General features: G+C 33.9%; 3 protein-coding genes across 4 annotated transcripts; 2 read left to right on the forward strand and 1 right to left on the reverse strand.

The window, feature by feature from the left end:
• Positions 1-264: 264 nt before the first annotated feature.
• On the forward strand, positions 265-58,139 carry LOC143223466 (pancreatic triacylglycerol lipase-like). Its single transcript, XM_076451492.1, has 10 exons — positions 265-554; positions 44,323-44,585; positions 45,097-45,243; positions 46,211-46,319; positions 47,253-47,375; positions 49,026-49,127; positions 50,501-50,749; positions 51,491-51,638; positions 54,062-54,277; positions 57,178-58,139. Exons 1-10 carry the CDS (start codon positions 458-460, stop codon positions 57,263-57,265), a joined length of 1,542 nt encoding a protein of 513 aa, XP_076307607.1. The 5' UTR covers positions 265-457; the 3' UTR covers positions 57,266-58,139.
• Positions 58,140-71,231: 13,092 nt separating this feature from the next.
• LOC143223467 (WD repeat-containing protein 70) lies at positions 71,232-101,844 on the reverse strand. 2 transcript variants are annotated; one of them, XM_076451493.1, is made up of 18 exons: positions 101,750-101,844; positions 100,959-101,111; positions 100,762-100,845; positions 100,134-100,351; positions 97,595-97,654; positions 96,121-96,254; positions 95,573-95,726; positions 95,231-95,304; positions 94,681-94,849; positions 90,234-90,333; positions 86,033-86,117; positions 85,642-85,780; positions 84,958-85,058; positions 81,245-81,324; positions 76,084-76,200; positions 75,622-75,790; positions 74,875-74,970; positions 71,232-74,044 (listed from the first exon to the last, which is right to left on the reverse strand). In XM_076451493.1, exons 1-17 carry the CDS (start codon positions 101,784-101,786, stop codon positions 74,892-74,894), a joined length of 1,953 nt encoding a protein of 650 aa, XP_076307608.1. In that variant the 5' UTR covers positions 101,787-101,844; the 3' UTR covers positions 71,232-74,044; positions 74,875-74,891. The 2 variants fall into 2 exon arrangements, with proteins under 2 accessions (XP_076307608.1, XP_076307610.1); XM_076451495.1 differs by having other exon boundaries at positions 101,698-101,797.
• Positions 101,845-102,025: 181 nt separating this feature from the next.
• LOC143223468 (putative ATP-dependent RNA helicase DDX49) lies at positions 102,026-121,713 on the forward strand. Its single transcript, XM_076451496.1, has 7 exons — positions 102,026-102,153; positions 102,744-102,982; positions 103,476-103,670; positions 108,643-108,914; positions 109,994-110,148; positions 110,284-110,484; positions 120,497-121,713. Exons 1-7 carry the CDS (start codon positions 102,069-102,071, stop codon positions 120,760-120,762), a joined length of 1,413 nt encoding a protein of 470 aa, XP_076307611.1. The 5' UTR covers positions 102,026-102,068; the 3' UTR covers positions 120,763-121,713.
• Positions 121,714-144,179: the final 22,466 nt, after the last annotated feature.

Consider the following 144,179-nt stretch of genomic DNA (forward strand, 5'->3'; position numbering starts at 1 on the left):
AAACAAAAAAACACTGACTCCTTCATCACTGATAACGTGGCTAGCTATGTATGTGCTCTGCCGTCGCAAGGATTGGCGTCTCGTTCGAAGTATATATCAATTACATGTTCAGCATAGCACTCTTTTACTGCATAGAACAATACTTGTATAACTAGTTAGTACGAAAAACGAACGAAAAACTGTTTTACGCATGCCCAAAAAGAATGATACATCTGCGAAATAGCAAAACTGCTTTCCTTAAACCAGGCGAACGTAAAATAAAGTGACTAACAAGGTTTCTATGCACCAGACAACACAGAGAGACCTCTAGTGATAAGGTGTTTTGTCCACTTGACGTCGTACAAGAAAACGAGGGCGGCACTGTATAAAACACGATTTACGCGACATTTCGTATCACATCTTTGGAGACGCTTTTCGTTTCGGGAAAACTCTATAGAACGCAAATACACATGAGACAATGTTGTTTAAAACATTCCATGTGTCACTGGTTTTTATTTTGTTGACCCTTCTGCAAGTCGAAGCACAAGACGGTGAGAAACAAGAAGAAAATGAAGGTAAATAAATAAACGTATATCTTTTCAAAACTTTGCAAACAAAATGTAAACCTTTAACTACTAAAACAATTATGTGTTTTTTTCATAATCTATATAATATACTTCTTACATTTGCTTCTTAGTTCACTTTCATAGGTCAATATTTGTTTAGGGAGGAATTTTTAACGTTTTTAAGTTTAGATTCGCTTTTAGTTGGTGGAAAACTATTGTGCATCGTTGTTTAGATTTAAACTACATACTAAGGTTTCTTAGTTTGATGGCATAGATGGATAGAGGGAGAGAGAACATAGTTTACAACAGTGACAAAGGTGTTATCACACTGATAGAATTTGATAATTGTAAAACCAATAAAATCTACTTAGATTAGAAGAAGGATGTTTCTGTCATTAAATATTAAACAAAATTTTAAAATACTATCACGGTTCTTCTTTTACGTTTAAACTGAGTTTGTTTATTTACCATTTTTAAATACAACACTTGCAAGCAACGTAGTGATCAAAATTCTAAATACTGACTTTACGGATTATACCAGTATATTTCGTATTTATACAAGAAACATAAGGAACTGGACTAGCTAGTTGCCCAGTGAAAACGTTTGTTCTTTTTTATTACTACCAAGGTCATTAGAACTTCGTACTAAATTTAGATATTTTAGAAGTTAATGTTAAGAAGGATAACGTGCCTCACCTTAAAAACATGTAAGTACAAACAGAGTGTGAAATACACTTAATTAATAAGGTGCTTTTCTTTAATAGCCAGTGTTTTTTTTAATTGATCAAATATGTAGGTACGTATATTTATTTATTTCTTAGAAGTCAGTCATCCAATGTAAAATAAACTCCACCCTCACAACAAAAAATTGTTCTGTCCTTCGAAGTTTCCGTTCCAGTGATCAGTGTTTTTCGTTTCTGTGACTAATGCTTCAGTATTATTATCATTATTTTTGGTGCTACACGTCATGTATCTCACGCACAAATCGGTTGTCAAGAACAAGGAGTCTATAGCGCACTTCAAACTGATGTTTTTGGTTTTTTGGTTTATCTGTAGTTAAACACAAAGCTACACAAAGGGTTATCTGTGCTCTGCCCACCACGGGTATCGAGACCCGGTTTCTAGTGTTGTAAGCCCGCATTCATACTGCTGTACCATTGGTGGTGGGGGGGTTAAAGTTTATAAAAATATATTTCTGCACTGATGCATCTGTGAAATATACACCCACCGTCAGTGAATGATACTTAATAACCATAGTTCTGTGTTGATACACCCAAGAATAATATATTATTTGACACTGGGTTAAACTTCACAACCATAATTTTGTTTTGATACATATAAGAATAAGATACCTCCTTATATTGGGATAAATTTTACAATCATAACTATTTTGGTGCAACCAGTATTATTCCTCTTTACCCTGACTTAAATGTTACAACCATAACATTTCTTCATTTCATTTAAAATAAATATTAATCTATCATACTGGGTTATTTGTAGCAACTATAATCTCGTTTCGATGTAACTAAAAAACATACTTTCGCACACCTCATTAAATTGTATAACTATAATCCTGTTTTGATTCAACCAAAAGTATGCCCTCTGTTAATGAGTTAAGTTTTGGAAACGTAATTCACTTTTGATACATCCAAGTTCATACCTCTTCTTACTGGGTAGAATTTTGCGATTAAAATCCTGTAAATCAACTAAACTGGGTTAAACTTTGCAACTGTAATTCTCTTTTGTTTTAATCAAATATATATATATTATCACATTGATTTGTATTTTACAGCCATAATTCTGTTTTCATACAACAAAATATACTTTTTCTCATACTGAGCTAAGTTTACAACCATAATCCTTCTCATTTTTCTAGTCAACCCCAAAGAATATAATAATACTGACAACACCACACGTTTAGAGCCATTTAGGATTTATTTAAAACACGAGTTATTTTGGTATTATGTTAATTTTTATATTATCCCAGTACAGCATTTTCTGATATAAAAATCAAATAATGTATTTATATTATTTGACGCTGATAACGTAAATAAGCGGGAATTAATTGTAATAAGACTCTGGTTTTGAAAGTATCTGTATAGCCTATGTTCTTGTTGCAAAGCAACCCCACTCCTTGTTATGAGGCTTGAATATACTGATCTAGTTACAATACCATGTGAAAATCGGAGGCCAGTCTTGTTATTATCAGATCAGGTCAAACTCTAAACAGTCAATTCTATTCATAAAGAGATGCCTTAAGCTCTAAAAAAAACTAAAATGCTACACAGCATTAACAACCACGAAGTATATTCAGCACACAAATAGACCTAATAACAATGTTTGTGAATAGTTGAAATAAAGTTAGTGTCTCCAGCCAAGACATTTCTTCTGTGCGCCGTATCTCCACTCGCAAGGACAGAATTATGCTGCCGACCAATGCCCTAATTTTAACGTTTACGTCGTCACGTTGACCTACCCCTGTCAAAGCAGGTTATCTGAACTGTTATGGCCATTCATAAGGCCGAATTAAGGCTTTTATTGGCCCTAGGCTTTTCATCTTATAAAGGCCCCTTCGAGATAGAACCTCTACGTACAATACATTTATAGTCCTAGCTTGAGGCCCCCCTAATCAGTGTGAGGCCTTGGACTTCAGTCCGGAAAGCCCATGCCTTAATCCAGGGTAGGCCATACATTTCTAGCCCTTTCCGATGTCTCCAACGCCAATGGTTTGGACATTCAAAGGCATTATTACATGGTTTTCTGACGTGTACTCGTCGTGGTGGCAAAGATCACGACGCCTACTGTTGAACCACATGCGTTAACTGTACTGGTTCCAACCCCTCTCACTTCGTTTTTCCCTAAGTTCGTGGAGGAGAATGAGGTATAGCGGTTATAAGCCGTAAACAATATTTCTCACTTCAAGGCTCGGAAGCTGTTGGCCCTTACTCCATCTTGGACATATGCTGCACTATGTCCCACTGCAACAGTAGAAGTGCAGAAAGATCTTTCCATGCCACCATCAGAGTCAATATCATTCCATATAAAACGTTCTTCTCTTCATGGATAAGCGAGTTAAGAAGTCAATGTCTGCTTCTATCTCTGTTCCCACCATTCCTTTCAGTGACTGCCTGGATCCACATCTTCGGCCCCGGCTTCTGGCTTCCACTCGAGTCCACCTTTTTTGGCCCCGAGATGTAGAACAATTACTCATTCATACCCTCAATCGCTGGAATTTCCATCTACTGACAGAGACCTGCCCACATACTCCAGGGCAGAATCCATGGAAGTTGAAAAACCTCTTTCTAATAAACCAAAGGGTTCTTCACCCAGTTTTCCTCCATCTAAATAAAAACGGTCACTTTGATACAGTAGAACTGTCGATGCTTCCGTTCTAATCTGGATGACAATAAGGTCTTGATTGATTCCTATCATCCTATGTGTCTTTCCTTACAGGAAACATTTCTGAAACCTGCTGACACTGTCACCTTTCGGCAGTCTTTCTTTATACCAGAATGGCGCTGCTGGTCGAACAGCACGTATCCACCCTGTCTTTACAGCACAATACACCCTTGGAGGCTGTCACAGTCTGTGTTTCCTTGGGTCATACCATCACTGTTTGTTCTATCTACCTGTCTCTTGGAGAGTCTTATGACCAGACCTTGATGTTCTCATTGAACATTTTGTGTCTCTATTTTTAATCCTGTGAGACTTTAATAGACACAGTCCCCTCTGTGGTGGTGATGAGAGGGGTCGTTCCCTACAGTATGTGCTCTCGGATCACAACCTTTCTCTCTTCAATATTGGTTCTTCTACTTATTTTCATGAACTTAGTGAGTCCTTTACTGCCATTGATCTCTCTATCTGCTCCCTTTCACTTTTCTTAAAGGATTGTCAGAAACCTTCGGGGGAGTGATAATTTTCCTATCGTTTTCAGGGAGATTTGCCATAGTTGATGCCACCCAACCCACATGCCTTGTTGGAAGTTCGACCAAGTCAGCTGGCCCTCTTTCACTTCTCTCTCAGAACTTGCTCAATAGGCGTCCTTGTGGTAGCAATGACTGACATTATTATCCATGCAGCTGCTCATTCTATTCCTAAGGTATCGACACGTTTTCCATGGTATCCTCATTCATATTGGAGTCCTGTCTGTCAGAAGGCATAAAGGCTCAGAAACAGGTCTGGATTACCTTTAACAAGTATCTTACTCTTTTGAACAACATTGCTTTTCAGTGGGACAGTGCCAGTGAATGGCAGGTTAGACATCAATACCAAAAAGAATCTTAGATTATCTTAACAACCAGCATCACTTCTACCAGAAGTTCCAAATTCCTATGGGACAAGATTTAAAAGGTCAGTGCGAAGTATACTTCTTATCCCCTTTCTATGTCGTTCTCTAATAGCCAGGAAATTGCTAATGTCCAGATCATCGCCGATACTCTTGGCGAGAACTTTTCTCGTACATCTAGCACTTCTGTTTCTTCTGCTGCTTTCTTGGTCATCAAGTCACTGTTGGAACTCAAACTTGCAGTACATGTCTGGCAGTACATCAGTCGGATCTGATGATGTTCACTTTCAGATGTTGCACCATCTGTCTCCTGCCTTTCTTGCTACTCTTCTGGTTGTTTTTAACTGGATCTGGCAGGAGAATGCTTATACTGATACTTTGCACGAGGCTATTGTCCTGCATTTCTCTAAGCCTAGGAAGGATCTCAAGATTCCTTTTAACTATTGTCCAGTGGTTTTGACTATCTGTTTCTGTAAGGTCTTCAAGTGGATAGTTAATGCTCATCTTGTTTGGTCTCTCGAATCAAAGAACTACCTCTTCCTCTCACCCACCAAGTGTAGATTATGTCGACAGCGCTCAACCGTGAACAACCTGATTCGATTTGAAACGTCAATCAGGAAAGCCTTCCTCAAGAGGGAATGTCTTGTTTCCGTGTTCTTTGACCTTGACAAGACATACGACCATACGTGGAGGTACGGTATTTTACGGGAGCTCCACTCCTATGAGTTACGTGGCCATTTACCCATCTTCATCCAGAATGTTTTATTGAATAGGTCATTCCGAGGTGTGGGTTAGACAATTTTTCGTTCTTTTCCACAGGAACTTAGAGTCCCCCAGGGCTGTGTATTAAGCGTCACACTTTGCAGTATCAAGATTAATGCTGTTACTACACATCTTCCCCCTACTGTTGTAAACGGACTCTATGTCGATGACTTCCACATCTCGTGTTGATTGTCAAACACAAGATTTCTTGAGCAGCAACTTTACACTGCTCTCAGTCGCTTGTGAAAGAGGACAACAGCAAACAGTTTTACCTTTTCTTTCTCCAAAACTACTTGCATGCACTTTTGCCACCAATGGAGTATACACCCTAATACAGAGATCCGTCTCGATGATTTTGTTCTTTCTGTGGTCTCTGAAGCAAAGTTCTTAGTGCTTATCTTTGACAGTAAGCAGAATTTCATTCCTCACATCAAGCAGGTACGTGCCAAGTGTATGAGAGCACTGAACACCCTCTGTTCCACCTCTTGGGGATTGTATCAATCTTCTACACTCTGGATCTCTTGTGCCCTTATTTGCTCCAAACTGGACTATAGGTCTCTGATTTGTGGTTCTGCTGGATCCCATTCACCATCTGGGGCTTCGGCTCCTCACAAGGGCTTTCTGTACTTCTTCAATCCAGAGATTACACACTCTGTTCCTTGAACCCTCTCTTCACCTCTGCTATTTATAACTTTTTGGCAGTGTGTCATTAAACTTCGATTCTTATCACAGCTTCCCACCTGAGATTGTCTTCCTTCCATAGTGGGCTATGCTCTTTCAGAATAGATGGTCTGCCATTCTTTCCTTTGGCCTTCATATCCAAGCGCAATTGGCTGAGTTGGGTGTGTCATTGGATGACGTTGCTGCCTCCATTGATCAGCCCATCCCGCCATGGATTATTACCATCCCCGCTTATGACCTTCCTTTAAGTCATCTGAGGAAATCAGATACTCTCGATTGGAAGTACAATCTTCTCTTTGCCAAACATCTATCAAACCTTTCTTCCATTACCATTTGTACAGATGGTTCAAAATCCAATGACTCTGTGAGATCTTCCATGGTTTGTTGCGACTCGAAGGTTGCTAACAGGACACCCTCTACAGTTTCTGTGTTTACTGCTGCATTGTATGCCAGTTCTCTTACCATGGTCACGTAAAAGCTATGCAGTACAGAGATTGTACAATGTACAAAAACTTTCTCAGCTCTCTAGTGGCCCTGAGATCGCTTAGCGTTAGTTCTTACCCTGTTCATGTCGATATTCAACAAGGGCCGGCTCATATTTTTCTATCTTCTTTTCAGTTCTATTCGTATATAGTATTATTTTATTTATTACAATAATTATTATCAATGCTTTGAAATAGATTAATTTGTATTAGAACTTAGTATAATGATTTATATCTAGCTCATAGTTGCTAAGTAGATCTAATCTCATGAGGTGTTAGGTTCATCGTCAAATATACTAATTGATAACACAAATAACGTAATCAACTAATGTGTTAAGTAAGTACAATGTTTGTCAAAGTATAATTTTATGAACTTTTACACTTAACTAAACAGTTAAGTTCTTCTTCACTAAACAGTCCCCCAGTGGCTCAGCGGTATGTCTGCGGACTTACAGCGCTAAAAACCGACGTTTCGATACCCGTGGTGGGCAGAGTACAGATAGCCCATTATGTAGCTTTGTGCTTAATTCAAAACAACAACAACTCCATTAAACAACTTTAAATTTTACTTTGGTTAGACAATATTTTTACAAGCTACTATAAAATGAAGTTGATATCATAACTTCCTCTTAATTTATTTTAATACAAAGTTACACAATTGATTATCAATGCTATTTCAACCCAAGATTTTTGTCTTGTAACTACGTTAAACTTATTGTTAACTCATCGGAAGAAATAGCCATATAGATTTAGGCCTAAATATAAGCTATTTGTAGGCTTAAAGTGCGTAGATTACTTTTTATATCTACTACTAAATATAAGCTATTTGTAGGCTTAAAGTGCGTGGATTACTTTTTATATCTACTACTGACGTTATACTATCTAACATTAAACTAACAATGTCTCAAAGAATTAAACTTGTTCTTTTAACTATACTTACTTTTATCGTGTTACCTGTTTCTGTTCAACTGCAGTTTATCTTATGTGAATCTGTGTATACGTAGATTAATAAGTTAATAATTAATAATTCAGAAGTACTTACCAATTACTCTACTTCAAATTTGATCTGCTTCAGTGATAATATTGTGTTAGATTGGCTACTTCATAAACAGAAATATGGATTAATATCAAAATAGGTTCACTGTCATGACTGATAAAGTTAATTATTAATTACATTTTTCAACTTTATTAGTCACGAATTAAACTATTTCTCAAAAGGTTTTAAAGTTCATCGTTAATTAAGCATACTGATGATATTACTTACACCACATTAAAAATATAATTTACAACACTGCCCCTTCATGGAGTTTGAAGTGTCTTAAACAATCCTAATAAAAAAAAAAAACACCACACTAAATTGGTTATTCAACAAGCCTTTTTTTGGTGGTTTTCTTTTTCGATGGTTGCAGTGTTATGGCTTAGAAAACTGTTTAGTTTAGATATAATTAATTTTATTTATTATGTGAAAGAATATCTTATTATCTATCGTTAATTGTTTAGTTTTTTAATATTATAACAGAGCTAAAAGTAGACGAGTGTTGGAAGTTGTGTTTGTAACTGCTTGGTATTGAGAATATAGTGACCAGAGACACACACATATATGTTCAACATATACAGTATACCCTCACCTGTTCGCGGTTCCCCATTCGCGGTCCCGCATATTCGCGGGTTAGGCTCTTAACCCTATCGCATCGTATGCCGGTATACCAGGCTAGCGTCATAACGTCATAAAAACGAATGCTCGGTAAACCGGGTTTTTGTAGGTCATAGAGACTAAAAGCGCTTTTCGAGGGTATGTCTGTATTTACTCTCTCAAGCAGTTTTATCGATTGACGTCTTTATCAAACAATTATTACTGAATTGTACTGTACTGTATTATTATTACCTGAACTGTGCGTACTGTATTTATCTGTCTAAGTTTGCCTTTAAATTTGTTCCACTTTCTGTCAATTCTAATACATGTGTTGTACGCATAGAAAATGACTTTACGGTACAGTAATACAGTATGGGTAACTATACTATTGACGTTTTTTTTTTTATTAAAATATTGTTGCAGTACAAAATTAAAATGTGTTTACATTATCATTACTACATTAGTGAAATACATGACTGCATGCAATATTACTACATTATTACTGTATTAATGAGTAAGAGTGTCTTTAGAAAGTGTCTGGGAAGCATTTAGTACCGTATATAATCTCATACATAGAAGTTTTAAAACTGCATCCAATATTCGCGATTTTTCGTAACCCCGCGAATGGCGAGGGAATACTGTAAGTCTAATGGTTAATATGAGCTTAACGATTAAAGTATTAGGGGAAAACTAACAAAAATAAAAAAGATAAGAATTGTTTATTTCGTCAAATAGAGTCTAAAGTAATTAGGCCAGTCTCAATGGATTTTGGCAAATAGACGATTTTAAAAATATATAAAAGAAGAAAAGGAAGTAAAAGAGTTTAAAAATGCAGAGGACAGTCGACGATAGTGAACTACATTTGGATAGTTTGACAATAATAACAGAGGATATTTCGGTTTGTCAATTGAAATTCCAAAGTAATTGAATAGGTCTAAGTGGACAATTTACAAGAGGAAGAGAACTGTTTATATAGTATTCACGATAGGTCCATATTCTCTACAGTACATACGTCATTTCACTTGTTCATTCATTGTTGAATTTATTGTTAACAAGTCACAGACACATATTGTGGAAGAATCCTAGGCACAACAACAACACAGTATAAATAAAAGCCTTTTAATTCTGACAACTGAAGAAAATGACTTTAGATTTTAAATTCCGACAATTGGCGAGCCAGTAGGTATTATACAGCGTTAGAAGAAAACGTGAAGTACAGTGGAACTAAATAGGCCTATATATATGCACAACTGTAGTAGTAGTAACGAAAATAGTATAGAAATTACAAGCACGCTATTAACTATGTCAAATTTTGATAACTTAATAGAAGTTCGTGAACATTTTGGGTTAAAAGGCAGTGAACTACGAAAGTTTATTAAACAAAAAGAATAACTAGAGAAAGAAAACGTAGCCAGAAAAGAGAGGAAGAAAGACTAAAAGAAATAAATGAGAGAAAGGAGAGGCTAGAAACAGAGAGATTAAAACATAAATTTAGAAAGAAGAAAAAAAAAGAGCAGAAAGACGAGAATAGAGCACAAATAGATATTGCAAAAGTCACCAAACCAAAGCAAGAAAGACCCAAGAATGACAATGAAGTCAGGGCCAGCCGATCTAAGCTGCCCAAATTTGATGAACTAAAGATGACATGGATGCTTTCCTGGAAAAATATGACATATTTGCCCAAAGTCAAAACTGGGACAAAAACCACTTTTCACAAGAAAAGATCTACAACTATAGGTAGGCATGGCGTTAGAAGATGTCATGGATTGCAACAAATTCAAAGTGGCTTTCATGAAATGATATGAATTTACTGAAAAAGGTTTTCGTCAAAGTTCAAAGGAGTTAAACCCGATACTGTAGAAACTATATTTCAGCTTGTGGCACGTCTGTGGTGATATTTCACCAGGTGTACTGACACGGCCATGTGTGAAAATAATTTTCAGACGCTATTAGTGCGAGAGCAGTTCATGATTCCGTGTCCAACTGATATGTCACTGTTCTTAAAGAAGAGAACACCAAAATATTTAGAGGAAACAATCAAGCTGGCAAAACAATATATTAAACTGGTAAGTCCAATAATGTCCTATTAAATTTGAAACCATTAATGGCTGACCAGAAGCAAGATTTTACCGAAGATGATAGGAGGTTAATAGACAGAAGATAGAAGAAAAATGCTGCGTCTATTATAAAATGGGATATAATGCAAGCAAACAGCAAAACTTCGATATAAAGCAGCTGGAGGTATTTACAAGACTGTTGGTAAGAAACAAGAAGAGAGTGACTAGCACTATGGAATCTGCTGCCAGAAGAAAGAAAATAAAGACTGCTTGTCAAATTCAATATAAGAAAACATGATCGATCAATGCACGACTAATGGTTGGCTCAAGTTAGCAAATGGATCAATGGTGTCAACTGTGATGAGAGCATGCGACAAATATCAAGAGGTGACAACAGATCATAATATGGCAACATGTAAAGGCTATGTTGAGGACAAGTGAATGTTCTAAGAGACACTGGATGTATTAATACAGCAGTGAGAAAAAGTCTGATATGTGATGATCAGATGGTAAGCAAGATACGCCTGTGTGTATTAATTTATGAGACAATGAAAATATTTCCCATAGCAAAAATAAAGGTGGATACTTTATATTATGTAGGAGAACATGAAGCCATATGTATCAAGGAATAAATACACGACTTGATAATAGGAAACATGCCAGATAGTAGAAAGTTAGAGAACCTAAACGGGAAGAAGATTGATGAAGAGTTCGCTGTCACCACCAGAGCTCAACAAAAGAAGAGCAACGAACACATCAAACACTTGCAAATGACAAAAGCGACATCTAGAATTTAGGGAGAAGAAGTCAAAAATCTTAAACCTCAGAAACCTACTTGAGGAGATTGTTTAACTTGCTCGGTAGAGTTTGTATGCAGCTCAAAGTGGTCAAAAGCATTTCTATAATAAAAAGGTCAAAGCCCGATACTACAAAGTTGAACAAAAGATCTTAGTTCTGCTGCACACATACTACAAAAACTCACTCTGCAATAGAAAGGACCTTTTGAAGTACTGAAAATACTCAACAGAATAGAGTACAAAGTGATTGGGAACAGGAAGAAGTATTTCTGGAAGGAAGACGAAGACCAAATTGGTGCAGCTATTATAACAGAAATGGATATTGCAGGTGTCGCCATCATAGATGCAGAACCAGGAGACAACGACTTAGAAGATGATAACCTACTAGACCTTAGATCACTAGTTGGAAATGAGATATACAAACATATCAACATCAGTAAAACACTGATTGGCAAGAGACAAAAAAGCATTACAAGACCTTCTGTGCCAGTATGCAGATATCTTTACGGATAAACTAGGAAAGACAATTCCTGTAAAACACAAGATCAAGACAACAAACAACCAAGAAAGCAGACAAATTGAAACCCTATCAAATGCCTTATGCAATGAGAGACCTGATAAAGCAGGACACTGAGACAATGTTGGAAGTTGGGATCATCGAGTTTTCAAGTTCAGCCTACTGTTCACCAGTTGTAATCGTGAAGAAAAGGAACAGATCAAATAATTTCTACATAGACTTGCAGAAACTGAACTTCATGAACAAGTTCTGCTCCGAACCTATGGGCAGTGCGAAGGCCATCATGGTAAAACTAGATGTGGCCAGATTATTTTCAGAGATAGACCAATGGTAATGAAGTCTAAAGAAAATACAGCATTTATGACACCAGATAGATGTTATAAATTTAAGCAGATACCATTTGGATTAGTCAATTCAGCAGCAATATTGAACCGAACGATGAGGAGAATGTTGTAGAACACCACCAACATCAAACATTATGTTGATGGCATTCTGACACACACTAAAAGATGGGAAGACCACCTGAAGAAACTTAGACAGCTGTTCCAATGAGTGAGGGCAGCCAGCCTCACCATCAGACCATTCAAGTGCTTCACTTAATTTTCTGCATTGAAATTTGTTGGACATAAAGTGGAGGACTGGCATATAGCTATGGAAGAGGAAAACATAATCCACATACAAGATACACCAGCTCTGATGACCAAGTAGCAAGTCAGACCCTTCCTTGTACAAAATTCGTACAAAATTATGCTGAAATTACTGCACCATTGACTGACTTAATCAAGAAAGGTTACCCAACAGGGTGAAGTGAGAATAACTACATCAAGTGACATTCCATAAATTAAAATACAAGTTTGGAACTCACCAATTCTCAGGATGCCAGACTTGAACAAACCATTTATTGTTCAGGTATACCTTCTGTGGTATCTTTCCATCATAGTCCGTTGGTTTCTCAATCGAATGATGTTGATGAATTAGCCAGTTATATTCTGAAACTGTATTTGGTAGTAACATGGCTGGAGTAGTTCAGGGAGGTCTAACATAAACAGATGGCACAGTAATGGTGCTAACAGATAGACCAAATAAACTCTCCTTTTCATTATTTTTTAGTAGATGATATTTTAGGTTGGAATTCTTGAACAGATACTGAATGAAATATGCATGGTTTAGTTACGCATTTTTCTCGATGATTTTGGATAATTCCATTCATTTTTATCATTGTTATAAAAGTATATTAGTATTTAACATTATAAATAATGCTAAATTAGCACCATCTGCTAGTTACTACCATACTTTGCACCGCAATCGTGAGCAATATACTTCTGCCCGGCATGACCAGGTGGTTAAGGCACTTGACTCGTAATCCGAGGATCGCGGATAGCGTAGATAGTCCTCGCGTATCTTTGCGCGAAATTCAAAAATAAACAAACAATGTACTTCTAAGGTGTTTAACGCACGCTGATAAACAGAACAGTCTTCGCCGCACCTATTACCACAGACAACACTGATAATCAGTACTTGCACACTCACTATTCTCAAGAATGGCTATATTCTATGCTACTGTGTTGTTGTTGTTTTTTTTCAAAACTGCAATAATTATATATTTGTGCTAGTAAGGGATGAGATTCAAATATTTTTAATTGACTTACACTATTCTTTAAAATTCTCCCAAGGTCGGTTTACCTCCGGTAAGCGCGATAACATGGAAAACACACCACTGGTATTTGTATTTATCTTTTTTTTTCAAAATATTTTATTCTGTCAGAGATATCTTTTTGTTCTTCTTCAGTTTTATCATAACAACTTTTCTGTACTTCTTCACAGTTCTTGTAATCTATTTGTACGTCCCCAGTAGCTTCATGAAAATTGTTCTCAGTCATAGTCATGTTTGTTCTTAATTATTCCTTAAACGTAAACGAACGTGGCAGAGGTTTAGTTTAGAGAGAGAGAAATCTGAAGAATTCTCTCTCCAACTGGGGTGTTCAGGAACGTTGTGGTTCCTCTTCGTTCCCTCTCGTGAAAGATTATTGAAATTTGCATGGGGTTATTGCCTTTTTTTTATTTTGAATCTTTTTAGGTGAAGGAGTGAGGTTGGTCATAATACTGATCAGCGAGACAAAGGTAGCACCAGAGAGACCAGCCAGACCAGATCCCTAAAAGCATATGTCAAAGCAAATATGAACGTGCACGCGAGACGTCCCAATTCAGGGCATGGCAATGTGACGCCTTGGCTGGGATCTAAGAATCCAATGCCTAAGATTTGGATGTGGGGGGAAACGGGAGTGCCCCGAGAAAACCTACTTTCACAGGACAAGCGCCGAAAAATTTACCTGTCCTGTGTCCGAAACCTTAAGTTTGACGTATCTTTTTTTAACTTCTCTCCTATTTCCGTTTCATCTTCTATAAATTTCTTCTTGTTTTTATTTTAATTTTCTAGTCCACTAGTCCTTTTTTATTTCTTTTTATCTAGTTTTTCTACTTTCCACTGTCTTATTGTATAAAACAGGTTCCTGTCTCGTTTTGTAATAGTTTAGTCACCTTTAAAGTTGAAGTTTAGTCAACGTTCTACTTTATTTTCACTAAATGTATCCCACTTTTGACGTCTGTATTATTGGCAGTTTCTCTTAGATTATTTGGTAAAAAAAAATGATGCGAAGTCCAGTTTGCGTGAAATTAACGAATTAATTAATTTCATCAAAAACGTTTGTTAGAACTTCATTCACTTGTAGACTTATGTCATACATAAAGATTTCAGCATTAACTCCACAACTAAATATAGGCCTCACTTCAAATACAACGTTTCATTCTAAATTGCAAGATGTACCTTTAAAGTACTTAGCTTTGATAAATAAATATATAACTCACAGTGTAACTGAATAGCAGAATAGACGCAATAATTAACGCTTAATACCTTTTCTTAAATTAAACTAACTTCTCATTAATATCAACTTGCCTGGATATTTTATAGAATTCTCATTCAATCTTCTCATATTCATTACTCGTATTCCCTTCTTTCTCGAAATTTCTAGATTATTACATCTTCACGATTCGCATTCTGTTTTAGTAAACATCAAATTAAAATACTGAAAATATAGATTTTAAAATAATACAATGTTTCCAGTATCCCATAACTACTAAAACTACAAAGTTCTTCAGGTTTCGTACTGATGCCCAGTCTTTCATCAAAGGGTGGAATGTGTAAAAGAAACAAAATACAACTAATTGGAATTTGAATTGTTTGTTTGTTTTTTTAATTTCGCACAAAGCTACTCGAGGGCTATCTGTGCTAGCCGTCCCTAATTTAGCAGTGTAAGACTAGAGGGAAGGCAGCTAGTCATCACCACCCACCGCCAACTCTGGGGCTACTTTTTACCAACGAATAGTGGGGTTGACCGTCACATTATAACGTCCCCACGGCTGTAAGGGCGAGCATGTTTGGCGCGACGGGAAATTTGAATTGAAATGAGCGGTAATAATCACACAGCTATATTTCACACTATCCTTTCTACTTATCACTTTTAAGTTTGATATTGTTTTTATATCTGTTACTAACGTTAAGTTTAATAACACTGTAATATTCCAATCTATGTCAAATACTACATTGTTTTTTTTAAATACTACACTGTTTCTTGTACACATATTGTTAAAAGAAATGGTTGTTTGGAATTTCGCGCAAAGCTACACGAGAGCTATCTGCGCTAGCCGTCCCTAATTTAACAGTGTAAGACTAGAGGGAAAGTAACTAGTTATCAACACCAACTCTTTTACTACTAAACAGTGGGAGGGACCGACACATTATAACGCTTTCACGGCTGAAAGGGCGAGCATGTTTGGTGCGACATGGATTCGAACGCGCGACCATCGGATTACGAGTCAAGTGCCTTACCACCGGGCCTTGCCGGGCCGAAAAGAAATGTCAGTTCCTCTGAATTTGTCCGCTACAAATTTGAAACGAAGAGTTTTGTAAAAATAGCATTTCAGATCTGCCTTAAGTCTCACCTGTTTCGGTGACCATGCGGCAAAACTCTTTGTGTTAGTAACTGTACAGCTTAACACGTTTATCTTCACATGTTAAATTTGAACAAAGCATCCATTTTCACAGTCATGGGTTTAAAGTGTATCATTGTTATTAACACACAAGATACAATATGTTTGAAATAAGTATCAAGAGAATGGGACTACATTAAGCTTAATTAATCTACTTTACGGCCGTTTCAAAATACTTTTATCAGATATTGCAAATATTGGGGTAATATAAAAATACATTAATTGTCATTTAAGCATACTAGTGACACCACTTGCAAAATGATAAACTTTCGCAAGACAAAACAATTAAAAACTTTCAATTATAAAAAAAAAATTAACATTTTATTTTTAATGTTCTCAAATGCTGAAGGACATCTCTAATTAACCTTATCTTTATCTACTCAGTTTGTTGAGACATTTGTTCTAGAATGTATTATGAAGGGAAATCGGCTTTTAATGTAAAAATTAGGTGCAGATTGTGTTTTAAGCCTAAAATTAGGAAACGTAATTTTTGTTGAAATATTAACAAACATTGTTAGCCACTTTTAAAATTTGTATTATTATTTATATTATGAGTAATAGGTAAGAATACAGGAATAGATATATTTATATAGAGTTTTCTGTGTGTAAAACAATAATATCTTTTTGTAAACTTGCTAAAATCTACTTAATGTTTAAAATGTACTTATCAAAATATTAATTAAAAATTCTCATGGAAAGTTAGTTTTTCAACAACCTCTAAATACTTGTTCTCGTAACGTTTGTTAGAACAAAGACGTGTTCTAGATTATGATAATTGATTACCTTAACTTCCGTAACTAAATTGTGAGAGTAATCGCGCAGTACTTTGAAAATACGTGTATTTAATATATTATTCCACGTGTTGCGCTCGCCTTTCGTTACCGGTTAGGCGTTGTTTCGAAAACAGGTTTCGAGGAAAAAGTGCAGATAGTCGATTTTTAAAACATACTTTCTGTTCGCCCCACATTGAGATAGAAGCAGTTTGTTAATCTGTATTATTTACTGATAAATATATGCCATCACTTATATAAATATGTTGATGAATGTTTTAATCTTTCACATGTTTATCTTTGATTCTAACCCTATTTGCTAGGTGCTTGCTGGGATTGTATTTCTTGATACCAAATATCACATGCTGTTCAACTAAGTCATATTAGAATGTATAATACTTTTACATACACAAACGCTAAACATTTTTGAGATCTTCACTTTTGCTATTCAAGGTATAATGTTTAATTAAGCCTTTTGTAACTAACCTTCAGTTTGCTGATTCTTAAAACTGTTTAAATTAACTTACATACAAAAAACAACATAAAAACTCAAAAGCAGAAATTTAAACAAAATGAAAGATTTTGTGATAACCAGTTGTTCCCATTTTAACTTCTTGAACTTATAACAATTACTTTTTATAACTTCACGCAAAAGTCACGTTTTCGGTTGTACGCTACAATACGAATTTAATTTTGTTATAAAATCTATAAAGGACTGACAAAAATAAAAGTTATTGCGTATTTATTTATCTAATTTTAAAATGTAGTACATGCATAAAAGGTATGTTAATTAAAATTACGGACAATGACAAAACTTAACATGCTGTGAGAAATGCAAAAATGTAACAGGGATTATTACCCAGGATTACATAACAGTGCAGACAAAATAACAATTCCTGAGAAAAATGGGCCTGGCATGGACAGGTGGTTAAGGCACTCGACCCGTAAATCGAGGGTCGCGGGTTCGAATCACCGCTACACCAAACATGCTCGCCCTTTTAGCTGTGGGGGCGTTATAACGTGACTGTCAATCCAACTATTCATTGGTAGAAGATTAGCTCAACAGTTGGCGGTGGGTGGTGATGAATAGCTGCCTTCCCTCTAGTCTTACACTGTTAAATTAGGGGCGGGTAGCGCAGATAGCCCTCGTGTAGATTTGCGCGAAATTCAAACACAAACAATTTTTTTCATCGGGACTCGTTCCATGTTTTGAGCTGTGGAAGGCAGATTTAGCGTAGACATTTTCCTTTTTTTTCAATATAACGCCGCCGCGGCGAAATGGGACAACATGTTTGGTAGAACCGGGATTTTGAACCCGCTACCCTCAGATTGCGAATCGAGTGCTCTAACCACCTGGATATGCTGGGCCTATAGTGACGAAGAATTTGAGGTATGTTGCTATGTTAAAAGTTGGTCAGTTGTTATGGTGTGTACGCATTTCACAAGCCGGCGAAGGATGTTAAAGGTATCTTTGTCACAGGGCATTAGTATTAGGCCTATTCCATATGTTGTTATGCGTGAGCGAAATGGTTTTTGCAGGATTTGCAATTAAACGTTTACAACCACTCAAAGCTCGTCATATCGGCTGTTCCAGTTGGAAAATTAGTTAATCACAAATCATCGTCGATGATTCCAGACTGAATAACATATTTAAGAATAATTTTTCGAAGGTTGGAATTACTTTGTATTCTCAATTTTTAATTCTTTTGTCGTCTTTCTACAAATAGTTGTTGTTCACTTTTCCAACTCGCGATATATAATTAAAACTATGTAACTCTGATTGATAGTTATATACTTAGCTATTTTATTTTAGTTAAATTAGACAATAATATGATTTATATGAGTTACATATACTTTTAAACAACTTTACACTAGGTCTCAGTGTGCAGAGTTAAACTTGTCCTTAAGTAATACTGAAATGGTTTGAGCATGTGTAATGTTCAGATTTAGACATTGCTTAAATTCTTTGAGACTGAGCACGCCTAACGTAATAGGGTTTTACTTGTTTTGTTTGTTTTTTGGAATTTCGCACAAAGCTACTCGAGGGCTATCTGTGCTAGCCGTCCGTAATTTAGCAGTGTAAGACTAGAGGGAAGGCAGCTAGTCATCACCACCAACCGCCAACTCTTGGGCTACTCTTTTACCAACGAATAGTGGGATTGACCGTCACATTCTAACGCCCCCACGGCTGGGAGGGCGAGTACGTTTGGCGCGACCGGGATGCGAACCCACGACCCTCAGATTACGAGTCGCACGCCTTAACACGCTTGGCCATGCCGGGCTAGGGTTTTAATACGGGATATCTATATGGTGAATTATTATGCTTTGCATGTTCGCAGTTCATTTATTATCATCTGATGGGTTTATCATAATAATAAATCTCAGTGCCTATATTAGACTAAAATATATAGATATATCTGTTTTTACTTTATATAAAATCGCCTACAGTTTTGTTTATGTTTTTTTTTATTGGTTTAGCTATGCTCTTAAGGCCCGGCATGGCCAGGTGTGTTAAAGCGTGCGACTCGTAATCTGAGGGTCGCGGGTTCGCATCCCCTTCGCACCAAACATGCTCGCCTTTTCAGCCGTAGGGGCGATATAATGTGACGGTCAATCCCACTGTTCGTTGGTAAAAGAGTAGACCAAGAGTTGACGGTGGGTGATGATGACTAGTTGCCTTCCCTCTAGTCTTACACTGCTAAATTAGGGACGGCTAGCGCAGATAGCCCTCGAGTAGCTTTGCGCGAAATTCAAAACAAAAAACAAACAAAAGCTATGCTCTTCTCCTGTCTTGTCGTCCAAATTTTATTCCTGAATCTACGTAACCTTGAACATATCCTATTGTTTGGATGTCTGTATTACATGGTCTGCCGCATGTGTACGTTGTGTTACAGGGAGAGTTAACTCACATTCTACCGAAAATAAGTGTTACAGGAACTCAGTCAACAATAACATTTCTAATATCTTTCTTCTTTTTTTTTCGTATTTCCCACAATTAAAATTTCTTCTAAAATTAACGTTTACATAAAACAAACAGCTATACATAATTATTTCTTTCTGATGCTGACAAGTACAAACAACGAAGTTACGACGTTAACTTTACTCTTGTATTATTTCTAAGGGGCACTGAAAACTAACTGGCTACGCACGAAGGAACACCTGAATGTATGCCATGAATCTGTAAAACCTAGCTGGCATGGCAGTCTTTATTAAGTATACTTTCAGATAAACACCAAACTGTTTTTATTTAATATCTTTAATATCTAGCCTCGCTTTAAGAGAAAAGAAAAGATTAACACGAGAATCTAGATGCACTTGCGTACTGTGGTGGAGAGTAAGGATGTTTTTTAACATGTTATTACTTTTGATAAATAATGGAAACTATTGTATGTAAAAATTATTAGTAAACAAATCATATGGGTTACTGCTGTAAGCTATAAACACGACTGTACAGAGAGAAACGTAATATCGTACAGATGTATGTCGTACAAGGACGCATATAAATAATTTATGGAGGAGTATTTGTCATATACGCATACGTTGAATGACAAACGATTAAACATTTCTAAATATTTCATCAAAATGCCAAATACTTCGCCTTGACGGTTTCATTACAAGTTTACTTAGCATTACAATGTATTCTGTCAGACTAGAGAACTATTCACGTTTTAAAGTGAAAATATTTTAAAAGTTACACTTACACTAATTTCAGAAAATTGTTTGTTTGTCTCTCAAAGTCCAGCCCAGCAGACGAGTTTTATGCATTAGTGAAGATCTCTTGGGCAGTGACTAGTGAGAGACAGAAGATACATATGAAATTCATGTTTGTTTGTTTTTGTAATTTCGCACAAAGCTACTCGAGGGCTATCTGCGTTAGCCGTCCCTAATTTAGCAGTGTAAGACTAAAGGGAAAGCAGCTAGTCATCACCACCCACCGCCAACTTTTGGGCTACTCTTTTACCAACGAATAGTGGGATTGGCCGTCACATTATAACGTCCCCACGGCTGAAAAGGTCGAACCCGCGACGCTCAGGTTACGAATCGAACGCTTTAACACACTTGGTCATGCCGGCCCCGTATTAGAAGTACAGACTAATTCTGATTAATGTTATAACTGGTAAATCTCATCTTACTTTCCAAGTGCTATTACTTACTTTAAAGTTGCACAGTTGTATCACTTTCTTTCTTCTTCAGATGTTATTACTTACTTTAAAGTTGCACAGTTGTATCACTTTCTTTCTTCTTCAGATGTTATTACTTACTTTAAAGTTGCACAGTTGTATCTTTCTTTCTTTCTTCTTCAGATGTTATTACTTACTTTAAAGTTGCACAGTTGTATCACTTTCTTTCTTCTTCAGATGTTATTACTTACTTTAAAGTTGCACAGTTGTATCACTTTCTTTCTTCTTCAGATGTTATTACTTACTTTAAAGTTGCACAGTTGTATCACTTTCTTTCTTCTTCAGATGTTATTACTTACTTTAAAGTTGCACAGTTGTATCACTTTCTTTCTTCTTCAGATGTTATTACTTACTTTAAAGTTGCACAGTTGTATCACTTTCTTTCTTCTTCAGATGTTATTCAGATGTTATTACTTACTTTAAAGTTGCACAGTTGTATCACTTTCTTTCTTCTTCAGATGTTATTACTTACTTTAAAGTTGCACAGTTGTATCACTTTCTTTCTTCTTCAGATGTTATTACTTACTTTAAAGTTGCACAGTTGTATCACTTTCTTTCTTCTTCAGATGTTATTACTTACTTTAAAGTTGCACAGTTGTATCACTTTCTTTCTTCTTCAGATGTTATTACTTACTTTAAAGTTGCACAGTTGTATCACTTTCTTTCTTCTTCAGATGTTATTACTTACTTTAAAGTTGCACAGTTGTATCACTTTCTTTCTTCTTCAGATGTTATTACTTACTTTAAAGTTGCACAGTTGTATCACTTTCTTTCTTCTTCAGATGTTATTACTTACTTTAAAGTTGCACAGTTGTATCACTTTCTTTCTTCTTCTTCAGATGTTATTACTTACTTTAAAGTTGCACAGTTGTATCACTTTCTTTCTTCTTCAGATGTTATTACTTACTTTAAAGTTGCACAGTTGTATCACTTTCTTTCTTCTTCAGATGTTATTACTTACTTTAAAGTTGCACAGTTGTATCACTTTCTTTCTTCTTCAGATGTTATTACTTACTTTAAAGTTGCACAGTTGTATCACTTTCTTTCTTCTTCAGATGTTATTACTTACTTTAAAGTTGCACAGTTGTATCACTTTCTTTCTTCTTCAGATGTTATTACTTACTTTAAAGTTGCACAGTTGTATCACTTTCTTTCTTCTTCAGATGTTATTACTTACTTTAAAGTTGCACAGTTGTATCACTTTCTTTCTTCTTCAGATGTTATTACTTACTTTAAAGTTGCACAGTTGTATCACTTTCTTTCTTCTTCAGATGTTATTACTTACTTTAAAGTTGCACAGTTGTATCACTTTCTTTCTTCTTCAGATGTTATTACTTATCTTTGATGCTGCCCAGCTGTATCCTTCCACTACCCAAACATGAAGCAGAAATAGAAAAAAACCAACAACTCAAATGAAGGCAGTTTTAAAAATTAAAATGATTTTAAACTTTACTCTTTCTGCAAATATACTTATGATTTATAAGTGCTTTAAAAATGAATATTTGAAGAGATACCTTGCAATTCTGTGTCACTAATCAATAGAAACGTCACAATAGTGCTTAGTAAGAAGGTTAAAGTGCCCGAACGATATCTTTCAAATGTGGACCATGAACTAGAGTATTTATATGAATTTCATACTATCATAAACTCTTTTCATTATTTTATTAATGTTACATTAAAACACTCAGGTAACAAAGAGTATCTATCTTTCCTATTCTTTACCCTTAATCTGAAAGATGCGCAAGTTACACTCATTTTGGCTATTAAACATATAGCGCTAATCTAATATTCTTACGATTCATAACAAGTGAAACATAATCTTAAGGAAACTTCATCTAATTGGCTGTATCTGTACCTCTCTGGGGGATAGAAGAAACATCATTCTGTATTAGTTTGTAAAATACACAGAAATTAAATGGTGATTCAGAGTCGCACATTATTTCAATAATGAAATAGTTTTCTATTGAGCAAAAAAGATCTAAGTCCAAGACCCAAACCTAGGAAAATTGATTAGCTAAGTTGTTCCTTAGATGAACAACACTGTTGCTTCTGAACAGACTATTCCTGCAAATAATCCATAAACAGAAAAAAGATGCTTAAATTGATGCTTGTCAAGTGTGCCTTCGCTACTGTGACAAACAAAACGGTAATATACAGTATAGGAAAATAATTGTAAAATAGTGAATAGAATGGTTGTAAAATGTAAATATTATAGGATTATTACTCTCACCTAATGGTATGGAAATAAACTTTACCAGTGTATGATTACGTGCTGATAATTTATACCATAATTGGTAGTCATCCAACCAATGAGACAGTGCCACATCAGCATAGTATCTATAAAAGTACATATAGCTATAGTATTCTCAATAATTACGTTGTGAATGCACTCATGCGTCATATTAAGAAGAGGTTTCATGTTTCAGTAGGAAGTGTATGGAAACAATGAGAGTAAGTGAAACCGGTGCCATTAATAAAAGAAACAGTCAAAATAAAAATACAGAATCTTCAAAGATGGTGTTAAGAGGCTCAAGGTAAGATCTTTGCGTGATAAACGATAATTCAGAAGAGATCTTGCCAATGACCTACTGTAAGTACACGCGTGAATGCTATCTCCAGATGAGTAAACCATACATTAGCAAAAAATGACCTCAGTGGATGTTCACCTGCTACATAAAAAATGACAGAATAGTACTTAGGAAAGACTAAGTCTGAGATGGTCATTAAGTTTCAAACAAGAGAATGAGTAAAAATGGAGGGGTGATCTTTACAGATGAATACAAATTCACATTTTTTGGTAACAATCGACAATATTTTCTTCAATGGCAGAGAAAAGAATGGTATAGTGAAGAATTCTATCGAAATAATACAAGTGTTGAAGATTTACACTAAATTCATCCTGACTGCTGACAGTTACAAGTCTTTTCTTATTCATCATTTTATACCTTCAGAAATACAACCAGTTGGACATGGATGCATCTTCAAGCAAGTGATACCGAGTGTGCAACAGATGTGATGTACTGTTCGCTAGCCTAATATAATTTGTTTCAGTACTAAAAAAAAAAACTTTTGATGACAAAATCATGGGACAATATGGGACAGTTTTTAAGAAATATTTTGAGGTCGTTGATCGTTTCGTATTTCATCATTTATTTTATTATTTGTTTTACGATCCAGTCATCTTTGTAGTTGAATTCAGACAGCAAAGTTTATGTATTGTATTTGTATGTTATATAGAATATTAGTATACTTATCTGATTATATGATCTATAAAATTTTAACGTGTATATATATATATGTACAACAAGTAAATATACATAATGTATGACAAATAACATTAAAAATTATGCGTATTATGTAAAAACAATAGCAGTAAGTAATTGTACGTTTTATGTAAGAACGACAACTGATATACGTAAATATTGAAAGAATGATAATGTAATCTAAATATACTTCCTGTACATGAACAACAATTGATGAATGTGATATATTACGTGCTATAATTTATCTCTGACTAGTTCCCGATTTATTATGTTACATTTTACGATTTCAAATAACCTGAAACCAAGATAATTGTTACTTGGATTGAGAAACTAGTTAAATGTCAACATGTATCAAATTTATGATATTTGCCAACAAAAATGATACACACAATTTGCTTTCTTAACACAAATATGTTAAGTACAGAAACAACAATACAATTTATAATAACGCTTATTACACGTATTGGTTTATATACAAGACTTTTACAAACAATACTGAGTTTTCTATCTGGTCTGGAACTGATTCTTTTATCAACATATATGTTGATATCTCTTGACGGGAGAACTAAGTAGCTTTTTCTTGGCTGGCTTCACGCGGTTTACAAGCTCACTTTTCACTGTCCTCGTAGAAATACTAACGTCCGAAGTTAATTCTCTGAAGTTGAACAGTTTGTAACGCTAGAAATATATAAATATTCCTGGTTATATATCTGTAGTTTCCCGATTAATAAATGTTTATCACAATTATACCTTCAAACGTTTAATGTACACTGGCCATAGCAAGCCAACAGTATTAAACTGGTTACCTTTTATAAGCTTGAAAGGATATTTTCTACAAATTTTAGCTAAAGCAATAATGCTGATATTTTACATACAGACATCGCACATTGTTGATTCTTACTCTCGAGAACCTTCTACAAATTTAGAGAACAGGCGGAACTTTCGCAATAAATGTTTTACAGTATAAGTTACGTGCGTTTCTAAATATATATTTATCTAAAAGAAACATTGATACTAAAAAAGTAAATATACATCAGTAAATCGATTACAAATATGTAAACGTATGAACGGCGTAAGAACGACATCCGATGCAGTGGTTGTATGTATTCTGTGTGTATAGCAGCTGTCACCCATAAATATATGTATATAGATACACGGCAATGTGTCGTGCTGCCAAAGCGATCTGCAGAACACACTGTGTGTTACTGACAGGAATAAGAGTTTTGCAATAGTCCATTTTCTATAGCTTTGACTATGGTAATCCAAACTATTATATATTTTTCATGGATATGTTCTACTGGATCCTTACTTCACATGTCAAATTTCAAGATAATCCATTAAGAAATACATAGTATATAAAATTTTCAGTTTTGATTGAATTTCTTCCTTTTTTTCTTTGCACTTCAAAATTTTATTTGATAGAAAAGCATATTTAACTTTTATGGATTTTTTTCAAATTTGGTACACTGACAGACCTTCAGCTTACAGTTAGGTGTCAACTTTGATCTAAACATAAGCAGCGTGTACAAAGTTTTTCAATGCCAACCGCTCAATTTTGACCAAAATTGTTTCGCACACGTACGCAAAAAATCTTGTGAGCTATTGGTTTAAATACAGCTTCATATAAGGATAAGAGTGGGCAGTTTGTTGTTATTCGGATTAACGACAGCTGACTTGGAGCAGCAAAAGTTATGGGTGAAAGCAATTGCAGATACATAAGTATCGGTTAGCGTTGCGTGATATTAGTTTAAACACTTAGTGTAAATAATGATGCTTGATACGGTTATACCGAGTAAATGTGGAAAATGACAAGGAACTGTTAATATAGATTCTATGGCGTTACTATGAAGGAAGTTATTAACACTGTTTTACAGAGGAAAACTACTACTATATGTGATGAAACTTTGTATTCTATCAAAGAATACTACTATATATTTGAAAGAATATGGTTGTTTCTGTAAAGTATAGGTCTGTTCTGAATAATAAGGTTGTGATCTTAAACTGATGTTGGTTACTATCGAGTGTCACTTTCTTACCTGATGTGATTTGTTGATGTGTATTTACAAAAAAAAAATCATATCTAATCAAAAACACTTTATGTGTTAGAAGGTACGGCCAAAAAAAATTGAGTATACGACTTAAAGGAATGAAATCAAAATCGACAGCCAATCAGGTATTGGCTTTGGTAGAGCACGTATAGCATTGGTAAGAATTTTACACTAAATATTCATTCATTAGTTAGTTAGGCCGAATATTTTGTTTTACCCACCTTATGCCCCAAATTGAACAAACACTATTTTTGTCTGAGCAAAGAAATTAAATATAAAATGTAGCGTACAAATTCCACAAACACGTTGGAGAAAATGTTTTGCCCTAATGTTAAACAAAGACAAGTAGGAAACGTCATTTCATTTTGAACCTGTTATTTTCAGCATATTCTATAAAACATGCACAAGTTTGAGTCGGCAGCAACTGGTAAACGTTTCCTTATCATACCTCACTATTAACTTTATTTGATGACATTGTGGAAACCTAACTCGTTAGAGAACACCTTATCTGTCTGTTCTCCACATGTTGCATAGACACACTCGAATTTTATGTACATTCACCACAATGACAACTAACACGTTCTAGGATTTGGTACAAAACTGTATAATTGCTTTCATAGAAACTCAAATGTTATATCAGTATATTGTAAGTGCTACATATAGAAGTTTCTCCTCAATTTGTACGTATTTTGGTTGCTGTGTTCGATAATTTGAATTGTGTTATAGAAATGCCTCAGTAGTAAAATATATATAGAGTAATTTCGTGAACACCATATTGCAGGTACAGATAATGTTATCCAACATGTACATCAGGTTTAGATTATATATATTTCACCTTAAAATGCCATTTGACGTTTTTAAAAACTTTTTATATTTTCACTTATAATAATCCGTTACTCATTTTACGCAGAGCGTGACTCACAAGTCACGCTTTACTGGTTGACTTAATATTCTTAAATTATCATTAAGAAAATAACTTTTGGTAACAAAACAGAAAGATTGGTGTTGTCTTACAATACAATACCCTGAATAAATTAAACGTACCGTAGCTTACAGGTGACAGCTATCCAAGCCACGTCATCAGAAGACACTGCATATTAATCAGTCAACTAAAAGTAACGAAAAAAACAAAATATTTTTCTGTATTCAAAATTATTTATTACAACTTTATCACGCTTGGTTGTACAGGTAAAAAAATAAATAAAGTTCTGCCACCAGTAAAGATTATTTTAAACCCGCGGCCGCGAAGGAAGGTCGGATATTTTAATAAAATACTGAAAATTATAAAACACGTGTAATCGAGTGTGTATTTATGTTTTTCTTACAGCAAAGCCACATCGGACTATCTGCTGAGCCCACCGAGGGGAATCGAACCCCTGATTTTAGCGTTGTAAATCCGGAGACTTACCGCTGTACTAGCAAGGGCAAAACTGAAAGGACGAGCATGTTTGATATGACGGGGATTCGAACCCGCGACCCTCAGATTAGGAGTTGAGGTGCCTTAACCACCTCGCCCTGCTGTGCCGTGTAATCGAAAAGGCACGTAAAGAACAATATAAAATGTTTGTGAACAGTTTAAATACATTATTGAGCTGATTTCAACCAAACTTTCAGATTTCCAATCTGATACCAACAAAGCATGAAAACAGTAGTAATTGACAGAGTTTGTGATGAACACAAAATACAAAAGAAAAGGAACTGTCACATGTGCAATGTTTGTCGTCTTTGTGATCTATTGCCTTTGCGCACACTATCGACGATGCACATTAGTTACAACAGAAAGCGTAAAAGTCCTCAGTTTTCCAATCAGTAATAATAATAAAGGCGCGGCCGTATCAAAACCCTTTGGTAAAGATAAGCTGATGTGTGTGTGTGTGTGTGTGTGTGTGTGTGTGTGTGTGTCGATAAAACTGACTTAATGACATTCGCACTTTGGGTGATGACCCCCAGTAGCACTGTGGTATGTCTGCAGACTCACACCTTAAAAACCAGATTTCGATACTCGTGGTGGGCAGATCACAGATAGCCCATTGTGTAACGTTGTGCGAATTAAACAAGCAAAACTTTGGATGAAATTAACCTCATTCATATCTTCAGTCCTTTATTTCTGACGGTCTGAAGAACGAAAACATATTGAAATACCATCAAAATTATCTAAACATAGAACCTTGTGTAGCCAAAACTATAGCGTGCCCATATTGTTTACATTTTTGTCCTGATAATTCCCACTGCTTGACTACACGAAAGTAGCACAAATGTTGGCGGAGAGTAGTGTTGATTGGTTGTTTTACCTCTAGTCTCTCAGCTTTGTGTTGACAACCTTTATAAGATTCTCTGAAAAAAATCAGAAGGTTTATTTTAGTTTATTTTTGTAATAATTCTGTAATATACAAAATAAAAAACCTTGATATATCCAGTGTTTAAAATTGATGTAAGATTACAGGTTAATGGCACGATGTTTAAGGTGTAGGCTTTGATGAAACATAAGTAATACATTTACACGAAAGCTGTTATCGAGAAATGAGTGTTTTTCTTATAGCAAAGCCACATGGTGCTATCTGCTGAGTCCACCGAAAGGAATCGAACTCCTGATTTTAGCGTTGTAAATCCGTAGACTTGCCGCTGTGCAAGCGGTGGACTATTAAGAAATGAGGCTTTGTTTGTTTTTAAGCCCAAAACTGCACAATGTGTTATCTGTATTGTGCTCATCAAAGGAGTAAAATCACGTATTTTGGTGCTAAAATACCTCTGAATTTTCGATAAGCCAGTAATACAAAATGAAGAAGAAATTTAGTCTTTATAAAAGATTAAAAATCATCTCCAACCAGTTTAACTACAATCCTAAAAATGTGGAATTTTTTAATGAAATAGAGTTTTAGGTCATGTTTGTTTTGTTGAATTTCACACACAGCTATTCGAGGGCTATCTGTGCTAACCATCCCTAATTTATAATTTATAGACTAAAGGGGCCCCCTCAGTGGCACAGCGGTATGTTTGTGAACTTACAACGCTACAAACCGGGTTTTGATATCCGTGATGGGTAAATCACAGATAGTCCATTTTGTAGCTTTGTGCTTAATTACAAACAAACAATAGCCGAGAGAAAAGGCAACTAGTCAACACGTTTTAACGCTAATTTTTGGAGTACTCTTTCATCAATAAAAAGTAGGATTGGCCTAAATTGTAATGCCCCTACAGCTGAAGGGGTAAGTATGTTCCATTAATGGATTCGAACCCACGATTCGCAGCTTGCAAGACCAGTGCCTTATCCACCAGTCTAAGGCAGGCTCTTTAGAGTGAGAGAACACCATCTGAGTATTTCATAAAGAATCAGACTGATTTATTTCATTCTTCTGAATATAATATGCAGTAACCTAGCGGGATTTATAAAACTATACATAATGTTGTATAGTTTTATGGTCACCCGAGTCTAATCATTAATGATTTACTAACTTTTATTAATTACAAAATAATAATTAATAGCTAGTTTCTATCCTATAACTCGGTTGCTGCTGTCTTCAGAGAAGTCATGAAAAGGACTACTTCTGTCGTGGAGATGACCGGAACTCGAATCTGGGCCTTACTGAATGTTAGAAGCCTGTTGTGACGTTCCCCATGAAATATTTAATCATCTACTGTATTTGAATACTTACAAGAGGCCTTATTTTATTGTTATGGTGGTGTTATAATGAGGCTTACTTTTCGTGTCTTCCTTTTCTGCTAAATTTGTCTGAATTGCTTTCCTACTTCTGGAAGACTGTAAGTTGTGTCTTTTATACATTAAGACGTTCCTGTTGTTATTATTTTGTTATGTGTTAAGGCGAAGTTTAGTATTTACTTAGTACAGTTTTGTCAGGTTCTGTTAACAGTCGTTGTCTGTAATGTGAGAAAACTTCATATCTTGAGAATCGACGGGTGCGTTTGTGTATGTGTGTGAATCTTCTCAATATACAAGTGTGTTTGTGTGTGAATCTTCTCAGTGTACAAGTGTGTTTGTGTGTGAATCTTCTCAGTATACAAGTGTGTTTGTGTGTGAATCTTCTCAGTGTACAAGTGTGTTTGTTGTTATGAAGTAGGAATAGCTGTACACATCTTTGTAAAATGTCTGTTGTATCATATACGTTGTGATATAGATGACATATGTTATTCTGTGTCATGAGTTCATTTATATGAAGGTATTTGGTTCTATGTTAGACTTAGAACGTAGCTTTATTAATATCCAGAATATGTGCATAATAATGTTGGGTGTTCATAAATAAAAGTTTTAAAAATGATACATAGCCACAACGCTGGTAAAATTTCTAAGCGTTGTACATAAGGACAACGCTAACTACGAGTTGGTGGAATTTATGTGACATCAACATTCACAATAAACTGGAAATATTCTGCATTTATTTTAAATTGCCAGCCCACACAATGAACTTGTAATATTTCCAAGCACGCTACATAATACTAATGTTCCCAGTGAACTGATGGACTGGCCCAAACTTCAACAGTTATTATGAGTTGGTGGAAGCTGATAGTGTGATTTTTTCAGGTTTTTTTCATGTTTAATAATGTAAGTAAAACGTCCTACAAAGTTTATGGACGTGACTTGCGTCGAAAGATGGTTTGTCGAAATTATTAACGCAGTGTTAATTCTATATTATCTTGACACCCTAGTTAATATTTAGGTTACTATGTGCAAATTTTGTAAAAAAACGTTTATTATTGTTGTTACGTAAGTACGCTCGAAAGCTGACGGAAATAAATGCATTTTAAAAACATTTTCCTTGAATTTCCATTCAATGAATAAAGAAACTAAGCAAAGGGAAGAACTTGGTCATACTGGAATCTATTTCGAAAAGGACCAGTTTGAATGTAGCAGGAAATGACCATAGTGTTATCTCTAATCTCTCTCAAACCATGTAGCCTGTTCTTATATTGAGCTAAGCTGCTGTTTGTTAATCTACTGATCAAACCACTGTTTTGCTATTTTTAACCAAACAGTTTATCCCCGTACTGAGCAAAGTAACTGATCAAATCACAGCTGTCTTTTTCTTGACCAACTAGTTTATTTCAGTACCATATGTAGTTAATAAAGCAACTGATCAAAATACTATTGTCTTATTCGTAACTAAATAGTTTATTCCCGTACTAAATTAAGCAACTAACGAAATCGCTGTCGTCCTATTCTAAATCAAATAGTTTACTTCCGTACTAAGTCGAGTAACCAATCAAATCATTATCCTTCTGTTCTTATCAAAATACGGAGCACCTCATTCACGTGCGAAAAAAAGCAACTGATCCAATCGTTATTGTTCGTTTCTAAACCAGTCAGTTTGTCCTCGTGTTTATTTGTTAGTATTTCATTATAATCTACAAAACTTCCTTCTGCTTTTATTTCTTTTCCGCACTTGGAGGCTTACCATTCAATAAAACAAAAGTAACATAAGTGTTGGCGGTGAAACAGACATGTGCAAATAGTTCTTTCGTAACGAGAAATGTTGAAACAAACAATTGTAGTGTGCGAATATTTCACGTCTTATTATGAATAAATATGCTTGAAGTATACGATAGACTGTTTGTACTTTATTGTAACGTCAGTTTAGTATTTACCTTCTATGGATAAATTCTTGGTCTCAAGGTTTTGTTTGCTTGTAATTAAACACAAGTCTACACAGTGGGTTATCTGTGCTTTGTCTACTACGGGTATCAAAACCTAGTTTCTAGCGTTGTAAGTACGCAGACATATCTCTGGGTTACTTAGGGGCAGCCTCGAGGAGGTACACAGATTTAACCCAGAATGCGTATGTATTAAACAGTTTCCGATTAAGGTATAAGCTAAGTAATATACAGCTTAGAGCGTCACAAAATATGGGGCTTCTTAGCCCCTCTAAAAAAGAAAAAAAAACTGACTCCATTTCAATTTTTTTATCGTTTTCTGTCCTGTCTGTTTTTCATAGCAAAGCTGTATTATGTTATCCGCTATATCCAGTGAGGAGGAATCGAACTCGTGATTTTAGCGCTATTCTTACACTGGGGGATTTTTTTTATCATATGGAGCCTCTCAAGCTTGACATAGCTTAGACCTTAAGGTGTCAGAATATCATACTAGGGCACTGGCATCATATGGGGTGTGGTTAAAATTATGTCTTCTTAGGGGTGTGGACTAACTACACGGTGTAAACTATTAATTTCATTTAACAAAATCATCGTGTCTGTGCTACACAGTAGAAGAAACTACAACACATTTTTATATGTGTGTTCGTGTATAAATATACGTGACGGTATATCAGTGTGCGAGGGTTAATATAATAGACAGTTAAACTTTACTTCGAGCGTATGTAACTTTTTCTTTACCACCACCATGTATACATTTTTATTTTATTTTTTACTTAATGCTCCTACGTCAGTAAAAACTTTGTATTACGTAAAATTTGTCATCGTTTATGTATTCTATATGTTTTGGTAGTTTAAACTGTGTTTTGGTTTAACGTTAAGTCTTACGGCTAAAACGTTGAACGGTAAATTAGTTTATGACAAGAGTGCTCAAAGCAGATAAAGTTTTTCCGTCTTTTCATTCATAAAAGGATGGTTATCAACCGTTCTTTGGTAAGCACGCATGAATTACTTAAAACTTACTCAAATAAAAATAAGAACAGATCTTCAGAGAATTTTATTAAAAAAGGGTTGCACCCTTATATTTACAACTGTATTTACTTATTTAGATGTTATATTATGGTTCACTTTTTTTTTTCGGAGAGGATATGTTAAAATATTAATAGTGGTAATTTTGTCACCAGTTTTATATTATGTTTAAAATGTTTTCCAAGACAGTAAATTTAAACATTACCACCGACCGAGCATGGCCAGGTGGTTAAGGCACTCGACCCGTAATCCAAGGGTCGCGGGTTCGAATCCCCATTACACCAAACATGCTCTCCCTTTCAGCCGAGGGGGCGTTATAATATAACGGTCAATCTCACTATTCGTTGGTTAAAGAGCAGTCCAAGAATTGGCGGTGGGTAGTGATGACTAGCTACTTTCCCTCTAGTCTAGACTGTTAAATTAGGGACGGTTGGCGCAGACAGCCCTCGTGTAGTTTTGCGCGAAATTCCAAAACAAACATTACCACTGAATTTATTGTTAACCTCATTTATCTCTAAACACAACTTTATCAAAACTTCATGATCTGTTAGTAGCAGAAATTAAACAGAACATTTCTTATATAAAATAAATAATAAAAACTCAACAATAAATCTGCGTGCTTACAACGCTAAAATTCTAATTTTATGAAGGACGGCAAGGTCAACTTAAAATTCAGAATATTGAAGATTACGATCTCTTAACTGGATTCTAAAGTCGTGAATTATTATAAACATAGAGGTTTCAACCTGCTATTTAATGTTGTTATTATATTGGTGGGATTTCGTATTATATGCATAAATTGGACCACGTGTAAGTGTAGTAATTTAAACTTTGATAACTTTTTTACTACAGCTACATATTTTTATTTAAACGTTTTTTTTTTCTTATGTATTTAATATTTCTACCGCTAGGAAAAATCTTCAATTATATGAAGTCATCGTTATTTGTGTGTCTTGTTAGACAAAACCGAAACTACGGTTATATCTGAAATAGACCTATAACTTGAACGTTGTTTAGTAAATTTATTTATGATGAGAATGTGAAAAGCAGTTCGATTGTATTCGTTTTTATTTTTCTCACCAGGTGCACAAAAATAAATATTTTTATGCTACATAATGGCTGTTTGTAAACGTTTAGGAAATATTTAGGAAAATATAAAATATTATTAAATTGCTAATGAAGATATTATTAATATTATCAGATTTATATTAAGTCTTACAACTAAAACTAATTAGCTTGTATTTAAATACAACGCACTTAGTAACATAAGTAAGATTTAAGAAACTCAGAATTCATATATATATGCTGAGCTTAATCACTCAGTTTTATAAGAACAGTATTCCAAGTCCTTCGTTACTTTAAAAGTCTTTCCTCCAGCATCGGTCATACTCATTTTGATGGTCATGGCTAAACACAATTGAATTTTCATTTATAACAATATTCTATGAAGGACGGCAAGGTCAACTTAAAATTCAGAATATTGGTATATTACACGGTACATGAATTTTGGGCTTCCAGACTACTGCTATTGAACGGTATCGTGGACTTGACTGGAACGAGATTGCTATGATCCCAGTTTCTTTTGAAATCTTTCCCGCCTATTTAGGCACGAAGCTGGAAGGTTGTAGACCGCCCATGAGCCTCCATAATCTTAAAATCCTTGTATACTATTTTGTTAACTGTGCCAGGAGATACGCCAAGCTTCATGGGCTTGTGATTCGAAGGGTTCCCTTTCGCAATCATAGATTTCCTTTTCGGATTAGAGCGTCGCTCATGATTGGCGTAGGGTGTAGTTTCGTATGTAGGAGAAATGTCACGATTTGAAAAATTCATGTTGATGATTTGTTAAGTTCATAGAAATTAAATTATCGAATTTTTCCACTCACCTATGTGATGATTGACAACATATAGACTGAACAGTGCAGTTGACACTGTGTTATATATATATAAATAACTTGTCAAGTTAACACACCTTTTATAGAGGGCTCTTTAATAAAAAAGCATGGCACTATGAATGTTAATGAAGAAATGATTAGATTAGGTTATGTATTAGTAAATTCAATATATAATGTACGGAATTTAAGAGGAGTCATCTAACATCCTAACCGGACTGATCTCTTGCGAGGTCAGAATAGGCGCCATATTCCTTGGGTCAGAGGTAAAGCCGTGTTCTTCAGGTGGTGGTAAATCAGCCGACTAGCTTTGTTCATTAGTTACTTATATATATCTCCTTGTACAACAGTTATGTAAGTTGTGTTATTAATGTATGTCATGTATTTTTTTACATAATTTTACATATCATGCTATTACTGCAATAAATAACTTTAAAATGTTTTTGTTGTATTACTTTACATTGTATTTGGGTATTAAAAATTGTGAACTTTTTTTCCTGTAACTTTATTTCCAGTCCTGTGATTTCAAAGCTTTACGCTGTAGTAATTGCTGTGATGTACGAAAAGAGAGGGAGGGGTTTATTGTTTAATAATCTCTCTGTAATACCTTCCCTTGGAAACAGAAACAGCGAAAACTTCCCAACCATAAGTCTAACCATGGAAGTATTCCATGTTGAATGGTTTGTAATTTATCGTAAACTAAAATATATGTTTAATATCATACTATGATATTGGTACATTCAAATCGTTCATATAAACTGTGATTCATCCTCTGAAAACCTGAACAAATTGAGTTTTTAATATGTCCCACAAAGCATTTTCTGTTTGTTTTATATACGTACATAAAATTTTGTGATTTCGATAAGTATAACTGAAATCATATTGAGCACACTTGGTGGTTGGTATATTCCTGATTAAAGCTTTAAACATTATTAGCTTTAGAAGAACAATAATTTTGAACCGTCTCTTAACTTGGGTTGATTTTTTAAAATATTTTTGTACATACCATTATATAGTTGGCAGTGGATGATAAAGTCATTAGACAATGGTTCATACAATATTACTGTTAGGTGTATCAGCAGAATCGTTGGTTAAAAAGTACAACAAAAAATCACAGCATTTTATCTTTCATTCTTGGTCGACTTAGGATTCCTAACGTCTTTTGGTGCACAATTCGATTATTGTATTCCTCTACGTACAAAACATTTTACCCAAAGACGAGGCTCTTTAGAAGTTTTTAAACACCAAAATCTCTATTTCAAATATCCTTTTGAGTGGTTATGAGATATTCCAGTATTAACTGTCAGTAACTGACCAAATAAAAACATTTTGTATTTTTCATTGACGCAAAGCTACACAGTAGGTTATTCTGTGCTTTCCCTGCCACGGATATGGAAACCGGTTTTCAGCGTTATAAGCCTTCAAAGTTACAGTTAAGCCTCTTGTTGAGGGCAATGAAAATAATATCATTTTTATTAAAATCATGCTTAAAAATTAATGAATAGCACAATTAAAATAATTGCACAAATATAATTGATCACATACTCATATCAATTTGTTATACTTCCTTTTTCTTTATATAGGATTACTTAAAAACTTAATTATATAACATGTGTTGCTTTGTGTCTGAAGCCGTTTCGACAGGTTAAAACAGTCATTACACTTTCTAGAATTTTATGTAGAACCCGGTATTTACAACTGGAACACTTGTCAAAACTAGTTTGAAACAGCTTTCATTACTGTAGTCGAGTTTTGAAGAATGTGGTTTATATTCTATTCTGCTTCAATATTCTGGAAATACGAACTGTGAAAATGTGAAAAAATAATCGTGACAGTTGTGGCAATATTCTGTTACCGATTGTCATTTGTTTTTTGTTTAAAAGGTTTAAATCTTTGCTAAAATAGAAGATGACTAGTGTTAACGAGAGAAACCGTTACAATGCCTCTAATTTGGTACTAGGGAAAACTAGTAATTCGGGGAAATTTCAACAGTAGTGATATCAAATTTGTCCATCACCTCTAGGATTTGAGTTATTATAATATCCCAATATTTTATCAGCACTATGTGAAATACTATGCAATCAACTCAATACAGTAGATTTATGCTAACAAATTAAGTTTACATGAGGAAAGTGCATACACTTGTAATAATTTCAAACGTTTATTATATTGTATTGGTGTAAAATTCCAAGTATATTGTTCATATATGTTATTTGTTCTAAATATATTTTGTAGAGAATTGCAACACTTTTGCTTCGTTCCCACGCCCGGGAGGCCCGACATGGCCAAGCGTGTTAAGGCTTGTGACTCATAATCTGAGGGTCGTGAGTTTGCATCCCCGTCGCGCCAAACATGCTCGCCCTCCTAACCGTGGGGGCGTTATAATGTGATGGTCAATCCCACTATTCGTTGGTAAAAGAGTAGTCCAAGAGTTGGCGGTGGGTGATGATGACTAGCTGCCTTCCCTCTAGTCTTACACTGCTAAATTAGGGACGGCTAGCACAGATAGCCCTCGAGTAGCTTTGTGCGAAATTCAAAAACAAACAAACAAACCCACGCCTGGGAATCACGAAACCCTTACGTTCTCAGTTTGCTATAGCAATCGAAAAATCTCTCGACTGAAATTAAAATGGGTAGAGTCAGATGCCTTTCTCTCAGTTGCCTCTCGCTCACTCAGTTGGTCACTTCGCTTCGTTCCGCGATCAATCAAAACAAGGTCCAATCTTCTTCGTCGCATCATATCCGCGATATAAATTCTGCAAAACTTTTTTCTTTAAAATATTTTAAACTCTAGGTTTGTAAATATACATTATTTAATATTTTTAGTAAATAATCTGAAATGCTACCTGCCTCCAGTTCAAGTAAAGCCCGAAAGTGCAAAAATCACCCAAACAGTTTCCGCTACATTTATGAAAAATATCTTAGAGTTTCACAAAGGAAAAGGTTGTTCACCACCACTATTTGGGCATAAAATTGGTGATCAAGATAACATTGCGCTCCAAACGTGTGTTGTACAGTTTGCACATCTGACTTGACACAGTGACTGAATAATAAGAAGTATGCCATCTGTTGTTCCAATGATATGGAGTGATCCCACAGATCATCTAACTGACTATTATTTTTACATGACTAATGTTTCTGGATATTCTGGATATGCATTTCTGAACAATGCATTAGATACCCAGGTATTGCATCTGCAATGAAATTGGTACCTCATGAGGATGATCTTTCAATGCCACATGTACCAGTGAATTGGGAAACAAAAGCGTTATGCTGTGAAGACAATGAACCATCTTCATCTAGTAATTCTATTCCTGTTGCACCTCAATCAACATAAACTTCTTCATATGATCATACAACAAAAGTTAAATAATCTGACTTGTGATTTGTCCTTATCAAAGCAAATGGAGAACTTTTCACTTTTCATGGCACTTATCACAGTATGTAGATTATTATACTTGAATCTATTAACTATGATCATCATAGGTGGGTCATATGTGGTGATCTAAAAGTTATTACCTTCTTGCTAGACTTTCAGAAAATATGTACCAAATATTGTTGCTTTTTATGCCTGTGGGACAGGCGAGATGATAAAACTAATTTCAAAACAAGGAATGGCCAGCAAGAAAGAATTACACACCAAGAAAACAGAACGTTGAGAAGTAAGCTTTGGTGAATCCTCAAAATTTGTTTCTGCTTTCACTTCATATTAAATTGAGATACACGAAGAATTTTACAAAAGAAATGAACAGATATATTAATTGTTTCAGATATCTGTCTGACAAGTTTCCAAAAGATCAGTGAAGCAAAAATAAAATGAGGTATCTTTACTGGGCCACAGATTCGGGAAGTGCTGATGGATGATGATTTTGAAACAGTACTACATCACAAAGAACTTGCTACCTGAAAATCATTCAGGCTGTTTATTATAAGTTTTATTAGTAAATCATATAGATAAAAACCCATGCTGTAATGATTGATTATATGCTCGTGAGCTACAGGAAAATGGTATCTAAGATGTCACTAAAGACATATTTCTTGCACTTCTACCTCAACTTCTTTCTAAACGATTTAGATGCAGCGAGTGACGAACATGGTGAGTCCTTCCACCAAAATATTTATAGTATGGAACAGCAATATCAAGGACGTAGAATTCTGCGGTGATGGTAGATTACTGTTGGTTCTTACAGCGTGAAACTGAGAACATACACAAAATTTGCAACAAGTGAAGAAGATATTTTGTAACAGAAAAATTTAAAAAATAATACCATAATGAAAGTTTTAAACATAGCGTGAATGTAATTCAGTATATAATTTTATTATAACTTTTGCTTTTTTAAAATGATATTATGTGTTGTTTCTGAAACTTCTTAAACACAATTTTTATAAATAAATAAAGTTGTTAAAGAAAAGTTATGTTCACGACATATAAGAAAATCTTGAATAAATTTATCACTGCTGGGAAACTAGAGGTGATCAATAGTTTTTAACGTAAGTTTTAGAATCACCATCATAAAATTACTTAGAAACAGTTGCATTTTATGTAGTAGCAAAGAAGTATTTTTGTTGCCCTGTGATATCAGAAGATTGTATTTAGTACTGATTGAGCTTTGGACTTAAGATATTACATTGAGACTATGAAGCCAGATTCCTGTAATCAAGAAACTTCAGTACTGATTGAATATTGTACTTCAAGATACAGTAGGCTGAAGCCATAACAACTTCAAAATGCTTATCTAAAAATGTTCTAGTGTCAGAATTTAAACTGATCATTATCCAAATGTTTGTGTGTTTGGATATGCGAGCGCTGATATTGGTTTGTTTTAGTGTAATCGCAATATTCGTTATAGTAATTGTTGCGGTAACTAAGTCTCCTCACGTTTCTCCCCCAGTCTTAAGAACCACTGCACAACAAGACTATTGTTTTTAGATCCGTATTTCAACAGATATGTTGAAATATTATCATTAAAAGCTTCCAAATAACTACATATTCACCGTTCGTAGTTTCTAACGTACTTATTCATGAATGTGAATATACTTAGAACTAAGTCACTCAGTGTTGAAGAACCTGCCATGGTCTGGTGATTGGGTTACTCGAATCAGAAGCTACGGATTCGAATCCCGTAACCAAACATGCTTGCTCTTTCAGCTGTGGGAGTGCTAAAATGTAACAGTTAATCACACTTTTTGTTGGTAAAACGAGTGATACAAGAGTGATGTTGAACGGTTGTTGTCTCTCTAGTCTAAGTTCGGGAAGGTTAACGCAGATAGCCCTCACGTAGTTTTTGACGAAACCGAACAAACTCAAGATTGAAGATGAACTCTCGGAAACCCTGATTTTGTCTAATGCCAGGAAAGTCTTGTCGGTAGTGATAATTTATAAAACGTAGATAACTCGCAGAGCAAACGTTCTGTTAAATAAATGTTATAAACTTTATCATTTGAACTAGTTGAAGACAGTTTTCATAAACACGTCTATGAGCTTGTATGTTCTAGTGAGTTGGTTTGTTGATTATGTTCTACATTCTATGAACTCAATGATGCCTCCGGGTTATTACCTGAGTCATTTACACAAAAAAGTGCAGATTTTGTTTTGTCCTAGATTTACGTTTTCCTTCTAGTGCATGTGGCTTGATCTACTTTCATTCTTCGAATCTTAATATATATAAATCTTGAACCTCAGAAGCGGAGACGCCGCCTATAATTCCTACCTATAATTTATCACTAACTCATGTCTGCGTTTCATACCGGATATTTTACAAATTAGGTTAATGTTTGGCGACGAGTGTTTAAATGATACTTCTATGAATCACATCTTCTGTTTTATAATGTTGTACATTGATCATAAAGGCGCCATTTTGATTTGAAAAACATTGTTTATAAGCAAAGTTTGGAAAGTATCGATAAAACAAACTAAAAATTGGTTTTAAAAATAAAATAGAATTTTCAAAAATTACAAAGTCGACTGCGGCCTATTAGTTATAATGCTATTTTTATTTCTATGGTTCTGTGCTTTGTATTCCAATTTTCCTCTCCCCTTTTCATCTCAAAATCATCCTCCGCACTGTGGCGCTGTTGGTACTTTCACAAGTCATTCAAACCTCAATATTCGGTATGGGTGGCTTGACTAACTGCCTTTTCTCTAGTATGATTTTCGCGAAACTCAAATAAAGAAATAAAATTTAAAAGATATAAAAAGTAAAGTATAAAAAAAGAGTTTTGTTAACTTACATTCAATACTAACTTCATGAGATTTCGTGCATCAAGTTAAACATCGAAAGACCACTATTAATGGCTCACGTGCGTTGCAAACTTACAACCCTATCTCTATGTTAAATATCCTCAATCGTCAAAGTGATATATTGACTCATAAACCATAAAGTAGATAAACACGCGTAGTTTATCACCTTCTTTCAATACTAATAAAGATAAATGTTGAACAATATACATTTTGGACATTAGGTTTATTCATCGCTTTGTTTCACAAGCTTCTAGTTCTTAGATTTAGTTGCTCTGCAGAGGAAATAAAACGTAGGTAAAACTAATTAATGGTGAGTAAAACACTACAAAGCAAATATTGACTTGTTTATACTTAACATATTCATAAATGTAAATATATGTATAGTTGAAGAAGTCGATGTTGGAAATGAATTTTTATAAAACTTTTTTTCTAATGAGAAAATATCAACATTTCGTCTAAGGTGCCTTCATCGAGTCAAAAAAACAAAAAGTTGTGGTCAAAACTTTGTCCAAATGACCTTAAATGGGTCAAAACGAGGAAACGAAATGTAGGTTTCACTTGAACAATGGTTATTAAAAACTTTGGCTATTAATCTGTGACGTATTTCCCAAAATATAACCTATAAAAATACTCGTAATAAAATCATTAAGTCTGATAATATAGAGGTTAATGTTGTTAAATCATTTCATCCTAAACATAGTTTGAGACATAATTCTTATAGGTTGCAGTACACTCACTGAATTCGATCCTGGGTTAGTCCTAAAAAAAAAAAGGTTGTCATAAAAGAATGAACCCACATCTCGTGAAGATGTTACAGCAGATAACCCGATGTGGCTTCGATATAAGAAAACATATACACATATGAAGATGTTAGATATTCTGTAAGTGCGTATAACTTTTACTTGTTTTTTAGAAACATTACGCCAATAGCCTGTGTGGCACGTACCAAGTTTAAATGTAACACACCCAAGAAAATTAGTTTCATTTTTTCCTTAAAAAGAATTTCCTTGCGAGTTTCCGAAGCTACTTCATAGTATTTAGTCCATTATGCCTTTATATCTTTCCGTAATTACGCAATTTGATGGTTGTGTAACTAATTTATAAATATTTAGTGTGCCACACTTTACCAAAGTTGAGGTTTACAGAAAGATTAATTCATCAAATGAGGTCATATACTAGCTACAAGTTGCGACATCATAAGCCAGACTTGAAGTTCTTGCTGTAACCTCGGAGATTTATCTACAATGAAAGAGAAAACGAAAACTTTTAGGGGGTAGCGTATGACCTGATCGGTAGTTATGAATACTACTTTTAAGATAAGTCACAAACCTGGCCACTTCCCATTTAAGTGTTTTCTGTACAAGCCACTAAAGCCATAAGAAAGAACTACTCTAATTTTAATTTATTATAATTATCAAAAACATTTTTCGTATCTATTTTGGAAAAATTAAAACAACATTCGAGAAACCATGCATGTGAAAAAGAAATTAATATGTTTAAGAAATTACATCATCCTATAATTTTGTCGTTTCTCGTGGCTGTTATAAGCTGCACATTCCTCGTTGTTTTATTTGTACTGGTTTCGCCAACAAAACAGCTTTAATTTCGAGTAGCGGGTAAAGCAAAAAGATGGAATTCCAGCTTCGTGGTAAAGCTCAGAGGTTCGAATCAGTGCGAACCGCAAAATGTTCCTACACTTTAAACTGTAGAGACATCATAAGAGTGGCAGTTAATACCTTAACACAGAATATGGGTGTTAGAATACTGTTACTTAGTTGCATGGCCTGGGGTTAATAATTCAACATTATGAATGGTTGTAGTGGCTTTTGTCTCAAGTGCAGGTTATGGAACACAATAACATTGTATGTTTATTTAGGGTAACTGCAAGATTTCTAATTGCATGAAATCTACACGTGACATTTACATTGATTCTCCCAAAGTTAGATCAAGAATGAATGCCATTCAGAAATGTTTCAAAGCAGATTTAAGATAATTTACTTTAACTAAATGTGCTATATATAGGCAATGGGTAAGGTTTAAAGACATTATGTTCTCTGTGTATGTTAACCATTTAACACGGATAAACCAAATATAAGCACTTTATTCATCAAAAGACAAAAAAAATGTAAAAAACGTGTCTCTTTATGTCATCGAAAGTTATTATGTTTGAGAGCTAAAGATCATTGATAAATAATTAACATATGTGCATTTACCTGCATTGCAAATTGAGATCGAACATTAGACACTGTGTCATTGAAGTCACAACGGAGCTTCATAACATTGGAGTGAGAACTAACACCCAATTTTGTATCATTACATTAAGGACTTAAACTAAACATTGTATTAACACAGAAAGGATCAAAACTAGACTTTGTACTTTAAGTGAAAGCTTAAAGTGTAAAACATTGTAAAGAAATGGATAAGCCTAAACTAGACTGTATTTTAACACTAATATCACAGCTTAAACTTAATTAAACTTACACTGTTCCATTAACGATAGATATCAAAGATTTTCTATCGTTACGTGCAATGGGGTATTAGGTGGTTTTATTATTATCGTGAGGAATCATATTCTGTAATATTACATTAAAGGCTTATTACAGTCACACCTGATAATGGCTCCATATCGTTACTGTTGGAACGAAAGCCAGACTTACTTTCATTACGCCCAGTGGTTAAGGCACTCGACTCATAATCCGAGGGTCGCGGGTTCGAATCCCCGTTAGACCAAACATGCGCACCCTTTCAGCCGTGGGGCATTATATAATGTGACGATCAATCCCACTATTCGCTAGTAAAAGAGTAATTCAAGAGTTGGAGGTGGGTGGTGGTGACTAACTGCCTTCCTTCCAGTCTTACACAGCTAAATTAAGGATGGCTAGCGCAGATAGCTCTCGTGTAGCTTTGCGCGAAATTCAAAACAAACCAAACCTTTTGTTACATATACAGGGGGGAAGAGAGAGCGAGACTGACTACTGCTATGATGAAGACTAAAATTAGGGTTGAATTTTTACAGTAAGGACAGACATTAGATATAAATTTCTTACAGTTAAGACCGAAACTAGGCCTTACATAGAGATATACGATAAGTTCACTTTCTGAAAGTGTGTTTCCTTTCCTTGTGAATAGTTTAATTTGAGTTTTCTCATAAGTAATAAGAATTTTTGTAAAATACTGCAGAAGCAGTGGATTTATACCTCTGAAACCTAGTGGACAAAGCACAGATAGTTCTTTGTATAGCTTTATGTTTAATAACAAACAGCAATATTCCTGTAATAAAAATATTTCTCCTTCAAGCTTACTTTAAAAGCTACAACATAGTGAAATAATTTCTTTACTAATGTTATCTGTTGGTTAGGTTTGACTTGAATCATTATAACTGGATTTTTTACTTATATTATATATATATATATATATTTCAAATTAAACAACAATTATGTTTTCCTTCATAATTCAGCGATATTCATCAGTTTTATTCATTATCTGTACAGATGATGTCCTTAAACGTTGTTACGGTAAAATAGGATGCTTTTCAATCGGAGAACCCTTTCTTTCTTTGTATCGTCCAATCAACCTGTTTCCTTACCCTCCTGACTACCTCAAAGTTAACTTTCTCTTGACGACCAGGAAGAATCCTAACTACTTCCAAAAACTGACCACTGATGAAATCTCCAAGTCAGACTTTGATCCCACTAAACCAGTGAAGATACTTGTGCATGATTATCTGGAGGATGTCAATCATGAATGGATGCTGGTTTGTACTACTTTATGTATCTACCAATCATAATTAAATCCAAGCTTTCAACTAACTGCAATTCTTGGTTTATAGTTTTCCATCACTTGATACATCAATCGTAGTTAATTGACAGTTAACCATAAACCAGCTGTAGTTTTGGGTTTATAGTTTTTTTCTTACTTGATATACCAACCATAATTAACTCACGGCTTTCAATCAGCTGTAATTTTAGGTTTAAGGTTTTAATTATTTGATATACCAATCATAATTAAATCCCACCATTGAATCACTTGTACTTCTTGGTCAGTATTATAATGTTCCTACAACTCACTAATGAATCTGAAATATGATAAGAATCGAAACTGTACGAATATGTATCAACTTGGGGGTTTTCTGCTGTATTTTTTCTTATAGTTTTTTATGCATATGATATCAAAACCTTTCTGGATTTTATATATTTGTAAAAGTCTCACTGAGAGAGCTATATTCAATTGCAAATTTAAATATTTATTTAATTTTGAACTTACAGCAAATGATTCGAGAACTCCTGACCAATGACGACTACAACATCATTTCCGTGGACTGGTCAAGAGGTGCCACTTCCCCTTACACTCAGGCTGTGGCTAATGCTCGTATGGTTGGATCTATTATCGCGGAATTTTTAACATTTCTACAGGTAAGTAATGTACCCTAGTTGACACTTGGGTTAATTGGAGGTAATGTTATGAAAGACAATAAATCATTGTTACTTTATAAGAATGATATTTCAGGACCCGTGCTTCGCTTGGAACATCTAAACTCTTTTAGACATATGTGTGAAACTCTTGACAGAATGTAACATCACAGGAACAGAAGCATGACTGAACGTTTGACATTTATACTATTTATGGTGATTAAAAAAAAAAACAACGGAAAATAAATGATTATAGGTTATACGTTAAGAGATTCTAGAAACAAGTAGAATTTCACTGAGAAGAACAACCTAAATGTAACTGATCTATAGGTGTACATTGAATGGGAGACAAGAGGGATTGTCTTAATCACATTCTAAATAATAATTTGTTCTTGTTGATTGTGTGGGAACTGTCCTCTTCCTACACAATTTTTGAAGCTACTCTCTGACTTGACGCAATGAAATAATTAAAAACAAGCCAGTATGTTTGTCCTGGCTCAGTAAACAAAATATACAAGAAAATCAGAACATTGTACCAATATGTGAGTGTGTATTGAGCCTTATTGAAGAAGACGTAAACCGGTATCCACTGTACTGGACTGATCTACAAAATCAACTACAAGTACCATTATAATGGACCTGACCCAATAAAACGAGTACAAGTAAACCAGTATAATGAACTGACATACTAAACACGTTAGTATTAAAACATTATGAAGGATTCAACCTGCTGAAACAGTTTCGAATAAGCCAGTGTAATGGATCAGACTCACAAAAAGTTACGAGTAGGATAGTATAAAAAAAAACAACTTTACCCATTGTAACATTTACGAACAAACCAGCGTAATGGATCTGGTCCACCGAAACTTAGCAGTACTCCAGTTGAGTATTAAAACATATTTAGAATACAGATATTTCATTATGTTATCCATTAATTCTGTTTAAATTCTCATGTGATGATACTGTTTAGGAAAAACAGTCTGTGTCTCCATCGAACATGCACATCATAGGGCTAGGTGTAGGAGCCCATATTGCCGGATACACAGGAGAGAAAGTTCCAGGTCTTGGCAGGATAACAGGTAACACACAGTTTTAGGTCGTCTCCTCTTTGTCAAAGAATTCTGATAAGAACTAATATTTTGTGAATGTAAATATTTGTTGTTTATTTTAATAGTGACTTTGACAATGTTCAAAACTTTCATTAACAAAACAGATGTTTCCTCTACACTTCTTATAAATTCATGCAGAATTATTGCTACAATATCAAAAATAATATACACTTTTTGTACGGTCTGTTTACTGTGACACTATTTATAGTCAGGTGCGTATTATGTACGGTGCCTTCACTGTGACACTAATTCAAGTAAAATAAATGTCGCCATAATATCTCGAAATTCGGGCATAGCCATCTTTAAACTAGACATGCTTACCAGAAAACGGTTAATCTACATACAGCTACTTGTAACCAACTAGCGTTATCCACTGTTACTTTTGTAACATGCCCACAGCTAAAGTACAGAGTGCGTTCAAAGGAGTATAGCTAGATCGAATCTTAGACGTTCCGATTTGTGAGCTATCTACTAGGACATATACAGCTCTATGGCACATAAGTTCTCCCAAATTACCAGTAACTGTAAAATAAATCCATAAGAGCGTTACTAGAACGCTATGTGGCGAAATGAATTATGGGTAATATTATTGATAGAAACAAGGTTTAAGAGATTTTTTATTGTATCACTATTTAAATTTAAAAGCATCTGTCATATGATCTCTTAACATCACGTTGTATTATATAAATAATTTTATGTGATCTATTTTTACTGTGGCCATAGTTAGATAAAGCGCTATTTTATGCATCAGAATATTTAAAGCCAGACATTTTGAAAAAAACACCCACAGAAGTAGTAACTACTCTGAAATATCGCTTGTAAAAAAATTCATGATTAGCATGCATGTTTATTAACACAGGCCTTTCATTATACATTTAACCTTTAAAGGATTGTTTTTAATAGGACTTGATCCAACTGGTCCATATTTCCAAAAAACCGATCCCAAAGTCCATCTGGACCCCTCGGATGCTGAATTCGTTGATGTCATACACACTAATGACGAGCGGATCGTCGTGAACGGCAGAGGTGAGAAGTATTTAAAAAAAATGAAATTTTTCGTTTTGTGCACGTGTCTCAGTGTTCACCCCTCTTTTAAATATCAAAATACAAGAAACGTTTTGAGAATTAAAATATCTTAAATTAAAATGTTTCTATAATTTAGTTAGATGTGGACAGCCGTTTGTTTTGTTTGTTTGTTTGTTTCTGAATTTCGCACAAAGCTACTAGAGGGAAGGCAGCTAGTCATCACCACCAACCTTTGGGCTAATTTTTTACCAACAACTAGTGGTATTGACCGTCACATTATAGCGCCCCCACGGCTCAAAGGGCGAGCATATTTAGCGCGACGGGGATGTGAACCCGCGACCCTCAGATTACGAGTCGCACGCCTTAACACGCTTGGCCATGCCGGGCCGTGTGGACAACTGTTAGAAAACATTTAGGTAGTAAAAACATTATCACGTCTATTTTCGAGTGTTTTGAATTAAAAGATGGAAGGATTACCAGCTTTTTTCTCCCTGAGACAGTATATTGAAAAATTAAAAGGCACAATCTCTGTGGCCTAATTTCTTTAACAATTGCGAGATATTTGAACTCCAAATTAACGGATATCGAAAATTATAATCCTACCTTACTAGAGTTTATTCTTATATTAATAAACAGCTATCAGACGGTTTCTTTGATCCTTTCCTAGTTATAATAAAGGAATTGTGTCATATTAAATAATTGTTAATAATTTCCTTGTCAAACATTAATCTGCGTATCGAATAACAGTAATGGGCTTGTATCTTATCTCAAAATGCTATTATTCGTATTAGATACTCGAACTCTCAGGAATGATCATTTTCTGATCCAACCAGCACGTATCAAGATATTAATTACGTGACTTGCTCTCCACGTGTCATATAAGAAGTGAAACAGAACACGCTTTGGAGTATTTATTGAAAATAAATAAAACAATTATAACCGGATTACTTCCCAGTTGTGTTAAGATTCAGTCTCATAATGTTGGTTTATCACTTCGCCCGCTTAAAACCGAACAAAGCCTGGCATGGCCAGGTGGGTTAAGGCTTCGACTCATAATCCGAGGGTCGCGGGTTCGAATTCCCGTCGCACCAAACGTGCTCGCCCTTTCAGCCGTGGGAGCGTTATAATATTACGTTCAATCCCACTATTCGTTGGTAAAAGAGTAGCCCAAGAGTTGGAGGTGGATGGCGATGACTAGCTGTCTTCCCTCTAGTCTTACACTGCTAAATTAGGGACGGCTAGTGCAGATAGCCCTCAGTAGCTTTGTGTGAAATTCAAAAGAAATAAACAAAACCAGTAAAACCGAACAATTCTTTTGATAGACAAATGGAAATGTCTATCAAAAACAAAAAGAGTGACGGCAAGCAACAAATATACGAAAAAGAAAATAATATTCAAATGACACTTTGTTCTAGATATTCGTAATGAAGTTATTGCACATCAGTTTAATAGTCCTGTTAATAGTTCACTGTTCCTGTTCATTTCTTTGTGTTTTACTCTGATAGTTTACCCTTTCTGACTTTATTCTCTCTATTTCTATTTATTTATCTCCGGCACTAGATAGAAAATTAATTTGAGAAACCAAGTAGAATATTCTTCTGAGAGTCGACGTCGTTTATCTATTAACATGAAATGTTATCATTAATGCAGTGATCGACAAGTTAGAACCCATCGGTCATGTCGACTTTTATCCCAACGGTGGTAGAAAACCTCACGGATGCAGCAACACTATCGGCGAGTCACACAGCAGCGGTATGTACTACAGTTATTAGTTGTACGTATGTAAGGTATGACGTGTAGCTGTTCAGAGACGAACTGAGACATGTTCTGGAATCTCCTCACTAATCAAAGTTATCGTGTCTTCAATATCACAACTTTCAGCTTCATCACATTTTGACAGGTTGTGACGTGTAGCAACATAGCCCTGACAGAATCAACATATCTACAGATAAGGCTTGATCCCGGTTGTAGTGATTTACAACAACACTACAAATGGATCTTAGTCGTCGTTGGCCTCATCTGTAGCTGTGGCTTGTAACAACGTTGCAAGCTGGTCTTATCTGTAGCTGAAGTTTGTAACAACGCTACAAGCGGGTCTCTGATATGGCTGATGTTATATTTAGCTAAGATGTGTAATAACACTACAAGCTGATCACTGCTGTGGCTGATCTTAACTGTAGGTAAGATTTGTAATAACGCTACGAGTAGGTCTCTGCGGTCTTTATAGCCATGTTTCGTAAGAACACTATAAGAGGATTAAAACGTATGATTGTTATTATATATAACTAATGTAACTAGTGACAATACTGACTGGGTACGACTAGGACAAGTGGGTTTACCTAAGATAGGTTGGGTAAATCAGTAGATAGAATAGTAACTATGCTAGTAATTAATGGACCTGTTCAGTTTAGCTTTGATGTTCAACAACAGTTTTATAGGGTCACGTGCGTGATAGATATTATATATAGGTATATATCACTCTTAGTAACGTTGTTTGTGATTGAGATGACCAGTCTTACAAAGTTATAAACTAGAACCGTGTTGCTTAATTCAGTGTACAAGCAGTATTTAAAATCTCACCTTGTCATTGAACATAAGTTAATTATTTTCTCAAGATGGCTGGTATGGCTATTAAAACTTTAATTAAAATAAAATACAGAACAGCAGATAACCCTGAATAATGTTGTTTTGACATTATCTGATATTAAAGGATATTATATTGAAAAGTGTTACTTTTGAAAAGAGACCATATTTCATCATATAATTTTGAACATTTTTATCGTAAAGCACAGCACAACGTTCCGAACTTCTTAGGCCATCTTCAGGTTAGCAATGAGTTAACTGTTGTCTAATTATTACGTTTACAAGTTATGTTTTGGTGGCTATTCCTTACTGGAGTTGCTTAGCTTCAAGTGTTAACAGATAACCCTGAATAATACTGTTTTTGACAACAGCTGATACTTTAACAGCAATTGTAAATAGTGTTGTTTTTGACGATAGCCCATATTTCAGAAGATAACCCTAAACAATGTTGTTTTGACACTATCTGGTATTTGACAACAGACTATATTTCATCATATACTTTTGAACTTTTTTATAATTTTATGTTGTAACTTCTTTTGCAGGTCATTATGGAGACTGTGACGTTATCCCATCTTGGCAGCTGTTTACGGAATCTATTAACACTGACTGTCCGTTCTACGGCTATGTTTGTGACAGTTACCATAACTTTACAGCTGCCAAGTGCACCGAGGGTTGTGGAGACGGGTCTCTGTGTGCATCTTTAGGATTCAGAGCTGATAGCTGGCAGCAGTACAAGAAAGCAGAACCTGTCAAGATGTACTTGTCTGTTGGCAAGAGTGTACCAGCGTGTCGTAAGTAAAAACCAACAGATAGTACAGATATAACTTACACCAGGATATCGTAAGTAAAAACCAGCAGACAGTACGGATAGCATTTCACCAAAGTGTCATAAGTGAAAAACAACAAATAGTACGAATATAATTTATACCAACGTGTCGTAAGTAAAAACCAACAGATAATGTGAATGTAATTTACACCAGCGTGTCACACGTAAAAATCAAATAATACGAAAATAGAGCATACATACGTGTCGTAAATCAAAAACTAGTTCGACTAGAATTCACATTGGCATGTTCGTACGTATAAAGGAACAAATAATGAAAACAATACAAAGTTTGTACCAGCGTTCTATAAGTAAAAGAAACAGATACCACACTTTGTTTACTGGTGAATTTGGGTTCTGCACATTAACAATTAATAAATAATTAACCAATAGGCTATATTTTTCACGCACTCGGGTATAATCTTAGTCGATATCTTGATGTTTCAAGATTTAAACAGCTCAAGATATTTAACCAATATTCGAGCAGTTATGGCTATCATGAAAATACAATACAACGGATATGTTGTCGTTGTTTTTCACTTTTTTCCGTAATCAATATCTTAAGTACAACTCTAGTTTCTTTGGTGTTTTATTATTATGTATAGCTTGAACTCAGTGCGCATGTGTGACTCACCACCGCTATTACGTCCAGCAGTAACAATTAAGAATTAAAATACATTTCAAGTATGTATTCTGTCTCTCTCAATAGGCTACCATTATCACGTGAAAGCCGAAATAGCTGAAAAGAAGACAGACAAGGATGACGACAGCAACAAGTTAGGCCCACTCCGAGGGCTCATATTTGTGCTCTTAACAGGATCCAAAAAGCAGACACAACCTCTCCAGGCCACGAGAAAGTAAGAAATAAAGTTAGATATTTTAATGATTTTTAAGAGATTTGAGGACTGTTTTTTTTATTCTGGAATTTATAAAATAAAACTTGAAACGAAGAAGCTAGATATTACATTTGAAATTTTCAGATATCTTATCATCGAACTATAAAATTATAAATTAAATATAATTAATTCTTTGTTATGTCAGTTAAAGTGGTTAAATTAGGCTTATGAGAGACATGAAACTTCCATTCGTGATCCACTTCGACATTCTAATCAGAATGTTGTTTAACTCCTCAAGAGGTGTACAAGACCGTTCCACCCATATATTTAACTCCTGGTTCATAAAACTGTTACTTCTGAAGAAACCAAGACGGACACTGAAGAATCAAAACCGAAACTAATTAAGTAAACATGAGAAGGTTTGTTTTCAATATTTTCAAACGTTCGATTATATGGGATGTGCAATTCAAACTAAAGTGTCCACGTTTGATAAAAGGGACCGATTTTTAAATTATATTGTAAGAATGCTTCATTACATGAAATGCTCGCTTTTTCACTCTCGTTTAGAAAAAAACTAAATTGTTAATCCAAATTAAGTCAAATTATATATATAATAAAATGGTAAATAAGATATTGTTGTTCCTTTATTCTACAAACAGTACTGTGCAAAAGTGCTATGAGAGGAGAATATTTCTTATTCTTTCCACTTTATGAGGCTAATTCTTTCATGCTATTACAAAATCTAAATTTCAACACTATGGTAATGCTTCACTGAACACTGTTGACAATTGAATGAGCCAGGGTGAAAATACTTTAGAATTCCCACATGCTTGTACCAAGGGCATATCATAAGGGTCATGTTTGAATGAACATAGTGATCAAATTAAGAGTCTGAAATAACTGCCATGGTACCCCATGCAAAGTCTTAACTATACAGCAAAAAGCTAGCAAGGAGCTAGTATATGGTACTAGTATATGCTAGAAGAAATCAATATAATAATTCTCCACATATAAACCTTGATTAAAACCGTTTTTAACACTATATATTAAGCTTTGATATCATGTCACAGCCAAAAAAGCGTAGAAACTTGTCAGTAGAGCAGAGAATTCGCATAAAAGTTTTATGTGATGCTGGTTGGACAAGTTGCTGCAGACTTGAAATGCTCTCCAAGCACTGTCAAGTAAGCACAGATCGTGAGACCGAGACAGGTAAATTTAAAAATAGGAAATGAAGAACCTAAACTCAATGATATTGATGTTAAGTATCTACGTATATGCAGCTTCAAGACAGAAGGAAGACTACCGCTGATCTCAAGCATCAGATAAATTACCATGTATCAAATGGCAGAAAAGTGTTCAGGTTCTATAGTATCAAGAAAACTCATTGAGAATGGAATTGTTGGTTATGTAGCAGTTAAAAAAACACCTTTATTTCGATCTTCCTATACTATTAATGGACTGAAACGTGCTAAAAAGTACAAAACTGGACTGGTGATGATTGTAAAAGGGCGTTATGAATGGATGCATCCAAGTGTCAGATATATGGTTCAAAGCGTAGATTGTATGTCCGGCGAAAGAAAAGTGAAAAAAGTTACTAAAATGTTATAGTCATCTAGTGTCTATCTTATCTCAGTGTTACAGTCATCTAGTATCCATCTTACCTCAGTGTAGCATCTACCATGAACCATGACGGAGGCAGTATTATGGTTTTGGAGTCTTTTTATGTTGAGGCGACAGGAGCTATTTACAAAATAAATGGGATAATAGACCAGTGCGAGTACCATCAGATACTGATCACTTACAGTATACCCAGTGGTTTGAATATTATTGATAAAGGATTCTACTCTCAAGAATATTCAAACACTCATCTACTTAGCTAAGAAAGGAGGTGCAGAAGTTATTCAAATGATGCAATGACCCCCACAGAGCCCTGATTTCAACCCAGCTGAGTAGCTCTGAAATTTGATAGAACAAAAATTTGACATATCAAAAATTTCTTCCAAATAAACTTTATAAAAGTGTATTAGAACCATTTGGAGTAAAATTCCAAAGAATACTTTGATTAATTATGTTGCAACAATGTCTAGAAGACTATCTTCCTTTTAATAACGCAAAAAAGGAAACGCAAAATATTACCTGTTTGCTAAACTTTCACTGAGTTTCTGTTGTACTAAATATGAAGATTAGTAAAATGTTGTTGTTTCATCTGTGATTTACCTTCAAATGTTCTTTGAAAGTAGCCTGAAATATAAATTTTAACTTTGTTTTAACACTTTAGCACATTGTGTATTGTATAATAGAATAACAATGTAAATAAAAATAAATAAATGAACAAACGTGGTTGATACATTTCTGTATTGTGAGTTTTATCTTCTAAACATCGTAGTTTTATAGACTGACGAATTGCAGTAATTGAGTAATATTACGAATATTCCTTTTATCAGACCTGTAGATTTCACGCCTGAAAAACCTGTTGAGTTCTTGCTAAGTTCGAAAGATCTTGGCGACATTATCAGAATGGATGTGGAATGGCGACCTCTACAGGTATCTTCCTACGATTACACCTTCGACAATTTCAACAAACAAGATGGCTACGGTGGCAAACCACCAGCACTTCCAGTCGAACGATTTGAAGTAACTAATTTGGAAAAAGGAATAAGGTAGGCGTAAGAACTTAGTTTTGCAACTCTTGTCAGGACTTTTTAAAACAATAAAACAGTAAGAGTGAATTATCTTACCCATCAGAGTCTAGAGTAGGTTTGAACAAAACAAACTCTAAGAGAACCGTTATGATTTAGTTTTTACAAACCAACAATGCAGCAATCAAGGCCTACGGCTTCCAGAATCAGTAGATTGGTTAAAATCAACTATGTATCTGATCCCGTGAGCGTAAACTAAATCCTGCAGCGTATGAGATGCAGTAACTTCATTAAAACCAAGTATATTTCTGCCCCTGTAAGAAGAAGCTGAAATATAAGAACCTGGGAGGGGACCTGGTTTATACTTCTATCAAAAAATATAAATAAATAAAAAGTTTCATATTAAACGAACCCAACTTTTTAGATCTTATTTAATTCGGACTAGTGAGTCACTCAAGCAATCACAAGGAAAATATATGTTATACACACAAGTAATAAATAAACATTTGGTAAATATAAAATGATAGAGATGTCAAAAAAATAATGCAAACAAGAATATACGAGTGATAGAGCTATACATAGATCATCTATACATGACTTCTACCATTAAAATTTAATGTAACACTAAAATATTCGAGTACAAAACTTACTAAATATCTGTATTCTATGAATGTGTTCATATTATGTGTATTGGTTTGTTTTTACACCTTCATACAAAATAAAGACACCGACTGTACAGTGTATAAAGTAGTGAGTATTCTATATGTTACAGTCATCTAGTGTTCATCTATCATGAGCTGGTAATTCCTGTTTCACCCCTACTTAAACGTTTCAAAAGAACATCCGTATGTACGAAAGCTAACTTTTAGGGGTAATTATAACAATTTACACTAGAATTATTATTATTATTTTAACTATTACAACTAAGTGATAGTATAGTACACTGACCAGAAACACATAAAGTTGAATTAGTACTAGATGAATTCAGCAATAGATGAATCAACAGATGTTAGTGACACTGCAAAGTTGATATTTTAAGTTCGATATGTAACTTCACATCTTCAAGTGAGGGAAGAAATGCTTGGCCTTTGTGGATCACGAGATCTAACATGTGGAAAAAAAATATATTTGAAAAATTTCTTAAAATGTCAAAAAAATTCAATCTGGATTTATAGAAAACTGGCTTCTGTCACAAAAGACGGTACCCCCGCCATGGCTGGGGCGAAATTAGGATTTGTTTCTCTTTTGAAGCAGCATTTAATTGAAAATAATGTGAAGTCCACGCTGCCACCTTTCCATTGCATTTTGCATCAGAAAATTTATGTGCTCAGATGTCTAAAAGTGGTGAATTGAAACATTTGATGGGCATTGTTGTAAAAAATGTGAATTATATTAGAAGTGGAAGCTTTCTCATCCATCAACAGTTTGTTTAGTCTTTGAAGAAAAGCAGTGACTATACTACTGGTTTTGCAAACGTATGATGGTTAAGAAGAGGAAAAGTCTTGGGACGATTTACTTCCTTATTTCCTCAAGTAAAAGAGAATCTTGTTGAAAAATGTATGATTGAAAATTTCCTTGGAATTGAAACTTTGTCATGGCAGTGTGGTTTGCACTTTCTGTGCGACATGATGGCTCACTTGAATAATTTGAATACGAAGCTTCAGGGAAGAGGTAAAACAATAAGCGAGCAATCACAGTCTATTGGTGAATTACAATTAAAGCTAAACATCTTAGTGGAACAATTACAAAAGAATGATTTGACACATTTTGAAAGGTTGAATAGTTTTCTAGAAAATAATAAGGACTATTATTTTTCTAATGCTAAAGATGATCTCTATGCAAACTGGATCAAAAATCCATCTCAAAATTTTGAATCACGTTTCTCCGAATTTAAAAATTTGAAATTGATATTTGAATTTTTGTATGATCCATTTCAATTTGACTAAGGAAATTTCAGTAAGGAAATTACATCTTTTTTGTCTTTGGATAAGTGTGGATTTTAAGACGAGATGCTTACCCTGCAAAGTGTAGAATACATAAAGGGCAAACAAAAATGTTCTGTCAGAGAGATGTAGCTCACTGTTCTGATAAATGAGTCTTCCAAATTTAAAGACAACAATTTCAAAATTGTTTTTCATGTTTGGATCCACATGGGTGTGTGAGTCAACATTTTCTGCGCTAGATTTTCTCAAGTCTAGATACAGATCTCGGCTTACTGACATAAATTTAGAGACAGAACTAAGGTGATCATTGACCAAAGATATTAAACCAAATATCACGAAACTTGTTGATGAAAACCACCATCAATTTTCACATTGAAGGTTAGTTAAAATGTAATTATTTTGATTAAACTAACGTATTTCAATTTTTTTTAATAATATGGCTAACGTTGTTTTCATTAACCACAATTGTGACCACTATGAAAAATAAATTGCCTTCCCCTGGTACAGAGTCTACTGATCTACTAACTCTATAATAAGTTTATGGATTTTTACACCACAAAAAAAAATATTATTTTCTTTGAACTAGCTTATATGCACTGATTTTTTTTAATTAATTGTATTTATTGTCAAGGAATAGAAATCAAATATCACACACAATTGTGAACTCTATTCTCTTACATAGCTATATATACTATAAAAAAGCCACCTTCTGACAAAAAATTTTGAAAAAGTATTTAAATCTTCTAAATAATAAATGAAATAGAAGACGAAAACTAAAAAATTAAGTGAAATTTTGAAGCTTATAATCACCATCTTAACATCAGGAACTTTTGTCTTCAAACAAAATTGTTAAACGCTTTCTAATTTTTTCGGTGCCTACTAACCTCGCAAGGTTAGAATAAAGTATTTCTCATTATAAGTATACTAAACTTGGTCACAGAAGTCGAATAATTCTTAAATTTTGTAATTCTTTTCCAGGGAAATATTTTGTCCAGTTGGAGAACCAGTTATTCATCCAAATGAAGTGAAACCTCTTTTCAAGGGCGGAAAATGTGCTCAACCTTAAAAATGAAGAACAAAATATCTGAGAGAATTAAAATAAACGGTGTTTTGAATATTATTTCATTGATGGTTACAAAACTGAACATTGAATATTTCTTATGTTATCTTAAGGCTTACTTTATGTTAAAATTTTATTATCTTATAATTGCATGGTATTGATAAAAAGCGTATTATCACACTTTTTAACTTGCTTTAGTGTTTAGTTATTGTTAAGCAAGCAAATATTAGTACTTTTTATTTAATTTTTTTACTGTCTCACGTTAAATTGAACTAATCTTATTACCATCACCATCTGTAATGTACTGGAGTCTCTTTAGCTACTTAAAAATTACTAAAATGTTTAGTTGTACTAATACTTTTAATTACTTATAAATTACTAAACATATCATCACAGTGATACTATTAAAGTACTTAAAATTACAAAACGTATTGCTGTAATTATACTTATGATTACTCAACCATAATTAGAAGTAAATTGTTGTTCTCGCACCTTTTTATTTACTTAATAATTACGAAATTCATGTTGTCATAGTGATACTTTAATTACCAACTTTTGTTATTAAAACCTATTTAGTGATACTTTAATTGGCAACTTTCGTTATTAAAATTCTATTAGTTTGTGGACACATGCCATTATCGTTGGTTACTGAATGATTAAAAGCTGTCAACAGGATATTATAGAATTATGACATTTTTACTTGATATGAATTTTACTCAGCTGTAGTTTGACATTTGTTGGGGTACTGGTATTTTTACTTTTTCTAAATTACTATGTAACGTAACTTATTTTGCTGATATATTTTTATGTACTCAATCATGTGTTACTGCGTTAATACTGCTGTATTTATTTAATTATTATTACGTGTATATTGTCTTAATGATGTTTCTTTATGTACTTAATTACTATCCACAACGTTCGTTATTCTAATACTTTCTTACTTATCAAACACACACAGTGAGGCACTGTTCCCACACATTAGCTTGGTGTGCACTGGGAAAACAGATACGACAATGAGTTGATACATAGTTTCAAACTAACTAAACTACAACTTGCAAACTATTAATCAAAGTGAAATGTGGTATTTTACTGATAACAAATCGTATAGTACTTTGGCCTGGAGGTTAAGGCACTCAAGTCATAAATACAGGTCGTGGAATAGAAGCCCATCGCTGATCATGCTTGCCCTTTCAGCCGTGTAGTCGTTGTAACGTTACAGTCAACCCCACTATTCGTCAGTACAGATTAACCTGAGAACTGATAGTTGGTAGCTTGGTAATGTTTGAAATACTTTCCCCTTTGGGGTATCATTTTAAAATTAGAGACGGTCAGCGCCAGTAATTGGCGAGTAGCTTTCGGCGAAATTCAGCAAAATAAACAAAACACCTTACACTAAGGTGTGAAAATGGTGTTGCTCCGCAAGAGTCATCTTGCCACACTCCCTGCAGTGTTATCACGCCTTAGGTATATAAGACAATACCGTTCACGTATGTTTACACCAACTTTAATATCGCGTATGTCCATCTCAAGGGCTAACAATGTTTCCGCGCAGATAGCCCATTGAGTAACTTTGCGCGAAATTCAAAACAAACAAACAAACGTTTCCTCAATCCATTATCAACCAACTCGTTTTCTGGCCGATTAAGTGTGGCTTTTAGGTTAAACGAACGTAGGAGGTTAAAGTCCGGATAACTTACTGATTTTTATCATTGTAACGATTTTCCATATGGTACTAACGAAAAAACCTGAACTTGGTGTAGACAGACCTTAATTAAAATGTTTACTTTCATTAATAGTTTGTAATTCATAGTTTAGTTTCTGGAAAAAATATTTCACAATAATATTTTATTCCTGGGTTTATTTTATCAAATACATACACTTATCTCACGCTTGTTTTGTTTGTTTGTTTGTTTTGAATTTCGCACAAAGCTACTCGAGAGCTATCTGTGCTAACCGTCCCTAATTTAGCAGTGAAAGACTAGAGGGAAGGCAACTAGTCATCACCACCCACCGCCAGCTCTTGGGCTACTCGTTTACCAACGAATAGTGGGATTGACCGTCACATTATAATGTCCTCACGGCTGAAAGGGCGAGCATGTTTGGTGGGACCGTGATTCGAACCCGCGACCCTCGGATTACGAGTCGAACGCCTTAACACACTTGGCCATGCTGGGACCCCACGCTCTTTATTAATATACCAATAGTTTCTCAATAATGTAAATTTTCAAGTGTCATTTTCTGTCTTTTAATCTGTCCTCGTATGACTGAGTTATTCCGTCGCAGTCCTCTCGACGAAGATCTAAACTTCTTTTATATTTGTTTTTCTTTGTGCTGTATTAAATCTGTAATAATAATTATAAACAAGGATATTTCATTTACTTCTGTTGAAACGTTTGTTACATGTTAAACATAAAAATATTGAACCATTCTAATTGTCATTTGTAATAATTACGACACAAAACATTCAGATCGAATATATTTCCATGATAAAATAGTTACGTATAACAAGATTTTTGTTTTGTTTTATTAGTTAGGAAGGTGTTTTGGATTTTATTTTCTACAACAAGTAGATTTCGATATTGTTCACGTCATTAAGGTTTGCTTTTCCTTTGTCAGATTCAATCCTTTTTGTAAATGAGGTTACCTTTGGTAAAATTTTAAAGCAAATTTAACAAATAAAGGAATCCACTTGATCTTGGATTTCTTGATAGACACATACTGAAATTAATATAAATGATCGTTTAATATGAAATAAATAATAAACATTACTTCTACACTACGCTGGTTTCTGTTCTGATCAAGTTTATGTTTTAATTTCTTAATACATTCTATATTAGGAAGGAAACTTTTCATTTGTAAGTTGGTTGTTAAAAATCGCACTTTTAATTACTGTAGAATCAACATGTGAAGAATGTTGTTATACAAACTTATAGTGTTTGTAATATGTTTGATACGCTTTATTTATTTTGAAAGATGAATTACAATATTCGTCTCGAAAAGTATAGTGAGAATTGTTCTATGAGTTCCCCTACTAATAATTAACCCCTTAGAACTTATAGCCTAAGTTGCTGTGTTTCTTCTATGTATCAGTACTAAACTACAAATTAAATAAAACCCTGCATGACCAGATTGTTAAGGCATTCGACTCATTATCTGAGAATCAGGGGTTCGAATCCCCGTGGCACCAGACATACTCGCCCTTTCAGCCGTGAGGATGATATAATGTGATGGCAAATCCAACTATTCGTTAGTAAAGAGTAACCCAAGAGTTGACGATGTGTGGTGTTGACTAGATGCCTTCCCTCTAGTCTTATACTGCTAAATTACGGACAGTTAACGCAGATAGCCCTCGTGTAGCTTACGCGAAATTCAAAACAAACTACTTTAAATAATAATTATGATAATCGGTATAACATTTTATTCAGATTGCACATAAATATACTATAAAAAAAGATTATCTCCCAAGCGTGTGAATTCTTTAGAAGTTCTGTGTATGCAGTCCCTCAAATATAAGAGTTAAACATAGCTTAGCAATTAGCTTACAGATTTACTGAACGAAATACCAAGAATATGACAGGAGAGTTAGAAGATTATAGAATATCAACAATTGGTCAAACAGGGAATTAGAACATCAAAAAGGATGTATGAGAAAAGGTTGGCCGAAACTATGAAAATAATAGTAAAGATTTCTTCAAATACCTTAAGGGTAAACAAAATGTTAGAGTGAGCTGTAAGACATTTGATGGATGGCAACGGAAGGCTCGTGTCTGATAATTATGAAATGGCTGAATTATTAAATTTTGCTTTTTTCCAGTTTTTACTAACAAAAATTTTAAGCATTATTTCACAACTTGAACAGTTTATACATAGAAACACGATCGAACAAGATGGCTGCATTAATTCTGAGCTGGTAAAGAAAAATTAGAAAAATTAACTAACAACAAGACTCCTGAACGAGATAATGTTTCCCCAACGATTTTGAAGGAGGTTATGGATTGGATATATGAGCCATTTGCTATTATTTTTGTGAATCCTCGAATAGTGGACAGGTACCAGTGGATTGGAAGTTAGCTGATGCCATTCCTCTTTTCTATTATTTTTGTGAGTCCTCGAATAATGGACAGGTACCAGTTGATTGGAAATTAGCTGATGCCATTCCTCTTTTCTATTATTTTTGTGAGTCCTCGAATAGTGGACAGGTACCAATTGATTGGAAGTTAGCTGATGCCATTCCTCTTTTCAAGGGAGGTAATAAAAATTGTACCAGTGATTCGTTATAGGCCTATTAGTCTTACATGAGTAGTGGAAAAAGTTTTGAAAAGTCTGAAAAAAAGTCTTTGCAAAGCCATTTAACAAAGTTTAGAATTTTATTGAGTGGTCAACATGGTTTCACTGAAGGGAAATCTTGCCTTGTAAATCCTTTGACATTCTTTGAAAAAATTACTGTTTATGTAGACGAGGGTAATGGTGTAGATTTGGTGTATCCGAATTTTCAAAAAGTATTTGACAAGATGCTGCATAAAAAGCTTTTAAAATGTTATTTCTATAGATGTGGGGAATAAGTTAGCAAATTGGATGTAAGAAGGCAGAAGGTTGTTAGAAATAAATTTCAGTCAAACTGGATTAATGTTACAAGTTAGATACCTTTGCTCTTTTTTGATTTACGTCAATAACATAGATGAAGGAATGGTCAATAAAACACTTAATATCATCTGCAAATTTAAGTGTTTTATTGACCATTCCTTCATCTATGTTATTGACGTAAATCAAAAAAGAGCAAAGGTATCTAACTTGTAACATTAATCCAGTTTGACTGTTGATTTACAAAAGGATTTAGATCATTTAGTAAGTTGAGCAAATAAATGGCAGATGGGTTTTAATTATAATGAATGCAAGATAATTCATATCGGCTATCATAATTTGAATTATATGGGAGCAACCTTAATAGTGTTATGAAAGAAAGGAATGTGGATGTAGTAGTTGATCAGTCTCTTAATCCAACCAAGCAGTGTGACGTTGTTAGTGATAAAGCAAATAGGAATTTAGGTTGTATTTACAGAAATTTCGGATACAAGACGAAAGAAGTCATTGTATAAGTTACTGATTGGACTACATTTGAAATACTGTGTTTATTCCTGGACTCATGACCTGAAGAAAGACATTGAATTATTGGAAACCGTTTAGAGAAGAGTTACTAGAGTGGAGGGGTTGTAATACGAGCATAGGTATTATCTTTTAGTCAAACTAGGCAGTTACCTAGGACCTGTTACATTTTATAATTTATCTCAGACGGATCTTCAATTTGTTATGTTACGTGTTGCGATATCAAATAGCCAGAAATTTAATTTAAAAGTTAGTTGAATGTCAATATGTATCAAATTTATTATATTTGCTGACAAGATTGATACACATAAGTTTTTCTTAACAAAATGCATTTGAATGCACAAACAACAATACAGTTTATAACAATAATTATTACAAATAATAATATATATACACAAACTATACTGAGTCTTCTATCTGTTCTGGAACTGGATATTTCATCGACGGTCCAGATTCAGAACGAATCTTATTAATTAATTTTATGTTAACATACGGATGCACCTCACTTAACGAGACTGCTAGCTAAAGTCTAAATTCCTCCCTAACTACATCGTCCTTCTTATCAGTGGCCAAATCAACAACATTGGATGATCTGGGGAAACTATGTTCATATGTGGACACGAACGCACTAGGTGTTACCTCCTTTTATTTTTTTATTTTTCAAACATCAATAATCGGATGTAACATGACCGCGTTTTTGTTGTTTTTTTACAAAAATAACAAAAAGGCCTTGATTGTTTTGATGAACTTTTATCCTACTATCAGAAGATTTCGAACCAGAGAAGCCGGATTTTTTAGGTGAATCCTCAACTTTAGTGGATTGTATAGATGTAGGTTTTTGCCGAGATGGCATGAATTTTTTTTCAATGAAAACTGGTTTTATGAGTTAAAGTATAATTATCTGAAAGAGCAGCTGCTTCCTGTAGTGCTTCAACTTTCTTTTCATCCAAATAAGTTTGAGGTCGTCACTTGTACAACATTTAGATCCTCAATTAAACATAATTGTCTAACTTTGTTAAAACTGCTGAAAATTGCCATAGAATTACACCATAGATCAAATTAAGCCTATTTTTCCTAGGTGCATTTCGCAATAACCTCAAATCATTTGTAGATAAGCCTTTGGTACTAACTACTATGTTTTGAGAATAGCTGCTTTAACTTTATCATAGTCGGTACAATCTTTTATAGAGTTTGTTTGTTTTGTTATCGTGCATAAAGTTACACAAAGAGTTATCTATGCTTTGCTCATCGTGTGTATCGAAATCCAGTTTCTAACAGTGTGAGTCTATAGACATACCACTATACCGCTGGGAACAATTCTAGAGAGATGAAATAATAATCAGTGATGTCGAGAAACCCACTTGTTGAGAAATTTATATGCAAAAACGGCTCGTTTGGGTTGAGAAAATATTTTACATAGAAGAGCGAACAACTCTTGTTGTTGGAATGTATAGAGTTAATGTGATTGAAAAAAATCAACTTAATCATAAAGCCTTAATGGCCAGTTTCGATGTTATATCCCTTAATCATAAAGCCTTAATGGCCAGTTTCGATGTTATATTTTACAGAAGTTCCAACCACTGAAGCCTGCAAGATAGCCTTAGAACTCTATATCCGAGACCCTAACCCAACTATAGAAATTCCCAGTAACCAGTTAGCAACCCTCATAAAATTCACCACGATAAAGACAAACTTCATGTTCAACAACCAAAACTATATACAAACAAATGGCCTAAGCATGGGCAACCCAGTATCACCAGTTCTAGCCAATATTTTTATGACACAAGTTGAAACACAAGCAATTAACACAACATTACATCCACCACTATACTGGTACAAATTTGTAGATGACACGGTTGCGGGATTCAAATCTACAGAACACATACTTAATTTTTTCAATCACATTAACTCTATACATCCCAACATTAACTTCACATGTGAACAGGAAGAAAGCAATCAAATATCATTTCTTAACCTCAAAATTACAAGAACTGACACACAATTCAAAACAGAAATCTACCGAAAAATCACCCATACTGGACTATACATTCCTTGGGACTCAGCACATGAAACAAAACAAAAACTCAACATACTAAGAAACCAAATAAACACAGCCATAAAACTATGCTCAACAGATAAAATTAACGATGAATTAGACAAAATAAAACAATACTTCATCAACATCAATAAGTTTCCTCCACAAACCGTAGAAAACATTATACGCACACATCTAGACAGCTCACGAATCAAAAAACCACGAAACCATATACTGCTGTATACCATATATTCCTGACATCAGCAAACAAATAACCAACATTTGGCAAAAATTAGTAACAAAATATGACATTCCAGTTAATACCAAATTTATTCAAAAACCAGGCACAAAACTGAGGTCTATACTATTTAAAAACTACACTGACAAACACCACACCAACATTATTTATAAAATACAATGTGATAACTGCCACGACTTCTATATTGAGAAACAAGTAGAAAATGGAAACTAGATTCAAAGAACATAAAAAGTCACCTTCACACGTTTTCGAACACTGCAAGTCAAATAAACACAACATAACCATAGAAAACACTCAAATATTAAATATAGAAACAAACATAAACAAACGCAAAATTAAAGAAGCCTTACTTATACAACAACTTAAACCCAAAATAAACCAATATAAAGGAACGCCTTTATACATATATCAATATAATAAAATAAATAAAATTATATATTCAAACATCTAATACCGCCCTCTACATTTCGACACACAGTTACACAACCCCTTTCAAACATGTGGTCAGCTTCCGGTCAGTTACCTCTTTCTTTGTGAACCTGACGATGACCGAAGAAGGTTGAAACGTTGTTCGCTCTTCTATGTAAAATATTTTCTCAATCCAAACGAGCCGTTTATGCATATAAAATTGTAGAGAGAAAGCAGCATAAGGTCCTTGTGTTTTACCAGTTTAAACACTGTAAGAATAATGACCATTTTTTGGTGGGCCATTCGATGGTTTGGGCAATTTTTCAAAATGTTAAAAATGATTATCAATTTCAGTTCCATTAAACTGTTTTATTTTAATATGTCAATTGAGCTCAAAGTTTTCATTTTGCCTTGATCGACCAGAACTAAGTCTAATTTCCATTTCTTTCATGGCTTCGATAAGGGTTTACTCTTTCTCGGTTTTAATACGAGCTTGTTCAAGCTCGATTGATTTGAGTTTTCGGTAGATTTCTAACTTACATTTATCACTGAAACCTGATTGGCTAGTGAAAACACCAGAGTATTTCCATAATGCTTCCTCAGGCAACAAATCATCATCAACTAGTATTTCAATAACAAGCTCTTTTAGTTCACTTTTCTTATTGATTTATTAACTTCTAATTCTAAAACTTTCGAGAATTCAAGCGATTTACTTTTGTTATATATTTCTAGTTTTTTTAGTGATATTGCTTAAAGAAAACCTTGATAATTAGACATGATGCAATTTTGTTGTCATTGATAAATATAGATTGAATTAAAACGTGTATTTTAATTCAGAACAAATTTTGTCTTTGAGTGAGATCCTGAATACAAGACCCCAATTTATTATACTACGTATTATAATTTCTCTTGTGGTTTTTTTTTTGTTTGTTTTTAATTCCGCACAAAGCTACACGAGGGCTATCTGCACTAGCCGTCCCTAATTTTACAGTGCAAGACCAGAGGGAAGGCAGCTAGTCATCACCGCCCACCACCAACTCTTGGGCTACTCTTTTACCAACGAATAGTGGGATTAAGAATATACCGCCCACACAGCTGAAAGGGCGAGCATGTTTGGTGGGACAGGAATTCGAACCCGCAACCCTCGGATTACGAATCGAGTGCCTTAACCACGTGGCCATGCAAGGCCATTTATCTCGGACAAGCCTCCATTTTATTATGTTATGTATTATGATTTAAAATAGCCTGAAACAGAGCTAAATATTATTCTGAACTTAGAAGTTAATCAAATGTCTAGATGTATGAGATTTATATTTGCCAAAAAGATTCATACACACAATTTTCCTTCTTAACACAAATATATTTTAACATACAAACAACAATAAAATTTAAATAATTGTTATTACGAATAGTTATTTCAAAAATGATTTATATACAAAAGTTTTACAAACAATACTCTTTCATCTATAATTGAATATTTGATCGACGGTTCACGACAAACGAATAAATTCTATATTGATCTCGGTATAGTTCAATTAACGGGTAAGCTATTTCTCTCTGCTCGCATGTGAATTTTTCACAGACAAAGATACGTAATATCCTCGTAGAAATATTAACGTCTGAAGTTAATTCACAGAAGTTAAGCGGTTTGTAATGTTTGAAATCAATAAACGTTCCTGGTAAAATTCGTGTAGTTTTTCGATTAATAAGCGTTCATCACAATTATAGCTTCCGAGATTTTAATATACCAAATGTAGCAAATCAAAAATATTAAACTGTTTCCCCGCTTTGAACTGGTTACCTTTTATTAGCTTGAGTGTGTTTTTCTTATAGCAGAGTCACATCGGGCTATCTGCTGTGTACACCGAAGTGAATCGAGCCCCTGATTTTAGTGTTGTAAATCCCAGTGTGTGTGTGTTTTTTATAGCAAAGCAACATCGGGCTATCTCCTGAGTTCACCGAGGGGAATCGAACCTCTGATTTTAGTGCTGTAAATCCGTAGACTTATCACTGTTCCAGGGATGGACTATAAGTTTGACCGGAGATTTTATAGAAATTTTAGCTAAGGCAACAATATGGGTGTTTTGTATACACACATCGTACATTGTTGGTTCTTACGCTCAAGGATCTTCTACAAATTTAGAAAACGGGGAACTTTCGCAATACACATTGAACAATATAAGTTACATGCATTTCTAAATATATGTTAAACTGAAACACACATAAATATTAAAATACATGCATAACAGTAAATTAATTTTTTTTATTAATAGTTCTACTTTAGTTGAAAGGATGGGACAGCCAAGGTGAACCACTAGGTTTTATGTTGCCTCAAGATATTGTTATATTATGTCGCTGTATATGCTCCGTACTTTCGGCTGTAGACGTTTTATCAAAACAGTAGTTTGCTTTTCTGTTTAGGCCCGGCATGGCCAAGCGTGTTAAGGCGTGCGACTCGTCGCGGGTTCGCATCCCATTCGCGCCAAACATGCTCGCCTTTTCAGCCGTGGGAGCGTTATAATGTGACGGTCAATCCCACTATTCGTTGGTAAAAGAGTAGCCCAAGAGTTGGCGGTGGGTGATGATGACTAGCTGCCTTCCCTCTAGTCTTACACTGCTAAATTAGGGACGGCTAGCACAGATAGCCCTCAAGTAGCTTTGTGCAAAATTCCAAAACAAACAAACAAAGCTTCTCTCTTTATAATTAAGCACAAAGCTCACAATAGGCCAGTGGATAGCATAGTTATGGCCAGTTTGAGTTTAGGAATCAACTTTTTCCACCATTTATTTTTTATCGCAAATTTGATAATCAGCAACTGCACTGCCTCACGTCATCGCTAATGTCGCGCGCTTCATCACTGCTACAGACTCCGCCCATTTTGTAATATCAGTCTGGTTTAGAAGTTTGTCATCGAGTGTGCATTGTGTTGCATGCGCTTGCAAACATATTTTTATTGTGCAACTTGTCAATTGTTTAAATATATTTTGTCTTTAATCCTATAATACGGATAAGTGGATAATTCGAAAACGAAAGTTCGTTTGTTTGTTTTTTAATTTCGCGCAAAGCTACACGAGGGCTACCTGCGCTAGCCGACTCTAATTTTGCACTGTAAGACGAGATAGAGGGAAGGCAGCTAGTCATCACCACCCACCGCCAACTCGTGGGATGCTTTTTTACCAACGAATAGTGGGACTGGTCCCGTCACATTACGAAAATGAAAGAATCCATGTGGTGTTGAACACAGAAAATAAAGAAAATTTAATTGTTTCTGGCATTACTGCAGAAAATAGAATGGCGCGTGACTGGAAAAACGTGAAACGATAATTTAATAAAAGTTGGGAGTTGAAATTTACAGTGATTGAAGCAAATAATAAACCAGTATGTCTTTTGTGTAACAAAGTTTTTAGGAATAATAAAGTATACAACCTTAAACAACACTTTAACAATTTTCTCAACGAATTTGATGTAAAATTTCCAGTTGATAGCAAAATTCGTATGAATGAAATTAGTCGTCTGAAAGCACAATTTCATGAACAAAAGGGAGGCCTAAAAGATTTTTGTCAATGATAAAACTTGTTACGTTAGCTAATTATAAAGTAGCTTGGATTCTAGCTCAAAAAAAAGAAATCATTTTCTGATGCTGATCTAGTAAAAGAAATATTGATCGTGGTCATTGAAACTCTGTTGGAGAATTATAATTCAAAAATTAAAGATGATATTCTTCACAAGATAAATAATTGCAATTAAGTCGAAGAAGAATTGTCCACAGGATGCTAGAGTTAGCGAAAGACGTAGAAAATCAGTTGCTTGAACAACTAAAACACTGTTTATATTTTTCTTTAGCACTAGACGAGTCAACAGATGTTAGTGACACTGCACAGTTGATATATTGGGTTCGATATGTTATTTCAGATCTTCAAGTGATGGAAGAAATGTTTAGCCTTTGTTGATCACGAGATCTAACATGTGGAAAAAACATCTTTGAAAAATTTCTTGAAATGTCAAAAAATTCAACCTGAATTTAGAAAACTGGTTTCTGTCACAACGGAAGGTGCTCCCGCCATGACTGGGGCAAAATTAGGATTTGTTTCTCTTTTGAAACAGCATTTAATTGAAAATAATATAAAATCCACACTGCCATCTTTCCATTGCATTATGCATCAGGAAAATTTATGTGCTTAGATGTTTAAAAGAGATGAATTGAAAAAATTGATGGACACTTTTGCAAAGATCATGAATTATATTAGAAGTGGAAGCTTTCTCATCCATCGACAACTTGTTGTCTTTGAAGAAAAGAAGTGACTGTACTTTTGACAATCTTACTGATTTAGCAAATGTGAGATGGTTAAGTAGAGGAAAAGTCTTGAAATGACTTACTTCCTTATTTCCTCAAATAAAAGAGTATCTTGAAGAAAAAAGTAAAACTGAAAACTTCTTTGAAATTAAAACTTTGTCATGGCAATGTGATTTGCCAGAGAAGAAGTAAAATAACAAGTGAGAAATTACAATCTATTCATGAATTACACTTAAAGCTAAACCTCCTTGCGGAACAATTACAAAAGAATGATTTGACACATTTTGAAAGGTTGAATAGTTTTCTAGAAAATAATAAGGACTATGATTTTTCTGATGCTGAAGATGATCTCTATGTAAACTGGATCAAAAATCTATCTCAAAATTTTGAATCACGTATCTTTGAATTTAAAAATTTGAACTTGATATTTGAATTTTTGCATGATTCATTTCAATTTGACTTAGGAAATTTCAGTTAGAAAATTACATTTTTTTTGTCTTTGGATAAGTGTGGGTTTGAAGACGAGATGCTTACCCTGCAAAGTGTAGAATCTATAAAAGGCAAACAAAAACGTTCTATCAGAGAGATGTAGCTCACTATTCTGATAAATGAGTCTTCCAAATTTAAAGACAGCAATTTCAAAATTGTTTTTCATGTTTGGATCCATATGGGTGTGTGAGTCAACATTTTCTGCGCTAGTTTTTCTCAAGTCTAGATACAGATCTCGGCTTATTGATATAAACTTAGAGACAAAACTAAGATGATCATTGAGCAAAGATATTAAGCTAAATTTTATGAAACCTGTTGATAAAAACCACCATCAATTTTCACATTGAAGGTTAGTTAAAATGTAATTATTTTGATTAGACTAACGTATTTCAATTTTTTTCATAATGTGGCCAACGTTGTTTTCATTAGCCACAGTTGTGACCACTATGAAATTTAAGTTGCTCACTCCTGCAATAGGCTATATGTTTTATGCTCACTACGAGTACTGAAACCTGGTTTTAGTGTTGTAAGTCCACAGACATATTACTTAAACACTGAGCTGCGGGAAGTCTATTAATAGATTTAAGTTTAGTGCTAAGAGTTTTTAGATCTCAATTTTTTATGACAATTGGGCTTTTGGTATTTTATCAAAATCCTACTCGCTACTGATTTGAAAAGTGGTTGACTGTCAGTGTGACCTTTACTTTCGAGCTATATTCATCAACATTTAACCAATTTGTCCTTGAATGAATATTTTATATCAAAAAAGGAATTTACTTCAAATCATGCGGATTACCTCCAATTTAAATTCATCAAGAGTTAATGAACTGGTTTTTGTGGAACTTTGATCCAAATTTGTTTTAAATCAGAAACATATAGGATGTAGTAATGTGTCTTAACAAACGAACTATAGTTTACTATTCTAACCTCGATTGAAGTCTATTGACAGTAAACTTTCTTTTATGCACAGTTCTCGTGATGACTTTATATTATCCTATACTAATAAGTTTATTACAGTCGTTTAATATATATATATTCGGTAGTTAAACGTAACGTCGAACTTTTATTTGCGCTTAAAGATACGTCTTAATTTAATTTGATGGTACAACGTACTTAACTGATTTCTTATTAAAATTTATTTTGGTTTGGCTTGAATTTCGTGCAAAGCTACACGAGGGCCATCTATGCTAGCCGTCCATAACTTAGCCCAGCTCTTTGGCTACTCTTTTACCAACGAATAGTGGGATTGACTGACACATTATAACGTCTCCACAGCTGAAAGAGCGAGTATGTTTGGTGTGACGGGGATTCGAACTCGCAACCCTTAGATTACGAATTGAGTCCCCTCCCACCTGTAAGCTACACTAAGTATTCAAATTTAAATTACAACAGAAAGCCAAAACAAGTTTTTAATGTTTAGTGAAAATCCAACTAGTCGAACAATAGTTAAATCATACAAACATTAAAGTTATCAAAAGTTCTTTCAAGTTAAACACTCTACAAAAAGTTATTTTTACACAATACAAACCTGTATATTAAATATTAAACATAATACCAAACACTCCAGACTTGAAATACATCGGATTAGCAACACAATACACACGTGACTTCCGACCGCTACGAATTGAGAGCAATTGCGTGATAACTCCTTAGCGTTATCCAACCGCTGATAGCAGATACAGTTGTCTACTTCAAAATGTCACGAGCTATATTTCCTGTACGAAACCACGGCTACCTGTCAATTAGTGGATCTATTTCTTGCGTATACAGGAAAGTTGAGTTATTTACTTGGGTAACTCACCGAGTTCGAACTGAAGTAACAGAAATTCCCATTAATTTGAATACTAACTAAGGTGGGATGGAAGGTGACGCAAGGTACCACACCTTGAAAATAAAGTTCAGCACCACATTGTTCAGGTCAGCGGTTCACAAACCTTATCTAAGGATCCTTTTTTTTTTCCGTGGACCCTCACTACTTTTAAAAAAGCAGTTTTTAGTATTGAAAAAAAAAAAGAGATCCCACGTACATGTAAGACTGTACTCCAAAATCAAATGTTTTAGGTCTGACACGGCCAGATGGTTAAGACACTCGACTCATAATCCGAGGGCCGCGGGTTCGAATTCCCGTCACACCAAACATGCACGCCCTTTCAGCCGTAGGGGCGTTATAATGTGTCAGTCAATCTCACTATTCGTTGGTAAAAGTGTAGCCCTAGAGTTGGCCGTGGGTGGTGATAACTAGCTGTCTTCTTTCTAATCTTACCCTCGGGTAGCTTTGCACGAAATTCAAACCAAATGTTTCAATTTTTATAAATTGAATTTTATGAAAAGTATTTTTATTCTATAAATCATATTTTTAAAACGTTATGTTGTTTAGTGTTATACTTAGTTACAAAAGTAAACAAAGTTCCTGTTGTAATTATTTGTTTCATCCTATACCAACTTTTGCGAGTCATGTCTGAAATCTTTATAAAAATCTTACCCGAGAACAGCGTGTTTTCGGACTTACAACACTAGAAACTGTGTTCACTTCACCAACGTATTATTGAATAGCAGTTTCACTTGGATCATGTACTGGTTTATATATAAAACGTTTATTTAGATTTTAAATGTTCAAAGTTATAAGCTTGATTACCTTTTGAACCTTACATTCGCTGCTAAACGAACTAAGCCTTGGATGTGTATTTGTGTTTTTCTTATAGCAAAGCCACATCGGACTATATGCCGTGTCCACGGCGTGGAATCGAACTCCTGGTTTTAGCGTTGTAACTCTGTAGACTTACCGCTATCCCAACGAGGAACAAACCTGTGATTGGTTTGGTTTGTTTTTAATTATGCAAAGCTACACGAAGGCTATCTGCGCTAGCCGTCCCTAATTTAGCAGTGTAAAACTAGAGGGAAGGCAGCTAGTCATCACCACCCACCGCCAACTTTTGGGCTACTCTTTTACCAACGAATAGTGGGATTGACCGTAATTTTATTATAACGCCCCCACGGCTGAAAGGGCGAGCATGTTTGGTATGACGGTGGTTCGAAACCGCGACCCTAAGATTACGAGTCGAATGCCTAAATCACCTGGCCATGCCGAGTCCAGACCTCTGAAATTAACGACTATAAATAATATTAAATACAAATTCCATATCAGACCGTCCTGATAAAGTTCACTAAAATTACTATTCTTATAATCAATTTATATGTAATTATTTTACCCATTAATTGCATCTAAACGGGAAGACTTTATGAACTATTCGACTTTGTTATTTATAAATGTATCACACGTGTACGTAGCTTGACACGAATGAGCCCAGGCTATCGTACAGCTTTCCTTTTTCTATGTTTAATGCATATTTTTCTGGAGTTTGTCAGATGTTTGAACATACTGGTGTACCCTTTTTTTTTTTTTTCTGTTCCGATCATGTTTTTCTCAGTAATTTGTTTTCCTGTTATTGTTTATAACAAATATTTTACTAGAGCTAGGGCAGAAAAATACGCCCCATACTTCCATATGACCACCTAGTTTATGATATGGGCACTTGTCCAGATTTCAACTGATAAGAACAAAAATGTTTAAATATACTGACGTCTTAGGATCTGAATTTGAACACTAGTTAAATTTGTTTTTACTCCGTTAAGCTTTGTGAGACAAGTTTCTTGAATAACAGGTCTTACAAGTATTTTTAAATATTATTAATAAAATTTCCTGTTGTTGTTTTGTTGTTTAGCACTTCAGTTGTTACTTTAGAGACAAAAAATGCATACAGAATAAATAATACCAGCTCGAGGAAATCAGATCAAAGATGAAACACTGGAAGTTTCACATCAATAATTCAGAAGATGTAAGTTTACATAACATATATGGCACAACGAAGTGAAATAATAGGACACTGTAATTTATCATAACTCATTATGAGTGTTAAACACATCCAAACAGGTAAAATTCCATGACTTGTTAGTCTCATTTTTTTTATCACAACAGTTACTTCATTACTGTAATTTTATATGATGAATACAAAATAAAACCACTTTTTTCATGAAAAACAATAATAGTAATAATTGTAATTAGTTAAAGCAAAAAAAGTCCGTTCTGTACGAGTTTTACAACAGATTTTTTTGATTCACAACTGATATTTTTACATTTCTGAGTTTGCTATTCTTTTCCTAGTCTCCATAAAGCTACCAACAACTTGTTTTCCTGGCTATAAAAAAAGGTTCAGAAGAATGTTAAAAATTAACAATTCATTAAAATTACATTAATACAGTTGCATACAAAGGTAATAGATAAGTCACAATAAGTGGTTAAACATAACCTGTTGGACGATGTTAAATATTTATCAGTTTTCACAGTGACCCTCATTTCTAAAATAACTATCTGACTAAGAGAGAAAAAAACTACCATCAATGTATTTTATACATCAGTAATGAGGTTACTACCATTTAATTAGAATGACATGTATGTGATATTACATAGCTAAAGCTACTAAGAAAATATTTAATAGTTTAAAAGTATGCAATCTTGCCATGTAGGTTATGTTTACTCTATATAATAAAGTGAAACAAAATAAACCCTGAACTTCGTATGTTACATGGAAAGCTTAGTGTTTGTTTGTGATTAGTATAATGTAACATATCACGACCAACTGATTAAATGTTCAACAATACAAATAAGATTGATATCATTTGAAAACTATTCTCCTCTTCATTCTGCTTCCACCAAAGGAAAATCTATTCTGAAGACATATTTGGAATTGTAGTTAACTTCAGGACCACATGAATTTAGTTAGCTTTCACACTTACTTGTTTTTACTTAAACAATTATCATTTTACACTATAGCTTATTCACAAAAAATATGCAAGTCTGTTTGGTTGGAAAATAAAAAAATTAAAAATGTAAACATAATTATTTCTTGATCCTAAGTATAAAAAAGATTCTGACATTAAAGTTCCATTCTGTTTATGACAGTTGGTTAATAAATTAAAATAACCTCTTCCAAGACAACCAAAAACAAAACATCTCATGGAACATTACTTTTTGTCTTAAAATATTCATACAGAAAACTTTGTTTTTTTCAGGGTGGGTTCCTCTTCTTCTTCTATCTCTTGGAACACTGGTTTAGGCTGGGTTCTGAAGTAATAATAATAATAATAACACCTTTAGAGTATATCAACCACAAACCCAGAAAAGAAAACCAACTATTTCTTCTAGTTAGTGATTTTCACTTAGATTAATTTTAGTGTGAACACTTTATACTGCTAATCCTAGATTAAAGATTTTATTTAAAATGAAAATCGATGAAGTAAGTTATTGAAAATAAATAAGTTTTAAAAGTTACTTGTAATTTATATGAAAAATAGCTTCGTAATCAACCTCATAATCTGTCACATTTAAATTACTACTTTTGAATTTTTTACCATCAAATATAACTTTCCATGATTTTTAGGAAATAACTTGACAAGTATTACATATTTCAATAAACAGTTACAGAGATTGTGAAGCTGTAAACCACAACTAACTTTTTGTTACTTTTATTTTTCAGAGTTGTGTTAGTCTGACACACCTGTAACTGTATTCTAAAATAACACAGTTAGTTATTCTAAGGTAACAAATACCTTCTATTAATATACTACTTTATATACACAACTTTGCACAACAGGAAACTTAGCATACAACTAAGACATATAGTCTTAGTGTCCTGTTTATTATAAGTCCTTAACATTTATGACATCAACAATATTGATGTTTGAGCAGTTTTCAAACTTTAGATAATATACATACTTAGAGTAAGCTGGAGAAATCCAGTATGGATTCTCAGCTGCCTCTTTGGCATGGCGTAAAATTGCTTCCCGGGGATCAATATTATCATCTTCTTTTTTCTTTATTCCAAGGTTACGAACAATGTATGAGGACAGTGTGTTTCCAGCTGATGCAATGCGACCTCCTTGACCTATTTCAAATATTAAAATAATTGTTGTTTGGAAGTAAATATTAGATGACTTGTTGCATAATGTTAAACATTACAAGATCCACATCATCTCAGAAGTTCATACATCCCATCACTTCATGCAATATGTAACAAAACAAAGGAATATTCAATATATTTCTTGGCAGTGTGTAACAACAAAGAAAAATCTTCAATGTTTATACTATTTTATTGCAATACTAAAATTATTAGGAAAATTCTGTTTCATTATTTCTTTGCCAAAGAAAAGTTTGATGTACAAAAGGTTTGTGACAGACCTGGCCCTGTGATTGGAAGTTCTGGCTGTTTAGAGATCACAGGATCCTTCCTATCTTTCTCAAGTTGTTTTTTTGTACTACGAGGCCGGTCTTGTCGAAACATTGGTAAAGCATGAGCTGAAACGTTTCCAATAAAGCAATTAGAAATTATATATAATTATCTTAAACAAAGATAAATGTTAGCAACCCAAACTCAATAGCAGTTCAGAAATACTAATGCTACTGCTTAAGTAAAAAAGAGAAAGAGAACAATATAACATACAATAAAAGTAGATACCAAGTGTGCAAATTAATAACTAGAAATTTTTAACAAACTGCATAATTTTTCTTTCAAGGATATACAAGTGTATTACATTTATTTATGTCAGATATATAAGTGTATTTACATAACTGTTTACGAATCATTTGTTGGGTATTAATATCATGTTACTCAAACCAGGAGCGTAGATTCTTTACACCTGATGGGGGGATGATTTTTGCAACCACTTATGTGGACTGTTCAATCTGCAAATTACTAACCTCTGATTAGGTGAACCTGAAAGCTGTAAACATGCAGCCACAGAGTAATGTTGTTGCCATGATATTTCAAAGTTTCCATGTAGGTTTGTATATGTGAGGTGTTGTGAACAGTTTTCAAAATATTAATAGAATAAAGACAAATGTGTCACAAATTAACTGACACATGAATTTATTCCTGCACACTGCACAGTATAAAAGATGGCCATTATACTTGACAAGGTTACTAATAATTTTCATTCCATGAATTACGTTTTCAAATATTAATAAAATTAGTAATTACCCTTGATAAGTTTAAATCTACTGAAAAACTGTTCATGTTGTTTGATAAAAATAATTAAAATGTCTTTGTGAACCCTTGAAAATTACACATCAATACAATGTAGCACATAATTATTTATTCTTTTCTTTGAAGTAAGATTCATTTAGTCCTCTAGTCTACATGTTCCCAAACGTAGATCTCCTTTTTGATGATCCGTTTATGAATTCTTTCATAAGCTCTTCTATATTTATCTCGTCGACCTCATATTTGTGAGTGTGACAAACTGCCACATGGTTGAGGCAGCACTGAGACACAGTTGACCTTAACCATGTTTTCAACTGTTTTAATTAAAAAAAAACCGTGTTCACATTCGCAGCTGGATACTGGACATACAAGCAAAATTTTCTTGAGAAAAAACACTTCACTAAACATCTGCTGACTTGTTTCATGCATTTTACAGTAAGCATCCTTCGCATCATTCAGAGATACTACTTTTATTGTTCCTTTGAACATGGGCAACTGAAACTCGAGCTGTTGTGCAGAGATTTCTGGATAGAAGTTTATAACCGAGTTGCCAATCTTGCCATATGTGATCATGTTCTCAAGTGTCAGATATTGCCTCAAGTCATTGTTGTCTGCATTGAATCTAGTGGTCAGATGTTCTATGACTGTGTCCACAAGTTCAAAATATTAGTTTCTGAAATAATTTCTAGCTGTTGCAGAATGGTGTGCTGAGCCATCACCTGTAATCCTTCTGGGGGGTCTGCAAATGCGTGGTAGTTCAACAGGCACCAGATCGAGGGAAGTTACCTTTTTCTCAGCTTCATCTTTCTGTCTTTTCTTTGTCAAATCTAGTCCAATACTAGTCCAGCAGACCTCGTGCTTTCACTGCTACATCTGATTTTTCATTTGCTAATTCAGACAAAGAATCAACAATGTCACTGTAGTGATCATTAGCACATGAAATTGCAGATAGGCAGCACAACCAGCGTATTGGACACAGTGGGTGGATGTATTTAACTGGACCATTGTGATTGTCTGACGATACAATATTTTCAAAGATTGTCTTGTATTTGCCTGACCTCTGAAGCAAGACACCAAGTCCATGTACCCACTGAATAGAATCTCGAACACATTCACAAGCTTCAACTGCATGTTGCATTATTACATTAGCCTTGTGTGCTCTGCAGTGAAAAAACAAAGCTGACAGTTGCTTCTCTTTTATATTTGCCTGGCATCCACTGTATGCATCACTCATGTTAGTGGCTCCATCATAAGTTTGTGCTCTTAATCCTATCAGTGGTAAATTGAGTCTTGTCAGTACATCAAGTATGGTCGAGGATATTGTTTCACCAGTTGTATTGGAAACACTGTACAAATCAAGAAATGTCTCATGGATGTCAAAGTTCTCATCTACGTATCATACACATATTGCTTCGTGTTTGGCACCTGTAACATCTTAAGTGCCATCAACCATTAATGCAAAGATTTTACTTTGCTGCACTTCGTGTGCTACGTTCCTCAGTATTTGATGGCTGAACATCTCCATTATTTCATTCTGAGCCTGGGGTGATGTGAATGTGGTTTTCTTTGACAAGTAGGCCATCAACTCAGGATCTTCCTCTTCCAGGACCTTCATTAACTGCAGGAAGTTCCCCCTCTGTATAAGTATATCCACGTAATGCTAAACCTTGACGCAGTAAGAAAAGTAAACTTCTGAATATTTTGGCTAGACTTCTTTTGCATTCTTCCTGCTGCTTCTTTTTCCATCATGTAACTGGACAGTCACTGGAGTTACATCAAGTGAACCTTCTGGAGATATAGCAAATCTGTGCTGAGAGGAGGATTGGTGTTCGTTGAATTTCTGTTTTGCCCTTTTACAGTTGCAAAATCTGGTGGATATGAAGGTATACTCCACTGGCCTCTCCAATTTCCCTGCAAAAAGGCCTCTATTTTCTGCCTTGGCACAATGAAAGCATATGACTTTTTGAGTCTGATTGTCGAAGTCCAGCCGTAGGAACTCATCAAACCACTTGTTCTGGAAGTTGATGCTTTGAGATTTTGCTTTCTGTCGTGGTATTAGTTGTGCATCTGGATGATATGGCTTTCCACATTGTATCTTTGGAGTGTCAAATTTTTCATTACTGCACAAACTCGTTTCACAACTGTCTGGTTAGTCATGATGTGCAATAGTTGTACAAGCATTTTCAGAATCATCCTCTGATGAACATGGTATTTCCTCTGTATGGTAAGTTTCTATTCCTTTGCTTGAGGTTGTTGGATTATCTGCATCTGCATTGTCACTTGTAGTACTAGTAACTGGCTTGCAGAACTGTTTAATATCGGAAAGTTTCAAGACGCTTGCTTGTCATAATTGGAATCTGTTTTCCAGATGACTCAACAGGCTAAAATACAGTCTTTATTGAAAAACTCTAATGTACAATGAATGAAGATAGAACAGAATGGAAGTAGGACTGAACTGTACAATGTATTTAAGTCGAACGCGCGAACTTCACAGTGACTACCGAGCCGTCTGACCGCCTGGGCATCGCTGGGACAATAATGTGTGTTAGTTACAACACAAGTAATTGCAAGTTTCTCAAAAAATACTTAAACAATCACAAATATATTATATTCCTGTTAAAGCTCATCAAAAGGCAAACACGTTGTGATATAATATCTATAAGCAGTCTATTAAATAAAAACACGTAAACAAAAACTAGCAATACAATTCAAGTAGAGCCTTCAGGCCCTTGAAATCGCTCCTTTTATGTTTTAATTATACAAGAAAATACAATATTTTTAATATCTATGATAAGAGAATATATTGTTCTTTTACCATAAAGCACCAGCACTTTATTAGAGGGTGGTGATAATCTGAAATTCTGTGGATTAATGAGGGCCACAAACACAGGTCTAATGAGCCCTGTTGTAAAATCAAGGCTTAAACTAAAGGGACTGGAGGGGAGTGATGTAGGGCTAGTTTGGATCCGAGCGGCCCGAACCTGCTATTAACTGCACACTATGGTCAGTGGCTTTGGCAGCTATGGAGAGTAAGGCATTCAACAATAAAACTGGCTAAACATGCATAAGAACAAATGGCGTAGGAAAACTGCACAATATACACATATGATTGATGCAGCTGCAAGCTACAAATGGCCTGCCAGATCTAGATCACAGGAGTTTATGCTTGAGAGTAATATTTTCGAATTTCATGATCTATTCAATCTGTTGTTATGAAAATTTTACTTAATCTTACACTACGTACAAGACGTAGGTATATTCTGTGATAGTGCTTGCAAGTCTTGCATGTATACTTAGGCTACTGACTGATACTTACGAACTATCGCTTAGATCGAAAAGCTTAGAAGCACACCTATATTAAAGATGTACATTTCAACTACTGAAAAAGCCTACATCTAGGCCTAAGTATGTAATTTGATTGGTAAGAACACGAGAATAAGAAAAACAAACACACAATTTGTAGGCCTGTGATGCAATAAAACAATTCAACAGACCAAACTGTAGGGGGGATGATTGTATGCACCATAACCCCCACCTAAAATGAAGGGGGTGTATCCCCCATCCCCCAGGATCTACGTTCCTGACTCAAACCTTCTCGGATTTTCCTTGTTGTTTTAAGTGAGTATTGTTATATTATAACATCTCACAGTTTGTAAAAAGTCCTAGATCACAGTTGGATGATGTATATAATTATATCAAATAAGTGCAAGTAGGTAAGTTAGTGAAAGGAATATTGAAGTTAGACCAGGTGATTATGAGTATGGCCATAATGTGTGTATAGTGGCAACATTTTAAAGTGTAACATTGCAGACTGTATTGTAATAACACAGTATAGCGGAATAATCTTTCTTGTCAAACAATGTTCTAAATGAACTGAACCAGCCTGTGTACACTTCTGATGTAAAAGTTAATTATTTAAAGCTCTGAATATAAGTGTGATGGATAAAACATGGAGTAACATAAGTGAATTTATCACTGAGAGCATTGTGATAATACAGTAAATAATAATAAATCATTGTTACTTGGGTTATAAATTAATTAAAAGAGCCTGTGTGGACTCTTGATGAAAAGAAACAATTATTTAAAGGTATGGGTACATCTGTAGTGATTAAGTGTTTAAAGAACATTTGTATATACATTGGACTTATTTTCAATATATTATTTTAAAACAAGTGGATTGTCTGACACCCATTTATCACTGAATATATTGCCAACAAGTCATAAACACCTACTGTGAAAAATCATGGCCTTATAATAAACCTTACAATTTATCTTACATGTTTTGCTCTTTAAATCACTTTTTACGTATATTAATACTGAAAATTATTTGAGTTACTTGAATGTAAAACAATATCTTACGTGTTATGATATGCTGTTGAACAATAACTTCCACTTGTTTCTTCTTTCTCTGAGTTTTCACAACACAAAGCTTAGCACCCCTACATCAGAAAAAAAACAACCTATCAAACACTAACAAAAGAACCATAAACTCTTTGCAATATTAGAGAACAAAAACTGTTTTCCCTACTAATTACTTTGTAAGGAAGATGACACAAAATACAATTATGCCCTTAAGAAATATAAATTATACTCCCAAATCTTCAGTTTTATCCAGTGTTAGGCTGTTCTCTACTTATCAAAAGAAGTCTATTATTCAAACGTACCTAACTTTTCCATTTAGTTTTCTACTCAGTCAAAATAGGTAAGATACAATCCAACTTCTTTGACCTATTATAAATATTACCATAATGGATTCTGCAAGTAAATATCAGGTATTTTGTAGCATAGAATAAAGCATTAAATATTTCACATCATTCCAGAAAGTTCATACATCCCATAATTCTATGCAGTGTATAGCAAAACAGAAAAACAAATGGAAGTGAAACAGGCAAGAGGAGTAGATAACTTGCAATGAAGAGGCAAGTGGTAGTCTACATGCTAACCTGGAGAAAAACATAAAAAGTCAATGAATAAGAGCAGCAAGATAATGTGGAAGGTGATGACTCCAATGAAAAGCAACACTGAAAGGTTTATGTACATATACCTCCAAAGAGGTACAGATCAGATAGCTGATCAGGTGGAAAGAGATAAAACTCAGGTATAGGAGAGATATCTAGAAATGAAAGAAAATTATTTGAACCTTTAAATAATATTACAAACAACAAATGGCCCAGACAGAAGACAGGAATCTTTCTGGTACCTAAATTAGCACAGAAAAGAGATATGAGTAAGAAAGGGTATTAGGAGAAAGGCATGACCACTGAACAAATGATACAGAAAATTAAAAAAAAAGGACCAACTTGGATAAAAGAGAAGAGATGTGTAGTTAAAGATAATTTGAAAGAAAGCCATGGTATAAAGATTTAAATGATGGTGGACATATGCAAGGAGAAGGAGGAAAATTATACCCAGGGAGAATTACCCACATCAAAATAGTTGTTGGAGGTTCAACAGGATTCCTGGTGAGAACTTCGAGAACCATAGTGAGATTCCAAAGAGGCAAAGAGATGGAGATTTGGACTGTGGATGAGAAAGGGAAATATAAGAGTAGAAGGGCCAATGAATAAATTATTCTGCAACATCAGGATTGGTTGATGGTGATAGAAATGCTGCCCGATAGACTGCAATGAAAGATAGAAAGAAGCAGCTGTAAAATACACATAAATGAGTAAGGAATATGTTATAAAGCAGGGTGATCAGAGAAAAATGGTGAAGGAGGGATCAAAAATAAAAAGTACACAATTTACTGTAATACTCAGAAGAGGAAAAAGAGTGGCCAGAGTGGGACAACAGTCAGATACACAATAGGAGAGATGGAATGAGCGACAGCCTGGGTTTAACAATGAGAAACAGAAGAGAAGAGAAAAGAAAATTAGTATAAGAAGTGTGGCAAAGGCAATTATACTGAGTAGTAATAGGTTAAGAGTAGATCAGTAGAGGATGTGTAAATAAAGGGATAATTCCCTGTTTAGATCCAGGTCTCACAGAGAAGAAAACCTATAATAATATGCAATGAAAATGGTGTATACCTGGTTACAAAATTCATCCTAATGAAGTAGGCACAAAGAGAAAGCAACAGGATTTGAAATGTATGTCTCCTTGGCGGCTGACCTGAAATAAGACAGTGGGTCTCATGCACTGGATCAGAACCAATTGATCCAGAATAAGGGGAAAGAATTGTGGGATGCCTGATGGGTAGAAAGCATGATAAATAGAACACATCACTCCAGGAACCAAAAGCCTGTTGTCAGAACATCACTCAGAGATGTACAGGAATAGACAAAAAAAAGCCTGTCATTAACAGCAATGGACAGCAGACCCAGAATGTACATAAATGTCAAGTGAAGACCTGCATACTGTGAATAAGAATGCAAAGTGATAAAAGTCATAACAAAAACAGAAAAGCACAGAACTGGAAATGTGAATCAAGTGGAGTAATAGAAGACATTGTGAGGACAGGACAACTGGAATAAGAAGAAAGGCAATATAAACATAAACCTTGGTCATCTACAGGCCAGACTAAAATGACTAAAGGAGAGAGAAATACACATTTTAATAATGCATGACAAATAATAACAACAGATGGGAACAAGGTCAATAATCAGATGCCAGTCCCTGATCTTCATGGAAAGAATGCAAAAGCAGAAGAAAATTCCAGAGAAGAACTAAAAGCCTTCACAACAAGTTACTGCTCCTATAATACAAATATCCAATCCCCACGGCATTGAAGATATGAAGAGGAGAGTGAAAGGAGAATTAGTTTGGACCAAGGGGTAAAAGTAAAAAGATTCTACATGATCACTAGCTGTTAGATTAGCAAGTGACACATCAAATGGTAGAAGGACTAAAATGAAGTATAGAACTGGTGGGTCAAAAATCAAATACGTTAGGAAAAGGATGGTGGCTAACTGAAGACCATGACACCATAGAAACAAGGACAGAACCAAGTAATCTTGGATGAAGAGTAGAAGTATAAACAGTGGTCCTGGAAAAAGATGGCAGCTAGCTGAAGACCATGACACCATAGAATCAAGGACAGAACCAAGTAACCTTGGATGAAGAGTAGAGGTATAAACAGTGGTCCTGGAAAAAGATGGCAGCTAGCTGAAGACCATGACACCATAGAATCAAGGACAGAACCAAGTAACCTTGGATGAAGAGTAGAGGTATAAACAATGGTCCTGGAAAAAGATGAAAGAGAAATGATCTTGGAATAGAAAGGTGTTCTTCTCTGGTTCCTTTGTTATTGGAACATTTTAGAAGCAAAAAAAGAAGAGATTGTGATTCCTAAGATGGTCATGAGAAGGAACAAATAAGGACTACCAGCATAAGGTAAAGAGAGTTGTAATAGATATAAAAAAGCAAGCTTTAAAAATAGAAAAGATAGGTAAAAAAACAGGGAAGGGAAGTGAATGGAAAGAACATGAGTAGGGTATCTCCGTTGCATAAAGACCCCTATAAAATGGAAGATGGACAACATATGTTTTCCAAGAAAAGAACTTCCAGTAAAAATTGTATGAATTTGTTCTGTGTAAGAAAATTAACTCACATCAGCATCACAAACATTCACATGAAATTATAAATTAATATTGAGGTTAATAAATTCAACCAAGTCAAAATTAAAGTTTTAAAACATTACAAATCCCAATTAACTCAAAAACATGTTGGTACACTACAATATCAAAGAAAAGAATGAAGATTCATGATCAATAATTTAGAAAGAGCATATGGAAAAGGGTTGCACTCTTGCTGGCAGAAGATTCTGCTTCCTGAAGATGCCATGATGTTGTGGCAAGGATTCACATAAAGTTGGGTGAGAGGTTTCACAAGATTAGTGGTTTACAAATTCAAGAGAAAAGAAAGCAGAGTGTATAAAGGTATTTGTTTCAGAATTATATAAAAACAACAAACAGATGCTGCAAGTACAAAATATTTTAAAAGGCCATCCACCACCAACAGCCTACATTAATATATCTGTAGAACAGGTTAGTAAGAAAGAAAATCCCCAAAACTGGTTAAAAATGGTACAAAATTAAATAAATCCTCTAGTTTCTTTTGAAACATTAACTTACCTTTCACTTAAGTCAGGGTTGTAATAAACTTTAACTAACCCATTGGTGCAGCCAACAATGATTTGGTTAAGCTTTGGATGCCACAGGCTTCTAATAATTCCCTATGAAAAAACATAATATCACATACTAACTTAATTATTTATTTCAGTAATATGTTCAGCAATATAAAACCAAAAGATGCCAAACTTCTGTGTTAGGTGTTTATTTATATTAAAACTTTGTTCATTAAGTCTGGTGAAGTTTTTTAAATACATACAAATACAACAACTAACCTTAAAGATGCAAGCCCCTCATGTCTGTAATGTTAGAAATGCACAGAATAAATTGTAAAAAAATTGAGGGTATATCAGACAATCAATCATTCTTTACAATACTTACTGTAACATGTATAAAAAAAATCAATGCATATAATAGACACAAAATGAATAATGAAATATTTTAATTCAAATGTTCAACATTTAAAATTTGTTCCATACACATCACAAACATTTACTTGAAAAATAAGTCTTTTTTTGCTGAGACTTTTTCCTTACTTGTTCTTTACTAAAAATATTAGTCATTTACCAATTTGTCAGATTTATGTATGAAATGAAGAACATGAACTTGAAATAAACACAACCACATTTTGAAATATTTTAAAAACTTCCTGTATGAATAAAATGATTATATTATAATGAAACTTACAGCATCAGAAACTTCTATTTCATAAGTTTGCTGGAAAGTGTCACAATCCAGAAAAACTAGTTTTCCGGCAGTATCTCCTTTCCTTAGAGAGACTCCAGTAAACAACAGCTTATCATCAGGACTAAACATGCAATCAGTGCTGTAAAAGTCAAGTACTTTATACTATAAATCTTTACAGAAATCTAGTAGATAGTTTTACAAACTCTGTTACATATACTAAAAAGGAGAACTTGCAATGGAATTATTTACCAGTGAATATACACACATATAATAACTTTTGTTGATGGTAACTAAAATACAATAGTTTTCTGACACTCTTTGACAAGATTCAATATTAAAAAACAATGAAAATTTGATTTACTTTCTTAATGTGAATAAGTTAACTGCTTACACTGGATATCTGTTGAGCAAGTTATCCACTGAGTTTAACGGATGTTTGTAGTTACGGATATCCCATAGTTTCAATGTGTCATCACCTACAAGCATGTGATAAAAACTTATTTAAAGTAAATTCAAATTTTTATATTGATTTAAATAAGTGTTGTACTCAAAATTAACTAATTTTACAGACATTATATCTCAATTGGTTTCTCAGGACAACAGCTAAGAAGTCTGTTTGTGCCATCTAGTGGACAGAAGTGAAGACTGAAGTATTAAAAATGTACAACTCAATATTTTTTTAAAGATTAATGTTCAGTATACACAAAACCAAAATAATATAATTCACTTTCATTTTAAATTAATCCAAGTGTAATAAACCTCATGCATGATTTGTCCCTTCCAATATTATACCATTCTTCACAGAGTTGTAGGACAAATATGAGCATTAACCAAACATGCTGCTGATGTAAACAAGCTTTGTAGTCACTATGAGAAAAAACCTATACACTGGATAGGTGAAATGAAGAAAAAACGTCAGTGGCCATTACTGTTCTTCACATTATATAGAAGCACAACAGCTGAGATAACAAATATATTTAATATTCCAAAAAATACTAAGTTTATTTATTAAATACATGTTTGTTTTGATGATGCAAGAGAGAAGTAAATACTAAAACAGTTTCAAAGATATTGTGATTGTATTTGTCACTAATAAACAATGTTTCAAATAACTACAACATTAGCTCAGTTGGAATAACTTTTATACCACAAAACATTATTATCTAAAGCAAGTGATATTTAGCAGTAGGGATTCGAAACACTGTTTTATAATTAAAAAAAATAATTACAAAACACTAAAACTTCTACTGCCTCAACAAAATCCTACTAAGATAAATAAATACAGTTAAGCCTACTATGAACGGAGTATCATGAAATAATGTTTTTATACAAACATTTCAATAAGATAAATTAAGTCATCTTTTTATTACCAGAACAATTTCAGTTATTTGCTGCATACTGAAGTGATAGTTATTACAACATAAGTAAAACATCTGAGATTTCCAGTTTCCAAACTGCACTAGAAGTACCAAACTTTTACATGGTAAACATCAAAAGTCTGCATCATTCATGTTATCAGGACTTGACTTTAAGCTCTGTTTCTGAGACACACACACATCACAAGATCCATCATTATTATGTATACATGGTAAGTTTTGTTTTACTGAGTTATTGTTACCATGAACCAAGTTAAAGTTATTATGTATATAGAAGACTATTTACAGTTACATTCTGAAAGTAATTCAATTATCAATGAATAAATAACTTTTTATAAAACAAAATTACAAATAATAAGTTGGTGATGTCAGAGTTGTTAAACATTAGTTTTTAATTATTTTGTCTTTAGCTTCAAAACAAAAAAAAAAGGTTATTGTGTTACGTTTTGCTACAGTCTATAAATATGTAATAGACAAACAGTCACATCCTTTGGAAAAGCATTCTGAAAACACCATTATTTTGTCACAAGTCCAGAAATACTTAACTTCTGAGAGCATGTTCCCCTGAAGAAATGAAGATACAATATTCTAACAGCAGGTAAATAAAGCATTTACCCATGAATAAATTAAGATACAATATTCTAACAGTATGTAAATAGAGCATGTTCCCATGAATAAATTAAGATACAATATTCTAACAGTATGTAAATAGAGCATGTTCCCATGAAGAAATTAAGATACAATATTCTAACAGTATGTAAATAGAGCATGTTCCCATGAAGAAATTATGATACAATATTCTAACAGTATGTAAATAGAGCATGTTCCCATGAATAAATTAAGATACAATATTCTAACAGAATGTAAATACTCATACTGTATAAAGTAATCTATTATTGTAAACTTAAACTGTATTTTATACAATATTATGTCCAGTAATGATGTCAGAATCTGTTAGATTGGTGAAGGGTATAAAATTACAAGTCTTACAGCAGTGGATCCTATAGACATCTTACTTTAATTAAATGGTTATCAAGGAATATATTTGTTAAGTTTCTGTGTTTGAAATGTGTGTGAATTAAACATTACGTCCAAAAACCTAATCCATATTAGTAATTCCCGAGTATAGTTTTATCACATTTATATCATAAACCCTTACACAATTCATGTATCTATACTTGTGAGTTTCAAGTGTGTTGAACATTTACTTATAAAATTTAAGTATTTTATGATACTTTCTTCATATTTATTGTTTATAATGAGAACACAGTTAACATCTTTCATGCACATGTTGTATTATTATTTCAAATATGTAAAAATTGATTCCATTTCTAATACAGTAAGTCTTACATCCTGGTTCACAGCAAAAACTTCAAAGTTTGTGGCTAAATAAAACCTTATTATGAAATGACTTACATTTGTTTCTTATCACAATCCAAATGTTTTACCCTCTCCCTTCAAATTACCCACAAAATCAACTTGTTACTAAAATGTTCAGATTTAGAATTTTGTTTTGACATACATCTTTCACAAGCATTTGTTATAGAAAAAGTTATAAAAAAGTCCTAACTTATAACCCTATTTCTGATTTTGTCCTCTTCCTTAACTATTAGTTTTATTTGGAAAGGAAAAACACTTAAATTTCCTGTCCGTATAAATACAGATAAAATTTATCAATAAAAAATTAATACCCTAGAAATATGTGGTCTTTGTACACATTTGTTGCTTATTTCTTGTTCAAACAGTTTGTAAACAGTGAATTTGTGAAGCTGGTAATGACAAAAAAATGTAAATTCAATTCACTGCAATTATTTTAAAACATTTAAGCTTCTAAGGTTAACAAGTCATGAACATATCATTGAAAAGCTTGGTTTATTCTGTTACTCATAATCTATTTACCATGGAAATATTTTTCTTCCTCATAAGACTTGAACTTTCTAGTTTTTCCGTTATTACAATAGTAGTATTGGGTTCACAAACCTTCCAATAATTCAATTATATCAAGGCCTTGATTGCTTTACACACTATATTACAGTAATAAATTATTCTTCTCCTTGTTTGTTTACTTTGTTGAAGTAACTGGTATTTCCTTTTCACTTTACAAATACCCCTACTAACAATTTGAAACTAATGATATCTTAGGGTGAACTTTGCTCTGGCATGATTTTAAAAAGGTTAGGAGTGGTGTTTTTTAAACAGCTATATATATAATTTCTAAAAGAACCAGAAAGGTAACTTTTATTTTAAAAAATTATACAGTAAGAAAAATGCAATCTATTCATACCAGGATAAATAAAAATAAAAAATGGAATGATTTGTTGTGAAATGGCTTTCAGAAAAGAAAGCTAGCATATAAATGTTTCAGTCCTGCAATGGTTTCATTGTCTTGAAATGTTTACGTTCTATAGTAATTCCTGTAGATTGAATCCAAAAATAGCATCCATTTTTCTCCATCATGTACAGATTTTTCACAAAACATCATATGTACATTTATACAAGTGAATCATTTTAATTGAAAGCAGGTCACATTTTGTTATGCTCAAAATGTTGACAACTACTGGCTGTAGGTTCTTCTTGACCAATCACAATGTGAGTCTTAACAATCATTCCACAACCCAAAAATAATAACACAAATGTTAGTGTGGTAAACAAAATAATACAAGTAATTTTTCTTCCTAATTTGTAAAAATTCCTTAGTGATGGGAAAAATATATCTACATTATTTTCAAAATCTGCAAAGATGATTTATAAAAAATCCATTATTTAAACCAAAAGTAATTTTAAGAGGTTTATATTCCCAGGTCTGTGTTATTAGTCCTTTGATTATATTTTGCTAATAAGCATGTAGGAAGCCTGGCTTTCAGGCCATTCATTACAAACATATTGAACGTATGTTATTCAGTTACATCATGTAGTGGTTTTTAATTTATTTTGTGAATTTATCAAAACTCTCAACTGAAGTTCAACAACATTCAATGACGTCCACGCTTTATGTCTGTTTGAAGTTTCAGATGTAGTTTTATTTGAGAGTTATTAATTTTTATTAATTCAAATGTAAAAAAAGGTCAAAATGATGCCATCAGGCTATAAATCATTAAATAAAGTTTGACTTCAAATTATTTTGAACTAACTAAATTTTGTTACTTTGTACAGAGATAACATTTTTATAATCAAAAAGTGTTAGATTTTTTCATATTGACTGGAAGATGTACTTACCTCCTCTGGTGGCAAAATGTTTACCATTATATGAAAAGGCTAGTGATGAAGTTTCTGTTCCATTTTGGTGAGCATTTCTTACTAGGACAGCTGTGTTGACCTGTTAACAAAAGAAAAAATAGTTCAAACTACAAGCAACTATTTCTCCTGAATTTTACTATAAGAAACTATGGCATAAAAAATACGAGTTTAATAAAAAAATAACAGAAGAATCATGTAAATGTATAACATTTAATCTACTAACTTTAGGATATAAGTTGAAAGTTCAATTACTTAATTGTATATTTAGTATCTTCACTAAATATGCCACAATACATGTGAAAGAAAAACAGAAATAAAAATATTTGTGCTAATAAAATGTAATGTAGTTTGTGCTTAGTATTCTAATAATCATTTTTGACTTTAAGTCCATACTGTAAGAAATTAGAAAAGAAGAGTATTTAACAAAACTGCAGGAAAGATAAAGCAGAACATTAAAAAATATCAGAAGTTTTCTTGCACTGAAAACTGTTTCTGATAACTACTTACCTCCTTTCATACAAAGCTATCTCAATGTTTATCTAGTATCTCTAACCATTATTAAAAAAAAATTTCATGATCAGTGCACCAGTTTACATACCCCATCAATTCTGTGCCACTTCTGAAAACATAAATATCATGCGACTACTATTCACCAATAGTACTGTAGCACCTATACTAATGTAACTAGCATCCTTTGCTATTCCTGTTCAACCATCACTTTCATGAATTGGCAGTGTGCAAAAGGATAATTCCAGCAGCAGGAAGGAAGGGTGGGAAGTGTGTGAGAGAGGTAAATACCTATCAGAAATACATGTTCAGTGGAAGTAAAATGTTAACTTCCAATACTTTCTTACCTTCTTCCATATAATGCTAGAATCCCACACTGCCAAAGTGGAAGAGCATAGATATTAAACCAAATGGAAACTGACTGCCCAAAATGAATGAGTGTACTTGGAGATGAAAAGAGAAGCATACTTGAGGTGTACACCACTACTTCTAAATCAGGTATGCTCTTTGCCTATGAAGTAAAATATGGATCCCAAATGAGCAGAAAAGGAAGTTAATTGCAACAAGTGGAATAGTTTGATATGTACAAGCTGTAGTAACATAAATACACAACAAACTATGTTCATTCTCAACCTCAATTAGACAGACGAGGTTCCATAACTTGTTCTCAAGAATAGAATGTTGGAAATAAAATAATATTATAACAACATTGTGAGTAGGGCACATTGAACATGTTACATATACAACAACCTCAACCATAAGTAAACAGAGTGTCATTCATCAAGAAACCAGAATTATGAAGAGGAAGTTAGCTTTCCCTAACAACAGAACAAACTCCCTTAACCCAAAATAGGAGCAAGAAGTACAACAAATCAAACCTGGCATTATTGTAATATAATGTTGCCTCAACTCAACTGTAAAAACAAGGTAAAACTATAACTGTTATTACAGACAAAATCATAACTCACATACCTGTAAATGTAGGTGGAAATTACGAGGAGGGTATGTAACAATTGGTCAACTGTAAGAACGGAGCATGGACATCCTGTAGCTGGTATTACAAGGTATTGTAACAACTGGTCAACTGTAAGAACAGAGCATGGACATCCTGTAGCTGGTAGTACAAGGTAGACAAAGTTTTTTAAATTCAATCATAGAGTAGTTAAAGAACCTTCTGCAACAAGAATAAACAAAATAAGATGTGTTTACTGCACTCCACTGTAGGAACAGGATACTGTCATCCTAAACTTAGCATCACAAGGAAGATCCCATATGTACTAAACCTGCTCTAAGTGATTAATTTATTATTCTGTTTCTTGCTGTCCACCTAGGAAGGAGCATTCAGGGAAAAAAAACCAGTTTTACACTCTTGTCACTGGATAGATAATCAGGAGTGTACATTGTAAAATAAATTTCTAAGCTTACTCAGGAGGAAGCCTTTGTGGTTCATCGCCTCAGGGACTGGGAACGGTATGAACTCCTGTGCCCCACAAGAAGAAAAAGGGAAGGACAAATGTTTTAAGGAGTCCAGAAAAATATCACATTGACTGTGCAATGGATGTCTGCAATTTCCTATTTTAAAAAGTAAACACACCCCGATTTATTCAATTAAACGGCTGGCAGAGATGGGTAGAAATCTCTTTCTGCTTTATTCATGAAGTCCATGAGTAGTGGTCTACCACAGATAAAAATTGATATCTAGGACAAATATATATATATAAACCATTGGGCAAATGATCAGTAGTCTTATGGCATCACCCCTTCTCTAAAGTAAACATTATATAGCAGCTCCAAATTAGTGCAGGTTTGAGACATAGCATACTTGATCAAGCAGTACCTGCCACAGAGTGGGATTCCATTACCATTAGTTAAAACTAGGGTCTCCAAAATAAAAACATAAATGAAATGAAGTGATAAGCTTTACCCTAGTCAAAGGCAAACTGATGTGTGTAGAACCTGCATGGGAAGGAAGTGATATTTACTGGAGGAAGACACAGCCAGATCACGGAGATAATGAGCAATGAAGGTAATGGAAGTAGTTTTCATTCCGGCCTGAAAGATCTCTTTCAAAGTAAGACAAAACTGTCTAGCCATGGGCATGGTGATGTGACAAACTTGATGAGAAGAAATGTCGTGAAGATGGTGACGTTCTATGGATAATTCCAAATATGTCAGCCTAATGAAATCACAAACCCAACAAGTAAGCAAGATAAAGGACAGATCCCTGGAAATGAGAGAGTAAATATGTCAAGCAAAAGTTTGTACTCATAGATCGTCTCACCTATTGGGCAAACTTCGCAACTGCACAGGGCCCTACATATTGAAGTTTAACCAATGTTCTGCCTTTAAATCTATTTCTGAGTTTTCTTCTGAGGTTCCAAAATGACTAAGACACCACCATTGTTTGTACTCCCTTACAAAACACTTAATAAGCTGAAATTAGTTCATAAAGGAAGGCCCTGACCAAAAAACTTGACTTACAGCAATAACTAGCTATGACAAACTGGGTACTATGGGTAAGAACAAGGAGAAAAAGAGGTTTGTAGGACCACAAATATAGAAAAAGGAGCCTATGCCAAACTTGGCCCTATAAACAGGAAAGAATTAAACATATCAATGATGTAACAAAGCAAAAATTTTAAGTTCCACACTGACAAAAATTAAGATAAGACATATAGTTAACACTTAAAAAAAATGAATTATATATTACTAATAGTAATGATATGTAATATACAAACTATTGAAACAAGCCCATTTAACAAAAAATTAAATAAATAACAAATGGACAAACCATCTAAAGATAACTAGACCTCCAATTATGTAATAATAATAAGCATGGAAACCAAAAAAATTACCTAGAAAACACATTAATAATCAATGTATAACTTACCATTATTCTGAATAACCTAGACAACAAAACGACATTTAATTAAGTAGTACACTGATGAAAATAGGAATAAAAAAGCACAGAGGTTACAATGATTAAAGAAAAATTATTCAAATAGAGCAAGGAATTATATATTACTGGTAGTAATGATATGTGAGGGACAAATTAACTAAACATACCTAAGTAAAGTATTTGTTGGTAACTAACTAACAAAACCACAACATTGCAGAGTCTACAAAGTATGTAATATTATCTGTATCCTTCCCCAGAAAAACTGTCATATTGAAAAGAAGAAATCGTCAGTTAAACATGCAAAATAAGATCTGTACAGATCTTCTGCAGAAACAGTTGAATCCAATTATTGAGAATATGTACCAGTGGCGACTTTTTTATTGTAACAGGATTGATCACAAATTCATACGATGATCTCTTGTAATTTGGTAACAAGAACTAAATGTAAAATAAATTGTTAAAACAAGTGAATGTAAACACAGTAAAATAAAACTGTTGCAAAGAAACATTGAAATGACAAAGAAACACATTCACAAATGGTAGCCACCTGTGAAAAACAACACGTCTAAATAGTGCTGTGCCAACTGAAATAGTGAGAATTGAGCTGGTAGCAGAGAGAACAATATGCACCAATAAAATGGCACAACACCATTGATGGAGAGTATTCACATGATATGTAAATACTCAGAAATGGCACAAAAAATTGATGGGGTATATAGACAAGTGCAATGATTATAAAAAATGTTTAGCAATGCTTAGAGAGCAAACATCAAGATAGCTTTGTGTGAGAGGAGGAAAAACCATAAAGAAAAAAATATGTAAATAAGATATGGCCAGCATCTAGTTAGATGAAGGTAACAAAATAATAATTAAAGTATTATAAATATTCACTTTAGTTATTTTTAAAATATAATAAAATACAGATGTGAAGTAAAATTAGACATAATTCTCCCCCAATATCCCCCCCCTCTCTCATTTCTGTTTCTGTAATTTCTGTAAGAGGCACTAGAGTTTTCTTACAAAGTGTTTCCTGTGGTCCCACATCTGAACAGAACCATCCTGACAGGCACCAGCAACTAGAATACCATCACGACTGTAACGACATGCTGTAGGAATTGCCCGTAGACCTCCTTGTTTCTTGGCTTTAATCACATGTAATTGCTTTTCAACATCCCACAATCGAAGTGTCCTGTTGAAGATATCTTACATTCAGTGATGTTATGGAATAAAACAGATTACAGCAATGTTAGTAACAATATCAGAGGGATAGTTCATAACAATATGCTTAGATTGCACTTTCATGCCTCAAAAAAACTCAAAACTAAATTGAAGATAATGTAAAAAACCTCTTTCTACAACAATGCATTTCTAAATATTGAGGGAAAATAGGACAATGTAGGTTTTCTTACATGACTTTCCCAAATTCTTTGTTCTGAAGTATAAGATGTCCACACAACATAAATTTAAAATCAATATTTAACGTTCTCTAGAAAATAGGTTTTGGTATTTGAACTACACATTCTAATTACTTGCTACAAACAAGAAAAATTAAAATGATATCAGTACCAACCCATCATTGGAACAACTTAAAAATTCTTTTTCTCGTGGATGCCAACAACCATCATTCAACATAGCAATATGGCCCTGTAATAACATCAAATCATCATTCAACACAACAAAATATAAACTACTAAATATCACCAAATACATAAATTTAAATCTACAATAACAAAATACTACAATTCAACAAACTCTGACTGCTTCAGATACTTGCATAAAGTTACACAAGAGCTATCTACTCATAATCATCTTAACTTTATGCTGCTAAAGGAAAGACAGACAAATTATAGCTCCCCACTTTCAACTCCCAAGTTACACTAATAAAAAATTCCTCTCACTAATGTGAACTAACCTTTGTTCTAGCCATGTCTGTAATGTACTGGTCTCCTTTAGCACATTCAAATATTTCAAATCCATCCCTGTCCAAAACTTTCGCTTGACAACTCCCAGAGACTACTAAAATTGCATCTCCAGTTACAGTATACTCTAAATTTTTGATCTGGTGACTAAATAAAACATATAAATATACTTTAATACTAATTCATTTTCTCTGTTAACACAAAACAAGTATCTCTCTCTTTCTATCTCACACACATTTTACTACTATTGCTAAACAGAAGAAAATCTAAGACTTTCAGTCAATCTTTATTCATCAAAGACAGTTCTATATACATTTAATGGAATATGTATTTTATGTACCAGAATTTTAAAAAATTGCTTACAAAGCTAATGATTTGTCTCCATAGTAATTCCCTTTTTATCTGTTAACCATAAAATGTTATTACATCTAAGATTATAAATATTCTTTAAATGAAAATGCATTATAATAACAAGGTACTTCTTAAGAATTACGGAAATAATTATTTCTTGAGTATTACAGAATTAAACTGAGCAGCTTACCACTCACAAGGCCTCAGAGTTCGGAATGACTGCAAAGAAGCATCCATGCCAGCAAAATCCCAAAACTGAATATCAAAATCAGAACTTCCTGTAACTAGTCTAGCTCCACTGGGGTCCAGCCCAAGTGCTGTCACCTAAGACAAGCATGAGAAAATTGTCACTCTGTGGTTTATCCTTTATTATAAACTCTACAAATTCAACAAAATTCTGTGAAATATTTTCATTACATCTAATTATCAAGTCTGCACATCAAATTATTAACTTAATACAAAGTTTTTACATTTACTTAGCATTCATTTGGTTGTGTAGCATGTAAACCAAATTATTTTTATGCTACTTGATTAATCCTTCTGTAAAACTAACAATTTTATTATTATTAATCTCTAATATGTATAAATTTCATAAACCTGGTTAGCAGCCTTACACTGATTAATCAAATACTAACTACTTTTGTATTTTACAAATTATGTGATATTAACATTATTAACTTTGTATTTATAAACTACTGATTTGCTATAACTAATTATTATAGCTTCAGAAAGGAGCTTCAGAAATATCTTCAATATTTTGACTGATTTTATGTCAGAATATTTTGTTTCTTAAGCTCATGTTACTCTATTTTTATATTTTTACTTACATCACTGATACATTAATTCAGTACTTAGGTTAATTATGTGCAGTTTCAAAAAATATACTGAAGTATGAATTTTTATTCTAAAGAATAAACAAATTAAAGAACTAAAAATTCCAATTTAAAGATCTAATTACACAATGTAACACAAATTTTGTTTCTGGATAGTATGTGTTATTTCTTAATTGCTTATGTTGTAAAAATACAGAAAATAGCCATTATTCCCTTCAAACTTTGCTTTTGTGACCTAGATAATAAAATTTAGAAATTAACCTATTTTTTATGTAGAAACAGGCAAATTTGCACATTTTCATTTACATAAGATCTGAATAAAACAACATATTAATCAAAGTTTACATGTATTTATACTAAAGTTATACAAAAATGTTTAGAAGTGAGTAGTTTTTTCAAGATTTGTGACTGTAATGTAAATCACTTTCACATATCAGCCCCCAAATGTAGTCTCCCATCATGTTTCCGTTCTACGCTCCCAGGTCATAAAAGCAAAGTCTAAAGAGAAAAATAGGTATTTTCCATTTACTTTAGGCATAAGCAATTGGGAAATAACACTTTCTGCCCAGGAACAAGAAAAAGTAAAAAAAAAATTACATAGTGTTATTTATTTATTATTGAATAAATAGACAATATTCAAATAGAAAATATAAAACCATTTAATTAAAAGATTATACTATTGTCCTAAGACAAATAAGAAAAACGTATTTGATATATTCAAAATAATATATAATTATAGCAAATGTATAGCATAAGCAGACATTACAACACAAAATATCAGTCATCCGAGCTATGAAAAGATTGTGGAACAATGTAAAACTACAAACTCACAGTCTTATCTCCATGACGAAGCTCAACTTCATGACTATCTGGAATTTTCTTATACCTGTTCTGGATAAAATAAAATATTGTAGTACTTATTTTTTTAAAACTAGTTAAAAACCAAAGTTAACATTTTCCTACACTGAAAATGTACTTCCAACAGATTCTTAACTGCACTCACAGCACAGTTGTTTCCAACTTGTACTGCCTTCTGTGTGCACAATGTTTTGCTAGCCATTAGCCTTGATATTCTCACTTACCCTCATGAGAGGTAGCTGAATGATAGCATGTGACAACCCTCCAGCAATAAAAGTGCAACACAACTCCCAGCACATCTGACTCCCTCTGTGTAGCTTAGCATTAAATCACTTCAAGATTGAGCCACAGAGAAGATAAAGACACAAGAAATGAGAGGAAGCGTAAAGAGTGTAAGCAAAAGTAAAAATCTGTACATTTTCAGTGTAAAGAAAATTTAACTTCTGATACAATATCTTACCTCCACTCACAAAGTAACTAGAATCCTGTGTTGGATTGGTGGAGAAATCAATATAATATTACCTAGATCCCAAAGGAAGCTCAAAACCATGGGGTGTGTGTGCTTAAGAAGCATGTAATACACACCCATGGGAGATAGCACCACTTCTGAGCCAGATATATTCTTTGTCTGTGAAAATGATATGTTAAAATAAGGGTAGAAATATAGGAGGGACCCCATAAATATATATAAAGGAATCCCTGGTGTAGAGTGGCTACAATGCAGTGGATCAACAGAGCCATGATAGAAATATTTGGTCCATGGTAGGAAGAGGATCCTCTACAGTTCATCTTAGACATGAGAACTGGAAGGGGAGACCTGTTCCAAGAATCTGCATCATCTTGTGTGCATATCCAATACAACAAACACCAGTGCAGCACATGAAGCAATACTGGGTGATTCTACAAAGAAGGACAACTATGTGGTGGTTCAATTCCAGTCCAGAATCATGCAGCACTGGAAATGTGGCTGGTCCAGCTACAACTAACACTAGTAAAACCCAGAAAAGTGAACTGCATATTAAAACAAATCATCCAGTCCATAACCAAGCTGCATCTAGAATAGTATATCAGGTCCATGGCAGGAGAAATGTGTATGCACCATCTACACCAAGAAAACACATCCTACTCTTGGCTGACTGGAAATGAGCACACTCATAAGGAAGTCTCCATGGTCCACCACCTCAGCAGCTTGGAGCTGGCAATTGGTCTGGAAGAAGTGGGAGAAAGTAATGTGTTGGAAAATCTGAAGAAATGCAGCACCAGCAGTGTAACAAAGGACTGAGAAACCCTATTTTGAAAAGCAGACACTAATGAAGGAATGGCAAGGATAGGTAGCAATCCCCTTCTGTTTTAATCATGCTAGTCCATGAGTGTTCAGGCTGAGACAAACATCTTCATGATGCAAAACACCATTAGGAAAAACCTACAAGCATTCTACGATGGGCATTATTGACCTCAATGGCTGTATCATGGGGGTTTAAGAAAAAGTGTACCCCGTAAAGTAACATTTGCCAATGAGCTGTATCCACACATGCAAGTAACGCCCCTTGGAAAGAAAAAAAAAGAAAAAGAGCATCTACTCGCTCATAGAGAAACCATGAAGTTCAAGATAGCAACAGGAGGTACATGGTAACCTACAAAGCAAGAAATGGCCATAAGATAATGAAAACCCTTAATAAATGTGTTAAAACGAGACATAATGCTGGTGTGTACAAACTAAAAATTCAGAAAACAAGTGTAGAAGATATTTAGAAAAACTAAGTTTCCATAAGAAAAACAAGGTATTAATAAAACATTCCATAAAATTTGAGTGAAAAAAATGTATTAACACCACAAGTGACAATTGAGAAGTGAATCTGGGCTAAGTTGCACAGAAAGAGTCATCTGTGCTGGAAGTGTCCTGCTCCAATTGGTGGAAGGTTATCACAAACTAGTATGGATGCTATCACACAGCTGCCTTATGTTAGGGTAGGTGTGAGTATCAAGGTTAATACCAAGCAAAATCTTATGCATATAGAGGGCAGGGAAAAAAAACTATTCTGTAAGAAGAGGTAAACTATTGTATCACAACTATATTTACCACACTATGTGTGCAGTTCAGACTCAACTTTTAGTCAACAATACATGTAAACAAATTTACAAAGCTTAGATAGTTGTCAGCTTTCAATCCTTTTATAAAAAAGAATTAACATAATTCACTCAGAAGCTTAAGATTATTTCATAATATAAAAAAACAAAATTTTCAAATGAGAAAAAAATGCCTAAACCTCTTTTAAGTAATGATTACCTTACACAAAATTGTTTTCTTTTGATAAAGAATTTAAAATAACATTTACAGTACAGGAAAATATACTGTCCAGTTTTGGGATTCTCTCCACTTGCATATTAAAATATTCAAAGAATGCTATAAAGTGATCATTATCTTTTTTTTCTATTTTTCTTTACTACACTAATATGTATCGTTCCTGATTAGCTCAGTTTATTCAGTATTTCTATTTGACAAACTAATCACCATTTCATCATCATCATCATCTTCTTCTTCTTCACTCTCACCATCACCTTCCTCTTCTAACCTGGCTTTAATTTCAGGTGGTAAAGGTGGTCCAATAATGTCGTCATCAGATGAAGTGGTATTATCTTCTTTAGGTTGTGACGTTGAAAGGTGTGCCACTTGCTTTTTATTGTTATCATTCTGCGCATCTCTGGAAACAAAGCTCTCAACTTTTAATTCTGGAAAGGTACACATAAAAAAAAAAAAATACAATGATGACAAGGTTTCACCTGCTTTCACTATGTATTCAGGACAGCTCTTTAAGTTCTTAAAGTATACACACACTCAAATACAGTAGTAAAAATAACTAATTTAGATTTAATATGTATAGCATTATATGAAATTAACTATTTTTTGCAAAAACATAGTATTATTTAACAATTACAAATTTAGTGAATAATACAATTTAAGATTTGGATAATTAAATTAGTAGGCTCAAACACTATAGCAAAAGCAACTTACATCAGTATCCTCAGAGATATAAAGTTCAGAAAAATAAATTGATATTAAATATTCGTGCTTTCTAAGTAGCTTATGTGTTTTTGTTTAAATTTCATGCTTTTAACCTTCATTTATATCATAGTTTTACCTTCATTTTTCTGATTCCTCTCAATAGCAGCTCTCCTGGTTTGTTCAAACATTGCTTCAAAGTCAAATGTTCTTGCTTTTTTCCCTGAAAACAAAAACAATTTTGACATAAACCACAAATTACAACTACATTTTGTACAACTGTATAAGCTCCAAAATTAAAATGCAAACTATATTAGCTGAATAAATATTTCTTACCAAATCCTGAGAAACCCATAAGTTTTGACATGTCATCAGAATCTTCTTTATTTGACGAATTTCTACTAAATTCCTCTGTTGCTCCTCCATAATTTAACTTTTCTTTATTAAATACCTGTCTGTTGTCTCTAAATTGTCTTGAATCCCGACTCTCTAATTATAAAGATAAAAAAAATTTAAATAACTATGAACGTTATTTTTCATAAAAGCAGTTGAAAACAAAAATTCAATCTTGAAATAAACTCCATTCTAGTTTTTAATACAAAATAATACAATTTTTTTCACTTTTTCAAATTTCATGGTACAGGAAGAAACCTTAAAAAGTCAATAATTCTGATGAAATGAGTATCATCAAATAATTATGACAGAATTGTGACTTCATGCCAATAATGATCACTATTAATTGTTTTCAAAATCTTACAAATATTATCGAAAATTGTCAGTTTCTTTAATTTAAAACATAAAATTACATAAGAGTTGATACCGACAAAGGCCTAAACACGTAAGTAGCACGAATAATTTTAATTCTTATACGTTACGACGATTAACTTCAACAAATCGAAATTATCAAAGAAATAGTTACCATGTCTTAGATTACAAGTTTGTCACTATTGTTTGTGTCACATAACAATAATTTCTAAATATAATAATATACAGTCATATATTATTTTACTTTACAGCTTTAGTAAGAGAAAGAATAATGAATATCAAGATAAAGAACTAAATGACACACACTCACAAAATCAATTCGTGTATAGTATCCGAATAATGGAAATTTGGATTAAATTTACCTCGCAAAATTCTCATTTCTTCTAAATCGTCCTCCATATTTGTTTATTATTGACCTCTGGTGGTTAATTATTTTCTCCACAAAACCTAAATGTTTAAAACATAAATAAACAAATCCCCATAAATGTTTCTATAAGCTTGTAGCAAACTAACAACTTTGTTGAAGAATTCAAAATTTTAATATTTTTTAATTTGTTAAACTCTAGGCTTTTTTGTATGTATAATAAAGAATTTGCTCTTCCAATCTTACAGAAACTTTTAGAAGACATATATGGCATTTTTCCGTGAGATGGCGCTTTGAAACATACGTTTCAGTGAAAGATGGATGGGGAATGTTGTCGACCTTTACGTACTTTTAAAGATTTAAAGTTAAACACATGGCTTACAGATCAGTGTAAAACTATGGGTTAGTATACTGTAAACAGTTGTTAAACTTGTTTTGCATTGTGTTTCGAAATTATTGTAATGAGATATTTTTCGTGTTCTTTATGTCTGATACAATGAAATTGACAGGTTCAACTGAAAAAGTGTGCAGTATATATGCTGTTTCAAATTCATTGAAAATTCGTTGTTTGTTTTTACGTCCTTGTCTTGTTTCTTGTAATTAAGTTCTCAGAGTAATAAAATTAAAGATAGTTGTACTGTGTTGAGTAATGCTTACGAATACTGATAATGTTTAGTGGATAGAACTGCCACGATGAAGTAACATTGAGATACCCTCGCCCTTAATTTCCTGATTTTAGCATTATTACCTCACAATTAGCTTAAACTGATGTCAGACCTTGATGCCAAATTTACTTTTCATTTCTTATAATCGATAACTGTGTTTATACTTTTAAAGTATTTAAAATGCTTTATTTTGATTATACGGTAGTGCTAAATATAGAAAAATTAAACTTCGATTAAGCCAATTGTTCTTGTATTAATTAATATCTCTATGTATATGTAACTCTTTAATTGTGTATAATTTCTCTTTCTTTTTTTTTTTTCTCCAAGGTTTAACTGCACCAACTTTAGTGCAGATAAATTGTATACCTCCTATTTTAGAAGGGAAAGATTGTATTGGCTGTGCAAAAACTGGTAGTGGAAAGACCCTTGCATTTGCTCTACCAATCTTACAGAAACTTTCAGAAGACCCATATGGCATTTTTGCACTTATTTTAACACCCACCAGAGAGTTAGCATTCCAGATTGCTGATCAGTTTCGAGTATTTGGAAAACCAATTGCGTTGAAAGTAAGAAATATTTCCATAATCTTATTATTTTCTGTTGTAAATTTTTATTGAAAATAATTGAAATTAATATGTTACATTATGAGAAGTTATTAATTCAGGAAATATTTTTTCACATAGATCTAAATGTAACTTGCTTCTAGCTATCACACTAACATGTATGTATAAATCTATTAAGATTTAAGATCATAACAACTATTGGAAAAAGTCTAGTAAGCTTTAAAATTACCAGTAAGAGGTCATTATAGTTCCTTTCAGAAATAAATTAACTAAGTGTAGCTTGATGATTAAGGTGCTTACATTCTCCTAGTTTTGGTGTAATTGAATATGCTCAACCATACAACTATGGGGTATTATAATATTCAGTTCCACTGCTTGTTGATCTCTTGGAACTACTGGCTCGTGGCCTTCACTATAGTTAGCAGTTCAAATTAGGGATAGTGGCAGTTAGTTTTTGTAGCTTTACTATAAATAAACGAATATTGTATGTCTTTAGGACTGTATCATTGTTGGAGGAATGGACATGATGATACAAGGAAAAGAACTCGCACAAAGCCCTCATGTTGTCATATCCACACCTGGTCGTTTAGCTGATCATTTGGAAAGTTGCAATACCTTCAGCTTAAAACGAATCAAATTTTTAGTTCTTGATGAAGCTGACAGATTACTTGAAGGACATTTCAATGAACAGGTTAGCACTTCCTATATTAAGTTAGATTATGTACATTTTTGAGGAACTGGCTTGGTAAATGTCTTTTTTTTTCATATGAAAGTGAAGAATTTATTGAAAGTTTCGAGAAATGTTTTCTCTTTAGTACATTATTGAATCTCCGAAGGAGATAGTATTTTAAACCTTGTTTATATCACTGAAGAAGTTATGACTAGAAAAATATTGCAAGAGTGCTTTAGTACTGGAGATCATTTTATTATCTTATGTAAGTGCTGTCCCCTTACTGGAATAGCAGTAAGTTTACAAATTTACACCACTAAAATTAGGAGTTCAATTTCCCTCTGTAGACATAGCATCTAGCCCGATGTGGCTTTGCTATAAGAAAGCACACATATAATTGCCAGAAGACTGGCTGAAGAGCTAAAGTAAGTCATGTTGTTGATTTTAAGCAAAACCATTTTGTATAAATTATTGGTAGCAATAACAGTTTACTATTGTTTTTAGTTTAAATGTAAATAAATAGAATTTAAGAGGATTAACATAAATGACAGTGGAATTGTTAACCTTACAGGAGAAATGGATTTAAAAGTTTTTTAAATATTAGAATATCTCTTTCATATGATTACTATTCTTATTTATATTAGTTTTGTGTAAATAATGAATAGCTTTGTAAATATTATTGACAGGAGAAACTTAAATTATGGGTTGGTAATATAAGTAGTACTAGCATAAGATTAGGCTGTAAAATAGGCTAAATACATTGTTTTATTACATAAATACCATCTAATATCTGGTTATTTGTCATGTCTATATTTCAAAGATAAACTTAATTATTTTAACATCAAGATTAAGTAGTGATAAAATACTGAAGTGTTTTGTTGTTTATTCCCAAACTACAATGAACAAGAGTGGTGTGGGTGTTAAATTCTCACAGTTTGTAGTGTGAGGGTCACAAGGAGTGGGTTTTACTTGGAACTCAGGACTGCTGTGCAATCTTAGGGAATCTAGTAGTGAAGGTATGCAATTTCTTTGTAGAGATTGCAGGTTGGAGGAGAAATTGGAAACTATTCTGAAGAGTGGAAAATGGTAACAAGGTTTCCAGGAGAACTTGCATTTTTACAAGCAAGGGGTAGCTAATGACTTTCAGGAAGTTAAAAATATATGAGTAGGGCTAGATGCTATGGATTTAATTGTAATGAGCTGGTTCTGTTACAATAACAGCTTTTAACCTTTAGCTTGTGCAGATGAGGAACTACTGGAGAGAAGGAAAAAATGGATGGGAAGGACAACTTAAGGAGGATATGGTTATGAATAAATCTTTAGTAAAGACAAGTAGATAGGATAGCCTTTGGGGCAAATAAGAAGAGAAAAATTAGGCTATGCTATCCAGAGACAGGAGCAGAGAAGTAAATAGTAAAGGACACTAGGCTGCTTGCAATGATAGTTCTTGTGCACATGAGGATGATTTAAGAAAGGATAAATTAGAGGAGTTAATTGATAAATGCAGAAGGCTGTTAAAGGTATTTGTAGAAAAGGACCATATCTAATTGTGTCAGGGACATTGCTGATAATTGTAGGGAAGAAATTGTAAGTTGGTTACTAGGCCTGAATGCTAGACTTAGTTTAGTATATAAGAAGGAGCAGATTGGCTAGTTGGACTTGTGGGATTAATTAAATAGGAAAAGAGAACATTTTTTAATGATTTTTTGGTTAATTTTAAATAGGGTATGGGCTGCCTTGACTACAAGTCATTAATTCAGCTGTAAAGACAGCTTTAAATTTGGACTAGACAGTGATGAGGGCTAGGATAAGTTAACTTGTTACTAATGTGATCTCAGAAGTATAAGAAATAAAGTAGATGATTTTAGACCACTGGTTGGAATGGAGGATTTTAATTACAGGATTAGCTGAAACTTGACAAAATGTAAACAGAAATAGGCAGTTATAGGTTATTTAATATAAAAAGAGTACTAAAGTATGGAGTGGCTTAAAATGTAAAATGTGAGTTATGTCCTTTTGAAGTTGTAGATGTTGGGTAATAACAAGAAGACTAAATCTCTTTGTGTTTGTGCTAATGTATTTTAGGTGGAATTTATTAGAGATTACCATATGAAACTAATGAAATTGAGAAATGCTGCAGTGAGATTAATATTTCAGCTATTAACAAGGTCATAATTATGGGTGATTTTAATTTTAGGCATATAGATTAGGATATTAAAAGTCAAACTGTGAAGGAAACACATTTTTAGAAATAATTCAGAATGATTTCTTTTAACAGTTGGTTAAGAAAGCTACTAGGAACAATGCTGTTTTAGATTTGTTATTCATTTCTAATATATAAATAGTTTAGTAATGTAAATTGGGTGAATATCTTGGTTCATAAGATCATTGAGGTTTGATGTTTTACTGCAAATAGAAATTGAATATAATGAGATTTTGATTAGAAATTTGAAAATGATTTGAATAACTTAATTGGATATACTGGACAAATGTGCAAGATATTTCAAAATAAATTTTAAATACTATAGATATGTGTGTTCCTTATAGAAAAAAAAATGGTTGCTGCAAATAAAAAACCAGATTGAGTGACAGAGTATGAAAAGTAAAATAAAAAAAAAGCATTTTTAATAAATTTAAATTAACTGCTATGGCAGGAGACTTAGAGGATTGTAGAAGTTCAAGAGAATTGGTCAAATGAAAAATTAATAAATCAAAAAGGATATAGAAAGAAGTGTTGGCTGAAAGTGTACAAATCAACAGTAAGAATTTCTTTAAATATGTTAAGGTTAATCAAAGTATTTTTATGAAAGTAGGATCTATGAGGAATATGTGGAAAAATTTACATCTGAAAATGAAGAGATGCCTGCAATTGTACACCCATTTTTACACCCACTTCAATTTTTACTTGTACAAATTTTAAGCAATATACATCATCCTTAACAACTGTTAGATGGAAATTAAACTAAACAAGACCATATTAATTCTAAACTTTTAAGAAAAAATTAGACCATTTAAAGAAGGATAGAACTCCTGGGCCAGGTGATATTTCCCCAAGAGTTTTGTGGGAGGTGAAGGATTAGATATGCGAGCCACTTGCTAAATCCTTGAATAGTGGACAGGTAGTAGCAGATGAGAAGTGAGCTAATGTTGTTATTCTTTTTAAGGAAGGTGAAAAAACTGCCTTGATAATTATAATCCTATTAGTCTTACATCTGGAGAAGGTAGCATTTTCTAGTCTTACAAAAGCTACTCAGCAGTGAATTAATTAAACTGCTGATATCAAGTTCTTGCATATTTCTGGCTGTGTGGTGGGTGTTGCTGACTCACTAAAGGGCTCAGATTATGTGGTGAGTTGGACAAGTAAAGTGCAGGTGGCTTTAAATTATAATAAATGTAAAGTAATACATATGCATTATTATAATTTGAATTACAAGTATAATAACTGAAACAACCTTACTAGTTCTTGTAGGGAAAATATATTTTAGGTTGAATCTAAAGAAGTATTGCATAAAAATCAAAAGAAGTTATAATTTAATTATATGTATGTATATATGTGTATGTATATATATACTGAAGTTTTAAAAAGATTCAGAAAAAGGCTATTAGGAAGATACCTGGGATAGAATACTTATAATATGATAAGAGGTTAAGTTCACTGGAAGTTTCTCTTGAATGAAAAAAAGTGAGAGAGAATATAATTGAGATATTTAAGATTGTTAAGGAAATTGGTGGGAATAACTTGACTATGGGACACAAATATGAGTTTTGGCAAAGTAGAAGCCATCTTATCCAAGACATTTTTATTTTTTTAACAGCAAGGAATGGTTTGTCTTCAGATGTGGTGGAAGTAGTAAATTTAAAGAAAGGCTTGATAAATAGTTGAATGACAAAAACTGGTTTTTAGGTTTAGTGGATGGAACAACTCAGATTGACCACCAAGTCCTTTGTAGTCCTTAAATGTTATGTGCAATGATCAGGTTGCCTATAAAGAAATGTTATTGTAGAAACAAAATTAATTGGTGTTGATATAACTGTTAATAAAAGCTTTAATAAAAATACATCATAGTCTTCAGTTTATTTTGAAAAATGTTCAGTTTAAAAATATGTGAAACATTTGATTGTCTCATGAGAAAAAAAAAATATGAAAGAGTTCAGAATAAACCTGCTAATGTTACACCTTACTGAAAAATTTAAATTATTAAAAAAGAAAAAAACATAGAGAGACTAACTTGCTTTCTCCCCAAAGTATAAGCTTTAGGGATTAATTGATTTATGTTTTGTTGATAAGGTTTGGAAAAACGTATTGTGCATGTTTTGAGTAAAGTGATCAAAAGAGTAAATATTAAAACTTGAATATTACAAGTAATTAGTATAAGCTGTGAAAGCAGAATTTAAATTTATCATTTGTCATATGTTCTGAGTGGTTTGAATGGCTTATTTGATGATTATTTGTGTTCTATTTAACTTTAATAAATTTGTAGATGTGAAATATTGCATATAATTGTATGTGATATTTGGGTTTGTGTATTTTGAGTAGGAAACTGTTTGACCTTATGGTCATTCATTGAAGACCTTGCTAATTTTTAGATGTCTCAAAATATGTTACAGAAAATTAGATTTCAAATAATAAAATGTGACCTGTCATTTACATAGTGATTGAATAATAGTAGTGTAAATGGCAAACATTTAAGTAGTTTATTAATTTCAGAAATTTTTGTTCAAGCTTGAATTTATGGTAGCATTGTGTAAGTATAAGTGAAACACAAATTCTGAACGTAAGGTTTAAAATATCTACTTTGTAAGTTATTCAACATTTTTAATAGAAAATAATCTCAAAAAGTTTTCAGTTCATGCAAAGAGAAATTTGTATGGAGGTTATTAAGTTTCATATCACAAAGAATCCTAATATTACTGTAACTAATCTTTACATGTTGAGAGTACTAGTAAAACACTGAAATACTGTGTCTTGTCTTTTATCATCAACTAATTTCAGCTGAAGACAATATTTGAAGCTCTGCCGAAAAAACGCCAGACTCTTCTGTTTAGTGCAACAATGACACAAACTCTTGAAGAACTAAGAAATATTGCCATGACTAACCCTTACTTCTGGTCAGAACCAGCAGAGGTTGCTACAGTAGAAGAGCTTGATCAGCGATATGTTCTCATGCCTAGTCATGTTCGTGATGCCTATTTAGTGCACGTAGTTAAAAACTTTGTCGAAAAGAGCCCAAAAGGTTCTGTAATTATATTCACCAGTACATGCAAGTGAGTGTGAACCACATGACATTTATGTGTATTTTGATTTTATAGTTGATACTGAGGCTTTTAAAGATCTATAATTGCTTCTGTTGTGAATGAAAAAATAAAGGACTTAAATATTTTACCTACACTGAATTTTTTTTAATAATAGATCAATTCAAGTTCATTATACATATATTATTAATAAAAGAAGAATAGAACTTTATTTTTCAAATTTTTGTTTCAAAGCATAAGGTTGAGCAGTGTGATGAAACCATATTTGCCCAGTAAGGTTACACAAATAACCATTGAAATAACAGAATTGACTATAGGTAGCATTTTGCATTACATACATAAAGTATTTAAATTAACAGCATATTGCATTTACTCTGGTGAATAAAACATTGAATTTATACATAACTCTTAACCAGGCCCAACGAGGGGGTTGGGGGCAGTGTCTAGGGGACCTGGGAGGAGAGCCTACATATAATGCTTTGCTACTTGGTGTATGTAGGGGGAGGGCCTTAATGCTTCCTGCCATGGGGCCCATAATGGCTCTCGACGGCCCCACTCTTAACCTGTGGTTAGTTTTCTGAGTAAAAATCTTGAACTGATCTTTTAAAACTGATACCTGTTGCCCCTAATATTTAAATATTCCTTTCCATTATTTTCCTTCTATCACTGAAACACATCTTTTCTAAGCTCCAGACTGTCACAAGTACCCAAATAAAGTTTAAGTGTCTAAGCATCTTATCAAAGATATTTTTCTTGTTGCTAATCTCTGCACATTTTCCAGAATGTTAACGTTACTGCACTCTTAAGAGATTTTTATTAAAGGTAGCTGTCACAAACCCCATCTGGTTAAGTGTTTTTGTTTAATAATTATTAAATAAAAATGTTACTTTATTATGATATATGACACAAAAATGAATTTTTCTTTCTTTACCAATTATTCACTCTGTGTTAGGGGCAAAACATTTCCAAGACGTACACAATGAATATTTTTCATGCAATCTGTAAATTGGTTGCTTGTTTTTTTAGAGAAGGTATAATTTAGTTGGTTTACACTGCCAAACACAATTAATGTGTTTACTGTGTGTGTGTAGGAGCTGTCAGATCTTGTCCATGGCTTTCAAATCTCTGGGGTTTGAAACAACTGCTCTTCATTCTATGATCAGTCAACGACTACGTTTGGCAGCTTTGGCAAGTTTCAAATCCAATAATGTGAAGATTATGATAGCAACAGATGTTGCTAGTAGAGGTTAGTTTGCTTGTGAAGTTTTAATTTAAAAACAAGTGTTTACTCCATATATACTGATTTACTAAGAAATATTACTGTGAAGTTATAGAAAGTATAGGTATGTAAATGTACAAATATATTTAATCTTAAACTTAGGTCTTGACATTCCCCAAGTCGAGTTGGTCATTAATTATAATGTACCATCAGTGGCAAAAGACTATGTTCATCGAGTTGGGCGAACAGCACGTGCAGGACGAGGAGGAATGGCTGTTACCTTGGTGACCCAATATGACATCAATCTGATTCATGCAGTAGAAAATTTGATTAATACAAAATTAACACTTCTTGAAACTAAAGGTAAGAGAAAAACATTCTGAGTATTCCATTAGAGTACTGAAATTGTGAAAGGATTTAGTTCTGTGAGAAGAATTTCTATTTCTGTGTCATAAAAATAGAACTTGTTTGAAATCACCGAGATATAAATGTTTCACAGGAACATCTCTGTATGCTGCTGTGAAACTCTAAGAATTGTTGACAAGTTTAAATGGTAATTTTGCTAACAATATATCTTTAGAATTATCCAACTTAAACAATTTGGCAATCAGTTTAACTACTGCTGTTAGAAAACTGGAAAATAAGATTAGGAGCAGAAATCAAGGATGCAAAACAGGAAATGGAGTTTGGGTAAAGGATGATTTCAAAAAGGGTAGGAATGAGATAGTGCTGGGTTTACAAGGATATACAGTTATAAAAACTTTAGGGCTAAAGAGCATTGAGATACCAGATTAATAGATTAAGCCTTTGGCTACTTCATTTAAAAAAAACTCATAACCTAAATGAGTCAAGCCTTGTGATCGTGTTTGTTGGCTTGCATTCAAAATGTTATTGAACTACTATTTTATGAATTTGTCAGTAAATTTAACATCAAATTGTAAATTATTATTCAAGGTTTAGTATTATAAATAAGTTAATTTCCTAATCTAAAAGTAAATATTTAAAAAATACATACACCTAAATTCCAATTTTTGTGTGTCACATGGTATACTGAATGAGGTACTGTTTAAAATTAGATGTTTGTGATGTCAAAGTACTAAGTCTATAGTTTCATACAAATTATTAACTCAAATTACTGATATTACTAAGCTAGAATATATAAGAACCTCCTGTCTTTTCATTTTGCTGAGATATGGCTTATATACCAAATCAAACACTGGCCCAGTTCACTTTCTAGTTTTAAAATGTTCCCTTAGTCACTTTCTCAGCCATTTTAAAGTATTTGGAAGCCATCTCATTCATTAAAATCAAGATTTCAAACAGGTAGGTCTTTAGTCTGCTTTAAATTAGATATTTTTTAGATAAAATACAGCTTAGTTACTAAGCTTGGTGAATTATAGTGTGACTGTGTGGTATCATTATAGTTATTTATGACTTTTTGCTTATTCTAAATACATTTATAAAATCTAAAAAAATATTTTGTTTCACATCTTCCACATACAAAATTTGAAAAGGCTAAGGAAACTATGGCAAGCAGCAAAGAAGTACAAAGATGGCTGTAACTATAAAATATAATTAATAGTCTGTTTTCATTTACTGTTCTATGTTTTAAGAAAAATAAGTTTAAGAACTAATTTGTAAATAGTAATAATTTATATACATAATGATGTATAATAATTGAAATGTGACTGTATTATAACAAGTACTTGTCCACTAAAGCACAGTCAAACAAGTCACTTTGTAAAGATTAAAGGTCAGTTTTATATTATTGGATACAGTAACATGAGTGCACATGTACTTTGTCAATGTGAGTTCTATAATGTTCGACAGGTGTGAATGGAAGGTCGGTATAACAAAATAATAAATATATATAAACTGCTCAAAAAAATTAAAGGAACAAATACATTTTCTTATATAATTTATCTCTGTGTTCCAAATGCGATAATATTTTTATTTTTTTAGGTAATTTGCCTCATTTCAGTTCCATCTGTATCCATTTTTAATGTGTGATGAACGGTAAAACATGGAGAAATAAACTTTTTAAAAATGACCAATATCACCAAAACTGACATCCCACATGAAACATTACTTTAAACAGTTTACATGCTTTTATTCAACAAATGTTTGAAACATTCAATATCTAATGTGACCTCCACGGGCTGTGGCACACTCCTGACAACGATTTGGCACACTTTGAATCAGTCTATCGATTTTATCTTGGGCTATGGCAGCCCACTTGTCTACCGGGGCTTGTCGAGTTCCTGTACATTTTAAGAAGGGTGCTGGCATTCACTAACATACCTTGACAGCATATCCCAACAATGTTCAATCAGATTTAAATCTGAAGATCTGGAGGGCCACTCAAAAGTTTCTATTCCTTCCTCGTCAAGGAAGTCCATACATAGTCTTGCAACATGGGCTTGCATGTTAACCTGCATGAGAATGAACCTATTGCCGACAGCACCGGCAAAAGGCCTTACAATGAGTTCCAGAATTTTATCTCTATATCGTCATGCATTCAGAGCACCCCTGTCAATTATGAGTAAGTTCGTGCAGCTACCCAAGCATATGCCTGTCCATACCATTACAGAACCTCTTCCATAAGCGTGGACTTGCACAATGTTACAGGCAGAAAATCGCTCTCCTCGGTGTTTCCACACCCCTGCACGAGACACAGTGTACCTGCTCTCGTCTGTCCGCAACACGGTGGCCCATTGACAAAGTTACCCATCCAGGTGCTGATGAGCAAACTCCAACCTGGCTGCATGGTATCATGCTGTCAGAATAATGTCTCTTGCAGGCTGTCTAGCCCTAAGGCATCCTTTGTACAGATGCTTGTGAACTGTTTGGGTCAACACACAGGTTTTGGTGGAATGCTGAAGGTCATTTCACAGTGACTGAGCCATAGCTAACCTGTCCTGCAGAGTTGTAGTCAAGACGTAGTGGTCCTCTCTGGCAGTGATGACTGCCTTGAACTGGTATCCTGCCATAAGAATTTGTCTCCTGGTAATATTGCCAAAGTCAACTGATGATGCTTGGTGACACACCAACGAGCTGTGCCATCCTCCAGCATCTGGACTGCCCTGGCCACCTTGTTCTCTGTCAGATGGTGCCTGACTGCTTGGGTACGCAAGATGAAGGTACATACTGACAAAACAAGCTGCAAAAGATCCATGTTGGTGTTTGTTTCAAGAATTAATGAGGAATACATAGTTTCACATAACAGCCTTATATAGGGTACCTTGAGTTGTATTCTCCTTGAGTGAGGTGAGTTTCGTTTGAGTCGCTTCAAACTTCATTCACAAGCTTAAAAAATACTTGTAGAGGAACAGATATGTTTTTCATACACAAATTTAGTTATGTCAAAAACAAACTGAAATATGTACTTGTTCCTTTAATTTTTGAGCAGTATATAAATGTGTAATGTTGCAAGAGTTAATCTATTTAGACTCAACAGTTGTATTTTCATGTTATAATTTGTAGTGATTCTAGAACAAAAAAAAAATTATAATTATTTCCTAATTTTTTTATGATAGTTATAAGGTTGGTAAAATTTACAAACTCCTATAGTTAGGGTACAGAAAATAACAGACAAAATATAAACTTTTGCTGAAAGCAAGTGTTTGAAATGTATTTAGGAGTTTTAGAAATTATACAAATAATATCTAAAATTTTAGGGATAAAGAAGAGCTTTTAATCTTAACATGAAAATCATTCAGACTAGTAATGAAACAGACTGTTTTACAAATAAATATTTAGTAAAAATACTTTGTTAAAAAAATCTTTGTATACAAAAGACTTGCAATATTTACTAAAATTCTATTAACATTTTTACACATACTACATCAAAAGTTATGGTATAAATACTTTTGTATATTATACAGAGCCCATTGTGAAAGGGTAACATACTGATAAATATTTATAGTTGGTAACACAAATAAAGATAAGATCTGTCTTTCTGCCTTCTACATAGAATGTATTGACAGTTTAGTTGTTGGTACTAATGAACAATATCTTATATTTCTGCATAAAGGAGTGAATGATACTAGAAATTATAAATCAGAAGTACTGTTTAAAAAGTTTATTTGCATACAGATTAGATGCGAGAATGAATTAATTAGTATACTCCAATTTTTAAAATAAAGGTTATCAAAGATATGCTTAGGGTAATGGTAAGCTGCTTGTTACTGTGGGGTGATTTTTAAGGTGAGGGTGAATTATATGTTAAAGATGGGTTAAACAGGTAAGATGTTTGGGGAAGCTCTAAAGATGTTCATTAAAGATAGTTTAAATCTAGGATACTGGCAATAAACAAGTTGACAGTATAGCTAGGGTGAGGAGGTGACTGGAATAAAGCATAAATTGAAGAACAATTTTAAAAGATAAATCTCAGATTTAGGGATGAGCTTATTGTGTGTTAGGAGTGTCACAAACAAAGTAGTCATGTTAATTTAAAAACTCAAGTTTAAATGAGGGACTATGATACAGTAAGAATTACTGAAATTTGGTTAGGTTTGAAGCATGAATATTGATAGTTGAAATTATTTTGAAATTCCAAGTTGTAAATTATTTAATAGTTATAGCTTTTTAATAAAGTACATAGGATGAATCATTATTTACAGAATGAGCATCAATGTTTTGGGACTGAAGAGAAAATATTGTAGTCAAGAGCAGTATTTCTAACTAACCCTCATGTAGATATTGGTAGTAAAAAGGTAAAATTGAGAGCATAAAGATGAGTAAAGATGTAAACCACCCAATATTTTTCTGGACTTCTAAAGGAGGTAAAAAATCTGATATGTGGGCTTTTTTCTTTCTGATTTATGGTAAGTCAATAGACAGTAGGTTGGTGCTTGAGTATGAGAGTTGCTAATGCTACTTGTAATTTTAAAAGAGGTGATAAGAATTTCCTTATAAATTATAGATCAGTTAGTTTTACTTCTGTAATTGGAAAAATTTAAGTCTGATAAAGGAAGCTTGGTAAAATCATCTAGTAAAATATAAAAAGAAATCATTCATTATAGAGAAGTTTTTTCTATACTAATCTGTTAACTTTTTTTAGGATATTATGTGTTATCAGGATGATGTAAATGGTGTGAACTGAGCATACTGGATTTTCAAAAGATATTTGATAAGGTGCCACACTAAAGATTAGTTTTAAGAAATCATACTGTTGTATGTTTGAGAAGGACAAGTAAATAATATTATAGAATGGTTAATTGAGAGCGAGGGCACAAAGTTATTTTTAAAGGCAACTATTCAAACTGGGCTCTTGGAGTGCCTCAGGGGTCAATGTTTGAATCTTTGTTTTTTCATAATGATACTTATAGGGACATAATTAGTAAGTCAGTAAAAAGACATTTGCTGATAGTGTTAAACCCTTGAAAATGCTAAGGTATTAGAGAATGACTTAGATCAATTGGTAAGCTGAATAATTATCTACAAAGTAACTTCTGATAAGGGTGCATTACCAACTCTCATGAACAGCTATACTTGTTCAATGCTGCCATACTGTGTAAAACATTTTTATGCATGCCACAAGTCTTCTATCTCTTCTCTATTGGAAATTACTTATTCCATTGTGTCTCATATAACAACCTTCCACTGGTGAGAGTGACACACACACACACACTCATGCATGTGACTCCCTCTATTCAATTCTACCAGACTATCACTTCTTATTTAGCAGTGCTCATGTTTAGATGTTTAAAATTTTCTTTGGTGTTCCTCATCCTTAATAGTTAATTAGTTATACTTTTGAAGTGGTATTTTTCATTAATTATTTTTGTTTATACAACTGGTACCTTTATTTTTTATTCATTTTCCTTCAACCTACTCAATATCTGATCCATTTAGGTGTTTGTTTGTTTTTCAACACTCATCTCACCTTACCTCACCCTTCTCCTCTTTGACTTCATTTGATGGAGCTTTCAGTTCACTACTTTCTTACTGCTCCCTGTATTATAACTCATGAGGTTCTATCACTTTTGGAGATGTGGTCTTGCATGGCAATACTTATACTCTTGGATCATACTCAAATGTGAGCTCTTCACAACCAGTAGAACCTTGCATGGGTTCCTCTGCAGGTTATTATTCTTTCTCCTACCATAGTCAGTGATCTGCATTGGTGATTGGACAGGACCCATATGTTGACAGGTGTCTCACTTACTCCTTTTCTGAATTTTCATATTTTCATGAATGCTTCCATCCAAGAATGGTGGGTGTGGGTCAGTTTATAGTTTTCAGGGTGTTGATTTATATCCAAGAAGTCTTATCAACACTCTGGAACTTCTAGCTGTATGTCAGGCTTGAATCATTTTCTTCAGCTGGACAAACATCATCTGGTAATAATTCATTCTGAAAATTCCAAAAGTGGTTGCTTATCTCAGTCACTAAGGTGGAACCTGTTCGTGATCCCTATGTTTTTATATGTTGGATTTTCTCTTCTGGATTCACACATAAGTTATCTATATTATTGCATGTCATGTTCTAGATGCTTTAAAATCTTTTCATAAATTATCTTTCCTGTCCAGACAAAATCTATCTGATGGAGTGGTCTCTCGATCCTTGTTTTCTGGTGGCTTTGCCTTCAGTGGGGTACTCCTTGCATCAGTACCTTTGCTACATCCCTCAACCACAAACTACCTCTGTTTTAGTCTGAAGTCTCTCATCCTCTTGGTCTGGCTGTCAATGATTTTGATCATCCATACCACTTCATGTTAAGTCATTATGATTGCTCCTTACTGGCCAGTGCAATGGTTTCCTCAACCTTCCCCTTCACTACCTCTTCCAATATCTCCCTCCCTTACTTGGCAACCTCAGTTATTGATGCCTCTTCTCACTCCTCCTGTCCTCCATTTTCACACTTTTTTATCTGGTCATTGATGAGGAAATCAGATTTGTCCTGACATGTAGCTTCATTCCTGGCCTGTTCCATTCACCATTCTTCTGTAGAAATTTGTCAGTGTAATGGAATGGAATGTAGTGGAATCATTGGTTCCTGGACCAGGGGGTTTTCAGTTGATCAGCCCACTGTTTCTCATATTGCTTAGTTTCTTACTTGACTTTTCCATTCAGGTCCTTCATCTCCTTGATTTCTGGGTATAGAGAGGCTTTATCCCATACCATTCATTTTTTCAGATACTGTAGGGTATTTACCTCTCCTACATGCTCCTTGTTGATACATTCCTTCCAAATTCATTGGCTTCCATGGCAGGCTGCCCTTCTGCACTGAGATTTTATTGTGGTCCTCTGTTACCTCTCTTTGAAACATTTTCCACATATTCCTTGTTTCACTTTTCCAAAAAGACTTATTTTCCTTCTCCTTCTGGCCTATGGACATTAGTGGTGTGACTTATTTGCCATCAAAGGTTCATGTACTCTTTGTCATTCCATATATCTTCTTTATCCAGACTATTCTTTCCTCACCCAAACCCCAGCAGCTATGGAGGGCAATTCTTACTTTTCTCTGGTTTCCCTTCCTTCCATTTCCCACCTTTATCCTTGGCTTCCAGCTAGACTTCTATGCCCTGTACATCATCTTTCTCTGGTGTTATATTACCTACAGGGCTTCCACCTGTAGTGCTTCTTCCAGCCTCTTTATCCCATGACAACCATTCTCTGTCCATGATTTTTCTCCTTTCACCCTCACCAGTGCATTTTGGGTTTTGATTCAGTTGGCTTATTCCCCTTTTTTTTTGTCCTCCTGTACATTATTCCTGGTGTCTTCTTATTAAGTCTGGCACATTACCATTTCTCTAGCATCTCATCTTCATCACCCATTGGAAGAACTACTTCAGTTGGCATCTGAACCACTCCTAATATGTTTGTTCTTCACTATTTGCATAGGTACACAATTTCTTCCTCTTTAGGCTATTTATTGCCTTCTACCTGTAGCCATTCTTCTTTGGTCTCTTGAGTTTGAGGGGAAGATAGTACAATCCTCATCTTACCCTTGCATGGATGTTGGTTCTCAGTGGCTTGGGTTTTGTATGTAGTTGACTTGCAGAGTGTGGTCTGTTCCACCCTAACTATTCTACACCTGGAGGCACTTCCTTCTTTTTTTTTCCAACACCTCTTAGATGTGGTCCTCTTTTTTTTTGCCCATATATATAAGATCTTTCTCCACTGGGCAGATGTGGTGTGGTCTTCAACATCAGATCTTTGAATCTAACTCTCTCACCTCAAACTGTGTCCTTCAGTTGCTTTAAAAGGATGCTTCTTTTCTTCCCTTGCACTGGCCCTTCCACCTATTTGGTGTGGAACTCTAGCCATTTATGTGAGTGCAAGTAATGTACCATATCAGAAGTTATGATTTTCACATACTGAAAATATATTTCCTCCCCTCACACTTCCCACCCTTCCTCCACACAGAAAAAACAATTCATCCATTTTCTGCCAAAACTCAAAGTGATAGTCTGGTAGAATTAAATAGGGGGCATTTTGTGTATAACAAGAGTGTACAGCTTTCTCATTGGTGGAGGGTTGTTGCATCATAATTTGCATAACAGACACATTGGAAGAAATCATTTCCAATGGAGGGTAGGCAGAAGGCTTATTTTATGCATGAAAAAAAAAATGTTGAGCATAGCTGTTTATGTGATGTTTATGTATCACAAATACATTTTCAGTATAGGAAAATTATAACTTTAATTATAGTTAGTGCAAAGTAATGTATTTAGGCTATTTTAATTTGGATGACATTTAATACAGATGGGAACCCATTCAATAACATGACTTAAAAATGGTCTTGGCATAGTAACAAAGAAGTCAACAAATCTCTTGAAGTAATTCTCCATTGCTAGTAATAAAACCATCAGAATTTTATGGTATATTTATAGACATATTGGCTTTAAGTCAAAAAATGTAATAATTTATACAAATAACTAATCAGTCCTTTCTTGCATTCCTTGTGTATAGTATGGTCTCCTTATCTGAAAAGGACATTGGCTTATTATATTACAGATGAGGATTGTATAACATTACAATGATAACAAAGCTTGTGTGCTTTCATGATGCTGAGACCTATGCTGTTGGTTGAGCAGTTACTAATAGTTCTCTTTAGTTGTAACAGGTCACTTGTTCTCCAGATCATTAGTGGTTGTGTGTCAGATGACAGTTGTTACATAAAACTGATAGTTAAAAACATTTCAGTAAGTTCTTAAAAGAAAATTGAATAACAGCTGGGATGTCTATTTCAAAACAACGTGCAGGAAGTGTGCCTTTTCTCCATGAAAAATGGTTGAGTGTTACCGTGTCAAGGATGGGCACAGCCAAAGCAGTTAGTCACTACTGAATTGGAACAAATGGAAACAGGGTACTCATAAAACTTACCTGAAAATGAAATTGGATAAATGCTCAGAGGATGATGTTGATTATGAATGATATTGACTTGTTGGAAAGTGTTAAGGGGAAGGCTATTAGGATGATTCCATGGAATGAAATGGTTATCTTTTGGAAGTAAGATCTCTTCATACCTTTTTTCTTGAATAAAAGAGAGGGGTAATTTCAGTCTTGTTGAAATTACAAGATTATCCAAGGTATGAATATGGTAAAGATTTATTTATTTATACTATATTCTAAAGATAATAGAATGAAGTGACACAAGTTTAAAAAGATTAAGAAAAGACAGGCTAGGTTTGTGTTAAGATAATTTTAGTTTGCTAATGGAGTGATTGGCTTATCGGATGAGTTGTAATCTATAGTAATGGAGTCCAGGACCTTATAAAATTTTAAAAGGGGGGGGGGTATCAAATTTCTGAAAAAATATACATTTTATAAATTTTTATTTTTTTTAATGGAGGTTGTGCAGAGACAGCCTAGAAAGACCAATTGTTTTCAGTTGTCTAGATGATTGTTTGCTTCCTTGATCATTTTTGTTTATAAAATGTTACTGATTGTGTCAAGTCACTTCTAAATATTAATTAGATAACAATTAGCATAATACATTCAAATTCAATTCTCATTATATGAAAGAAAGTCAAGTTAAAACAGTCATTCAAACTATTTTTTATACATTTATCTTACTTGTACAAACAACCTTAATTTTGAAGATAAATATGTTGAAAAGTGAAGTGCTTTTAAAAGGAATTGTTTGTTTTGTAGGTGGTTCTTGTCAGTTTCGTAGCATGTCAAGAGTTAAGAATAAACTTCATTTTCTGCTTTTAAAACAAGCACTACTTTATACTACACTGTAGATCATATTGTAAAATGAGTGTTATATTCTAGGAAAGAAATATAGTTTTAACTATAGCTAGGACTAAAAAAATCTAGTTCATACCATGGGTAAGACTTAAACAACTGAAAAGGTCTGTAATAAAATTTCTGGGGAAGATTGTTATTGTGACAATATAAAGTTAATTGTATTATTTTTCAGAAAAGGAAGTGTTAAATATTTTGACCCAAGTGGCAGTGGCTATGCGAGAAGCTGAAATTCGATTAGATGAAATAGACTTTGGAGAGAAGAGGATGATTAACAAGAGAAAGAAATTAATTCTTGAAGGAAAAGATCCTGAGAAGGAAGAAAGAAAGAAACAGCTTAGAAAGAAATTGAAAGAGAAGAACCAAAGAAGAAAACAGAAACTCAGACAAAAAGAAAAAATTAAGTCAAAACAAACCTCAAAATCTAAAGATCCTACATAAGATGCATTAATCATAATTAGTGTAAATAATCTTTTGATATTCAAAATAAATATGTATTTTGTAAATCTTCAGCAGTAACTAGTTTGTTCATTTAATTAATTCATTCTTTATTTGTATTTATTTGAATTTTCAAGGCTTTACTGGAATTCAATGGGAAGCAGATGTAATGTAAAACCTCTGTAACATAATTAATAATGAAAAAAATATTATTCTAATACACAATTTTTATTACAAGAAATATTTGAATTAAATCTATGGTACTCTTTTTTGGAATAAGCCCTCCTCAGCTGATAACATCAAATTTTTCAAGTTGCATGTTGCAGTTTTTTTCAATAGCATTAGTATAGTTTCTCTGTATAAGATATTTGTAAGCTCATCTGAATACCTTTTGGACATAAAGTATTTTGTTATTGCAGTAAAAATAGCTAATACATTTACTATCTATTACACATGTAGATAGGTTACTATCTATTGTACACATACACATAAGCTTAAAATTAAATACTATTTAACCTTAAGGTAATACATTGAAATAAAGCATCTAGATTATTTTAGTAACCAGTGTCAAAGGTATATAAATTCAGGTGTGAACAAGCTACTAAGACGTAGTTCAACAAACTAATGAGTACAGTTTAGTTTCAATGAACTACCATGTGAGTTTTAACCAAGAGAACATGTGCAAAGAATAGAGATGAGTCCTTAGTCTGCTCACTCTAGGTCATATGTGTGTACAAAAGCACATTGTGCTAATTCAAAAATAAATTGATAAACAGTGACTTATAACCATAGTAACAAAGAAGACTGGTAAATGTTCTGTTCAAACATTTAGTTATTTACATAAAAATTGTTCTTCTGTTTAAAGAACAATCTTCTGTGGTAAAGTCATTGTGTATGTATTGTTTTCACATGGATAATTGTATTATTTCAAAATGATAAAATCCCTGAGGCAAAGCATTATGTTTGTGGATTTACAACGCTAGAATCTGGGTTTAAATACCCATGGTAGGCAGAGTACAAGTAACACATTGTGTAGCTTTGTGCTTAATTACAAACAAACAAATCAAAATGGTAATTTAAACAAAGACTGCTAATTAAAACTTGTTTAACACTCCTACGAAAAGTGGGGCCTAATAGGCCCCAGAGAAATTGAAAGGTTATTAATATTAGGCTAATAATTTTGTATTTAAATTAAATTGCCATTTAAATCCATTAATGAATGGATTAACGAGATTCCCACTGTCCCTATCTGCTATCTAGCAAAACCACAGCCAGGGTAACGGGCTTGGAGAAATCAGGACTAGAAACGTCTTTTCGTAGGAGTGTTAATGTTGCCCTGCTTGTTTCCCATGAAATTGAAAAATCAGTTTAGTAAGTTTGCTTTAGAAATTGAAATAGTTTATTTCTTGTAAGCTTGATTAAAAGGATTATGGGGCCTAATACATGTCATTTAATATATAATTGTTATTTGTAGTTAGGTCCAATTAAGCCTGTTGATAATAACCTGACTCACCACGTACTGGGTGCTTGTGTATCTTTGTGAATTATACTGGTGTATAACTTATATAAATGAAACAATACAGTTAATTCTAGAATTATTAATACAGTCATATTTTCAAATGCAATTTATAAAACTGCACAGAGTCTACTGTTGAGCCATAACTTAGCTGAGGTTAGGCTTACACTGTGCCTAATAACAGGAGTCTAATAAAAACAAAGTATCATATTTATTGCCATCAATCCAAAAATTACTGTAGTGTCTTCTGTGAATTTGTCATAAAAAAATGAGTGATTTTACCCGTGCATTATGAACATGAGGACCATTTTTCCACACTGTTTTGCTCTGTAACTCAGTAAAAAATGATTGGATTTTGATGAAACCTGATGGACACGTGGAATATTATTCCTTAATATCCTGCCAAAAAATGTCTGTGTTCATTGATAACAATGGACGTACAGACACTTTTTTTTTTTAGACCAAATATGAATAGCGCTGTCTGACGAAGGTGTGGCTCTACTGAGAGCCTCTCTAGTTATTAGGATATTTATACTATGTCATATAGTACTGATTTTAATGGGAAAATGGAGGAAAACCATGGTTATATTCCTTTTAGATGTATATTAGCAGTAAGTGCAGGATTAGACACAAAAAACAATCAGTAGTTTCTGTACTGTGGGGTCCGGCATGGCCAGATGGTTAAAGCACTCGACTCATAATCCAAGGGGCACAAGTTTTAATCCCGGTCACACCAAACATGCTTGCCCTTTCAGCCATGGGGGTATAATGTGATGATTAATCCCACTATTCGTTGGTAAAAGAATAGCCCAAGAGTTGGTATTGTGTGGTGATGACTAGCTGCCTTCACTATAGTCTTACACTGCTAAATTAGGAACAGCTATTGCAGATAGCCCTCATGTAGCTTTGCACAAAATTCAAACCAAAACCTTGCATGACTGGTAAATAACTAAAATACATCTCACTGCTTCATACCTGTTTGTTTTTTTTCTCCAATTACCCTCCTTGTTCTAAATGGGGAAGATCTTCTTTAAAACTTTTTTTTTATTAGCTTGTTCAGAAATAAATGTCATTTTTGAACTGCGAAGTTTGGAAAGGTATAAACCAGTGTTGCAAAATATGCTTTAATCAAAGTAAGTACCATTTACTTCAACACATTTTTGTTAACGTGTAATGATGCTGTTTGTCTGATTTCTACAGCATTGAGCTCCCTGTAAGCTTCTTATGCAATTTATTGTTCAAAAAGTTGTTAAAGTGCTTGAAAAAATGAAATTTGTAGGGGAAAGGTCTGAGGAATAAGGTGGATGAGACATTACTAGTTTGTTCAATTTTTGGAGCATGATCCTTAACAGGTTGATCTTCAGTTAGCTCATGTAGAACCCACTTATCGAACTTTTTCGTCTTTCCAATCACACTCAGGTGGTTGGAAATGCTTGATTTGCTTGTGCCTAGTTTTTCTGCAAGCTCACATACTGTTGTGTGAGGGTCTGTCTCAACTACTTCCCTTAATGTGTTTTCATCTAAAGATGGTTTCTTTCCACAACCTTCATGGTTTTCAAGATTTCCATTTCCATGTTGAAACCTTTGGATCCTATGCTGAACTGTACATTCAGTAACACATACATGGCCGAATGCCTAGTTGATGTTCTGTGTAGTTTCGGTAGCTTTTTGTCCAAGTTTGAAGTCGTAGAGGAAATTCAAATGAAAGCCCTTCTTGTCCATACAGCCTTGGGGGTTGCAAAACGTACTCCGAGTAGAGTTGAAACAGTAGACAGTTAAGACATCTTGTAAGCGACAAATGTTGGATTAAACCAATCAACCAACAATAAGTTACTCAGTACTTAGCTTTTAAGTATAATCGTGCAAATTTCGACTTTTATTTTTGAACACCCTGATATCCTTTCTTAAATGCTTGGCATTGGGGTAAGGGCACTTAGCTCGCAATCTACTGGTTGCAGATATAATTGCCCCCTTTACATTGGTGGAACTCAAGCTGGCTCTTCATTGGTCTGGCAGTACATTGGTTAGACCTAATAATATACACTACGAGATACTTCGCCATCTTTCTCTGGCTTCGCTTGCTATTCCTCTGGTTGATTTTATTTGTATCAGGCAAGAGAATGTTTTCTTCTGATCTGTAGTGCAAGGCTATTGTCCTACATTCTCTAAGCCTGGGAAGGATCCCAAGATTCCTTCAAACTACCATCCAGTTGCTTTGACGAGTTGTCTCTATAAGTCCTTAGAGAGGATAGTTAATGCTCGTCTTGTTTAATACCTGGAATCAAACATCCTCCTTTTGTCCACCCAGTGTGGGTTTTGACAACGGCATTCCACCATGGACCACCAGATTTGACTTGAAACGTTGATTAGAGATTCCTTTCTCAAGCGATAACATATTATTTCAATATTCTTTGACCTTGAGAAGGCTTATGATACTACGTGAAGGTATGACATTTTTCGATACCTCTACTTATATGAGTTGCGTGGCGATTTGCCCAATTTTATTTTTAAAAGTTCAATGAACAGCGATTCCAAGTTGGTGTTGGTTCGACGCTTTCCCGTTCTATCATACAGGTACTTGAAGTCCCTCAGAACTGTGTCTTGAGTGACACACGTTTTAGTGTAAAGATTGAAGCCATTAATGGACAACTTCCTCTTACTTTTGCAAACAGGCTATATGTCAACAACTTCCACATCTCGTGTCAATCGTCGAACATGAGGTCTATTGAGCGACAGGTACAGACTGCTCTCAATTGTTTACTGAAGTGTGAACTAAAGCATATGATTTTAACTTTTCGCTCTCTAAAACCGTTTGCATGCACTTTTGCCGCTAATGGGGTATTTACCCCATTCCTGAATTCCGTGTTGGTAAAGCTGTGCTTCCCATGGTCCTTAAGACAAAGTTCTTGGGGCTTATCTTTGACCATACACCAAACTTTATACCACACATCAAGCAGCTACGAGCCAAGTGTACAAGGGCACTAAATATTCTCCATCTCTTCCACCTCTTGTGGAGCAGATTGATGTTCCATGCTAAAGATATATTGCGCACTGATTTCTTCGAAACTGGACTATGGGTTTCTAGACTATGGCTCTGCCAGGAACTTGGCCTTGAAGATGCTAGACCCCTTTAATCATCAGGGACTTCGGCTCTGCACGAGGGCTTTCTGTACTCCACAAGCCCAGAATTTGTACACTCTCGTGAACCTCCACTATTTGCAATTGTCTTTACTGTATGCTTCGAAACTTCGATCTCACTGCAGCTCACCTGCAGTTCTGCTTTCCTTCCTCAGTGGGCCATGCTTTCTCAAAACAGATGATCCGCCATCGTTCCTTTTGGCCTTTGTATCTAGGCACTGTTGGATGAATGCGTCTGTCCTTGGATGACATTGCTATATCCACTGGTCGTCCCATCCCACCATGGCTTTTTACCATCCCCAAGTGTGACCTTTCTTTGAGTCATCTGAGAAAAGTGGATACTTCCGATTGGAAGTACCATTTCTCTTGCTCTGGATCATATAGAAGCTAAACAGTATTTAAATTTTACTATTTATACAGACTCGCTTAGCTCTCTACTGGCCATGGAATCGCTTCACGTTAGTTCTCACTCTGTTCTCGCCGATATTCAAAACTGACTGACCCATTTCTCTTGACATCTGATTCTATCCAGTTCATCTGGATACTATGCCACGTTAGTATTCGCGGGAACGAGCTCGCTGATACCGCAGCTAAGTCTGTCTGCTCTGGTGCTATCAATGCTGTGCCTGTTCCATACATGGACTTATGGTTCTGTATTCAAAGCTCGGCTACGCACCAGTTGGCAGTCGACTTGGAGTGAGCAATATGAAAAGAAGCTTTTTCAGATAAAACCCTCTATTGGACTTTGGCCATTTTGTTTCCGTAAGGATTGAAAAGAGTAAGTTGTCTTCACTAGACTACGCATTGGTCACAGTGTTTTGAATCGTCGTTTTCTCTTATCTGAGACTGATGCACCAATGTGTGGTCTGTTTGATACTCAGGTCTCAATAAGCCACATTTTATTGTCATGCCGTCGTTACGACTCTCAACGACGGCACCATTTTATACACTTCTGATCTGAATTTTGTTACGTTTAAAGTGGATAGTGCTTTAATGAAAATTAGGAGGTGAATTTGATATGCTCTTTGGCTATATGCTAATTTTTAAAGCCCTAGTGTGGCATTAAGGCAATTCAAAATTCAGAACACAATGAACAATTAATTGTACTTAATACTTTCTACATAATCTACAACCTCCTGATAAAATATCAACTTTTTTTTTGGTTTGAAATAGTCGGATGCTTCTGTTGACACTTTGTAATTGGAAGTCGGAAAAGGTATTGCAATTACTGAGTTTTGTTGGCCCCATTCTTTACAATAGATGTCTGTAACATGATAGCAAAATATTTCAACAATACATAAACAGTGACACACTCCAGTTGTTTTAAAATAATATGTAAAAACACGTAAAATGTATATACAAATGTTTGTTACATTATTGGGTATCACAGTTTTATCCAGTGTTTTAAATAACTTTCTTTTTCGTCAAAGCCCACACGGTCTGGTTCAATTACTTTAGAATAAAATTCGCAAAACGAATTGTCCTTCTCTACTCTATTATTACAATACAGTCTATAATTATTTTATCTTTAAAATCGTCACTAAATACTTTTTGTCGCTGAACTCATAGTTATGCAGTATAACTTTAAACAACCTTTCGACGCGTATTTGTATCCTGGACAGAAGTTTGGAACATTCCACGCAATACTATATATCCTTATTTAATAATACTCAACTAATCGAACAAGAAATTCAGAAACTTCTAATAAACAATCCCTAATTGATAATAATTGAGCTACACAACGTATGATTCGTAAAGAGTCATGTAAGCAAACTTACCATAAAATATCTCTTATGTAAATAACAGTCGTTTATATCTAGCAGCTACACATGGTTTGGAGCACAAGTTTTGCCTTATCACGGAAATAGAACCATAAAGTAATTGTGGGTTTGAAATACAAGGATGTTTTCATACATGATATCCTGATTCGTCTGTATATAGATGGGTGCAACATTCTTTACAACAGATATGATGTATCATATATAGTATAATGTTATGTTAAAGCTGTATTCTGGTCACCTCTTCAAAATTACTATATATATGTATTGTTTTCAGACACTACTAATGACACAACTCTGTCACCATCTTATTCTTTCTCTGGTGCCAACGATGAACGTGAAACAGGTGAGGTTGTTATTATTGAGCTCTGACATTGATAATGTACAAACTGGTTTATTTGAGTCTCAAACTGATTCAAGCACTGACAACTCTATTCTTTGAGGATCATCATGTTGTACTGCAACAATCATGGATTCATCAGAGATTTCTCATGGTATTTCTGTAGTCACTTAGCCATGAAATTATATTGGCAATTTAGTAACAATAACAACGTCATTTGGTAAAAATGCCTATATGTTAGTAATCTATCAAATGTTGGAAAGTATTGCTATTTTCATGAGCATATGGCACGACCAAAAGTTTTCCTACTGTCTTTTCTCATGAGTGTAGCCGGAAGTTTAAAATAGGTTGGCTTAAAAAATACCCATGGTTATTATACAGCTTCTAGTGTATAGATGTAATAAAGAAGTAGTTGTCAACAAATCATCTAACAACTGAATAAAACATTAATGATACCATGAAGGCTTCCATTGGGCATCCAGCAGAATTAATATTGTTTCCAACAGTGCCCTTAAATTACGTATAACTCAGAATGAACATATTATTCATCAAATTGTTCGTATACCATTTTGCTTTTAGGAAAACAAGGTTTAGTATTTCGTGGCAATGCCGAAGATGTAAATTGTTCCAAAAATACTGGAACTTTTCTGATCCTGCTGAGTATGATAATATATTGAGAGCTAGTACATTTGTAGCATTCCAAGGCAAAAATTGCTACATATTCATTTTCCCGCTCACAAAATAACACCATCAATATATTTGGATGTAACGTAATTAGAGTTACATTAGAGAAACTATTTATAAAGTAAAAAAGGCTGAATTATACTCTGACCTTGCTGATGAAGTGTATTCTCACAATGTGGAACAATTACCAATATGTCTCCGTTTTGCAGATGACAACTGTGAAATTTGGAGAAAATTTGGTGGCTTTGTTAAGCTACAAAGGATTAAGCAATAGATATTGTCTCTGTAATTATCAAACTTTTCAGCCTGTAAATTCTAGGTATTCAAGTTGATAATTTGAAACACGTTATGGCCTGTCGTTAAGGTGCTCACCTGGTAATATGAGGGATGTAGGTTCGAATTCCCCTCGTCAAACATACTAGACATGTCAACTATGGAAACATTATAGTGTTATGGTCATTACCACTATACGATGGTAAAAAAATAGCCCAAGAGATGGCCGTGGGTGGTGTTGACTAGCTACCCTGTGTAATCTATCAGTGCTAAATTAGGGACATCTAGTGCAGATATTCTTTTTGTAGCTTTCCCCGAAATTCAAACCGAATCGCATTATATTTCATGATACAACATAAACAGCCGAGAGTTGTTTGTTTTTTTTAATTTACTAAAACGTTAATATGAAAACTAAAGAACTATAATGTATTATTTTTATCATTTTTACGATTCAAAAATCAGTAATGTTGTATCAGCATTTGGGCATTGTTTGCGTTTTCGTCTTTGTTACTTATTTTTTTATTTTGAGGTAACAAGAGTTCGAATAGAAATAAAAGAACATAATAATTACAACTGAAATCTAGGAAGCTTAAAATGATAAGTTTTTTAAGAAAAATTGGTAGAATAAAACTGAGGTTCTTTAGAAATGTGAAGCGTATTTATTTTTGGGGGCGGGGTACTTTTGTTATTTTTCTTAGTAAACTTATTGCTCTAACCTCTAACCATTATTATTTACTGGATTAGTTTCTGGTTCTGATGTATGTAGATTGTGCTGTGACAATGTTCTTTCATTCTTTTAAATTATGTGGCAAAAACAAGTCAACATCCACTCCACGTAGCAAAAACAAATTACTTTATTCTCTCTTTAACGTCTTTACAATTTTTAACATTGTTATAACTTATATACCAGGATTAGAGTTACGAATATTAACGTAAAAATAAACCTGTTTGTAGAAAGTATTTCACAGGAGTTTGATTCCCCTCGGTCGACTCAGCAGATAGCCTGATGTGGCTTTGCTTTAAGAAAACACACACACACAAAGCATTTCAACATGCGTGATAGCTAACAGACATCCAAAAACTCCACTAAAAACAAAACTTAGACTTGTCTAGCTTTAGCAAATATACGAGATAAAGTGGTTGTATGATCTAAACATTATGTTTCGTTACTTCATAATGTACTTTAAAATAGAGCCATAATTATAAATAGAAATAACGTCACATATTACTTTTAACTAGTATCGCCACCCAGTGGCAAAGCGGTACATCTCTGGACTTACAACGCGAGAAACCAACTTTCGATACCCGTGGTGAGCAGAGTACAGATAGCCCTTTGTATAGTTCTGTGTTTAACTACAAACAAATTAACTAATATTTTGGTTTATACTTTTTCTAACAGAGATAAACATTGAACACAAGTTTCTTTCACAGCATACGTTATTACAATTAGTTTGTTTTAGTCATTTTTATTAATTTAAATGGTTCGAGAAAGGTCTGAGTTTTGGTCATATTTGATTGAAGTGTCAAAATATTATTGTTGTATCGTGTTTTATGACTGGGCGGGTTTTATCAGATTATTTTGTTAAAATAATGCAAATTCCAATAAGCGTAATGTTAACGGATAAATATATTTCTCGTATAACTTTTTTTTACAGGCAATGTTTACTTTTACATGAGTTGTAGACCTAAGTTCAGAAACAAAGTTAGTTTCAACAGAAACAGCAATACTGTAATGAAGATGTTTTCTCGATGAGGAACTCAAAATTCATCCATCCGAAAGGATGGAAGATGTGCTTTGTCAAATAAAGCACATCATTATCAACACACAGAAAATAATTTACTTATCAAAACTGAGGAATGGATAGATGAAGTTTTGTTTTGAACTTCGCGCAAAACTACAGGAGGGCTATCTGTGCTAGCCGTCCATAATTTAGTAGTGCAAGACTACAGGGAAGGCAGCTGGTCATCACCACCCACCGCCAACTCTTGGGCTACTCTTTTACTAACTATTAGTGAGATTGACCGTAACATTATAACGCCCCCACGCCTGAAAGGGCGAGCATGTTTGGTGTGACGGAGATTCCAACCCGCGACCCTCAGATTACGAGTCGAATGCCTTAACCACCTGGCCATACCGGGCACGGATATATGACGAACAACATTTAAGAGTAATACAAACAAGTTATAATCCAGACCTCAGTGGTATACCTTGTCAGTGTACGTTACAGAAAGTGTAATCCGATGAATTTAATTCAGCAATCTCGTTCGTGGCTCCAGCCGATGTCAAAAGTCATAATGGTCTACATAATGTTCTTAAACAGTTGACTAGTTTTAAAGTAAAACACTATTCAGTTAATTTCAAACCCAACAGGGTTACTATCACTAATGTGGAATCTAATAAATATCCCTCTGCTGATCTGATGAAAAAGCCCTTATTTTAACCATTGACACCTATATACATCAAAACCAAAACACGTGCACATTTTAATTCGTCGATACGAAAAACACATTACAATCTTTAAATTCCTCTGTTGTTTTATCTTCTTATTTTTTGTTTTGTAATTCCAATGATCACTCTTTAAGATGTAATTTTAAAGACAATCTGTAACAAAACCTTCAAGAACTACTTTTATCTTTGTGGATTTGAAAAATGTATATTTAATTCAGGTTGTTTATGCATAGTTTAAAAGTAGTATTCGAACGGGATTTCTTTTCTAGATTATCTGTAAAATTACATCCTAAAGAGTCACGAAACAGGTAGTAAATAATAAAGAGAAGAGAAGCAGAGGCGTTCATCATCTGCTGGAGAAATCGTTCATCATCTGCTGGAGAAATCTGTGCTGTTTCGAAGACGGTGTACTCTAAAACAAGAAATTCGTAGTAAAGGTCCACAAATGAGAAGTTTGACACTTTCTATCACAGTCTTCGGTTTATCAAAATTTTATTTTTTTGTTGAAAACATAGCCACAAAATGGGCCACGTGTGTTATACCCATAGCAGTGAATATCGAATCCCTATTTTAGGGTTATGAGTTCCCAGCCACTGAGAAGTATGAACAAAATTCCAGTGTTCCTTTGAACAAGAGAATAAACAAAAAGATAAGGACAATGAGGTTTTAGTTTGTTTAGTGTTAAACGCAATATTACATATTTGTTCTGTGCCATCAAAACCAGAGTTGTAGTGTTGTGGGTCTAGAGACTCACAGCTGAACTACTGATGGGTGAACAGTGAGAAGTGAATGACAATGAAAGATAAATTTCTTGAGAAAGACCCAAAGTTTTATGGAATAAATTTGACTGACCCAAAATACTGCTTTGTAAGGGGTTAACATTTTTAACATGAGTCGAAACTTCCATCCGTATTAGACAATAATTGTCTTGAATTTAATGTCTGATATATGTTTAAAAATATGAGCTACTTAGAACATATAATAAAATTATATAGTCACATATAATTGTACTGTTATTGTACAGATAACCTCATATTAAGACTGAGGTTTGAAAAAAATGACTGAAATATCTTCAAAAACCTTCTAACTAATTAGATATGTAACTTTTATTTTCATTGAAGTTAGTAAATAATATTTCTTGGTTCAACTGATAAAAACAAAACAGTATATATGTACGAAACTAAACTATTCATGAGCTAGCACTATTTGCCTAACTTGCTCGTTATACACTCATCTCTGTCTTATCTACAAACTGTATCCTGTGTGTTAGCAGATGACTTATGGAGTTGACTACTGGAGTTGATACCCAATCGTTAATCACCTCACCCCCTTCAAAGTGTTTCCTCCTACTTACAGTTTAGTACTGCAGAGTAGGGGCGGAACCAGGATTTTTAGATTCGCCAGGGCAGAGAAAGGTTTGGTTTGAATTTCGCGCAAAGCTGCTCGAGAGCTATCTGCGCTAGCCGTCCCTAATTTAGCAGTGTAAAACTAGAGAGAAGGCAGCTAGTCATCACCACCCACCGCCAACTCTTGGGCTACTCTTTTACCAACGAATAATGGGATTGACCGTCACATTATAACGCCCCCACGGCTGAAATGGCGAGCATGTTTGGTATTTATATTCGTACCCGCGACTCTTGGATTACAAATCGAGTGCCGTAACTATCTGGCTATGCCGTGCCAGACAGACAAAGGAGTTTAACTTCACATAGTAAGTTAATTAATCAGTTTAACGAAATGAACTGCAAACTTATTTATATTTTCTTGCTGAACATTCACAGATATTGAACAAAAAGTAAGACCAATTACAGCATTGTTGAACAATTTTTGAATGGCGCAGGTTTTTTGTTGTTTTTTTCATTTCCTTTAATGAATGGGATAAAAACATCTTGTCAATAAAAGTAGTAAATTCCTGGGTTACAAATGTTAAGTAAGATTACTTTCAGCTAATTGTTACGTAATTTCATATCTGTTTTTAAACAATGTATAGTCATATTTTTCATTCACATTTATCAATTTATTGTTCAACCTTATTTCTGTTTTACAGGAATGTAGAATTAATTGGTTTTTCATTTATAATTTAATAATTAATAGTTAAATAGTTGAGTCTTGCAAACTACAAGAGCACAAAAAAACGATAATCCTGGTTTCTTGTTATCCTTGAAACGATTTCTCCCATTGACGATCGTGTTCGACTGAAGGATAAAGATCTTACAATGAACAGAGTTCCGGACTGTAGCTTATAGGGTCCAAGGCTCGTGTCTCGTTGCAGCAAAGTCGTTATCTTCTCCGCATTCTGAGGCCATGAATGTGTTTTAAGAGATACGGTCAAATTACTAGCAGATTAGAGCAAGTCCAACAACTGACTTTGTGTGGTATTAGTTTATTTATTTAAAATTAAAGATAGCGCAAATAGCTTTTGTGTAGCTTTGCGCGAGCATTCAAACTAACAAACTGAAAACTACAGTCAAATCTGTAAGCGTTAACTAGATCTTCATCAGATGGATTGACAGATATATGATCAAATGGGATTGTTTTGATATGTAATTGCAATGTTTGGGCCATACATTCATAAAACAACTGTTGAATTATTCGACATTAACTTCGAGCCTGTGAACGTTTAGCTTGTGAGCCTTCATTAGTTTCAAATAATTGCTTACTATTTTGCTAACGGTATTAGGAGATATGTCCAGTTTTGTCATTGAGACAGGTTCTCTCTAGCAATTACGTTCTGCTCACTGTTGCTCCGCGATGATTTCGAAATCCGTTGCTGCCCAAAACCATCTGTTACGTGTGTGTTTCCTCTTCCTTTCCGAACATCGATAGCTCCCTTCTGCAAATTGTTCCTTCCTTTGGTTATACATCATTTAACCATCTTGTTCTATGAACATTTCTATCACAGAAGCATCGTATATAATCAACTCCAGTCGAAAATCTATCCTCAGCGGGCAAAGAGCCCTCTAATGGTCGAAAATTTACTATAATAAACATGTAGATGCTAAACACGACGCCCGTGGTCACGGTCGCATCTTTTGCGGCATGCCATCACTTTCACATTCGTAAAACCTTCCTTAAAATGCACGCCCTCTGTGTGTCTAAATAATTCACATTTTACTTCCTACTTGATCATGAGTAATGGACAGCTGAATTTGTCATGCATATTTTCTAGTGAACATTTTTAAACTACATTTTCAAAATGTACGCTTTATACTTTTATAATGTGTATTAAAATGTTTCATTTCTGTGTTAATTGCCTGCAGTTAACGTGCCGTTAGAGTATCTGAACTTATTAGTGATGAAATTATTATATACATAACTCTGAGGTGAACTGGTGCATATTATCTAAGTAATTACAATATGTCCGGCATGGCCAGGTGGGTCAAGGCGTTCGACTCGTAATCTGAGGATCGCGGGTTCGAATAACCGTCGCACCAAATATGTTCGCCCTTTCAGCCGTGGGGACGTTATAATGTTACGGTCAATCCCACTATTCGTTGGTACAAAGAGTAGCCCAATAGTTGGCAGTGAGTGGTGATGACTAGCTGCCTTCCCTCTAGTCTTACATTGGAAAATTAAAGAAGGCTAGCGTAGTTAGCCCTTGAGTAGCTTTGGGCGAAATTGAAAAACGAACAAACAAGTAATTACAAGAATACAACTAGTCATCCAGCCAGATAAACAGGTACAAAAAAGCCGAAATAGACCTAAGGGTATAGAATCCAACCGATTATTTACACTACTACTTTATTCCATAAAATACTCATGTTTTGTTTCGAACATATACACTGGGCATGAGTATCATTTCCTGATTTTATATCAACGTTATACAAATACATCTCCGTTTGCGATCGTACTGGATCAACCAATTTCATCTTCATTCTGCACCAATAAAGTTAGTAATTTATTTTATTTATTCTATATAACATATAAAAGCACCAAACACTTTGAAATTTGGAACTGACTTGTTAGGTGGTAAATGAAGTTTTATAATAAACATTAAAAATATGGTAATACCAAAAAAAAAACATTCTTAAATTACGGACTTTTGGAACTATTTCAAATTCTATCATTAGAATTGATGAATATCAAATACAGAAAATTTTAGATGCATGGCTCACGATCTCACATCCGCATAAGTATTAACAACTTTATTACATGAGATATGTACATTTTATTAGAGTTTTAATATTTTTCTTTGCTCGCATACTGTAAAGCTAATTAATTCTATTATGTTTTGTGATTTGAAAGCCGGCGTGTGTCTCCAACCGTTCTTTGATTATCATAACAAGAGCGGCATCAGTCTTGTTGTGCTTGTTGTTAAATGAAAAACCGCACAATGGGCTGTTTGTGCGCTGCCCACCACAGATATCGAAAGCCCACTTTTAACATTGTAAACCTATCGTACCATTGAATCCCTGGGAGGTTCTGCCGCACTGGAGTGTACAATAATTTACATTAAAAGGCAAAGTTAATTCTTTTAAATTTTAGTGTGTAAATATTGTTTATCTTTTATACAAGGGGCCTTTCTTTATAGAATAATACATGTGGTTTTATGCTGTCCAACACAAATACGTCACATTAAAACTCACACTATTATCTACCAAAGGCTCTTACGTTTCATTATTTTTGTTGTTGCGTCGTAGTTAATAAAAACCAAAAACATCTTATTGTTTGAAAATTAAAATATATCAAAGCTCGAGTTAGTTAAGAACATCTATCGGGCGTAATCAAAGTGACGTAATTAAAAGAAGCTAATTTTGCCAATCTTATAACTTTTAAGTAGCAATAAATTTAGATTTTGCTATAGTTTCAAATATTTATTATGTTATATTAATACCGCGTGTTAAGGCGTGCGACTCGTAATCTGAGGGTCGCGGGTTCGCATCTCGGTCGCGCTAAACATGCTCGCTCTTTCAGCCGTGGGGGCGTTATAATGTTACGGTCAATCCCACTATTCGTTGGTAAAAGAGTAGCCCAACAGTTGGCGGTGGATGGTGATGACTAGCTGCTTTCCCTCCAGTCTTACACTGCTAAATTAGGAACGGCTAGCACAGATAGCCCTCGAGTAGCTTTGTGTGAAATTCCAAAACAAACAAATATTAATACCACAAACGTTTTTATTCGAGATTTAGTAAATATTCACTCTTTTGCTCAAACAATTTTCATATTTTAGTTAATTACCTTTAAGTCGGATTTTTGACGTAGCTATTTCAACCCAATTAGCTTAGAGAAAACATATTTCTCGTCCAGTTGTGTGTTAGCTAGTATGTATTTGATTTACTATGTTTTATAATTCAAAACCTGTTTCATCTTGTTGTCTGTCATTACTTACTGAATTTAACTCCAACTGCTTTGTACCCAATTTGGATAGCAGTAAGTCTACAACGCTAAAATCAGTGGTTCTATTCCTCTCGGTGAACACAGCAGATTGCCATATATGGCTTTGCCATAATAAAAACACACACACATCAACTGCTGTAAGAATTGTATGTTCACAGGCTGCGCAAAACTCCTCCCCACGAGCATCAAAATAAACAATGCCGATGTTGATTATGGTAAATATACAGTCACCTGACTTTGAGAGTGACGTCAGGTATGGCGCCACTTTCGGTGTTTGTCATTGGTTGTTTTTCTCTGACCAAGTAACGTGCTTCTATCAGCATAACTATATTTTGGCATTTTATGTCACTAATAGGTTGAGTAAATTACTTGTTTAATGGAAATACTGTGAAGTTAAAATTAAAAGAAATTTCAGTCTCTCATTGCATTATATAGCAAAAACAAATCAAATAAAAGTCAGCTTTTAAATAACATTTGAAATCCACTGAAACTTAAGTTGGGTCACACTGAAACATTTGTTTGAGTGAATTTTGATATTCCTTGTTGACCAGTCGACCTTATGAACTCTGGTATTTTGTGAAAGGCCTTCGCGGCATTAAATATGGAAGATATAATGTGATTTGTCTCCCGCTGGTATAGCTGTAAGTCTACGGATTTACAACGCTAAAATTAGAAATTCGATACCCCTTGGTGGACTTAGCAGAAAGCCCAATGTGTCTGCTATAAGAAAACACATGCACACACAGTGTGATTTACGTGTTATTACATTACTCTCATAAGTAACGTAACAAGTTATTATAACTAAATAAATTGTGTATGTTTCATACTGTACCAGTGCTACTGACTAACCTACTGTACATCCCTGCTTCTATATGTTTTTAGTATTTTCCCGGGCCTTTTAAGGCTCCTAGTCATGAGGGTAGTGTAACAGTGAAATGAAGATGCTACCTCCTGAGGCATCATCTTCTTAGACGGGCTCTCAATCCAAAGTACAAAAAAAACAACAAATTCAAACCAAAAACAACAATCTTAGCTACGATTAAAATCACGACGAATTCCTGAGACTGGGAGGTCTTGCTACACACCTTAACAAGTGCTCTTGCATTGAGAAAGTACTAACTACCATATACAATCACCACATATTGCAACATACACAAACGTGACCGGTTTCTACTTAAGGAAACCCCGCAAGGCTAGGTTTAACAAGCATTTGAAACCATGCTCTTCTCATCTTAAATGTAGCAATACGAAAGTTTAGAAAAATTATATGTTACTAAATTCACTACTTACAATAGTATAAGCAGCAAAATCATCACACAAATTAAAGTGAAAATAGAACAAAATATATTCAACGTTCGACCTAAAGATGAGAATTAATAGTACTGTGTTTCTACTTTCAAATCAATAATGCAGTATTAAATGGGAATACAAGATTATTCTAAAATACGCAAATAAAACATTTATTCAAAAAATAAAAAAATAAAACCTGGCGTTTTCGATTTCTCCAGGCATCCATCAAAGGATTATTTATTTGTTTCTGAATTTCGCGCAAAGCTACCCGAGGGCTATCTGCGCTAGCCGTCCCTAATTTAGCAGTGTAAGACTAGAGGGAAGGCAGTTAGTCATCACCACCAACCACCAACTCTTGGGCTACTCTTTTACCAACGAATAGTGGAATTGACCGTAATATTATAACGCCCCCACGGCTAAAAGGGCAAACATGTTTGGTGCGACGGGATTCGAACCCGCGATCCTAAGATTACGAGTCGAACGCCTTGACCCACCTGGCCATGCCGGGCCTCCATCAAAGGAACAAGAGACACAGTGATGGCCACTCGGAACAACTGTAAATAATTATGTTTTGTTTGTAAATGTTCTATTTTAATGAAATTTTGTTCTTATATTTTAATATTATCTTCTGTCCACACTGCAAATATGGACAAAATCGATTCAATCTTTAGAATAATGTAGTTTTATTCTATAGTTATTATTTCATAATACATTGTTGTTTTATTTTTACGGTTGTTTATTGGAATTTAAATTAAAAATGCCTCGTTTCCTTATTTCTGTGGTTATTGGTGCTCAAATTAGAAATAAATTATTTTATTCTAGTGGTTGTTGGAACTTAATCTAACAACGCATCTTTACTGCTATGATTGTTGAAGTTTAAATTAACAATGAATCGCTACGGTTTTTGGAATTAAAATGAACAATGCATTGCTATAAGAGAGATTGTTGGAGTTCGAATTAAAAATGTAACATTGTCTTATTTCTGTGGTTGTAGAAACTGAAATTAACAATGGATTATTAACTTATTATTACGGTTATTGAAGATCAAATTAACAATGTATCGTTATTTTATTTTAATGGTTGCCAGGAACAAATTAGCAGTCGCGCGTGAATTTTGAGGTTACCTGTGATCAAATTTATGCTTGGTATTTTTTATGGTTTTTAGGGCGAAACTAATCAGAAAGGTTTTCTGTCTCATAAATATGGCGATCTAGTTTATATCAAGGCAACCACAACTAGCACATATTGATTGATAGTGTTTTAGCTAGTTATCTCTTGTAGTTTCAAACACACAGTTATGCTGGAATTATGCTTGTGATACAATATCAGTGAGAAATGTTGAAATATGGCATACTGTAACATATTTTATATCTATGCTTAAAAATCCCCTCGTAAGTTTCATAGGAAACACAAACCTGTAAAAACGTGGATGAATTCATGTCTAACGAGAGCTTAGTTATGGGTGTGTAATGAACATCCGTTTCCTGTGTCCGAAAAACATTCCTTCCCTACGTTCCAAGAACTATAGGTGGGAAGAAAAGACAAACAAGGGGGATGGGGGGGGAAGGTATGTTGTAAGATGAAGGAGAGAATCAAGGTTTGTTGAACGTTTAACAATAATGATCTTAAAAATTTATTTCTTTATATACGTATAATTCACAAACAATTACATGAACACTTTTTAATGCCACATTTCAAAAGGGGAAAAGGACATTTTTCAACCAGTGAAAAAATAAAAAAGTCAACCATACACAAAGATATTAATTAGTTGTACGTTAATATTAGTTAGGTTTAACTTATCCCTTAAATGTAATTAGTTATATGATAAACCAAATTGCCACTGACATATATCTATGCAGAAGTTACATAAACTTTGAACCGTTAAGACTTACTTTTCAAACATACATTTATATACTTTCTCGAATATCAGTAAAATATTAAGTTCACTTTTTTAAATATCTATTTTAGATTCCGAAAACATGATATGTGTTTTCCAGGTCACTTAAACTTACGGTCGTCTAGCATATAATGGTTAAGACTCGCAGATAGACATTATGTCAGGGTATACTAGGACTAGTACAAGCTCAATATAAAATGTTACACCTGGAAAACAAGCGTGTGACTGTCATGCCTGGAAAGTAAACTTGAGCCTGTACGCCTGAAATTTATACCTTATAAATGTGTTATGCCAGAAATATATAACAAATAAATTGTGTTATACCTGGATTATGCGTCATATGAAATTTGCTAAACATTTTAAACTTTTTTCTTTCTTTTTCCTTTTCTGGATTATAGACCTTATAAAGCTGTTACGCCTGGAGAAAATACATATTAAATGTGTTATAACGGGAATATATGCTATATAAATGTGTTATACCAGAAATATATGCTATATAAATGTGTTCCACCTTAAATGTGTGTTGTATAATTGTGTTACGCCAGCAGTATATGCTGTATAAATGTGCTACATTTGCAACATATATTAGTGAGTGCGGATGGACAAAGTTTCCAAACAATTCACGCACCGAAAAACCACCCTACCGAATTTCTAAACAAGCAGTCGATCCATATTATGCGCACATATGCTACTAAATCATTAAAAAATGTTGCTAACATTTCTAGAATAACAATTGAAAATTTTGTAAAACACCAGTGTTCGCGTCTACTATCCCCCTAGTGACGTCAGTAGGGCTAGTACCTAGACAGCTCGGATTATCGCTATAAGATTTATCCAGCCTACTTGACTGATCTTAGGGTAGCTGCTTTTGATATTCCAGTAAATATATACAGATTATTTTTATAAATAGTAAGCGTATCATGCACGTACTTAAATTTTTTTTCTACCAAATTCAAAACAACAGATGGCACTACATATCGATGGATATTATGCGTATGTTTCTTATAACGAAGCCACATCCGGCTATTTGCTGTGTCCACCAGGGAGAATCTAACCCTTGATTTTAGCATTGTAAATCCGAAGACTTACCGCTGTTTCACCGAGGAACTCGATGGATAGACACGCAACGGTTTATAAAGGTAAAGAATATACTTTATACAGCTGTAACACACAAAATGAACAAACAATGTTATTAAAATTTATAAATTTTAAAATGAAGTACGTATCTTACTACAAAAGTAATGAAAAAATATTAAAACCAACAGATTTACAAAATTTAATCCTCATTTTGGCAACTTTATACACTTATGTGTACGCAAAAGTAAGGATTAGACTTTTATAAATTTGTGATTGTGGTTTTAATTTTTGCAAAGTTACAGCTATCAAGAATATGGCTATACTGACAATTTGTAGATGTTATGCGCATTCCATGGACATATCAAAACTAAATAAATAAATAGGAAATAAAAAACAAAATGTTTAAAGGAAAGTAAAGATCCTTGGTTATTTGTAGAATTGCATTAATTATCCAAAACAAATGTTGCATTAACAGTACACAAACGAGAAAGGTGGTCCGTATAGCTAAATGAAGCAGTCAAATTTGCCAACCAAAATAGAAATTGAAATTCGTTCAAAAATATATCCAACTAGTATCACTTCAGTTGTTTGTCTACTTGTTATTGTAGTATTCAATTTATTTTGGATAAGTTTTATAGAAATTCTACAAACAACAAATGATTCCTAATTTCCGCTAAACTTTTAATTCATTTGTCTATTTAAAATATATAAATGTGTTCAGCCAGGAATATATAGCGTATACATGTTTTACGTATTGCGTCTGGGTTATATACCTTATAAATATATTTGGCCTGGAATATACGCCGAATAACTGTGTTACACCTAAATAGACTGTTCACCGCATTAATGTGATACGCCTTGAATACGCACGTGGTGTAAATTAGTAGTGCCTGAAAGGAAAATTAGAAAGTCGTTAAGCCTACAAAACATTTCAAACTGTTGTCATCATCTTCAGGATAAAAAACGGCCAGTGACATCTGGCTTTATTCTTCTTTACTAAGGAGTGTAAGGTAGATTTGTTTGAAGTTCAGTACAAAGCTACATAATTGGCTATCTGTGCTCTGCCCAACACGGGTATCGAAACCCGGCTTTGGAGTTGTTAGTCCACAGACATGCCGCTATGCTATTGGGGAAGGGGGAGTGGTTAAGGAATATAAAATGGGTTGAAAAACAATGAATAATGTATAGTATATTATAGTAACCTACATCATACTGTTTATAAAAGGATATGAATGAGCTAATAATATGTGAATTAATCAGCCACTAATTGTTGTCCCGTGTCTTACGTAGAATGTAACATTACCGTGCGTTTGTTTGTTCTTCACGAGAGTAAAGGTGTGTTTTTAATAAGTGTGCTTGATTGTAGTTATAGTCAATGTACTGTGTCGACTAACATGCTTACGTAAGAAGGCTTAAAAAAAATCAATGTTCAATGTTTTCTTGCATAATGTTGTGTTTTTTTTCCGAATGATTTTGTGCAAATTTATATAAGGGCCATGTGCGCTAGATGTCCATAATGTTAAAATGATAAACGTCTGGAAATGCAACTAATGAACAGCACCCACCGCGAACTCTTGCATTATTTATCGAACAGTAGTACTTAACAGTCACTCTTATAAACATTCACGACTCCAAAGTGCATAACTTTTTTTTGCGACTGTTTGTTTGTTTTGAATTTCGCACAAAGCTACTTAGGAGCTATCTGCATTAACCATCCCTAATTTTGCAGTGTAAGACTAGAGGAAAAGCAGCTAGTCATCACCACCCACCGCCAACTCTTGGACTACTCTTTTACCAACGAATAGTGGGATTGACCGTCATATAATAACGCCCTCATGGCTGAAAGGGTGAGCATATTTGGTGCGACTGGGATTCGAACCCACGATCCTCAAATTACGAGTTAAACGCCTTAACCCAACTGGCCATGCCGGAACCTTTTTTTTTTTTTGCGACAACTGGACGTGAATACTCGTATCAAAAGTTGTCACTAGTTCACGCTAGGTGTTATTTGCATCTCTACTGATTGACAGTTCCAGTTTGACTGTGTGGGTATTTGGGTATTGATGTTGTTAAATACCCAGGAGGGTCAGGTACATTTGACCTCTTCCTCCCTCCCGAACGATTATAGCGTCTGTCTTTAGGGTTTTTTTTTTTGTTTTTTTTTTTTTTTTTTTAAAGCTTTGGGCCAGAGTAAAAGTATAACATCATACTCAGGTCCATTTCAGGGCTCAGTCCATGCATGGACGAACAAGTTTTTTTTTTTTTTTGTTTTCCATTTAATTTTTTTTTTTTTTTTGTATTTTCATATATATATATATTTTTTTTTTTTGTATTTTTTCTCCTTTTTCTCGATTGAGAGAATGCTACTACTACTTGTAGTAACACAAACACTCACACAGAAAAGAAAGTAATAATAATTATTATTATTCGATACTTGAATAATAATTCAAAAGAGAAGAAAATAAAATAATAATAATGATTAAAAAAGAAAATAATAATTATAAAAAATAAAAGAAACAAGGACTAAGTGTCTAGTGCATAGTGGCCAGTTTGTGTTACATTTCTTAAATATATGTTAAAAGGGGAGAGGTATTTAGTACCATTTACATCATGTACGTGATATCTGTCGAGATCACACATTAAGTCATTTTGTGCCAATTCTTATTGAAATATTTTAGAGAATTATGCAAGAGTCTTTCAGCTATTGTATCTATGTTTGCATACTTGTGCATGAATGTGGTTGAGGTGCTACGTGGTACTTTGTATGCTGAAGTTAGTACAGAATTTTGTATACGTTGAAGTTTCTGTACATGTGTGGGTGCTATGTTAATCCAGGCAGGTGATGCATATTCTATTGTTGGTCTAATGTACGTTTTGTAGATTTTAAGTATGTTGTCTGGTGATGTTCCTTGGATTTTACCTGAAAGACTTCTTGCATAGTTTGCTCTTTTCCAGATTCGTATCAGTACATTTTTAATATGTGGTAGCCACGTTAATTTTGAGTCATAGGTTAGACCTAGAAATTTAGCAGAAGTAGCAGTCAGTAAAAGTGATCCATTCATATAGAGTTTTGGTGGATCTTTTTTCAGCTTATTCAGTCTGCTGAATACTATGACTTGGGTTTTGGAATATTAACTTTGATTCTGTATTTCTGGCAGTATTCTTCGATGTTATTTAGACTGGTTGTAGGTTCGTTGCTGCTATTGACGGAGTGGGGCACTTTTCCAGACTGCTACATCGTCAGCGAACTGTGATGCATAACCTAAATTTAGGTCCGACAGAGGCATATTACTCACGTACATGATAAATAATATAGGGCTAACAACCCCTCCTGCGGGACTCCTGCTTCGGGTGAAAAGGACCCTGAGTGGGCCCCATTTACATTTACTTTACACATTCTGTTATCCAGGAAGTTGGACAGCCAGCGAATAGTTTCCTGGGGTAATGCCATTTCAAGCAATCTATGTCTTAAGCCGTTATGCCACACTGTGTCAAATGCTTTCTCAATGTCGAGAAAGCAAGCTACAGTGCATTCTTTTTGTTGAAGCTGTCGGTAATTGATTCTGTAAGTCGAATCAGGTGGTCTGTAGTTTGGCGGTTTTTTTTCGAAATCCGTTTTGAATTTCTGGTAATTTTGAATT

The sequence above is a fragment of the Tachypleus tridentatus genome, chromosome 8, assembly GCF_004210375.1.
Source record: "Tachypleus tridentatus isolate NWPU-2018 chromosome 8, ASM421037v1, whole genome shotgun sequence".
Classification (NCBI taxonomy): domain Eukaryota; kingdom Metazoa; phylum Arthropoda; class Merostomata; order Xiphosura; family Limulidae; genus Tachypleus; species Tachypleus tridentatus.

What these genes read in the sequence shown, in the direction of transcription:
- LOC143223466 (XM_076451492.1), top strand. Translation starts at nt 458, where the DNA reads ATGTTGTTTAAAACATTCCATGTGTCACTGGTTTTTATTTTGTTGACC. An exon ending in GAAACAAGAAGAAAATGAAG is followed by an intron (nt 555 to 44,322) that starts GTAAATAAATAA and finishes TTATCTGTACAG; the next exon opens with ATGATGTCCTTAAACGTTGT. An exon ending in CGGCGAGTCACACAGCAGCG is followed by an intron (nt 49,128 to 50,500) that starts GTATGTACTACA and finishes CTTCTTTTGCAG; the next exon opens with GTCATTATGGAGACTGTGAC.
- LOC143223467 (XM_076451493.1), bottom strand. Translation starts at nt 101,786, where the DNA reads ATGGAGGACGATTTAGAAGAAATGAGAATTTTGCGAG. An exon ending in ACTCTGAGGCCTTGTGAGTG is followed by an intron (nt 95,727 to 96,120) that starts GTAAGCTGCTCA and finishes TGTTTTATTTAG; the next exon opens with TCACCAGATCAAAAATTTAG. An exon ending in ACTTCCAATCACAGGGCCAG is followed by an intron (nt 75,791 to 76,083) that starts GTCTGTCACAAA and finishes TATTTGAAATAG; the next exon opens with GTCAAGGAGGTCGCATTGCA.
- LOC143223468 (XM_076451496.1), top strand. Translation starts at nt 102,069, where the DNA reads ATGGATGGGGAATGTTGTCGACCTTTACGTACTTTTAAAGATTTAAAG. An exon ending in AGATCAGTGTAAAACTATGG is followed by an intron (nt 102,154 to 102,743) that starts GTTAGTATACTG and finishes TTTTTCTCCAAG; the next exon opens with GTTTAACTGCACCAACTTTA. An exon ending in GAAAACCAATTGCGTTGAAA is followed by an intron (nt 102,983 to 103,475) that starts GTAAGAAATATT and finishes GTATGTCTTTAG; the next exon opens with GACTGTATCATTGTTGGAGG.